The sequence below is a fragment of the Pituophis catenifer genome, unplaced genomic scaffold, assembly GCF_029215685.1.
Source record: "Pituophis catenifer annectens isolate HBS135680 unplaced genomic scaffold, rPitCat1.0.hap2 SCAF_3, whole genome shotgun sequence".
NCBI lineage: Eukaryota > Metazoa > Chordata > Lepidosauria > Squamata > Colubridae > Pituophis > Pituophis catenifer.
The window spans coordinates 179,861,288-180,005,466 of record NW_027256883.1 but is presented as its reverse complement, the minus strand read 5'-3'; the positions used below and the strand labels follow the sequence as shown (position 1 = coordinate 180,005,466).

General features: G+C 38.9%; 3 protein-coding genes across 3 annotated transcripts; 2 read left to right on the top strand and 1 right to left on the bottom strand.

The window, feature by feature from the left end:
* The first annotated feature begins 1,012 nt into the window (after window positions 1-1,012).
* PTPN7 (protein tyrosine phosphatase non-receptor type 7) lies at window positions 1,013-17,697 on the top strand. The gene is made up of 9 exons (XM_070939892.1): window positions 1,013-1,169; window positions 7,020-7,203; window positions 8,652-8,736; window positions 10,318-10,394; window positions 10,487-10,624; window positions 11,876-11,986; window positions 13,233-13,390; window positions 13,707-13,820; window positions 15,846-17,697. The coding sequence occupies exons 1-9, from the start codon at window positions 1,111-1,113 to the stop codon at window positions 15,937-15,939; spliced, it is 1,020 nt and encodes a 339-aa protein (XP_070795993.1). The 5' UTR covers window positions 1,013-1,110; the 3' UTR covers window positions 15,940-17,697.
* An 8,115-nt stretch (window positions 17,698-25,812) lies between these two features.
* Window positions 25,813-65,203, top strand: ARL8A (ARF like GTPase 8A). Its single transcript, XM_070941603.1, has 7 exons — window positions 25,813-26,133; window positions 44,310-44,390; window positions 46,314-46,387; window positions 53,563-53,656; window positions 55,885-55,952; window positions 62,390-62,460; window positions 63,293-65,203. Exons 1-7 carry the CDS (start codon window positions 26,011-26,013, stop codon window positions 63,340-63,342), a joined length of 561 nt encoding a protein of 186 aa, XP_070797704.1. The 5' UTR covers window positions 25,813-26,010; the 3' UTR covers window positions 63,343-65,203.
* Window positions 65,204-74,092: 8,889 nt separating this feature from the next.
* Window positions 74,093-85,072, bottom strand: GPR37L1 (G protein-coupled receptor 37 like 1). Its single transcript, XM_070941602.1, has 2 exons — window positions 84,293-85,072; window positions 74,093-74,937 (listed from the first exon to the last, which is right to left on the bottom strand). Exons 1-2 carry the CDS (start codon window positions 85,070-85,072, stop codon window positions 74,128-74,130), a joined length of 1,590 nt encoding a protein of 529 aa, XP_070797703.1. The 3' UTR covers window positions 74,093-74,127.
* Window positions 85,073-144,179: the final 59,107 nt, after the last annotated feature.

Sequence of the window (144,179 nt, the reverse complement as noted above, 5' to 3'; positions counted from 1 at the left end):
CTATTACTGCAAACTTCACAAGAATCGTATAATTATGAAATCACACACACTAAAAATGCTGCTTATTATATCACAAAGCTAAATAGCTCATAGTTAGGATTCGTTTTTTTGTCAATAGAGTGGCATTATATTCTAGACTGCAATAAGTATACAAAGTGAATTACTACATTCTTGGTCGTAAAAATAAGAGAAATATCTTATAATCCTAAAGCAAGAACAGGTAGGGTCTAACCGTCCAGGGCAGCCTTACAAAAGTTCACCAAGAAGCTGAAGGTGTCTGTGGAAGGAACTATGAAGTTGTGGCCAGAATGTGTGTGGGTGGCTGTAAGGGTGGAGCAAGAGGAGGAAGTGTCAAAGAGCAACCACCAGCCTCAGAGATAAGGAATTTCCTGTATTCACTTTCTTTTCACTCTGCATGTACATCTCCTAGAACCACAGACTCTGGTTGAAGCCTTAGAGATGATGAAGTTACTGGCAGCATGAGGTGAGAGAGGAATTTATGGGAAAGGACAGGCAGGAGAGAAAATCTCAGTTTAAGGGAATCATTTCTTGGGAATATGAAGATAGGGAACAAAGCTGCAAAATATGCGGCAAAGAACAAACTGCGTAGTATTCCCCCAGCCTTCTTATATCTGGAGCAAAGAATCAGTGAAGGGTCTCTTCTGTTCACTGAATCTGCAATAGCCTCAAACAAGGAGTACCCATTTTATTCAGTGGGCTTTTGATTTTCCCCAATCAAGTTTGTTGGGCTGAGTTGCAATTTTTTCTCTCCTTTTGGCTTTTTAATCATTTTTTCAAGAACAATAACCTAACTGGCATCTTCTGAACAAGGCTCTGATGTGTCTGATTTAAATGGGGCTTGCTGTACCTGGGGTTTGGGCATCGGATGATAGAAAGACGGTGAAGTTCTTAGTAATGATCAATTTTCTTGAATGTTTTCTAGGTGCTTTCCCGGGGACATGGATTCATTGAGCTGCATTCTTCCTGTGCTTCCTGGCCTCTCTTACCTAAGTTCAACGAATCCTTGCTAGCAGAGCCCAGTCCTGGGTTATTCAGCATGTCTGAGAAATCATAGTTTCTGCATGCTGCAGAAAGCAAACAAGACTGAGAATGGAAAAGGCTACCCACAGCAATCAGGAAGTTAAGAAACATGTGCGCCTGCAAGATCGGTGAGTCAGTAGTACTCCAAGTTCCATGCATAGACTCTGAGATTCTAGATGCAAGTTAAGTACTCTGCTGGTTCTATTAGACAAAATTAAAGTTCTCCGACACTCTGCATAGTTTTGCTGAATCTGGTTATAATAGCTGGGAATTATAGGAATTGTAATAGAAAGCATAAAGCTGGGAATACTGATTAAATAAATTAAAATGGATGAAGGTAGTCCTCAATTTAAGACCAGTCACTTAGCGACCAAAGTTACAATGGAGCCTGAAAATGGGACTTACAACCCAGTTTTGAAATTCCAACATCCACGTTTCCCCATCACAGTCACATGACCACATTTTGGGCACCTGGCAACTAGCCTGCATTATGATATGTTTGATGGGAACCGGCATTTACTTTTGGTTTCCGTCAAAACTGGCCCTATAGTGAACAATGGGTTTGCTTAATGACTATAGTGTTTACTTTACAACCACAGTGCTCACTTAATGACTGCTGAAAAAAAGGTCATGTGTCTGATTTAGTCAAATGGTGACCTGCTTTATGACTATCACAACCTACGACCAATACTTACAAGTCGAGAACTACCTGAACATTTAGGGAAGAAGACTGTTATAGAGTTCATTCACAAAGCACAAAGTTATGCTAACAAACCATAAGCTTCACTATGGTTTGTTGAATAGGTCTCAGTTAGCTAGTTTCATACATGCTACTAAGCATGCCAGCTGTAGTGGCTAGTTTACACATGAATGTAAATTAGCATATTAAAACCAGTTTCCATAAGCAGTTTAATCAAGACCAGGTGGCATTCAACAGTATGTACTTCTATTTGTGGTGAGGTAGAGTTTTGTTTTGCTTTATTTTAATTTATCACTGTGTTGGCATAAAGTGGCTTGACATGGGTTCTTCAGATCTGTGCTCCTAATACCTCTGTAGTCAAAGTCCTGGGGACCTGCTGCGTATTTAAGTATTTCTTCAGTGCTGTGATTGATTTAGCTTCTCTTCTTCCCAGTGAAGTCAATGACAATGTTCCATTAAATATTAGATAAAATATTGTTGATCATTAATAAAGGCAGTAGTTGAAACTTCATTCCTGGCAACCCATCTGATTAGGTGGGGGAGCTAATAATTCTAAAGGAGATAATTCAACAAAAGCACGAATATTTGGGTGTTGACGACACCCAGTTCTAATAAGGAAGCAACTATAATCTTTGAATGTTAACTAATGTGTTATTAAGTTGAATGAGTGAGTAGAAGCTAAAATTACATCCAGATATGCTAGAAGTGAGAAGCTATTGGTAAGGAGAAAAATCTTTGGCGAACAGAAGTGAAGCCTATTCTGGATAGGACTGTACTCCTCAGACACAGCAGATTCAAGATTTGAGAGTTTTCTTTGACTGCCTAACTATTACTGTATTTGCGGTTCAGAGCATGTTAGCACAACTGTGACTGATGTGCTGCTAAACCAGTTTTGTGTAGTGGTTAAGATGCTGGAGTAAAAACCAGGAGACTATGAGTTTTTCTAGCCCCACTTTAAGAAAGCCAGCTGAGTGACTTTGGGCCTGCCACTCTTTCTCAGCCCAACCCACTTCACAGGCCTGTTGATATGTGGAAAATAGAAGGAGGAAGGAATTATGTATGATCACCTTGAGTTTCTTATAAAACATAATAAAGGACATAGAAAAAAAAATCTAATAAATAAATAAAAAATAAAATAAAATTCCTGAGCAGACCTTTTAGCAGATATCCATGCCTTGGCTACTTAACTACACTTTCTACAGAGGCTCCCTGGAAAATTGTCCAGAAATTGCAGCTGGTGTAAAAAATGTACTATTGTATTGTTAACTATGGGAATTATATGATGCCTGTATACTGAAAAATCTGGATATATTTTAAGTTGGTGTTGACAATTAAAATACTAATCACCTTAGGACAGGGGTCCTAAGGTGGCTGCAAAGCTGGCTGAGGAACTCTGGGAGTTGACATCCACAAGTCTTAAAGGTGCCAGGTTTGGAGACCCCTGCCTTAGGATCTGTTATGATGAACAGGACTAGTTATTTCAATCAGCAGCAGAAGTCTTTTCAAAATGCTTCTGCTGCCACAAGGTCTGTCTGATAAGTGGGAGAAGACCTTCTCTTTCGTGGCTCCTATCTGTGCAATGCCCTCCTTATGGTATTGCATTTAACCTCCACTCTTAATGTTCATAAAATGTCAAAACTGCATCTTTTTGTTTAAAGTAATTTTTTCCATCCTTTGCTAATGTAAGACCTCCCATGCAGACATTCTAGGTTTGAGTGAGGAAGAAACCCTTGGAGCAGGGGTGAAATCCAACAGGTTCTGGACAACTGGTAGTGGAAATTTTGAGTAGTTCAGAGAACCTGTAGCGGAAATTTTGAGAAGTTTGGAGAACCGGCAAATACCACCTCTGGCTGGTCCCAGAGTGGGGTGGGAATGGAGATTTTGCAGTATCCTTCCCCTGTCACGCCCACCAAGCCACGCCCACAGAACCGGTAGTAAAAAAAATTGGATTTCACCACTGCCTTGGAGGTTTTAATGATTTACTAGACTATGCTTGGTTATTGCAAGTCTCCCTGCTACTGTCCGATTGGTGAACTCTTGAGTCTCTTTGGCCATTTTTGTATAGTTGCCAGATGCACCAGATACTTGACTGTCACTGAGAAAGGTTGTTCTGACATACTGTAGAACAGTGGTGGGTTGTCCCTGGTTCGGACTGGTTCTATAGAACCGGTAGTAAAACCGGTGGGAGGCTCTGCCCACTGACCCCGACGTCATCAGGATGCTTCTGTGCGTGTGGCCCTGAACTGGTAGTAAAGGTAAGTAGAACCCATCCCTGCTGTAGGATACTGACTTTCTGGAAGATTGATTTTAGATCTGCCAGAAGGTTGGTCTTCCCAGTGAGATACAAATCAAAGACCAAATGACTTTGCTTTTAAGGTGAGCCACCAGTTTAAGACATCTCATAACAAGAGAATTCTCACTGGCCTCATCTCTGAGCACCACTGTCCTCCTAATAGCAGGCATTATTGCAGAGAATTTGCACAAATGGCTTTAGGCATTACTGTATAGATGCATCCAATTACTAGCAGGTCTGAAGAATAACTTCTGTCTTCTTGCAGTTTTGCCAGCAAAGAGGGACAGAAGCTTTAAAACATGTTTCCATTTACACACTGGAGGCAAATAAATAAACTTTCAAATCAAAATAGAAATGTTTGCTGCATATTTTGCTCCTGTGAAGAACATTAATTGGAGAGACATGCTTTTCTTTTCTTTTCTTTTCTTTTTACCACAGCTCAAAGAGTATAGGAGAGCGTCATCTTGTTTGCATATTTAATCAATGTTTTGAAGTTAAAAAGACTTAAGTGTGTGTATTTGTAGAACTCTCTGAGTCACTTATAAAGGACAGGATTGAGTATTCTTTATATATTCAGCCACCCTGGAAGAAGGCTGTTGAGAGAACATGACATAACCCTGGAAATATTGAAGGCCTCCAGGAGTGAAGGCCTCTAACTATGCAAGTCTAACTAACTATGCAGGTTAGCATAGCTTTGGAGCAGGTAGTTTCTAGGCTGAAGAAATCTGCAGATGTTCTAGCTAATTCAACAGCCAATAGATATCCAGTAAAAGTGACGGTTTACATGCAAATATTGGGGAAAAGTTCATGCCCCAAGAAATTTTTAGCAACATACGTTAAGAGATATTCTGGCAAAAATCATTTTGCAAAAGCGTGTGCAGTAAAGCAAGACCTAGTCAGTAGAGAAAAAGATATAAACGTATTATCTGTGGGGTCATTATATTCAGAATATCAGATACGCTAAATAAATTGAACCGTTTGCTGCATGTTAGTATAATTGTACTTAGGCAACCTATGACCTGTTGGATCATCATTTCAGAGATAATTGCTTACCAAAAACAGAGAAAGGGGAGCAAAAAAGCAGTGGGAGATAGAGTGATTTCCAATTTACTTCTGACTTTCCTTGTTAGAAGCTGCCAGAGAGCATTGAAAATGACAATCATATGATTGTGGCTGAGTGTGGCAGAGAAGCAGTGCAGCAGCACTAAAATGGCTAAAACACTACCAAATTTCAATCCCATGGTAGTCATGGGTCCTGGCTTTTGGATGGATTCTAAATTAGCTCATTTGAGCTATGTTGATTCAATAGTTTTTACCTTATGATGCACTGTTTGCCCAATTGAAGATTACAAACAATCAAACAGATATGAGAGAGTTAGTACCGTAGTATATAGATGTTCTTCCTCAACAAATAGCAAAAACAATGCCAAGACTGATATCAAAGACACATCTTTTGGTGACCGTGTAGTGGCTGATGCAGCATATATTAAATCAGAACTGTAACCATGTCATTATCTGGCACATCAAAAGCACATATTTAATCTGTTATATATTGTCCAGGCTTGAAGATGTGGACCGAGCAGTTAATAGCAGTCCACAATATCAGCTCCTCCAGCATAACAGTGGAACAGAACCTATGCTTCTGCATGAAATTCTGAATTATCTTGAAAGATAAAGATCTTTGAGATAAAATGTTTCATTTGTGGAGGATTATTATTATTTAAAAGCCACAAAAAACAACCAGTATCCAGAAATATTAGACTTGGAGGATTCGTTCTCTGCTAGAATTATTGCCAGGGTAAACTCTTCATTTGCATGACATGGGATTGACCTTGCCTCTTTTGCAAATCAAGCAAGGAATTTAAACACAAATGGGGCTTTGAGGACATCATTCTAGTCCTACTTATTCCAGCTTGATGGTCCAGAATTAAAAATAATCCAGACAGTGAAAATGACACCAAAAAAAAAAAAAGCTCTCCTAGATGGTACTGATACACACATTGCATTACTTCACTTGAGGAAACAGTAATGATGGGGGTTCCTTTTGCTGCCTCAAGGTTGTTGCCCCTCCTCCTGAGATTCCAAAGGAATGACATTCTTGCTTAGGATCATTGCAATATCACTAAAGTAGCAATATGACCAAGGTAGAATTTCTCTCTCATCTCTGAGGGTAGATGAATGAATTAGATTCCAGGTTCTATTGTTCAGAAGAGAGAGTCTTATGTAGTGGAGATTCAACAAGATAAGAGAAATCAAAGGAATCAAAGGCATCTTAAGGTAACTGCATCTCCCAGAATTGGCACAGAAAGACCAGAAGATGTGTTTCAACACACACCTTCTGCAAATAATTTATTTATCTGAAAGTCAGACAACTCATTTTGTTACTGCACAAACACAAAGTGGGCAATAGTGAAGCCATTGCATAATTTTCAATAACCAGGCCAGGATTAAGCCACTGCAGTTTGAGTTGCTGAGTACCCTGCATCATGCAAATCAGAAGCTTGATGCAAATATATATATATTTGCAGAAAGACTTGAAATGGCTCTTCTGGCAAAGCACTAAGGCCAGCCAGAGCAGAAGTCCTGTGGTGGCAACTGGAGTTTGCTTTCCAATTGATAGGTGATGTAGGATGGGAAGGGAAAAGATGGCAGGGTTTCTGCCAACTGTTGCTCTGAAACTACCTGTCATTACAATGTATGCAGGCAGCAACCCTAATCTGCCCTATTGCTGAGTCATGGTAAGGGATGTGGGGGCAGTGCTTCTCATACTGGAATACTTTCTTCCTGGTTTAGGAGGAAAATAAATGGGTGTGGTTAATAGAGATAGGGCTGAATATTGATTCAGGCCAAATTATTTTGATAACAATATTTTTGTGATATTCAGCATAACAACCTCATTTTGTCAACAGAGGCACTCTACTCTTATAGCATAGGCTGCTTTCTCTAGTTTGATGATTTGTAACTTCAGGCTTTTTTGTCTTGCAGAAGGGGCTCCAATGTGTCATTGGTGTTGGACATGAGTTCTCTGAGCAACACTGAACCCATTGTGCAAATCTCCACTCCTAGAGATGTCACAGTACAGTTTTTGAACACTGCCAGTCATGTTCTAACACAGAAGATGCTCCAGGAATGGAGCTGCAATCTGGAAGAGCTTCAAGAGGAATTTGCGGTGAGATTCTCAAAACTGCCTACCAACTGCCTGATTGGATTCCAGTTTAAGCTCCTCCAGTACCTCAATTCCTGCTCCCCCATGTCATTCCCAGTATTATTTATTTATTTATTTTATTATATTTTTATACCACCCTTGTCCCGAAGGACTCAGGGCAGTGAACAACCATAATAAAACAATATACAAGACAAATTTAAAAACCATATTAAAATAATTCAATTTTGGCCGAATTTAAAATTCCCATTCTAAAACCCTTATAAAATCATATTAAAAACCCATATTTAAAACCCGATTAAAATTATTGTCCCATCAGACCAGCTTGTTGGAATAACAGGGTCTTCAGCGCACGACGGAAGGCACGGAGGTCGGGGATCCTTTGTATATCTGGGGGCAATTTGGTCCATAGGGCAGGAGCCCCCACAGAGAAGGCTCTCCCCCTGGGAGTCACCAGTCGACATTGTTTGGCTGACGGCACCCTGAAGAGGCCCTCTCTGTGGGAGCATATCGGTCGGTGGATGAGTGACAGGATGAAATAGCCTTTTTCCTAGGCTAGAGATAGCTGGTAGAGAGGTATGAGACCTGTAGATCTCTCTCAGGCAGCTGCAGAAGTGTCCTGCTTTTGTCAAAATAATTAAAGCACCTTGAGAGCATGTGTGCAGTCCTGTTGCACATACAAAATGGGCAGAACTTGCAGCATAATGGTGCAATGCTGCTTTTGTCATTCTGACCCCTCTTTCTCCCTCCCTCCCTCCCTCCCTCCCTCCCTCCCTCTCTCCCTCCCTCTCTCTCTCTCTCTCTCTCTCTCACACACACACACACACACACACACAGCAACTATGCTCTGCTGTGCCCTCGACATGTGGTTTGAACATCAAGTAATGCATGTAGGGCAGATAGTTTCCCAGGGCAGGAATACTGATTATGTTAAAAACCAATTACCACTTAGTACCAAGCTTAAGTAATATAAAGCAAAGTGTCTTTAAGATGAGGGAATTGTAGGAAAAGGAAATACTGGATTGAACTGCAATGGATATAAAAAAAATCACAGAGGAGAATCAGCTGCTTAAAGTAGACAGTAAAAATTGCTATCTGGGCTGAGAATCTGAGCAGGTTTCTTTTGGTGCCTACCTACTTTTTCCAGTGGAACTCTGGCATGCCATTCAGATGCCAAGTTTGACTTTGAATATCACTGTCCTGATTTAAACTGAGGCTGAATTAGTATAGGATCCGGTTGGTTGTGGTTCTTAGACAGCAGCATCTGAGCAGAGCTGAAATGTAATTCAGAGTTATAAATTTTTCCCCACCTCCTTTCTGCTGAGCTCTCCTTGTTGGGAAGGCGGGATTGGGAAATTGCATACTTGACAAGATAAAAGACACTGATGATATTGTTTCCAATTCTCTGGGTACCATTCAAAAGGGAAATTAATTCAGCAATTCCTCCTTAACAGAAAATCCCCTCAAACTTCATCACTCCAGAAGAACTCAACATTCTTGGCCGGGCAGCGAAGGATAGATATAAATCCATTCTACCAAGTATGTTTACTTTGCAATCATATTTAAACAGGAAGAAACTGGGATTGGGAAAGAAAAACAAAGAATGTTGAGTTTTGGCTCCAGATTTATATTGCATAACGTACTGCAGAGTGTGGTTTCTATAACACTGGCAGATCCCTGTTTTCAGTAGGATCGCCTGTCAAGTGTGTTGAGGTTGCATGGCTCAGAGTCTGAAGATGTCATTAATATCAGCAGGGAATATAGCTGATATTAGCCAATGTTTCATGTCAGCCAATGTTTCTATACCAGGTGATAAAATTCCTATTTTAGATTTCAGAAAATAGTTTTCAATCCACTGAATAAAATGACAAAAAGCATATCTTCAGCAGGATAGGCATTTGGAGATCTCTGAGGGGGTCAATATATCATACTGGGTGGGAAGTTTGGAATGTTAGTCCAAACAGTTCTGAAGAATCCTTGGTTGGACAAATGGAATGTAGAGTACTGAACTGGAGAAATTTGCCACGCATGAAACATCACTATAGAACATGAAATAGTTACAAAGGGTACTTCTGGATGGAGGGCTCCTAGAGCTACCAGTTAACTGTATCATCCATTCCTTGGGTACAAAATATCAAAGAAATGTTGTGGAAACATGGAAAGGTGCTAAGTAATAGAAGACGATATATTCAAGGGCTCCAGTAGAATTCCATGAATGAGACAGAATGATTGTGCAATAAACATTTCATTGGAAATTGGAAGCACAATTTCTCTCTAGTGGGATATCTCAGTGAAAAAAAGGAAAGAAAAGGATGCCTTGAATTCTTCAATAGAATGGTAAAAATTGAAATATAGGTATAATAAAACAATATCTTTCATATTCAGATATTTTTGAGCCTTGTGTACTATTTTTGACCATGTTGTAGCTTCTTTCCTTTCAGTTACAGGGAATAAAAAATTATTTATTGCTCTGAGAAGCACCGAATGCTGAAACTGTTGTAAATTGTAGAACAGCCAATCCACTCTAAAAATTTTGAGCTTCTGCTCCCATTATCTCCAGGCTTGGCTGGGTGGAAATTATGTGAAGTAAAGTCCAAGTTACCAGGATCGTTGGGGAAGACTACTTTTAAAGCTGTGATGTGATAAAATGCAAAAATTCCTACACATACGTAAGAATTTCTTGCTGATGCTATTATTCTTGCACAAGACTGTAAAGGAGAATATAATTTAATGTGAAATAAGATGAATAAAATTCCCAGTTGGGCCACTTTGTTGTGGGATGCACATTCCTCCAGATTTAGGAGAAATAAAATAATATATTTGTTTACTTCTGAGGGGAACTATAGAAACTCAAGGCACAGGGGAAAAGCCAGGCATTTAGCTACTGGACTTTTTATTTTTGTCATCCTTGTTTTAAAATATAATCCCTTTTATACTCCTATTTTGAGATTATAACTGTATATTTATAATGAAAAGTGGGTGAAATAAGAGCCCCAAACCAAACTGATAGGAAACCAGAAAGATTTCAAAACCACTTTTCTGTGGAATAGTTTGGCCCAACTGATAGTAAATGCTATATTAAGCCTTTAGCTATCTCATCTGACTAAAATGTTCCTCTAGATCCCCAGAGCCGTGTCTGTCTCAAGAGAGTTAACAGCCAAGAAGAGGAGTCTTACATAAATGCAAATTACATCCGGGTGAGCCAGAGAATTATCTAGAGGTGAGAATAACAAAGCTGGTGGCTCCGGTGGCTCTTGTTCATAGTTGTTATTTCTTTCCCATTGTCTAGGGTTATGCTAGCCAGAAGAAGGCCTATATTGCCACACAGGGACCCATGCTAAATACAGTCAATGACTTCTGGACAATGGTGTGGCAAGAAGAAACTCCACTCATAGTTATGCTCACCAAACTCAAAGAAAGGAAAGAGGTATTGTTGTAGAGATGTATATCAAATCTGATTAATGAGAAGGTTCAAAGTTTCCTGTGTTTATCTTGGGTTCTGTGTCCTTTGGAAGAGATTTCTGGAGATCAATGCCGTTGCTATAGTATAACATCTGTACATAGTCATACGTAAGTCAGCAAAATATTCAGAAACCTAATAAAGGATAGCCACCTATAGCCATAGTAAAATTGTGGCATACTGTGGCTATTCTAGAGGAACACATAATGCTATTATATTTTCTGCAAGATTTCAGTTTCAAGATTTGTGACATTCTGGATTATTTTCTTCTCATGGAGTAATGAGGCTATCTTTACGAATTTAAATGAATTGAATGAAATGCTTATGCACTGTCTTTTAACTCAGAGATCCTAACATTCCAGTTTCAGGCCAAATTTGCCTCACTAAATGTCCCCTTCTGGCCTATGAGCTTATAAAGCAGTCCTTCTGCCGCTCTAAAGCTCCACTCTTTGCAAACCCTCACAGATAAGCTGCCATTTCAAAGTCATATTTTGGTCATATTTTGAAGCTGCTTTCCTACTAATCCCCCCCCCCCCCAGTTCCTGGTGCTTTGCTTTCTCTTAGTTTCAACCAATGACTTCTAGAGCAGAACTGCTACAAAGCACTAAGGGCATTTTATAGTGGTTTCTCCTTTGCAGATGGATGATACCTCTGCATGAAGTTTTGAAAGTTGTTGGGTGAGACTTTGGGAAGGAGTTTTGGTATCACCTACTGATGTGCAGGAAGGTTGCTTATTGCTAAACCTATTGCTTATTGTTTAACATATTGCTAAAAAAGGGCCCTGCATGTGCTCTTGTTTAGAAATAAAAAAACCACAAAGGAGTTTATCATCTGGCAAAGGTGCAGAGATTGTCGCCTTATTATATCTGGAAGCTTTGTTAGCCAGCACAAATCTCTGCAGACCTAATGAATACAAATGTGGTGGCAAGGGAGTATTAATAGCTACATCTCAAGGGTATTTTTTAAGTCTAAGATTTTCCTAAGCCTTTTCTTTCCATAAGGAAGCTTTAGAAAATGCATTAAAAACTCACATGTGGGGTTTTTGAGCCTCAGCGAGCTTGGTATTGTTTGCTTTGTAGAACCACTCCTGCAGCCCATTTGCTATGGGGGAATAGGTCTGTGAATGTTAGGTCTAATTTCCACTTTTCTTTGGGGATTTACAGTTAGCCACTTGGTTGACATCTTTATGGATGAGGATCCCTACCTTTATAATTTCAGAAATGTATCTGTTACTGGACTGAAAGAGAAGCATCCTATGGACCATTTAGAATTCAAGTCCAAGACATTTGGGAATGTGATGACTACACCATTCGTAGCTTTTCCCTGCAGGTATAATTTTTTTTATTGAGGAAGACAAGAGCTCTGGCAAGATGATTTCCCTGCACAGTTCACCCTTCCCTCCAAGGGTGAACTGTGCAAGTACTGTCAAAACCTGCCCCTTAAGTTAAACTGCTATACATTTTGTTTTTCTTAATGAACTATTTATTTTGAATTGTTTTTCATGATTCTTGCTTTGGGCTTTGTTACTTTTATTATATTTTTTATTATATATTTATTATATGTATGTGTATGTGTATGTGTATGTGTATGTGTATGTGTATGTATGTATGTGTATATAAGGTAAAGGTAAAGGTTCCCCTCGCACATATGTGCTAGTCATTCCCAACTCTAGGGCCAGTGCTCATCTCTGTTTCAAAGCTGAAGAGCCAGTGCTGTCCGAAGATGTCTCAGTGGTCATGTGGCCGGCATGACTAAATGCCAAAGGCGCACGGAACGCTGTTATCTTCCCACCAAAGGTGGTCCCTATTTTTCTACTTGCATTTTTTATGTGCTTTTGAACTGCTAGGTTGGCAGAAGCTGGGACAAGTAACGGGAGCTCACCCCGTTACGCGGCACTCGGGATTTGAACCGCTGAACTGTGAACTTTTGATCGATAAGCTCAGCATCTTAGCCACTGAGCCACCACATCCCTTTATGTGTGTGTATATGTGTATGGCTAAAGAGAAATACACATAAAGCCTACGAAAAGGAAAGAAAACAAATATATATATATGTATGTATGTATGTATGTATATGTATGTGTATGTGTATGTATATGTACATATACATATGTACATATGTATATGTATATGTACATATATACATGTATGTATATGGTACCAAAATGATAGTACCATTTTGGCTATATAAAAAATTCATTTCTGATACTTATTAGTGTATATGAATGGACTGGGCACAAAACTTTATCTGGATTATTTCTATTTTATTTTCTATATGTAGACAAAATATTCCCTTTCATTTAATATCCCACTTAATTTTTATTCTATCTATAATTATTAATGACCATTTCATTGAGCATTTCATTGTCTCACTTAGTTGTCATAAGGCTATTGTGAGGAAGGGAGGTGTTTTCTCCTCAGGACTTTTGTCTCCTTAAAGATATTTGTATAGCTATAAGTTTTGGAATTCCAATAAGCACCTTGATACTTTCTCTCTTGGATAGATGCAACCACATATATGTGAATACTTGAAAGAGTAAAAGTAATGCTATCTTGTATTTCATCATGATTTTTAGTTCAAAGACGAATGTCGCACTGTGAAACACATTGTTTTCTCATCCTGGCCAGACCAGAGGACACCAGAATCAGCCAAGATGCTCTTGCATTTGATTCTTGAGGTGGAGAAAATTCTGAAGGCTGCCCAAAACAAGGGACCAATTGTTGTGCATTGTAGGTGAGAAATTCTTCTTGTAGCTCCATTGTATTGATGGATGCCCAAGGATGCTGGTTTTGAACTTCTATTTGAAATCTCCATTCTGAAAGGATGCAGCTACAGATCTAGCAAATACTTCTCTCTGTAAAATTCTGTACTTATAGACACTGGTGAAACTGGCAAACTGTTTTTCCCAGAAACCTCTAGGTTTCAGTGTATAAGAGATGGAATTCAGCAAACCTACTTGATTGGAAGGGGATGGACAGATATATTTCTACACCTTTCTGCTTCATAGCCCCAAAGATGCAATCTGACATGAAGTTGTTGTTCTATTTAGTGCAGGCATTGGACGGACAGGCTGCTTTATTGCTACTCAGATTGGATGCCAGCAACTAAAGGACAAAGGAGAAGTAGATATTTTGGGAATTGTCTGCCAGCTACGCATAGACAGGTATGGATGAAGAGCGGTTATATAGGCCAAATTCTGAGACTATTTAATGAAAAACTGAAGGAGTCTCTAGTTAGCTTGTCTTTTTGTTTTGTACGTATATTATCCACTTAACAATATTCTCTAATCAAGTTAAATGTATTGAAACTTCTACATCTTCTACAGTATATTGAAGCTGCCTGGAAGCATCTTGATAAATGTACTTTCCTAAATGCTGATAATTTGATATGAACGTAATTAAATTAGTTGGTTAAGTATTCAAGCAAAATCACAGCAGTCATTAATACTTTGGTAACAAGTCAGTTTATGGTGAGACATGTATCCCAGGCATGTTCATAGGAAACATAATTGTCTTATTCTGCAAAGGCACCAACCAAATTATACCCAGTAATAACCTCATTTCTGTATTGTTACATTAGATTTAGTCTCCAATTCTATATAGACTTGTGATAAATCAAGTAACCTACCAAGCCTCGTTAAAATTATTTCAATATAACACTTGTGGTAAAATGTTATAACTGTAAATGTGATACAAGCATGTATGACAATGTGACATACATTATTGGTGCTACTTGTACAGTGCTTCAGGACATCATGGACCAAAATGTACTATATAGTGCCAAGAAATGTATACAAATATTTATATATCAAATATATTAAAGAATGCATTCTTTATTAATGAAGGCGAATATACATGTCTCGGGATAATGTTGTAGGATCCAATCTGGGTTGGTCACCAGGACCAGAGGATTTGTCTTCCGAGCTTTTGAACTCGTGCTAGAGCTCATCTTTAAGGAATTTCTAGAAGTTCCCTGAAGATGGGTTCTAGCATGAATCCGAAAGCTCGGAAGACAAATCCTTTGGTCCCAGCGACCAACCCAGATTGGATCCTGCAGTGCACTCTTTAGTTCTATATTGGGACATGTGCAGGGGTGGGTTCTACTTACCTTTACTACCAGTTTGCAGCAGGGCCACGTGCTCACGCTTGCTTCCCTTGTGCGTGCGCAGAAGCATTTTGATGACATCGGGGTTGGTGGGCGGAGCCTCCCACCGGTTTTACTACCGGTTCTATAGAACTGGTGCGAACCGGGGGCAACCCACCACCGGACATGTTAAGAGCACAGCCAGAGATCCAAGTGTTTGTGTTATTTATCAACTTCAGTATCTAAATAAGTGTAGTCTATGGTATAAATCAGGGGTGAAATCCAGAAAGTTCTGGAGAACCGGTAGCGGAAATTTTGAGTAATTCAGAGAACCGGCAAATACCACCTCTGGCTGGCCCCAGAGTGGGGTGGGAATGGGAATTTTGCAGTATCCTTCCCCTGCCATGCCCACCAAGCCACACCACACCACACCACATCCACCAAGCCACACCCACAGAACCGGTAGTAAAAAAATTTGGATTTCACCACTGGTATGAATAAAGTACTTGCAAAAAACAATACAACATCTATCCACAATATTACTAATAGCCTGGAGCAATATGACTTTACAAGTAATACAGGGAATATTGTCTATCAGGTAAAATTTTTAAAGATAGTTCCTGATGTATATAATATAATATAAATATAATATAAATGGATCATGTCAACTCTTCAGTTTGCTCTTCCAGGGATTATTAAAAGCTACCTGTATATCTAAATGCCACTCATAGCTATATTAATAAGCTTTGAGTGAAATATGATTTTGACCTGATAAATATTTTCAGCAATTAATTGAATGACTCTTCCCAGTATTTAATAATGCCATTTTAGTTTGATTTAAGAAGTTTTAAAGGTCATAGTTTCAATCCTCATTATTTAATCTGTACTGTAGATGTTTTATTTTACAAGATTTTTTGCAATTTCTTGAACATGCATTTGTGATTGAATTGTTTTGCAAAGTATATGTAATTCTCAACCTTCTTTGTAAGCTGTTCTGCTATGGTCTGCAAAAATTGTAAATGATCTAAGATTGCCACTGTTTGCAAAACAAATGTATTGTCCTTCCCAGTGCCTGTATATTTAAATAGATTTTCTTTGCTTGCAGAGGTGGAATGATACAAACCAGTGAACAATACCAGTTTGTCCATCATATACTTGCTATGTATGCCTCACAGCTTTCCGAGTTTACAGACAACTAATCCATCATGCTGTGGTAGCAAGATGAACTGTTTATATCTTGACATTTTGCTTGGAGAGCCTTTTTGTGATAGCAAGATAGTAAAGTATTTATATGTCAGCCACTTGAAATACATAGCTCAAACAAGAACTATTAGGTTGTTGGTTTTATATAAAAGGAATTTAGCTGGATGTAGAGTTTTAATTTCATTTTTTAATGTTTTGAACTTCCTGTGTATGTTTTGTAAACATAATATTCATTTCAAGTTCATTAAAAATACTGTTGTGTTACACACACACACACACACAGAGAGAGAGAGAGAGAGAGAGAGAGAGAGAGAGAGAGAGAGAGAGAGAGAGAGAGAGAGAGAGAGCTGTACACCTCAATCCTGGACTGGCCAAGTTATGTTGTTAAGGTCTTTTCCCAGGGTCTGGAGGCTGTGGAAATTCTGGATGGGAAGCAAAAGGCTCAAGCTTGATTCTGACAATGATGAATTGTTATGGTTTTGGATCGCTTGAGACCAGTGGCATCCATCTTGAGTCATGAATAAGCTTGCAGTTTTCCCTTCAGAACTGATACACAATATGGAGGTATTCTTAAACTCACATCTCCTACTTAAGGAGCAGGTAGCAGCTATGGCTAAGAAGGCCTTTGCACAAATCTATCTTGTGTGCCAATTATAATCCCACCTGAACCAGATAGTTGTTTAGTTAGTCACTCTGTCATCTCACATATGACTCTTGTAATGCAGTCTATATAGGGCTGCCCTGAAAAACACTCAGAAACTGCAGCTGGTCCAGAATGCACCACTATGGGCAATTATAGATGTGTCACATGATGGTTGTGACATCATATCACAATTCAGTGTGTTGGTTATCCTTGTATGTTCCAGGTCAATTAAGAAGTGTTATGTAATGAAATTAAGAAATATGGCTTCTTGGTCACAGCACCTACTCTCTGGAACAATATTTCCCCTGAGACTTGTTTGGCTCTTACCCCATCTGAGTTGAAAGAAACCCTTAAAATCTGACTGTTTCCCCAGGCCTTGGGTTAGACTGGGTTGCAGGACCTGTGGATTTTATTAATTTAAAATGAACAATTTTCCTCTCTTCAGATGCTTGTGATTTTATTTTAATTTTTTATAATTATTTCATTAATACATGATGTCCAGAGTTGCTATGGAGTTAAGAAGCCCTATAAATTGAATTAATTGGTTTGTATTCAGTCATGAAATACAGCCTGATTTAAACAAGATACTTTAAATGAGAGTCTTCTATGCAGAGGCAATCACATTAAAATATATGGTTAATTTACAAAATATTCAATCAGTCTGTAAGCATTAACACACAATAGGTTAGCTGAATGTATTATTGGCTTGCTAGTGTTATGTTCAAATGGATGAGTATATAAAATAAGCATATTTTATACACTTAAATAAAATTGGAAAACATATTGTAATATATTTCTTTCCACCCCCAATTTTGTATAAGTTAGATGCTCTGTAACTAACCAATTAGGACTAAAATACATAGGAAGTTGCCTTAAAATAAGCAAAAGCGCTAATCCACTTTGGTCAACATTGGTGATATTATCTGAAATGTGGATACCAACTTTCCCAGCCATATTTTCAGGTCTCTCGTAAAATCCACAATAACATATTATAGGTCATATTGTCATGCAAATGTCACAGATTACATTACTGTATGTAGTTTGTTTCATTTGCATAGCAATATCATGTGAGAATAATACCACTTGCACTCATTGTGAAACCTAGACATATCTGGAGGGCTTATGCATACAGAATAAATGTTCTACCTCTGAATTGTGTTTTTTAATTATGTTTTCTCTCACTGTAGAAAAAAGTAAACCATGTTTGTTAAAAGAATAAAGTTGTGCTGTATTCTTTCTAATCTTTTCTCACTAAGGCTAGTGACCTCAATATAATAAATAATTTGCATGCATGACTCTTTAACATTCCAGTTTAAAGCATAAAAATGTAGTCACTGACTTGTCTTTATTTCTACTATAAGCTTTATCTGAAGAAAATACTAAGGAAATTATCCTCTAACCTCATCAAACTGGAGAGTAATCAAAAAAGAAACCTTAGTTAATTGTGATAGAAATATGTTCTTTCCACATTTGCATGTGTTTTCCTGAAGCTTATCCTAAAATGAAGCTGTGTGTTTTTGACAGTAAGAATTCATATGCCTTTGGAAATGTATTTTTAATCTTATTTTTGAATTTAGGAGCAGTTACCCAAAACAGTGGTTATTTCATGCTAATTGTGCATAAAAGCAGGGCATTTCTATATACCCTACAGCTTAGAGTATTAGAAGATATTATTTATATATCATAAAGTTGCTAAGGTTTATACATAAATGCTTTGTTAAAGTATTCAGTGAAGCTGAAACAAGAAGAGAAAGGGGAAGGAGATAGAAGATCAAGAGGAAGATACTGGAACAAGCATTTCAAGAAGCCAAAATTACCTCATTCAGATTAAATTCTGCCACAGCAATAAATTCATTTTAATGGTGTGAACATGTACAAATTTGGAACACATGTTTCTCCTGTGCAGAGTGGAAAAATTACATTAGCAATCTCAAAGCCATCGCTCTGAGGACTAGAAGGTACATCATACTTTCTAATGTTATTTGTCATTTATATAATCCTTCTACTTTATTACAGATGAGAAGGGGATAGATCCCAAGAGTCTTCCATTTAAAAATGGGTTGAGGGGAAGTAACAAGTGAAAAGAATGATGAAAGAATAAGTGGGTAAACAGGAAAAAACATTCATAGGTTTCTTTGAAATATATTATGAATATTGCTTGATTTTAGCACGGTATGAACATAGCCATGGCTTATAAGCATTATGTGTCTGAATCCATACATTGTGACCTTTTCATATGCTATAACTAAAAGAACCATGACTTAGAGTGAACTGTGAATGCAATCTATGCCTGGCCCGTCTTTGCTGTTGTTGCAGGCTGCTTACTATCTATGAATAGTCCACATTGTTGTGGAAAAAAGAAATCTACTGAAAAATGAGCCAAAGCAATTGAGAACTGAAACCAATTTTCTTTACTATAATAGGGTATTATAGTAATAATCACTGAGCTGCTGGCCAAACGGACCAAGAGCCCCAACAATAGATTATATAGCAGTATTATACTAGTTAAAAAGATGCATCAACAGTCATGAATAATTAATGACGTTACATAGACAAGAAAGGCCCCCAAGTCTGTATCAGCAATAAGTAGTCAATCAGCTTCAGTCTTGTAGCTGGCGCCTTGATCTTGTCATCAATCCTGATCTACATTCCTTTTTATTTTATGGTTTCTTACTCGGTATCACTTTAAACTGAATTACAGTATCAAAGGGCATCATAAATCCCAACCATTTTGATTCTGTGTCATCTCCTATCGACCCAGGACACATGATTTAAAAATAAAAATCAAAGTCCTAATTAATAAAATTTACTTTTAAAAAAATATTAACTTTCAACTCCACAGTTTATTGTCAATACAAACCCAGTGTGGTGCTCTTTTTGATTCTGGAGAGCAGACGAATGTCCTCGGTTTTGCATGCTGAGACAAGGGTAACAAGAGAAACTCTGAAATGAAGTGAAGTTTGTCATTTTAAAAGGAGAGCAGTGCAGCTCTTTCTGACCCTACAGATTAGTGGATTTTCCAGATCAACTAGCCTGAATCCCCTAAGTATTTCAAAGAATAATGGACAAGGTCTCCTGGTATCAATACATGTAGGACTGTTTGTGTGTATATATACAAGTAGTCCTCAATCTATGACTGTAATGGACTTTAATGCCCCCGCCACCTGCTCTCCCTGAAGTCACCATTAAATGAATGTGCAGGTCATTAAGCAAGCGTGGGGTAGCTCAAGGGTGGAGGAGGCCCCAGGAATCCGACGACCCAGCAGGATCCATAAAGGAGGCAGACAAGCAGCAAAAAGCCAAAAAGAGCAGCAGGAAACAAGAGCCTAGATTAGGGCCCAACACCATGTTCCATGGCCAGAGGAGCTTCCAAACAAACTTTGTTGGGAGCTGGGCCTCTGCTCTAATCAGCTGGCTATTGAGAGATTGTAAACCTCACTTGACTCTTGCTAGGCTTTGGGGCATCCAGCCATCTGCACGCAAAGGATGAGCTTCCCAAAACCTTTACCATGCTTAAATCTTGGTTGTTTGTAATATTTTCTCTGAAGTTCTATCCAATTATAAGGAAATCACTCCATTTCAATTCCTAAAGGGAATTGATCAAGGCTATTAGAAGTAAAAGTAAAGATTTTAAAGTTGGTTTTTTTGATCAAGGTTAAAATAGATATGTTGTTATCCCTGATACCTTTAATGCACTTTTGCTGATATCAGTACTGAAATGATGAAGCCTTAAAATTTTGTTTACAGATGGGATATGGAAGAAGAAATTACATACTGTATTTTAAACTAACATTGTTTATGAAGGGGCAAGTATTTATTTATTTTCTTCCTTTTATTAGTCTTTTTTTCTTCCCAGAAGGATATAAACTCAACTATGAGAAAGCCAGGCGGATGGGGAAATCTCATAGCTCTTTTCCCCACTCTTCCACCCCAGGGTTGGGATCATTAGCAAGAATAGAATTGATGTTTGCATTTGTATTATTGCAGAGGAAGCAAAGAGAATAAGCAGGCACACAATCGGAAATATAAATCAAAAGTAATGCGCCAGTGCTGTTTTTTTGTACAGCATTTCACAGCTGTAAGTGCAAGCTGCTTAGGAGGCAAACAAAACTTTATGAAACTGATCAGGGTCTTGTCAATTTCAGGCACCAGCTGAAAGCCTACTAAGCTTTCTATTCTAATTAACAATTGAGGCCACAGAGCTGTGCTTGTTAACCTGTGCTTAATACTTTTTAGGAATACTGTACACTGCTAGGGAGAAATGAGATCACTGTCTGGGCCAAAATGATTTAATTTGATTTTATCTGGTTTTTAAATTTTGTGTATTTATATATTTTATTGCTTGGCTGTTCACCGCCCTGAGTCCTTCGGGAGTAGGGCGGTATACAAATCAAATAAACTAAACTAAACTAAACTAAACTTGTTTAGCCAATCTCTCTATTCAAGGTTGGAGGCAAAAAAAACACAGATCAGGCACTGGATAATGCATACTGTATTAACTGATTGTATTGGCAAATACCAGACTGAGAAAGAAAGATGCTGCAAAGATCTTAAATGCAAACATTCACCATCATCATTGTAAATGGGAATAGTAATAGTTGTTATCTGAGGCAGATGAGGATTATCTGTATTTCTTTCGGGCAAGAAAAGGATTAGGAGCTGAGTTCTGGAAATGGAATAGTTTCCTTAGATATGACAGGATTATGCAAATGGAGAAGGTGGACCTGATTTCTGTCATGTTCACAGAAGACATTCTAAAAATATATTCTTTTTTATTTCAGCCACAATGCTACACTATTTGGAGGTACCATAGTTTTATGGCAGATATACTTACTTGCTTGCTTGCTTGCTTGCTTGCTTGCTTGCTTGCTTGCTTGCTTGCTTGCTTGCTTACTTACTTACTTACTTACTTACTTACTTACTTACTTACTTACTTATTTATTTATTTATTTATTTATTTATTTATTAAATTTCTTAAAAATACTTCTTAAAAATGACAAGTTTCCCATTCAGTAGACTTAGTGGAAAGGTTACTTTGTTCTGTAAATCTAACCAGCATTATTACTGCATAAATATTGTGGAAGGATAATCCTTATTCTTAAGATTTTAAATATCTCAGGAGTTTTATTCATAGCAGTATGGATAATGTCATTATATAATAAATTCACTGAACAGTATTGGTCTTCCATCTGGCCAGAATCTTTAGAGCTTTAAAAGTACATGAAATGGGACCAGGTCATTTGCTAGACCACCTCCCCCGTTATATCATCTACCTGTCCCATCAGATCTAGTAGGAAGGATAGGTTATGGGTCCCGTCTGCTAAAAAATTCCATCTGATGGGACCCAAGGGGATGAGCCTTTTCTGTCATGGAAACTGTCTGGAAATGTTTAGCTCCAACCATATTAATTTTCTAGAAATCTCTTAAAACAAGTTTTCTCCAGTAGCCTGGGCAATTGCATGGAGACAGGGAGCCTACAAGATGGCTATATTGTATTCAGTTGGTCCTCACTTATTGACCACTCATTCAGTAACTATTCAAAGTTACAATGGTGATTTATAACAAGTCCTCAAAGTTGAAGCTATTGTAGGGTCCCCATGGCCATGCAATCACATTTAGGCACTTTGCAACTGGTGTTCATTTATAATGTTTGCAGCATCTCACAGTCACAGTCACAGTCACAGAATTATCTTTTGCAAACTTGTCAGCCGGCTTCCAACAAGCAAAAGAAGGCGCTGAAGACCTGGTTCTGCCAGCGGGCCTGGGGAACCCAGAGCAGGATGGAGCCCATTAAATGGCTCGTGTGATCTGCTGTCGCCGGGGCGGGGGTGATTATCATATCATATCATATCATATCATATCATATCATATCATATATCATATCATCATATCATATTTATTATATTATATGTATTATATCATATATCATATTTATTATATTATTATATTATTATATTATAATTTATTTGATCCTTTTTTATTAGTTTTATTGTTTTAAATGATGTTTTATATTCTGTAAGCTGCCTTGAGCCTCCATGTGCGAATAGGTGGCAATACAAATTCAATAAATTAAAAAAATAATAAAAAATAAACTCAATTGGGAAGGAAACAGGAATTGCAAAGTTGCAGTTATGTAACATGCTCAGCAACTGCAGGTGAGTTGCTTAATGATAGCAGGTGGAACTGTTGTAAGTCAGCACGCCACATGGCATTTCACTTTGACCATGTCATTTAAGCAATGGAACTGAGATTCCTAAACATGGTTGGTAAGTAAAGACTACCTGTATAGGATGTGGGTCCATTCTCTCACAATTTTATGTATATTTAATTGCTTCTAGAGGTTGTTTATGCTTGTTTTTAACCATTTGTTTTATTGTAGACTCCCCAGGATCACATTTGTGAGATGGGCAGCTATATAAATTTGATAAATAGAGTTGAGAGGTTGCAGTTATAATATACGAGAGACAATGCTATTTTGTCTAACTTTCTAAGGTACAGATTGATCAAAATTAAATTACAGCCTTCCTATAGTTTTTTGAAGGATTTGGAAGAGGCAATGATCTCAATTTTTTTTCAGTGGGAACAAAATAGCTGTTTGCTCCTCCTATAATTAAAGCGTAACACTCCTTATTTGTGCTAACTCAGATACAGATTTGTATTTTTATATAGTATGCAGATCATTCAGGATTTAGTTTAAGGAGTGCAGAAAGCAGCTGGCTTTATCTTTTAAGCCACTACCTTTTACTTTATCTGGTTGATGGATCTTAGCTTTTTAAAAACAAAAAAACAAAGATCCCATAAAAGTGAATTCTGCTCTATAGTATGGCAATGGTTCAAAAGATAAATTGTACCTTGCATTTTACCATAGTTTAGAATAGAAGTGTCTTTTGACCCTGATTGGCAAGAGTGAAGAAAACAAGAGTTATAGGTGGAAGCAGAAATTAAAGGCTTTTGAAAAAGCATAATTTGAAGGAAGACATGCAATTACACTACCGTATTGGAGAATGAAACCTGATTAAAGCAATCTTTCAGATGGCAAATGAACCATAAAATTTAAACTGATTGACTCCACTTCATTTAGTAGCTTCTGCTATTTGTCTTTCTTTGCCATTTCTCTAAGAAAGCAAGTTGAAATCATCAAATTGTCACACCTGCACAAACAGGTCACACATATTTTTCAAAAACTGCTTGTTAAATTCATGAGTTAATGCTAGCAATATTTGAATTTTAGACCACTTGGTCCGATAAGTATTCATATTTATTTGTTTACCATATATAAACCCTGCTACCTCCCAGTAAAACCAGGCTGCTATAGTTAACCTTGTAAGACAACATAAGCAATAAAATCTGACAATTACAAAAATACAGTTCTCCATAAAATATAAAATCCATAAGCAACAATAAAACATCAGCAAGAAAAAAATCCAAAAGCACCAATCGTAAAACCAGAATCTTAACAGGAGTTATTTCAGTATAAAAATAAGTGTTTAGTCTCTTCCTGAAGCAGAGATGAGAAGAACTGACCTGCATTTCAAAGAAGAGGGAATTCCACCAAGAAGTATTCTTACTCTTGTATATTCCAACAGACTCAAGGTCAGACTTCATAATAACTCCTTTGAGGAACACTAGAGCTCCTGATTTGTAGCATGGAGAAAATAGCTTCAAATAGGTAGGACTAAATCCATGGGATAGTGCAACTATTATAAATACATGCCAGTTGCCAAGCACCCGAATTTTGATCATGTGACCATGGAGATATTACAACAGTCGTGTGAGAACTGGTCATAAGTCACTTTTACAGCACCATTGTAATGGTCCCTAAACGAATGGTTGTAAGTCAAGGGCTACCTTTAGAATCTTTCAACCATTGTAAGTAGTTAATAAGGATATTGTGGTTGAGGGCATAGTAATGCTTCTGTGTTGGAAGCACCCAAATGCTTCTGTGGTGAAAGGATTTACCAGTTGCGCAGGGGACGCCCAGTTGGGGATGCCTTTTGCATTCCTGTGAAATTGTCCACCAAAGTGGTACCTATTTATCTGTTTGCGGTCCTCTTGAACTGCTAGGTTGGCAGAAGGTGGAGCGTGTGACGGGAGCTCACCCCACTCCGCGGCAGCAACAGGTCTCGAACTCAAGGCTGCCGATCGTTAGCCTAGCATTCTAACCTCATGAGCTACTGTGCCCCCTAGAGAGTATAGTACTAAAGACTTTTGAGAGATCTAGAGGACAGGGATTGTCACATTTCCCATATTTAAATCCCACCACATACCATTCATGAAAGCAATGAATGCAGTATTTGTGCTCTATCTAGATCCAGATCTAAATCCTGACAGCGGGGTTGTGTCTGTCTGTGTGTGTATCCAGACAAACTGCTTTTCCCAAGGTTCTTTGTAATTACCATCTCACTAGCTTCTCTACCATCTTCCTGCAAAAGAGAAGGTTGATGATAGGGCAACAAGAATCCCAACTGTTGAGTCCTTGAGAGGTAAGGGATGAACCCAGTACCTTCTCCAAGACAGCTGGCGTTTCCGTCCTGCAATAAAGCAATGACCATTTCAAGGCCCTAGTTCTTTGCCTCCTCATCAGTCGCCTGCAGTGGTGGGATTGAAATAATTTAACAACCGGTTCTCTGCCCTAATGATTTCTTCCAACAACCAGTTCACCAAACTGCTCAGAAAGTTAACAACCGGTTCTCCCGAAGTGGTGCGAACTGGCTGAATCCCACCACTGGTCGCCTGTACTTACCAAGTGGGACACAATCGAAGCTCCAAACTGGCATCTGCAATTTATTTATTTTATTTTTTACTCTCATGGTTACAACAGGGACATTTCTCTGAATCAGAAACGGATTTTTGTGCAACAATCCCGAGCCTTAGCGAGTGCTGCCCGAATGGCTGTGTTTTTGCCCAACAGATTTGCCCTTGATTATTTTAACCGTGATTTATTCAATTAACCTAATTTCCGAAGGTTCCCCCTACGCCCGGTAAACCATAAATTAATCACACGGTCGGCTTCACACAACCCTCTGAAACGTGACTCGCTGGCGTGTGTCAGACGAACGCCAGCCTGCCTCAGCCATTGGCTCGGGCGGATCTTCAGCTTCTACCGCAAAGGAAAGTAGATCTGACGTCCGACTGCGTCCTAGGCCTCGGCAGAAGGAATCGAGGTTCTCGCCTCGGCGCGGAGTCCTCCGCTTCTCTAGAGGCCACTGCTGGGTTGGGCGCCAGAGACCGTCGAGATCAGCGGCTCCACCCCGGCCGGAGAGCTGCTGACTGACCCCACCCATCAGCACTGCTGAGCGACTGGAGCGAGGCGAGCTATAGACCCCGGCGGCTGTAGCGGCAAGGCCGGATCGTTCCGGGGGGAAAGAATAAAGGCGCTGGGCCTGGCTGCGCTGAACGATCGGGGCCGGGAGTCGAAGGCAGGATGCTGGCGCTCTTCACGAAGCTGCTGGACTGGTTCCGGGCGCTCTTCTGGAAGGAGGAGATGGAGCTGACCCTGGTGGGGCTGCAGTACTCGGGCAAGACCACCTTCGTCAACGTGATCGCGGTAAGATGCCGGGTGACGGCCGGGCCCGGGGTGGGGTGGGGTGGGGGGAGGTAGCACCGAGCATTCGTCCCCAGGCCGTCCAGATGTGAATAGGTGTAATTGGGACTGCAGCTCTCAAGATTGCCAGCTAGGCCTTCGGATGCCTTGGCTCACAGTGCTGGTGCCGTAATCCCGGGGAGTATTGGGTGGTGGGCACCTCGTTGGGGAACGTCGGTCCCGATGAAGGCAGCTGCCACCTTCTCATGCTTGGGCATCTCTCAGTCTTAGCAGGAGGGAGGCCTCCCTCCGCCCAGGGAAAGAGAAAAGCTCATATTCTTTCAAGGAAAGCCATCTACCCACTTGTCTAATAAGGGGACATTACTGCTTTCCTTTCCTCTTCCCAGTGATGAAATCCTCCCTTTTTCTCTTTCTGCAAAAAAAAAAAAAGGGGGGGGGGGTAGTTGCTCTCCTTTCACGCTATTCTGTCCTTCCAGGATATCAATGGAAATAGCGTATTCAACATGAGCAAAGCCTTTCAGGTCACATTATCCACCACCCCACCCCACCTTCACATAGGTGGTGGTCCTGAGATGCGAAAGAGATCACAAAAAGGAAAAAAAAATGTTGCATTTTGTTTTTATCCTAATACCTCAGTTCTGAATGTTCCCTCTGCATTTGATCTGTTTGATAGTCTTCTGCTTTTGTGGTGCCTGAAATGTATGTTTGAGTAGGTCCCAGAGGGGGGCGGAGGGGGGGTGGCGGCGGCAGAAGGATGCTGTTTCATCTTCTGTGGTGAATGGTAATTTTATCTCCATCTTTCCAAATCAATATGTCAGTTAACACTATGTATGTGCATGCATCTGTGTGTGAGTGATCTTTTATTTTAAGTGAATTTAACATTACAGTAGGATTTGCTGTTGAAATATCTTGGAGGAATACATTTTAAGAAGCTGCTTTGAGGAACCATAACTGTACAGCTGCAGAAAATATCCTTACTCTGGATATTTTGACTTAGTCTGCCTTGCAGGTTTTTTTTCTCCTGCCTCCCTTCTATGCATCTGCAGTAATGGCTTCAAAGTATGCATTTATGGAAAGGGCCAAGGAAGACATTAGAGAGCATATGGGATGGAGAACATTGACCATTGGGAATACTGATAGCAATCCAAAGCTTTCCGTCCTCAGGGCCTCACACGTAGCTGGCCCTGCATATTTATTCCTGCATATTTACACTGTTGTCTGTCAATTGTAAAACTGAACTTCTTTGATCTTATCCTGTTCCTGGGAAGAAAATTAAAGCATGGATCAGATCAGATTCACGTGGCAGCTTTCTCTGAATACTGAGCATTTTAGTTGGTAGAAGTCAGTAGACATGAAGATTGCACTAATATATGTTCCTACTATATTTTCCCATTACTATAGTTTTAATGGAGCCATTTTAAGATGCAGTAGTAGAGACAAGCTTATTGTGCTTTCTTTATTTTAAAAAAATCATGACTGGCATTTTTCTGTTTTGGGGCACAATATTTTAAGTTATATTGTAAATAATTTATTGTAGTGGAATAAATACTGGAAACTCAAATTTAACATGTTTCTAAATTAAAAGTTATATTTTCAGATACTTGATTTTGAATAAAATCTGTGCTCTAGAGTTTATGCTAACTGGGATTCTCTCTTTTGTTACTACTTTGTTTGTTGTGGAAGAATTTGTAATAATTAATACATAATTTCCCAAGATGTTTGATGTTGTTTTCTGAATACTGGAGACCTGAGTGAATAAATTGATAATATGCTAAATAGGAAATTCTGCGAAACATGATGTGCTTTGTTACTGCTCACTAATTCAGCACTGGCTACTGGACAAACCATGGATATGGCAAATAATTAGTGAAGGTCTCTGCCATTGCTTGTTTTGAAGATAGAAACTTGTACCTGCATTTTCTAATGTGCTTGATATTAATTTTCTTTCCTACACTGTCCCAGGCATTAAAAGTCTTATTTTCTTTGAACTTGAAGTTGTGATTCTTGGTGACTTCATCAATATGTCCATGTAGTTTTCTTGTTAATCATATAGAGATGGCTTGCCATTACAATACTTTCTTGAGGAATTTTCTTCATTATCCAATCTACCCTGCAGCTCTGGATTTTCTGATAATGTACCATCCAAGTATTTTGGATATCAAGTTGGATAAGTAATACTATCTATCTGACACCTTAGGATAAGTAAAATACTCATCTCCTTTTATCTCTAAGATAATGAAGAGAAAGAGACAAGTAGTCCTTGACTTATGACACATTATTTTATGACTATTCAGAGTTATGACGGCCTTGGAATGGGTACTTTACATCTTATAAAGCACTTCTGCCCTTCATAAAATGTCACATACCCACATGCACAATCATATGACCAGATTTTTGGCATTTGGCAATTGGCTCACCTTTACGACTGGCCGTGATTTGCATCGCTTTTTCTGGCAAAAAAATCCCCACCCATTCAAGACAATGGATTTGATTTAATAATCACACTGTTCACTTAATGACCATGTTAACAACTGTTGTTATTTGTTTAACGACTGCCCAATGTGGGTGTCTCAATTTAGGACTGCAAAAGAACTTACGATTTCCAGTCCCAATTGTAGTTGTAAATTGAGCATCTTAGTGGATCTTAGAATAATTTTAGTGATTATTCTTGGTGTAAACAAGTGAATTTCTCTGCCCATTAGTAGCTTGATTTAACGAAAGTGAAGAATATTTCCAGGCCTTGTTTGAGATAGATTTGAGCAAAGTCTTTTACTGTCAAGATAAACCCTTTCTAACCAGTTCCTGCAACTTGTCAATTCTTTATATTTTGCCCAGTTATATCAAAGTCAATTCTTAATATTTCCCCAAAACACTTTATTCTTTTCAACCACAGTTAAATTTGTTTATTATGAACCAAGACTTTATCAGTTTGTATTCTGAAATCCTACAATTTTTTTACCTTCTCATTTGTAACCAGTTTTTCATCTCTGTGTTCCCACCAATTTCTCATTACTGGCACGTAATACTTTTTACATATGTTTTACATATATTCCAGTGAATCATTTTGACTGTTTTATTTTGTTCATTACACTCAATTTGTATAATCGTCTTGCATGAACTGAGTTTATGATCTATTGTTTCTTCTGCTTCTTTGAACAATCTGCACTTTGAATCATTTGATTATTTTTCAATTCCGACCTATTTTATTACCCCCTTTTTAATATACAATTTAAGGCAGTGAACATATTTAATACTCTTGCCTCCTATTTCCCCATATGCTAATTCTGTGAGATAGCTTGGGCTGAGAGAGAGTGACAAGATCTCTAATATATATACTAGAACACTTGGTATTTTAACATTTGTTAAATACGTAACTAGTAATAATTTGATTGGAATGTATATCTAGTTGTCTTTAAAAATCTGATGTGGGTGTAATGTGAAATTTCATGTCTTTGTAAGAGGGAACTCATTCATCCCATATGTGAAAGTGTGGATTGAGAAATCTTTGATTCAAGGCACTCCTCCATTAATGTATTGCATAATGTGGCCTTAGTCACATTAGTCTGACTATGTCTCCACCCATATTGTACCAATATTATACTGATACTGATCCACCTTACAGATTTATTGTACAGATTATAAAGAGAATGTATACTAAATGTTTAAAATATTTGTTGTCCAGTAATTTTCTTCCTTGCAAGCAGGTAAGAAAAACAACAGACTGTTGCATTGTATGTCATAGTTATAATCGTGTTAATTTGTGTTAGAGTTACTACTACTACTACTACTATTATCATCATCCATCATCATCATCATCTTATCAGGCAAGCTAGAGCACATTTGCTCTAGCATGATTTTTCTAAACATCATCACCAATACAATAGCCATTTTGCAAATCAGGCTGACTGTCCTTGGACACATGCTCTCTCAAAGTCTTTATCGCAATAGTAACAGACACTTGCGAGCTGCAGACTCTTAAGTGATGCTATATAGAATTTTCCTTTCAATGTATACAATTGCTCTATATATACTTGTGTAAGGGGGGGGGGGGTTAAGGTTAGAGGTTTGTTTAGAAAAAAAAGGAAGTTGTTTCTGAGAGTGTTTTATATTCCAGGGAAATGTAACTGAAAGCATGTTATTTGTGAACATTGTGGCTAGAAAGCAGTCTTTAGGCTGTGTATTGTAGAATTTTTAAAAAATGTTACAAGTAGGACATGAGGATTTTGAGTAGAATTTTAAAATGTTAATTATGATATTAGTAAGGCACTTATAAGTGTATTTTAAGTAAACTTGTTCTGTCTTTTAAAAAGTAGCAAATAAATTATTTTTACAAATAAAAAGAACCTTCATTTTCAGCAAGTCAGGTTTTGCTCTTTGAACATCTGATGTCATTGTGTTTGCTCTCTGATTGTTCAAAGTTTTCCAGGAAAACAGACCGAACAAGTCTTGAATGTCGAATGAGCAGGAAGCTCATTGGTAGAGGGGAAAATTACAGGCTGATTTTTAGGCTAATCTTAAAAATAGTCACATCTGGAAGCACCAGTGTAAAGAAATCCCCCCTTTTCTTTTTTAAAGCAATGTATCCTTGACCTAGGACAGAGTTGGAGCCTGACAGATGTTCAGCTAAGGCAACATCAAATAGGTCTTAGGATAGCTATCATGCACAATACCATATAGGGGCTAAAAGCTTGTGGTGGAAAGTAGATGGTGAAGCTTTTCATAATTATAACCCCTTTCTCCGTGGCTATTTTTGGGGAATAGATGTAACAAACTGGAGAGTCAATTTTGGTTAGGGTAAAACAGAAGATAGTGAGTTCCAGTAACGTCTTAGCCATGAAAGATAGTTAGATGACTTTGGGCCAGTCACTCTCTCTCAGTCCCAGCCACCTCACAGGGTTGTTATTGTGGTAAAAACAGGAGAAGGAAGTTGTGTTGGATATGTTCACCACCTTGAATTATTTGTAAAAATAATGTCAGGATACAAATAAAATAAATATTTTATTTATCACATTTGTATCATACGTTACCTTCAAAAAGTAACTAAAGCATCTGTGCCATCCAGAATCTTGAGATAGAATGATATACAAATTCTATAAATAAATGTTTTTGACTGTCGCTTTATCCTCATAATCCTTGGAGGTAAGTTAAATTGAAGGACAGTGATTGACCTGGCATGTTATACTGTACATTAGCTATAGTTTTTCAGAATTGCCTGAGAACTAAGGAGTAACTTTAAGTTCCTGAAATTTTAAGATGCCTTTTGTCAGAGGCTTACTTTAAAAAATATATCCCTCGAGTGAAGTTTAATTTCATGTGAACAGGTTTTTTTTTCCCTCGTGAATGATTACTTTGTCTTCTTGTAGTTTCGCTGAAACCTGGAAGACCCTTCAACCAGTGGGAGCAATTTGCTTATTTATTTCGGCTTTTGTGCTCCTCTATTTCTGAAGACTCAGCTGCAGATTGGGGATAATAAGGAATAAGGGAAATCTCTTTTGGTCATTGTTGCTATTTCAGTGTCAGGTAAAAAATCATTGGCTACACCCATTTTGCTTTTTTATTTTATTTCCTCTCCTGTTGTGAAGATAGCAGGAGCAAGAGACAGAAGTACCGTCCGAGAATGGATAGAAGCTCACAAATTTGTTTTTCTTTGAATTAGAGCTTTATTTGGGGTAGGAGGAGCTATGTAGATTTTACCTCATGAAAGGCCTGTGTAGGGATGGAAGACTGAAAAATGAGCTTTGCACAGTATCAGTCTTATCAAGTAGGCCGGATAGGAAACATGACCAGATAGCCTAATTCTACTTTATTGTAAAGTTACATTAACAGAATCTTGCAAATCTGAAAAGTACAGTTCTGTCAATTTCCTTTACAGCCTCAGAAACTAAGGAGGATCCCTTCTGAGCCTCTTGCCCTGCCCATTATCCAGCTGTGGGCAGTGCTGTCTCTTACCTGACCCTTCCCTAGACAGCATCTCTTTGCCCCAGCTCCCAGGGTTTTTCTCATATACCATTACAAAAAGGCAGTTTGGCACAGAAATGATGAAAGTATGAAATAGGGGAAAGATTCAGTTTTGAGAAAATGGGACTAATGGTCACGGTGTGGAGAGAAGAATGGAGATAAGAGACAAAGATGAGTGAATATTGCCGGATATATTTACCACCATGAGTTACTTATAAATATGATAAAGCTGGGATAAGAAATCAAAATAAAGCAGGGATAAGGGGAAAGTGTGAAGCCCAGTTTGACTGAAAAACACTGTTTTGAATCATGTAATTTCTTGTCTGAATCATGGTGTCAGCACAGGCATGATACAATTTGGGCCGGCCCATGATCCACTATGGATGCTATGTCTTGTGAATTGGAATGAAATTTGAAGGAAATTGAAAGATGGTTTAAATTTCTACATGGACTTGAAATCATAAGGGTCTTCAACAGTGATTGACATGAAGTTAAAGTGGAATTGTTCCATCCCCTTTATGTTGCTATGATTTCACTGGACGAATTGTTGGGATGCAAATGATACAGTATTGATAATGGTGGTGAAATCACCGTTATGTCTCTAAAAACAGATTTGCTATAGTGGGGATATGTGCTAATTTGCACATAACAAACCTAATACAACCTATAACCTTGTTGAAGAAACAGTCAGTCATTTGATACATAGTAACATTTTAGGTGACTTGCATTGGACAAAATACAGATTTGTAAAATCTAAATCCCAAGATCAGAACTTGGCGTAGAAGATACAGGCTCAAACAAAGAATGTTAAGCTCTAGGATGTTTTACTCCTAAAAGCATTTGAGAAAATTAGCTCTTTTATTTGTGGTAATTGTGATCAGTTGCTGAAAGGAGAAAAAAATTGGTATTAAATAGTTTTAATTTAGTCTTAGATCATGTTCTTTAATTGTAATATGTAATTTGGGATGGATGTAAATGGCAAAAACATGCACTCTTCTCAGTGACGTTGGTGTCATACTGGGGTATAATGTTGCCTTTTGGTTAATGTAACCATCTGATGAAAAAGGGGCAAAACTAGTATTGCTCATGTGCTCATGGAAGAATGCCTGATCTAGATTTTAAATAAATATGTTTAAATGGAATGGAAAATTATTCTATTTTATATATAAATGACCAGTTGGCATATGAAAAATAATAGTAAAGGGAGCTCAGCAGGAAATCCAAGTCTATGCAAGACAAACAAAATCAGCAGTCACTCTTGTATGCAGATTTTTTCAATATTGAGGACTACGTCCTCGATATTTTTAAAATTAAATGGAACTTTTAGAATAACATTTCAAGATAAATGTGAAATTCTGTCTATGCAGTTTAGGCAGAAGGGCCTTAAAGAAAAGAATGATGGTGAGGAGAAAAATGTGTCAGTGTTGTTTTGATATAGTACAGTAATGGTAGATTTTCATGTTTTCTTTCAAGTCATTATTTTAATTATTTTTCAGGTCCTTGTATTATCACTACAATAATTCAAGCAGAAGTTTGTGTCAGGATGTTCCGCATTATGAAGTGGGAAATGATTTCAACATCATTATGCAAGATGTTACAGTTTCTTTGCTTTAACTGACAGGCAACAGATTCTTACTACTTTTTCCAGTATTTTCCAGTATTTAAACTGATTCTTTAGAATGGCAGCAAATACAATTTAGCTTGATCCAAAATGGTCACACTTTAAATACCAAATATATAATATAGCATTAGGAATAAATAAAAAGTTTCCATGTTTTTAAAATTCTAATTTATGGTCATGCTTTCATTTTCTTGTAGAAGAGTCTCTTGCTTGCCTAGTCATTTGAACAAGTTGTACATATTAAGATGGATGATCACAAACCTGACTCCTCTCTCTTGCATTACAGGTAGTCCTCATTTAGCAACCACTGTTGGAATCTACAACATGGTCATTAAGTAAAGCGGTTGCAAAGTGAAACCATAACTGTGCTTATGATCTTACTTCAGCTTTCCTTTATTTTATAAATCTGCAGAGTTTGTAAATGAGAGGATTAGTCATAAAGTTACTTCATCACTGTCATAACTATACATAGCTGCTAAACAAGACAATCAACCTTGCAACTCTCTTTTACCTCAAGTGTAGAGCAGTATTGGCAGAATAATTACACCTCTGGCCAGTGGTGAAATCCTCAAATCGCCACCAGTTCACTGCCTGCGTATGTGTGGTGTGCGCCAAAAGCACGCTGTGCGAGCATGCACAGTGTGCACCAAAAGCACACTGCACGCATGCAGTGCGCACCAAAAGCGCACTGTGTGTGCATGCGCAATGTGCACCAAAGGCACGCTGCATGCGGAAAAAGAAGATTTCCCCAGGTAAGTAGAACGAGGGAGGGAAACAGCTGTGCCGCGCGATTTAGCTTCATGAGAAAGCAGGATTTCCTGCTTTCTAGCGGAGCTAAACCGCGCGGCACAGCAGATCACCAGAAATACTGGGGTTTTTTTTTTACTACCGGTTTGCCCAAACTGGTAGTTTTTATCACTATTGGTTTGTCTGAACTGGAGCGAACTGGTAGCATTTCACCCCTGCCTCTGGCCCTTTAAGATAAGGAAATGTAGCATTTTTATCTTATAAAACTCTTTTTTTTACATAGAGACAAGGCCATGAGGGACTATCCCAAGTCCTTCTAGGATAGCTGTGGATAAGAGGTATTTTCAGCCTAGGAAAACCTGCATACAGGAACGTGTGTCAGAGCATTTTCTATGCTGACTCAGTCTAAAGCCATCAATCTTTTTGCAGAAGAAAAAATCAAAAAGCAAAGCTGAAGATAGCAAATGTAAGCAGACCGGAGGGGGGGGGGAGATGTAAGGGTAGGAAAATAGTGGTTATGCTCAGTCAACTTAGATACTGACAAAGCTGTTTTAATGATCAACAGGAAACTGCACACAGGACTACATAAGCAGCAGCTTGAAAGTCTGCCATATCTTTACAGTAATTTCAATTGAACTCTGCACATATATGATCTCCCAAGTAATTTATTCATGAAGCTATTATTTATGTAAAGACCTCTTCCCCAACAGTGCTATAGCTACCAAAGGAAAGAGGACTTCTTTTTCAGTGAGGAAATTAAAGTGGACAACAATTCTAAATGATTCCACACAATGTTTGTAAGATCACACACATACCCCTCAATAAAATGGAGTAAGGTAAGATAATAAATAACCAAGATAGTCGCTTTTAGTAATGTCTTAGAAAATACAAAGGAGTGTTCTTCAGTCAAATGAAATAATTGCAATCATTTGTTGGGCTTGCCTGTGAAACTTAAAAGGTTGCTTTTGAAACTGTAATTTTAGCAGGCAGGACCAACTAGAATGTTCCTAAGGATATAGAAAATACTGTTGTAACATATAGACAGTCACAGCTATTGGTGGGGAGTGAGAAGAAGGCTGCATCATGAGGGCATGTTCTTAACAAATGGTTAGCAATGCATTTTAACTCTACATTGACAAGAAAATTATGTGTTACTTCTGGTACTGTCTCTCTTCAGTCATGTGTCTACTCATCCTTTTAGATCTGGCAGGAAGGGCATGCTCCAGGTGCTGTCTGTAAAGGAATGTCATTTGTCAGGACCCAGGAAGAGAGTTTTTTCTACCACCTTCTGGAACATCATCCCTTCAGAATTTGAACTTGCCCTGACATTGCTGGCCTTTCACAAGGCATTCAGAGGCTTTGTCCTTGAGCCTAGGGCTCTGATAGCATCAGGACACTCATGTCACGGCTTGTTAGGGTGGTTGCAAGTCTACTTGGCTGCTATTTTTATATCATTTTTGTTGTTTGTAACTTGCTGTTTTTATAGTTTTTATTCTGTTTTAATTGTGAGCCGCCTAGAGTCATGTAGTTGAGATGGAAATTTATAGATGAGCCTATAAATTCATTAACTAAATACATGGAGGGTAGTCTTTGACTTACTACAATTGAGCCTAGAATTACGATCGTACGTTGTTGCAGTCATTAAGTGAGGTGCTCACTTGATCACTTTGCTTAATGACTGCAGTCCTGGTTTTCCCTGTGGTTGTCATTAAGCTACCACTGGGTTGTTAAGTGAAATATGGAGTGCCTAAGAGGGAATAGGATGGCTCTGGGAGAGGTAGAGCAATCCCAGGCCTGTACTGCAGTATCTTCCTGGATCATTTATAGCCCTGCCAGGGCCTCCCTCAATCTCTGAGGAACCTTTGCTTTCTGGTCCACTGGGTCCCATATCCTTGAGCATCCTCCCCATTGTGCCTCACTCCATTGAACTCTTCTTAAGATCATCTTTCCAAAGAGTGTATGGCCAATGCAATTCATGACTTGCCTGGAGAGGCAACTTTGCACCATTTAGGAGGCTGGCACCATTGGTGTGATCTCGTGCAAGAGAGATTCTGAGAGATCATGAGAATGGCAGTTGCAAGGTGGCCTCTCTAAAAGGCTGTATTGATTCTTTTGTTGATTCTCTTTCAGAAAAGCGATCATCAGAAATTACCTGTCCAAAAGAAAATCAGCTGATGCACTATGCAGCCACCTCATTCCATCTACTCCATTTTGGGAATGGCTGCAATGGATCCTGCTTCCAGGATGACAGGAAGTAGTTTTTGTATAGTAAGGCTGCTCACTACATCAACTGATTCTTTTTCAGAAAGGCACTTTCCAAAGATAACCTTTCTGAGAGAGAATTAGCTGGTGCACTATATGGCCTTTTACAGAAGCTGTTTGTCCCATTCCAGAAGCAGGTGCCATTTTGGGAGTGGCTACAATTCATGCTTCACGAGAATTGTGGCTACTCCCAAAATGGTGTCCACTTTCAGGATGGCACAAAAGAAGGCAACCTGGCACACTGCCTGTTCTCTTTCAGAAAAGCAAGGCATGACCGGGAGTGGGGTGAGGGGTGGGCATATATGAATGTGGACCCAGAAGGATGGAAAGGAGGCCAAGGGATCCAGTGGTATGTGATGGAGGTGGAAGATAGGCAGATGGGGGCAGTTGAAGCATCCCTGCAGCTGGTTATAAGGGTGGGGGGGATTGCAAAGCACCCTAATTGTGATCACATAACTGCAGGGGTTTGCAGTGTCTGTAACTTCGGGTACACTTTGTTCACTGCTGTTGTTAAGTTTTTTGCTGAACAAATGGTCTTAGTCGATGACTACCTGTAAATAAAATGTGGGTGTGCCCTATAGCTGCTTTTTGTTCCCAACTTTAATTTTCCCATATAAATTTTGGCAACCAAAAAATTGGAGTGAAATTCCATGTATGGAATGCACATACATTGAAAAAATGTATGGAATGCACAATGAAAACAAGGAAATATTTAATGAATTAATCCTGACACTGCCAAGTCATATTTATTGCTAGGGTTTGTTTGGTTTTATTTATTTATTTTTTTTGTATCCTAACTCTTAGAACTGGATACAGCAGTTTAGACATTTAGACAGATTTAGACATCAACTTACATAGCAGAAATTTTGCTTTGTCAGAGTTAATTTATGATTTGGATTATGGTTTGCAACTACTGTAGTATGTACTGTAGAATGTCATTTTGAATAGTGTACCAAGCAATAGTTAAGCTTTTTTTCTTCTTTGATATGACTAGGAAGTTTTAATATGGCAGAAATTAAATAATTGTTTTTTAAATGTAATTTTTATTAAATAACAAATTGGAAAGAAAAACTATCAAGAAATACAGGTAGTTCTCGATTTAAGATTGTTCGTTCAGAGACAATTTGAAATTACAACAGCACTGAATGAAGGGACTTATAATGTGTAACTGAAGTTATGGCCGCTATAGCACCCCCACAATCGTGAACAAAATTTGGGCACTTGCAATCCACCCACCTTTATAAACAACCAAAGGCACCGCATCTTCTCTTCATCCCACCCTGCTGGGTTCCCAACAACAATCTCAAGGATTCTACCCGCTTCCAAACTGATGCCCACATCTGAGATGGCACCATGCGGCTTCCATGTAGGAAGGCTACACGGCAGATCGACTGTTTTTCAGAAGAGACTGCAGATCAGTACAAAGTTTCCATATTCTAGTGTGCTCTGTATGATGTTAAACTGCAGGTCAAGTGTGGCCTACAGTTTTATAATAAGTCCATCTCTTCCTTTAAAGATCAGTCACTTCCGGAATCATGTCACACAGCCACATGATGAAATGATCCATTCTGCTTCCCTAATCCAAGCTCTGGAGATCTTTAAAAGATAAATGAGGAGAAGGGTATGGAGTCTGGTGGGCTGGGAAGCAAGCTCAAGGCCTGCAGGGATCCGGTAGAGTAGGATGGTGGGGGAGATATGCAGTGGGGATTGGCAGTGTCCCTATGATCGGTTTTAAGTGTGAACAACTGTGGGCCACTGCAGCAGCTGTAACTTTGAGACCAGGTCAAAATTGGGGAGTCTACTGTAACTTTAAATGGCTGCTAAGTGGCTGAAGACTATATGTACGTAGCTGCTTTGGATCCTATTTTAGGCAAAATATGGTAGAAGTGGCTTGCTTCTATTTCCATAAATTTGATTAATTGCAGAATTATATCTGAAGCTGTTTTGCAGTTTGAGTTGATATGAAAAACAATTAATTTCCCTGCAGTCTTTCCCCTGCCTGCAGTAGCCTGAGAGGTGACAGAGCAGCCCTTTCTGTATATGTTCCTCTCTCACATGCTTGTCCTTAGACGACTGCTGTGTAGGATCAAAACAGTAGAATTATCATGGCTGTGCTATTAATTAAGCATTAATTAGACATTTATTGTTCAGTGACATTTCAGTGCCATTCTGTTTTTAATTGCACAGATAAATAATACTTGCTCCCTGTAATTTAAACTAGTACGATAGATATCCTAAGTGTATATTCCTAACATGTTAAACAGATACTTCGTATCTTTATGATTACTAAAGATAAGATTACAATACTATCAGCTAGTTGTAATCTAAGCGGTTGAATTTTCCAGCAACCAGCATTTACAAGTTCCTATCATTTTGGAGACATGTAAAAAAAGGGACAAATTTTCCTGGCCGGTACATAACAAATGGATAAAACTATGTATGAAAACAACACTATAAAAGATATCACTTTAAAAGGTAAATATTATTAAACCAGAGATAAGAGTCCTAAGCGATATCAAGGGCTTGAAAATCTTAGCTACTAAACAGAGAGAAATAGGCAGAGATGACATGAGAAATCTGATATTGTCGGTATCTTCAAGGCATCATTATATCAAGTATTATAAGCATTCTATCCAGATTTGCAAGCATCCTACCAGTACTGCTAAAAATTCCCAGTAACTGGGTATCTGTGAATCTGAAATTAACAGCTGTTAAATTTTTGCAGCTCTGGAAAATCTCAATTTGAGAATTCCATTAAGGGAAATCTATGTCACAGCATATATGGATTGTATAAGCAGATTTGGGAATCCATTGTTGTCTGTTGTCACTGATTCTATGCTAGGATGGTTGTTGTTTATCCTCATGGTTTGATTGGTTATCCTAAATTATTTGTAAAATTATAGATATGTTGATAGGCTTTATATCCTATACTCCTGGAATTCTCATACATATTAAATAAATCTATACACTTTGGAACTATAATAGCATAAATTGATTTCTAAACTTTATTTAAGGTATAAATGAATAGAATAGAATAGAATAGAATAGAATAGAATAGAATAGAATAGAACAGAACAGAACAGAACAGAACAGAACAGAACAGAACAGAACAACAGAACAGAATAGAACTGGAAGGGGTCTTGGTGGTCTTCTAGTCCAGCCCCCTGCTCAAGCAGGAGAACCTATGTATAGGTTAACCAGAGGACAACTGGTAAATTGTCCTCACTGTTAGGAAGTTCTCCTTAATTCCAGGTTGCTTAACCTGGAATTGATTAGTTGTCAACCATTGAATGAATATGAGGAAAACCATGAAGGTCTATCGGTGTCTTCACTCATTTGATCAAGTGCATGTAGATTAGATCAGGGGTCCCCAACCCCCAGGCTGCAGCCCACTACTGGGCCGTGGTCCATCCATTTTTCTAGGAAAGTGGGCACAGTTCCAGACAGCTAAACTGTGTGCTCATACCATCTGATGAATATATGACGCATGTGAATCCCACTGTTATATTTGGAAAAGATGATGATGGAAGCTGTGTCACATTTGTCACTATAGATAGCAAACCTCATTTTGGAAGTGTCCATTGTAATACATAGAAATAAAAATATGTTGCATTTCTGTAGCATGGCTGTATCTCTGTTACAGCTAGCTGCAGCTTTATGGAGCTTGCCAGTATCCAGGTATATTTTACTTCTGTACAATTTGCTGAGCATGCTTTTATTTTGGTATCATCTGCATGCCAAGGATAAATCATCAAGACATATGAATAGGTTGTGATAACTCTTGAATTATGGAAGTTGCTTTGCCTGATTAAATTTGGGGTATAATATACTGTATTTTTGGCTACTACTCAGTAACTCATGCAAGGAAGGCAGGCTAGTCCTTTGGCTTCCGATTCCCATAAACCTTAGCAATCTTGATGAATGAAAAAGGGCTGTGAAAATTGTAATCCAAAAAACTGGGCACAGGTGTCTTGACTCTTTCTAGTGCTGAAAGACAGTATACAATGTAATATTTTCATTTTCTTTTGTGTCCTGATTTAACTGCTGTGGCATTTTGACATTTGGTTTTATATTTCTTCTTTTTATTTTCTGTGTGCTTTGAACCATTGGATTGGGCTATAAAAATCAAACAACATATATTCATCATACATTTTTTAAGTTCCTTTAAAATGGTCTTTGGCTAGAATTACAAATAAATGGTTCAAATGAATAGTTTTATATGACCTTAGGTTTCTAATTGGGCTAAACTGTATACGATACAATAGTTAGGCAGCTATTTTAATCATAAACAGTCATAAACAGTTGAATTGCTACTGGAATGTAGCAATACCTGCTGGTATAAAATTTTGTTATAGCTAATGCATAATGCTGTTGCCTTTGGGCAACAGAATTCACTGAATTAACCTGGACTATTAATTTTCTAAAAGCCTGAAACAATACCGAAATATTTAAAACATATAATTTTTTCTAGTTTATGGAAGTTAATTATGCACTTGTATTTTTGTCTTTTATTGGAAAAAACTAAAAATTTGGATTTATTGTAATTAATGACCAGTTGTTCCTCTTTACAATAGGATGCCAAGGTTCTTAAATCTCTACTCTCAAATGTATGATAGACAATGTTACATGGAATATACCCACACATTGAAGTAATACATGATCTAAAATATATAAAATGTTTTGGTTCAGGATGGCTACTCCACTGCTTAGTTCTCCAGTGCTAATTGTGTGTGTGTATGTGTTTGCATACACTCCCCCTCCCCACTCACACACACACACACACTAAGAACTCAAGATCTCAAGAGGAATAGTGTCTAATTTTTTCCTTAAACCTTTCTCTATCTCTTATCCTTCCTCTGTTGGGGCTCTTCTTTGAGGGAGGCTGAAGTTTTGAACAATAGTACATTTAAATAATTGAGATGCACATTTCTGTAAATTCAGGTCCCAGTGGTTATCTGTCATCTAATCATATTCTTAATCTCTCTTTTTCTCTTTTGCTGTCAGGTAAATTCTCAGTACTTACATAATTATTTAATAGCAAGAAAAATTGTCAGGTACTTTTTCCAATTCAGTGAAATGTTTCTAAGCTATTGCAAAACAAATGCTAGAGTCATTTTTTTTTTTGTTCCTCTGATTTATAGAAGCCCCATGAATTCTGGCTCAAGGCTTTTGCATTATGATTAGCCTGGGAAACAAACTACCATAAATACATGTCAAGGATGAATGGATTTCAGTGGGGACTTTGTCACTATTGCTTGATTGGTTCAATCACTTTTTGAACTCTGAGCTGTGAAGGTGTCTTATGTGTTACAGTAAATTCAGTCACTGAACTCTTAACTGACTGGGTTAAATAACTATTTTCAATCGTAATTATATAAATCACATATAAAGTAAACAATGCATTATTGCTTATAAACTAGAGAGTCTGAATTCACATGTTATACTAACCCAAAGAAAAATGCACACTACTTTATGATTAGCGAATGTGTGAATATGTCAGTCATATTCTACACTGTAACAATATACTAGAAAGGCAACTTTTTGGATATATCAAAAGATAGGAATGCAAGTGGTAATAGTGTTGCGTTAAAGCCTTCAGTAGTCAGCTACTGTACCTAGTCTAATTGTGTACATGTTGCTGATGCTGAAGGAAATCAGATTATGTTGAGGAAACATTCAAGTCTCTGATGAGACCATGGATCTTTTTATTATTAAGTCTTAGATTTTAAAGAGCCATTCTTGCTTATCACATGTATTGTTCCTCCAAGAAATAGGGTTAATAGTGTTGTAAAGATCTAGTAGCTTCTCTTAAAAACAGTTTAAGAGCCCTGCTCTCCTCTAAACATCCTCAGGTTTGCTCCCAGCTCTATAGCCCAGTTTATTTATTAGATTGATATTCCTGCTTTCATTCAGGAGCTCAAGGCAATATACTGCTGATCCTTCTTTCAGTTTTACCACAAAGCAATAAACCTATGAGGAGGTAGGGTGGGTTGAGAGACAGTGACTGGTTCAAAGTCATCCAGTAACCTTCTCTAGCTAAGTTGTCTGAAATTTGAGTCTTCCATCTTCCTAGTTTAGCATTTCAACCATTGTAGCACACTGGATTGGGGAAGATAATCTTAAATTTTCACTTAGTGTCTTTCAAATATATTTTGAATACTTGCTTATCTCCTCTGTTAGGAATATCATCATAATAAAAATTATCTAGTGTGCAGTATTGATTATCTGTTTTAGAAAAAAAACATTGGACAGAAAAACAAGGATATGTGAGTCTATTGCTTAAATAAAATCTTACCATTGTTGGAAAAACAAGGTCTAGAGTAGCATATTGCATTAAATCCCAGTGCAGTGTGAGCTGGTTGGCCTATTGAAGCATGTAGCTTTTGAGCAGTCTATTATTATCTCTCTGGCAAGATCAGGATATGCCTTTTAAAATGAAAAGCTGAGGGAGAAAACACAGAGATTGAGAATCATGGAAGATTTGCTGATGTGCCAAATCTTTAAAAGCCAGAGGCTAAAAGCTCTCCATTTTAAAAATCAGAATTAGATAAATTCATTGCTGACACTTAGATATACTCGCAAGATTCTTAAATCTCTGCTGCCAAATTTAAAATGATAAATGTTTAAATGCTGGTCATTTTAAAATGGTAAATTATTGAAAGAAAAGAGCAATGGATAGATAAAATTAATTTCTAAGGTTATTCTGAGACAAATGTTGCAAGATATAGGGAACACAACAAATCCAGGACAACTGAAGATACAATAAGCGAAAAACCCTTATCTTTCATCTGAAATTGTTCAGTTTTCATACTTTGGGGATTCCAGTGTACATAATACATGTTTATATGCTTTTTTCCCTTTTGTCAAGATAAAATCACAATAATAAATAATAAGCAGATTGTAATAAATTCTATTCTACTTAACAAATGACAATTTACTATTACTAAAATACTATGTTTTGTGCTATATTTTATCTGTGGATTTGTAGTTGATTTCTATCGGATAAACAATTGAGATCCATAAAATACTTCCAGTTATCATTTTCAAATAGGCTGCAGTCTGATACTGATTGTATTTTGTACACTTTCTAATATCCAACATGGAAATGAAAGTTAAGTTTACATTACTATACATCTTATGAGTATTAGTTGCAATTTTAATTATATTTGTATGCTAACTAGACTGTATAGCAGCAATAGCATAACAGTTATTTTTGTTAATTAAGGACACCAAGTGCTACATACTAGGTATTACAATGAACACCTGGGGTACCAATGGGATTCACTCAGTCTACTTGAGAATTGTCTATGGTCTATCCATATAGATAGGCGGTGTAGCTTTTACTTCAGGTCTTTGAGACTGCTTCTTCTCCTCTTTCTCCTCCCCATTACTTTATTTCCTGGATGGGATTGTTGTTTGATCAAGATGCTTGACTATCTGAAAAAAAAGTAGCAGTCATTCTTATGCTATCTAGGAATTAAGATCGCTTCAGTCTCTGATTTCTATTATATCTTTCCGTGTTATAAGGATGAGGCTGCAGTAGCTAAATAGAAAGACACTTCTAACAATCTTTTTTAAAAATTTTATTTAGTCTGGACAGTTCAACGAAGATATGATCCCAACAGTGGGCTTCAACATGAGAAAAATCACCAAGGGAAATGTAACTATAAAGGTAAGATACAAAACATCTTAACTAAATTTCAGACATAGTGTTTGGGATACTCTAGATCAGCGGTCACCAACTGGTGGTCTGTGGACCACTGGTGGGCCGTGAGAAATTTTGGTGGTCCACAGAAAAATTATTTGCATTTTTAATATTGCATTAAATCAGGGGTTCTCAAACTAAGGCCCCTGGGACGGATACATGCAATGAATGTTTGTGTGGTGCAGAGAGTCCCCTTTGAGGTCTTTTTGTGTGGGTCGAAGGGGGGCAGAAATTCCGACTTGGGGTCTGCTTCGGCCTCCTGGTGTGGTGTTTTGACACCACACCAGGAGGGAAGTGCTGCTGATGTGGAGGGAAGTGCTGCTGATGGCGAAGAGCCGGAGGACCTTGTTTCAGTGGGATTGCATCATGGATGAAATTGGTTGACCATCTCAGCCCGCTGAACCTCCAGGTGCCGGTACCTGGCTTTGCACTCCTGCAGGTCTTCCCTCTGCTTGGAAAGCATATGCTTGTAGTCCTCAGTGAGGTGCTTCTGCTTAGCCTCCTTCTTGGTCAGATCCAATTTGAACTGAGTTGTTTTGCCAATTCTTTCTCATGGTGGCTGCTTAGCTCCAACAACTGCTTCCTGTTGGGGCCCTAAGGAGCCCGGGTGGGGAGGCAAGGAGTTGGCCATGCCCACCCAGTCACATGACCACGTAGCCACGTCCACCCAACCGGCCATTAGGCAGATCATATTAGTGGTCCACAGGATTTAAAATTATGAATTTAGTGGTCCCTAAGGTCTGAAGGGTTGGTGACCCCTGCTCTAGATCATGGCTGTCACACTCACATCGTTACAGTGGCGTCACGTGATGTATAGGGAGTGTTTTCCCCTTCGCTAAACCGGGCATGGGCATGGCCAGTGCGTGATGCATCTGGCCCGCGGCCCGGGAGTTTGACAGCCCTGTTCTAGATTGTAGCCATCCAGGCAGATTAAGAAATTAAATTGAATTAACAGGAATTAAAATTTATCTTCTTTCAGTATGTAAAATCATACTGAAATAAGATGACTCTCTTGATGCTCTGATAGATGTTGATGAAAATTGATTTGGAGGAGATTGGGAGGTGTGTTATGAAGACGAAGCTGCATTTTTTAGAGGACTATACAACTGGAACCTTTCTGTAGATGAAGGCAGGTTGACTTCTTAAAGCTGGACAGGACCATAGGAGGGAATGTTACTAAAATGCTGGGCTACTTTCAGTTGGAGGAAGTGGGTTTTCAGAGTACGGTGGTTTTAGTACTTGTTACAGATTATTTATGGTCCATATTAATCTCAGAGACTGCAGCATGAGTGCTGTATCCTGTTTTTGAGTTCCCAACTCTAGAGTATAGGGAGATCAGCTAAAATAAGGGCAGATTGATTGACATTTATTTATTAAGGCAAATTTTTCTGTAGATTATGTAGATTTTTTATCCAGCTTTTAAGGAAAAAAAAGGGATTTCAGTGGGAATTTGAAAAGGAGTGTCAGCAACATATCAATAGTTGGTATAGACTTATTACAATGATGAGAAAAAAATATGAGTGTGTTAATTTAGTGCACATATCTCCTATCATTTCAATCTTTTTTGATATATATTTAATGCATATTAATAGTTTGAAGTATGAAGAGTTTTGCATGTTTTATGAATGTGAGAATGTTTCTTGGTTGGATGTAGAATTGCAGCTGAAGAATCCATTTTCTGGGCTATCTTGGTAATCCTCCAGCTTTATTTTGCTTAGCTATAAATGAATATGGTCGATGAAGTAAGTGGGGAGAATTGTATCATATAAATGCACTTAGGAAAATAGAATATGCATGTAGAGTATGGCGTATGCAAGTTATGGATAAATTAATTTGTAAAGCCTCATATCCTCCTCTTTTCTCATCCTTTTTGCTTCTCTCTCCGTATAGCTTTGGGACATTGGAGGTCAACCCCGTTTTCGTAGCATGTGGGAGAGGTATTGCCGTGGTGTCAGTGCAATAGTGTAAGTAATTCTTGTTTGCATACTAAGGGTATGGTAAGTAAGATGTGCTTGATGCTTCCCTATAGAGGGGCAGGAATAATACACAAAGAAGGATGGAAACCTGCAATTAGTTCTACCTCTTTAACAATAGTATGGCTAAGTGCAAGTTAGGCATCATAACAAACGTCTGCCTCCCCTTTTCACAGCTGTGGATAGGGGACTTTCCCCTGATTTGTTCAATATGCTAGTTGTGCCCTTTTCTAGACCATGCATCTCTTCTCATAGTCACTCAGGTTGTCCCAAAGGTGCTTTTTCAAGAGGCAACTGGACTTTCTGGTTTTTCTTTGAAGATGTTTTGCTTCTTCATCTAAGAAGTGAAATCTTGGATGAGAAGCAAAATGTCTTGAAAGAAACACCAAAAAGTCAGTCAGTCAGTCAGTCAGTCAGTCAGTCAGTCAGTCAGTCAGTCAGTCAGTCAGTCAGTCAGTCAGTCTGTCTGTCTGTCTGTCTGTCTGTCTGTCTGTCTGTCTGTCTGTCTGTCTGTCTATCTATCTATCTATCTATCTATCTATCTATCTATCTATCTATCTATCTATCTATCTATCTATTTGATTTATATGCCGCCTTTCTCCGGAGACTCAGAGCGGCTTACAATGCATTAAGCAATAGCCTTCATACTTTTGTATATACCTGCATAGTAGGGCTTCCCCCCCCCCAAAGCGGTGTTCTTTTTTATACAAAGTCAGCTTATTGCCCCCACAAACCGGGTTCTCATTTTACCTACCTCGAAAGGATGGAAGGCTGAGTCAACCTTGAGCTTGGTGAGAATTGAACTTGCAGTAATTGCAGGCAGCTGGTGCTATTTAACAGCACTTTAGTCTGCTGTGCCACCAAGGCTCTTGAAAAGCATCTTTGGGACAACCATGACCTGGATGACTGAGAATCTCCATGGACAGTCTCTCAGGTTCTAGTCACCTCACATGTAAACAATTGCAATGCACTCAATATGGCACCACCCCTGGAAGACAGCTTGGAAATTGCTGAATATGGTGGAGCAGATAGTTATGGAGGCATTTTTGTATATCTGTGTAATACCTTTGCTGCACAGACTGCACTGATTACCAGGAAACTTCTGGATACAATTCAAGGTACCTATAAAGAGGCTGAATGACAGATTGTGTCAGCGTGTTCAGGAAGATCTGACAAAATAGGCATGCTGCAAGACATTAAAATAATGTCTTAGACGGACTTAGGCATCATGCCCTTCAGGTTTAAATCATCTCAACCATGCCATTGTTTAAAACAGCCCTTGGAGATCTAGCCTTTCTTCTAAGCACTAGGTCAGGAAATGTGTCTATTGTGGGAATTTAATGTATTGTTAAGTTTGGTTACCTTACCTGACCATGGATTGTAATATTCTGTTTGTATTGTATTAATTGTTTTATGTAATGTGTTGCACAGAGTTGCTATGAGTTAAGTGGCCTAGAAATCTGATTAATAAATGAGTACATAAATCAGAAACTCTGTTCAGAAGCAAAATTTGTCAGCTTGTGATTTATCTTCTGCTGTGTTTCACAGTTATAGCATGAGATCAATAACCAGGCCTTGTTTCTTGATGCAAGGGTTTTCTTATGCTACAAGTGCTTTATTGGCCCACAACAACAGTCATCCAAAATAATTTAATCTTTGTCTTTAATTATTTTAAGTCTTTAATTATTTATTGTGTTGCATCTATTTGTGAAACTAAGTTACATTGGCTATTATGTCCAGTGTAGCAGAAACTAGAGATCCAGTCATCCAGAAATTCAGATGATTTTTTTTTTTTTCTGAAGAAAACACAAAATTGATTCAGACTTCACATGTATAGGTAGTTCTCAGGTGAAACCATTCATTCAGCTACCATTCAAACTTACAATGATGCTTAATGAATGGTAGTTATAACTGATCCTCAAAAGTTCTGGTCATTGCAGGACTCCTGCGATCCTCTGATCAAAATTTGGGGACATAAAAGTGTGGTGCTATCTGTCAATGGCTGAGGCTGGAGAAGTGGCAGCGGCTCCCCAGGTGAAGGTGATGGCTGTGCAGGAGATTCTGTTTGGAATTGTGGTAATGGAGGGATGATGACATCTAGGAGTCACAGTGTGCACTCTGCAGTTTTTGTTGTAAGAGCTTCTAAAGGACCAGCTTACAGGCTTCAGTGAGGGAAAGAGCAAATCCAGCACTGATAAACCCTTTGCTCACTTTTGGCCCAGGACTTCTAGAGGACTGTTCTGCGGAGGCATCATGATTCCTCAGGGACACTGCCAGGGATGGGTGGCTGAAGGCAGGGCAACCAGAAGGCCAGAGATGGGAGAAGGTTGGCAAGAAGGGGAGTTGAAGGACACACTGTGGTTGTAAATGTGGATGGACTGCCAAGCGCCTGAAGTTTGATCACGTGACAGTTCTCCCCCCCTCCCCCCACGTCAAGCTGTACAGACAAGGTATACTGTATTTTTTGGAGTATAAGACGCACCTTTTTCCCTCTTAAAAGGGGGTGAAAATTTAGGTGCGTCTTATACACCGAATGTAGCCCCACCCTCCCACTGGTCCCCACCCTTTGGCCTCTGCCTCACAGCAATTTACCTCCTTGCAGCAAGCAGCAAGAAGAAACAGTCCGTTTCAGCTTCAGCCTAATTAGCACAAACTGATTGTCCTTTGGATCGGCCTCCCAACTCTCAGCTGTTTCAAGCTGCAGCGATTGCCATTGTCTATTGCTGTGAGGGCCTCTGCTGCTTGCTTCAAGGAGGTAAATTTCTGGAAGCAGATTTTTTTTCCTTGTGTTAATCAAGCTATGCTGAAAATGAAAATGAAAGTAAAGCAGGCTGTTGGCTGCAACGAGGCAAAATTGCTGGGAGGCAGAGGCAGATTTCTTTTTCTTGTTTTCCTCACCAAAAAAGGTAGGTGTGTCTTATACTCTGGAGCGTCTTATACTCCAAAAAATACGGTAACTGCTATTTGTCAAGCACCATCATAACTTTAAATGGTTGCTGAATGAGTGATCATTAAGTGAGGACTACTTACATTCCACCTCCCATATCAACTATTTTTTAATGTCTTTTCTGCAAGCAAATTCTGTTTAATGTCGAGATATTTTGAGCGAATTAGATGATACTAATGTTGAAAATGTCCCTCTGTCCTTTGCACTAGTTGCATGCTTAATAATAATAGACTTTGGAATAATATAAGACTCTGTCCTTAAATCTTTAAAGTCTCATTCTGATAAAACTTTGGTGAATTTTTCTCATTTATATTCATAGTGATATCTATTGACACACCACAGAGGCATCAAGAAGTAGAATAAAGACATAACATTATAACATTGTGCATGTTATGGTGACATATATCACATATAGTGAATAATATTTTTGACATTACTTCCTCTACTTCATGGATATTTTGACACACCAATACAAAGGGGTGATTTGTGCTCTTTATAGGACAATATTTTTTATGGAATCATAATATTGAACTCTTAAGCGCCCATAATTCAGAATATCCTTGTAACCATTGGATATATTTTCTCATCTTTACTGTCTCATGTGTCATGCATAAGGAAACCACTTTTGTATTGGAATACTTTGATACAAAGAGTTGCGTATATTCTCTATGCTGCAGAAGAGAAACTTCTTCAGGCTTCTATTTAATTCAAGATCTGATGATAGGTTATAGGGCCAAGTTCTTACAGGCCACTGCAGATTTTACCATTTCAGAAAAGTTCTTTTGTTTTGTTCCTTTTAATGCTACTTTTCATAAAACCTCATTGATTCTTATGGTATGTGGGCAGAATCACTTTAATCTATTCTGCTTTTTTGGAGCAAGTAGCTAATATTCTCCTTTTTGAGACTCAGAACAGTCAAAGCTTCTCAAATTCTTCACTTCGGACCACTCAAGCATTTCTGGAACTCTTTACAGCCTACTTTTTTTAACCGTGCTAGAATCTCTATCAACACCAGCACTGTATTGTATTGTAATAATCAAAAATTGTATGGCAGAATAAATAGATCTTTCCTGTGACATGTTACCCAATGCCTTTAACTAGAAACACTGTGCCAGGGAGTTGTGATTTTTCTCCAGATTATATTTTCAAAAGGTATACTTTGTTCTAGTTTCTACATCATATTATTAGAAAAGGAGAAATGTTCACACAGATATATACCCAGTTCAATAATATAAGTAGATTTAAAAAGACAGAATATGTGCTTGGGAGGTAAATGCTATTAGAGTTTGCATTTTTCAAAAACTTATTCTTACACTGAGCAACCTCAGCTCCAGAGACATATAATTTAGATGCTTGTTTCCTAATTCTTGGGATAACTCCTGGGGTTTTCATTAAAGAATTCATTAGGAAATAAGGATTGGCAAATGGGGAACAGTTGTTTCATGCTAAGGGTGAATCAAAGGGCCCTGAGATTTTGAAGAATTTTTGAAAACTTTGTTTTACACCGTACTTACTCCTCTCAGTTTAGGAAAAAAAGTAATGCTTTCTAATTTTTGACAAAGACTGGAATTAGAGGAAAAGCTGGATTTTATTTGTTGAATCTCAATCTAGATAAAGCAGAATTGTGTGCACTTTATGTGTGAATGCTTAGCACACACATGGAATTAGTCTTTTCAGAATAATACTATAGGAATGGTAAATTTATTACTAACCAGCTGTCTCTTCTGTTAGTCTGCTAGATAGAAAGGAGGGAGAGATATGGGAGAAAATGATGTAGTCTCATAAACAATTGGTATTTGTTTCTTCCCTGCATTCCCATGGATTACTTCTAATTATCTCTAAAGGACTTCTTTGTTAGAAACATTCATCTCTGTTCATTCATGTAAAGTCTTATATCAATATTCCCTAATCAAGGCATCCTTCACATATAACAAGTTTAATTCGCACAATTTTCAATTATAGTAATGCTGCCAGGAATTCTAGGAATTGAAATCCATATAATTGAACAATATCCAGTTCAAGACTACCCTTTTGTGAAGCTGCCTCTTTATCCAGGGTCCTTCTATTTTACCTATGGTTGTCTTTCCCCTTATCAGTGAGTGCAACCTCCAGTAGTGGCCAATCCCTCTATTACTTCTGCAGATGTACATGCTGAATTAGCTCTGTTTTGCCTGGGCCTCCCTTTCCATATAGGCAAGCCAGTAGGTAGTGTTCTATGCCCTTGTTCACATATATTGGCGAATATTACAAAATAATCCACTCTCCTTGCTGTCAAGTAAATGAGCTGAATCTGGATTCTGCGCCAAATTGAGTTTTGTCCCTGATGCAATGGATATTAGTATACAGTATGTGGCACTGTATAAAATAGCATAATCAAAAAGGTACATTTCTGTGTGCTAAAAATTATAAGGCTAGGTCTGGAGATACATTTGGCATATTCTAGCATATTCTTTGATATTAATAGACTGATAGTTTGTATTTATTTATTTCTGAAAATGTCTTGGTTTCTATTTCCTGTAGACCAGATTTTGGGCTACTTCTCAACTGGGTTTGTAAAGACCAAACACAGTTGAATTCAGCTTTGTTGAAAATATTGTGCTGTATACTGTACTCCAGTTGGATTTTTATTTATTGAATTCTCCTTGAACACTCTATAATGTAATGTTTTCATGTTTTTCTATAACATAAAAAGTGAATCTAGAAAATTTGCAGACATTATCCTATATTTTCTTCCTGCTGTTTTTTTTAAATGGAACTAGCCTAGCACATTTTGTCTAGTGAATAATTGAACATAGATGTAAGTTCGCCTGTGGTGAATGAAATTGCTGCGTGCAACCAACAGTTAGATTAACTGACTGTTGAATTACCCAATACCAGTTTCCTTTTGGGTGGTTGTTGGTGGTTGCAGTTCTGAAAAGGGTTGTGAATCAGGATGGTCCAATGAAGGTAGAAAGATGGGCAAATTCAGGAAACTGTTAAGATGAAGTAAGAGTAAAAGCCTAATTAATGGCAAAGGTTCTGTTTTCTTGGAAGTTTAAGAAGCTGATAAGAAATGACTCTTAGAATACAAAATATCATCTATATTGAATGTATCTGTAAACAGAATCAGTAGTTTAATATACTGCCTTCATTCTCTGCTGTTATCTTTTTTTCTAACCCTTAAGAACTTTAACATCTTTAGTAACTTCTTACTAAGATGTGGTTAAGAATATCTGACAAACATCCTGTCTACCCTATACAGCTCTTTTGTGTAATTTTACTTTTTAATGAAAGTAATCTTCAAATGAATATGAATGTAGATTGTACAAGTAGAATTGTGCATACTTTAGAAAAGATTGAGAAGGAAGTGCTTTCTGATCTTGAGCAATTACAACACTTCTCTATTATTCATTCAACAAGTTCTAATTTTTTCCCCTGTGGTGCTGTTTTAAGAACGGGCTTCTTAAAGCCGTGATGGAGACTGCCTGCTTTGAAAAATAGCAGAGAGGTATTGTGTGAGGTCTCAAGCATGTCTAATACATTCTTTTCAAAGTATGTTCAGCCCTGCCTAAGCACTTCTACACACATATTTGTAGCACTAGAATCCCAGTGTAACTACCTCCTAAGGCTGTGATGGCGAACCTATGGCCAGAGGTGACACGCAGAGCCCTCTCTGTGGGAACACGCACCATCGCCAGCTGCTCTTTTGGTTTCCGGCCCGCACATGTGGGCTGGCCAGCTGGTCTTTGCAGGTACCGGAGTGCCTGAAAACGGCCCTAAAAATGGCCAAAACCAGGCAAAAAACGGGGCATTTTTTGGGCTGTTTTCTGGCCTTTTCTGGGCCATTTTCCGGGTCAAAAACAGCCTGAAAAACAGCCTGAAAATGGCCCAAAAAACAGGCATGTGTGCGCTGGTCAACTGGTCTTCAGGTTCCAGCGCTCTGGCGGGCGGACATGCATGCACATTATGTGTGTTCCGGTTTGGGCACTCAGTGCTGAAAAGGTTCGCTATCACTGTCCTAAGGTATGGACAGAAAAAAATGAATAAAGATGCTGCCCAAATCCATAGGTTTGTAACCAGTCAGTTAATGAGACTAATAAAGTTTAATAATAATCTACCTTGTTTGCTGGAGGCTGGTTAGCTGAAGTTGTACTAAGCTCCTACCTAGTACCTTAGGCTGCCACCTGCAACTGCTTCTATCACCTTTCCAGCTCAGTAATAATGTGTTGTTTCATTCTAGATACATGGTAGATGCTGCAGATCAGGAGAAGATCGAAGCTTCAAAGAATGAACTACACAACCTGCTTGATAAACCACAACTCCAAGGCATTCCTGTAAGCTGATCCAATTCTGGAAAGGCTAAAATATATACAAATTAATCTATATGATGGATTGATTAAAAAAAAATTAAATCATCTTAATGTAATTTATTTTCAAAAACTACAGTCTAGAAGATTATGGAACCAACTACTTCTCATTTTCATGACTATTCCACATGGTGCTGAGATATTTCTTTCTAGGATGTGTAAGTTTTGATGGAAGGATTGTATTGAAAAAGTAAATAAAGGCAGTGGTGGGATTCAAAAATTTCAGCAAACGGTTCGCTGCCCGGTTGCTGGATGGGCGTGGCCATGAGCGCGTGGCCTACTCGACCTCTTGCACCATGGCAGGGGGGCCGTTTTCCCCCCTCTCCAGGCTCCAGAGGCTTTCCTTGAGCCTCCAGGAGGACGAAAACGGCCTCCCCCAGGCACCAGAAGTCAGAAATGGGCCTGTTTCTGGACTTCCGGTATTTCCAGTAGGCCCATTTTTTGCCCTCCCCAGGCTTCGGAGGCTTTCCTGGAGTCTCCAGGAGAGCAAAAATGGCCTCCCTTGGGCACTGGAGGCCCTCTGGAGGCCAGAAACAGGCCTGTTTCCAGACTTCTGGTAGGCCCGTTTTTTGCCCTCCCAGAGCCTCCGCACATGCCCTGCACTTACCTGGCATCCAAAACAGGCTGCATGGAGACTCCTGGGAGGAGTGGGCGGGGTCAGCCAGTCCTTGGAACAACCGGTTCAGCGAACCAGATTAAAATTAACATCCAGTTTGCCTGAACCAGTCCAAACCAGCTGAATCCCACCCCTGAGTAAAGGGCAGAAACTACTTTTACAACATTGCAGGAGATAGGTGTGGCCCTCTTATTTGGAATGCAAAAAAGAAAAATATCACACAATTAGCTCCAAGAAAGTAAGGCTGAAGTTTACTAATGTAAATAATACTTAGTTTTTTAGGGCATCCACAGTTAAATATTTTCTCAGCTTCTGATGGCTGCATGGATATAAAATCATGTAGTTTTCTTGGCAATAGTAAGGAAGGAGCTTGCTATCCTCTTCTTCCAGACTGTTTTTATTTTTAACACTTTATAGCTCTGGAATGTTCTGATGGTCTCCCATCCACGTACTAACAGAGCCTGACACAGAGCCAGAGTTGGGTAGGTGCTCCCACTGGCTACTGTTCAGATAGAAAATAGAAGATAGAAATAACACACTGTATTATTGCACACACTGTAAAGATATATGTAAATCTACGTGCAACTCTGAGTGTTTCTACTTTCTATGAATTAAAATCCTTTCCTTAGGGTTTTCATTTTTTTTTTAGCTATACTAGCTTATTTGAGGCAAAAAATGTAAATATGTAACACATATTTGCAATTATATTAAATATACGGAGAAGGTCATTTCACTCCTTTCTTTAAACCAGCTGCTACACAGAAATGCACTATGTTGCCTTTTTAAAGATCTGTAATTTCCATTGCTTGCCAGATCCTTCAACTTTTACACCAGTGGAAGTATGGTTTTTAGCAAATAAATGGGAGGTAGATGCCTTTAGGAGAGAGTTTCATGGTCCAAATATTAATGAGAATAGCTCCTGAAAATTAGGAAGTCAAGAATTGTGTATGGTACAGATAAAACAGTTATCAATCAGGATGCTGCCATTTGAACTGGCCCATAGGGAGCATTGCCAAGAGTGAAGTAATTGCAGAGAAAAGAAGCAGATACTCTTTTGGGTAGCTAGGTTTTAATAGCATATCTGGACACTAGACAACTTTCTGTTTATTGGTTACAAAAGATGTATTGGCTGCCCCCAGGGAATACATTTAAAGGTTAATCAAATGCCCTCCCATGTGCATTTGATTTTTCCCATGAATGTCTTTCCAAGTGAACCACTTAAATTATTTTACATGGCTAATGTTATTATTCATATCTACATTTAGCCTTAAAACAATGCAATGTTTTGCTTTTTTTGTAAAGACCATATAGCATTTTACAAATTGGTATTTTAAATATTTGTAGAGACAGCTTTCCTATTATCTTTTCCTCTTTCAAGCCAAGTTGTGTTTTTTCCAACTTCATGCTTGGCAGACTTTCCCTGGATTATAAAGGAAATTCTTGAATTCAGAAAGTGTATTGAAAACACTGGTGCACAAGATATATCTTGTTTGAACAATGGAGTCACTTCAGACTGTTCCATAGTTCTTTGTAGCTTGCACGTATCAAACTAAGAGCACTGCCCTATTCTGTTTTGCAGGTCTTAGTTCTTGGGAACAAGCGAGATCTGGCTGGTGCCTTGGATGAGAAAGAGCTCATTGAAAAAATGTAAGTGTTTATTGTTGTCTTCAGTATCTCCAGTTTGGCTGGAGTTGCATCAATAACTTGAGTTTAGTTTCTTGGAAATCACATCTGGATATATTCAGCATGATTATATAGTATACTATTTTTATATAAAGGGCAGAATAAAAATATAATAATAATAAATGATAGTTATGGTATTATAAAATTGCACTGCTTATATGCACAGTCTAAAAGATATAAACAATATAAACATAAAATACTTGAGCTGGCTGCGTGACTTTGGGCCAGTCACTCTCTCTCAGCCCAACTTGCCTCAAAGGACTGCTGTTGTGAATAAAAATAGGAAGAAGGGAGGCGTATTAAATATCCCAAAGGTGCTTTTTCAAAATGCAAATGGACTTTCTTGTTTTCCTTGAAGACATTTTGCTTCTCATCCAAGAAGCTTCTTCAGTTCTGACTGAAGAAGGAAAACAAGAAAGTCCAGTTGCCTTTTGAAAAAGTACCTTTGGCACAACCATGGCCTGGATGACTGAGAATATCCATATAGTACTAGATACGTTCGCCACCTTGAGGTATTTATAAAAAAAAAAGGGCAGAAATTAAAACTTTAATAATAATAAAAATATCTAATACATCCAAGATTGAGCCACAGTGGCGCAGTGGTTAGAGTGCAGTACTACAGGCTACTTCTGCTGCCTGCTGGCTGCCTGCAGTTTGGCAGTTCAGATCTCACCAGGCTCAAGGTTGACTCAGCCTTCCATCCTTCTGAGGTGGGTAAAATGAGGACCCAGATTGTTGGGGGAAATATGCAGACTCTGTAAACTGCTTAGAGAGGGCTGTAAAGCACTATGAAGCGGTATATAAGTCTAAGTGTTATTGCTATTCAGGTTACCCCAGCAAAGCCCTTCATGGCATAGGGCCAGATTATATGAAGGGCTACCTATCTCCAGTTGTTTCTGCCCAACTGTTAAACTCCAGCAGAATGGGTATGCTTCGAGTTCCCTTGATTAAACAATGTTATCTGTTGGGGCCTTGGAAGCCTTCCTTCTGCATTGTTGTACCTGTGCTCTGGAATAGTATTTCCCAGAAATCTATACGGCTCCTGGTCCGATGATGTTCCATGACATCACTGAAAATTTGGCTTTTTGTAGATTTTGGGACAGGGTACTGTAAGTTTTTGCGTGGCATGTATTATATAGTTTTTTCTGAATGCATATCAGTTATTTCTTTTCATTGTTCTTTTGGACAGACCAGGATTTGGACTTTATATTTTTTCTTATGTATCTGGAGTCAGGTGTTCTTTAAATCAATGTAACTAAGTAAATAGCATAAAATTAAAAATATCGACAGATACCTGCCAACAATCCCATGTTCTGGTCAGAGAGTACCCTCCTCTTCTGCAAGAATGAACAAGTAGGTCTTTCAAGCTTTCCTGAAGTCTAGAATGGATGAGGCTGATCAAATTCCTAAGTTCCTAAGATCAAGTTCCTTTGCAACTAAGAGTTGCAAAGAGTGAAGCTAACTACTGAGAATCTCTATTATGTGACAATCCCATATAGACAGGATTTGGAGGAAATGGCCCTATTTGATCTGGTTGTATAGGCAATTTCCATCATGTCATCTGTTTGGCCTAGGGACATAATATATAGATATCTTCAGCATAATATTGATTCCAAACCCCATGACAGGAGATGACTTCCTTAAGCAATTTCATAGAGATATTAAAAAGGAGTGGATAGAGGAGACATCCCTGAGACACTCCACAAAGAATTCTGTAGGTAGATCTCTCCCCTGCCACCAAATGGAACCAATCCTTCAGGAGGAGGAAGCACTGCAAAACAGAGATGATTCAGAAGGCTATCATTGTCAATGGTATCAAAAGATGCTGAGAATTCAAGGAGGATTATAAAGTCCAGATCCTGGTCTGTCCAAAAGTCATCCACAAGCCCAAAGTTTCCATGCTGTATTCTGGTTTGACAAATAAAGAGTCCATATCTATTGCCTCTAGGATCCTTTGCAGCTGTAGGATCACTACTTTTTCTACAATATTTCAGGGTGAAGAGAGGAAACAGATCTATAACTATCCAACATTGGATTGAGTAAAGCTTTCTGACTGGGGTCTGATTACTGCTCTTTCAGATATGAGAGAAACATATTCTCAGGCAAAAATTACACATACACACAAATTGCATGCGTCCACACATGCACATGTAATAGATTTTAAACAACAAATCAAACCTTGTCTTCACAGAATCATTTTGAACAATCAGTATCTCCATTGTGTAAATAACAAACCAGTTAAAAGACCAAAAGTGAGCCATGTCTTCAGTCCAGATTTTAAGTCTCTAGTAGCAGTTTCTTTCCAACAGAGCAAAATCATGTTTGTGACTCTAAGCTTGATGAATCCAAAGTTTTTCATAAACTAATAAATTCCAAGTTTTCAGTATATCACAGTTTCTTTAATTTTTTTTATGTTCACCAATCATTTTAACAACAGTTTGAGTAGACCTTAAATCAGGACAACTGGAGTAGGCCACCCGGAGTCACTGTGTGTTGGGTAGACATAAATCTCCTTAATAAAAAAACAAAGCCCCAAATCTCTTCAAGCTTCACTTTTATTGGTGGGATTTTTGAAGAAATGTGGAGCATACCACAAATTGCTTCAGTCCTGTGTATTTTATTGCTGCAGTCTTGTGCATTTTATTGCTGTATGTTTCTTCTTTTTCTCACATTAGAGCAATTTATTAAGCAGCATTTGCTTTGAGTTCCAGATTAATCAGTGCACTTGCTTGCTTGCTTGCTTGCTTGCTTATTGATTGATTGATTGATTGGTTCCATTTATATGCCGCCCTTTTCCGGAGACTCAGGGCAGATTACAATGCGTTAAGCAATAGCCTTCATACTTTTGTATATACCTGCTTAGTAGGGCTTTCGGCCCCCCCTAAGCGGTGTTCTTTTTTATACAAAGTCAGCTTATTGCTCCCACAATCCGGGTCCTCACACACTATTTTTTTCCCACACTATTGCAGTATCACCTTCTTCTTCTTTTTTAATCCAATTTGATACTCCCAGTTTTCTCTTTACCATCAATGTTCTCCCACCTAGAAAAGAAATATTTTCACTGCCAGAACCTTCCTGAACAATGACTCCTGAGATTTCTGAAAGAGGGAGATCTGCTTCTAAGGACATTCAGGTCTAATATCCAGGCAGCATTTCGGCAGACTTCTACCTAGTTGAACATCTGAAGTATAATACTGAAGCTTGCCAAGGCATTCATTCCTGAACTCGTACAAATCTAACTAACTTGATTTATGGACTGTATTTTTTTCAGATGTACATTTGCTTTTTAGATTATTTGCCTTTCCAGCGCTGCTATGAATTAATGTCCGTCATTGTTGAGAATCTTGGTTATAAAATAAAACTTAATTCATTACATAGTTATATCTCAGAAGTCCAAAGAGGAATCATTTTAATTTGCTGTAGAAAAGGCAGCATAGAAATTGGTGGCATTTTAAAGCTTGCCAGTTGTATTTGATATAATATTGTCATTTGCATTTGGTAATAGTAATGAATAAATTGTGTAATAATTTTGTTTTAGTGAAGTTATTATATGAGTTTGCAAATCATCTGAGGCCTTGGAGAATAATATATTCAAGTATGGTGTAGTTTATTGATAATACATTGTAGGTTTTTTTCAAGCCAGGAAAGCAGGTAGCAGTCTTCGGAGATACTATCCCATGAATGCATATGATGATGGTGGTGGTGATGAATCTCAGGAAGAGCAAAAGACTTTGGGCAGAAGAGCCCAGAAAGCATTGCTCTGTATCAGCTATTTGCTTCAGAATTGAAATAATTGGAAAAGGGCACAATGACAAAACAGATTGCACACTACATGGTTTTAAGCGTTTAGAAAACATAGAGTACATAGAATCGTAGGGCTAGAAGGGACCTTGGAAGACTTCTAGTCCAGGAGTCTCCAACCTTCTAGTCCAGGGGTCTCCAACCTTGGCAACTTTAAGACTTGTGGACTTCAACTCCCAGAGTTCCTCACCTGGCTGAGGAACTCTGGGAGTTGAAGTCCACAAGTCTTAAAGTTGCCAAAGTTGGAGACCCCTGTTCTAATCCAACTCCCTGCCTATGGCAGGAGACCTTGTACCATTTCGGACCTTGTACCATTTTGGATGTCCAATCTTCTGTTGAAAACCTCCAACAATGAGCACCTCAACAACTCCAGGAGGCAAGCTGTTCTATTGATTAATTTTTCTTACTGTCAGAAAATTTCTCTTTAGTCCTTAGCATATTTCAAGACAAATTATAGGGCTAGAGCCATCCACAATTTTTATTTTCAACAGATGGTTTCACAACCCTATGGGACTAAAAGCCATCTTCAAAATCAAAATGCAACTGGATATCCCATTGTTTGAACACTGATAATAGGGTTTCTGGCCATGAAGCTCCTTCCTTAGATTGTGTGTTCTATTGTTATAGAACAAAACAGAGATACCACTTACTGAGAAAATTACAGTCCAGGGATAATCCTGGAAATAAAAGCACTATGAACCCATATTGGGTCACAGAAATGCAATTTGTTGAAAGAAACCAACATATTCTTCAAGTTTTTCACTGCCTTTGCCACATGGTGGCACCATAGGCAGGCAAGTATTTCTCATTTCTCCTTTTTCCCAGATAGGCTGAACAATAGTTGGCAGGGTTCACATATTTGAGGAATTGTTTTTATAGTAATATTTTCTGCTAAAATAAGGAGAAGACTCAAGAAAGCAAGGACTCATTCAAAGTACGCAGCTTAAAAAAATAGAAGGGAATTGGGAGAGGGAAAGAAATATCCTTGGCCAAGTTCTGCCTATGAAGGAGCCAAGAGGGATTCTGCTATCCTTATTAGGTTCCACTTTCTTTGTAAGATTATGATTTTTGTTCCTTGGCACTTTTCAACATCCTGCAATAAGAAACTAATATTTTTCTGTAAAGGTGGTATAAGCTAAAATGATTGTATCTGAAGGAGCCCATAATCTTATGCAGACTTTCTTAGGCAAGTGAGACACTGGAGTTACCAAATCTTCCCTAGTTGTTTTTTTCCCCTCTCTTGGCAAGTGAGTTTGGGCAGTGAATGATGAGCATTATCATGTGCCAGTGCCATTAATATTTTTGGGTGGAAGTAGCAACCATTTTCCTTTGAGCTCTTCAGAAGATGCTGAGGTGAGAGAGGGCAACACGTACTATTTTATTTTGCTATTTCAGGGTATTTGGTGTGTTTTCTGTGAATGATGCCCAAGTCTGCTCATCCAGCAAAATTACCCATCTGGGTTTGAATCGGGTGAAATCCAATTTTTTTCCCTACCGGTTCTGTGGGTGTGGCTTGGTGGGTGTGGCAGGGGAAGGATATTGCAAAATCTCCATTCCTACCCCACTCTGGGGCCAGCCAGAGGTGGTATTTGCGGTTCTCCAAACTACTCAAAATTTCCACTACCGGTTCTCCAGAATCTGTTAGAACCTGCTGGATTTCACCCCTGGTTTGAATAGCCTGGATTTTGGGGGCATCTTGATCTTACAGATGCCAAGAAATCCCAGCCTTTCTCAAGTTTTGAATACAGGCCACAATTGTTAACTGCCAGCTTTCACTCAACTTTGCAGCTTCAAAGTTAAGAGAGGGTTGACCACTCACTAGAAGGCATTCTCATACTTGCTCTGCTATTCAAAATCTATGGATGCTTATTTATAAGAAGAAACTGTCATGTTGCTTCCCCACTCAAGCTCATAGAATTTTCTGGAATAGCAGAGTTCATGTTAGTCTTATCTAATTGTTGGGTGGACTTTTCTACAACATATTTTAATCAGATATGGCTGTCAGAGCTAATTTAGAAATCTGTTCCATATGCATACAGTAATGAGATCATGATTTTTTAACCATACCAACAGTGTGCAAATATGAAAACTTTCTCACATGTCTGCCTCTGGAACACATTGCCAGTTGGAATTTGGCAATCTTCAACATTTAAGAGCTTTCCTATTACTATTGTTATCCATTTATTGCACTTTAGTAATGGAAAGTTATATTTTATTTTTATTATTTATTTTTCTCATACTTTATCCTGGAAATCAAGTTAAAATGGCTTTTATTTTTAAAGGTGGCAGGTTCTTATAAATGTTTGCGTGAAGCCTATGTGAATAATACTTAAATCAGTTGGCTGTGGGATAACATTCCCGAACTTATAGGAGACCCAGAGTGAATAGAGACGATAAATGTGGACAGCAGGCTCTCATGAGTAGTGAGGTCATCATTCAAAAGGAGATGTTCTGAACTCATCCTCTTGTCATTATTTTTGAAGATGCAGGTTGCTGGGACACATTTTATCACTCTTTTTGGCTGGCAATGATCATTTTATGTGAATTGTCCCTTTCTTTTCTAAGACCTCTGATCTTTCGTGCTGTTACTTCTTTTTTAGGAACTTGTCTGCCATCCAGGACCGAGAGATCTGTTGCTATTCAATCTCTTGCAAAGAAAAAGACAACATTGGTAAGCTGGAAAAGAAAAGGCTGGGAAAGATTAAAAGGTCAGAGTATGTAACAACTCAAAAGGTCCTGATGGGGGTTGAATCTGCAGCAAAATCTTAGAGTTCCTTTGAGGAGACATCCAGTTGCTGGTTTTGCCCATAATGTGGACAGATTCAGCCAAGTCAGCTGAGCTCTATTTTAGAACCCTTTATTATGAGGTTTCTGTACAGGGCCGTCTTAACAGCATTATGGGCCCCAAGCAAAGCAGTGTACTGGGGCCCCTACGACAACTACTCACAGGAATAAAAATGTAAATGGTCAATAAAATTAAACATATATTTATTTTATTGGCACTTTCAACAAAATCAGTGTTGAAACATTAAAAACATGCGGGTTTGTCTCATCATCTACGGAAAAAAAACAGTGTTAATTTCTATAAATGCATGTTAATTTAAAAAATGCAGTGAAATGTAATAAATATGTTGCTGTATATATATGATAGAAGGTGCATTGAAGGGTTAACATACACAGATTAGTATGGGGCCCCTATGCTCGTGGAGCCCATGGGCAAGTGCCCACCAGGCCCATGCATTAAGACAGTCCTGGTTCTGTATGCCTTTGGGGCTTCCATTCATTTCACAGTTGGAAGAGGGAAGATTTTGGTCACAGCACCCTTTGCCCTCTATCAATTCTGTGGGTTGCAAGATTGAATTAGCCAACGTTTGGGAAAAGATCTGGCTTTTAGCTGGGCAGACCTCTGCACATTTTATTTCACCTCCAGGTAAGCAGAAGAAAGTTTAGCATATCTTCCTTTTCTTCTTGATGGTCATAAATTGTCACCTTCTCTTTGACAGATATCACCCTACAGTGGCTTATTCAGCATTCAAAGTCCCGGCGAAGCTGAGAGCTCTTTGTCCAAGTTTTGGATCGGGAAGATGCGATTGTAAAAGCCAGGCGCACCTCCTCCTTTCTCTTTCCCCATCTCCTGCTCTTTCCATCCCTCTTGCCCACCTCTTTTTCCCTAGATGGGTATTTTTAGGGGACACCAGAACCCTCTTCAGCTGAGATTGAACTCCTGTTTTTATTATAAAGAAACTGTCTGCCCCCCCTCCTCTCTTTTGCTCCTTACTCTGATTTTGGCACTGTTCTGTTGTTGTCAGTGTGTGTACAGTATATATATATATATAAATATATGTATATATATTTTAATTTTTTAATTTAAGCGATTATACTGTTACTAAATGGGGCCTGTCAGCTGTCAAGGGGGCAGCAGCTAATGGATGGGGTGGGAAAGTAACAAATGCAGTATTGGGGATGTCACAAGCAGCCACAGAACAAGTGGGATCTTGCTGGGTACAGAGCATAACTTTGGGTGATACTCTCCCTGCAAGATAGCTCTCTTCTTCCATCTTTAGCACCTCTTTTCTCCTTCTGTATATGGCATGATTATTGGGGGCGGGGGAGGCATCCCCAGGAGAGTCTCCTAGAGCAGTATTTGCATTTAATCGTCTGTGCAAGACTTTAGGGAAGAGCCAATGCAGGTTTTTTTTCCTTTGCCATTAAATCCTTAGAAACAATGGCCAGTTTGGTTCTTTTCCAGCAGGCAGGAGTGAAGCCCTTTGATCTGAGCTTAAATCTCATTCACCTTGCACTTGAAGATACAGAACACCATCTCTTGTTGCTGCTACTGTGTTTCAGAACCATACCTGATATATGCTGGATGCACTCCTTTTCTTTGAAAACCTGTAAGGCAGCTTTCTTTGCAAGGATCAAGACATTTCCCTGAATGGAAGCAGGTAGTGCCTGATGTACATCCTGTGACTATGTAGATGACTTAGAATTCTGGTGTACTGCCAAAGTGACTAGGTTTGGATCGCCAGCATTCCCTGAGTCCATATTTTAGGCTGTCTCCTCCCTCAGACATTTGTGGATTGTTGAGGAACAGAATGACTTGTGTAAAGGTTCCATTCAAAAGCCTTTTGAGCAAGGCAGAGTTCATAGAATGGTTCACTCAAAGCACAGACCTTGTTTGAATTCTAGAGCAGGGAAGGAATGCAGAAGAGGCTGTCTTTGCCCAGAGCTCAGGATGAAGCTGTAAAAGCCAGGATTCTTTTCTCGGTGTCCTTTAAGCTTAAATCCTTCCTCCTCCTTCCACCAATGCACGGAGAGCTATGGAAACTTTGCTTCTCAAACTCAAGGGTGAAGTTTTAGGATAATCGAGTAGAAGAGGGAATTTCATTCTGTGGGTTTGTATAAGAAACCCCTTGGATTATAGCGTGCTTGAGTTTCTGGCAAAGGCCATGATATTCCTGGCTAAGGGAGGTCAGTCTAGGCTACTGCTTTCTATGTCTCCTTTTGACTCATTCTAGGATTAAAGCAGAGAAGCTCAGGAAGTGAAGCTATGAAAATTATTTAAAGATGCGATAAGCTAATACTGTTTCTTGTAAAGATAGTTGATGCTGCTGGGTAGCTATATCTCTTTCTGTCCCATGTAAACTATTGACAGGTATATAGTCGCAGGGCCCATCCTGCCATGAGCTGCTTCCCTCAAGAGGGGGAGGGTGCTTTCTAATTTCATTTTTTCTTTTCTCATCATTTTCACAGAACTGCACAAGGAAGCATTTTACTTTTTTAATTTAATCAATTGTATAGTGTCATTTATTCCTTTTTTTAAAATACATTTTTGGCTCATACTATGACCTTCTCTGGAAAACAAATCTTGTAACAGTACTTTTTTTGGCTCAAAATAACAATAAATTAACAATTTTATGTTGGTGGTGGTTGCACTGTTACCTTTTTTCTTCAGGTGGTTTGTTCATACTTTCTTTTCCATGCTGTAGCCGAAGTTTTGATTCTTCTGAGGGTTTTTTCCTATTGTGGAAGAGCAAAAATCTCTCCATTGCCTTGAAAACAGAGACCACTATAATAAATAAAGGAATTTGTTCTTGAGAAGTTACAAATGTCATTCTAGAAAGGCTAGGAAGGAACCAAACTAAATCTCTCCCAGTATTATTCTTCTGGTAAAGATGTGAGGCTCTTTGTGGGATAGCTTCAGTGAGATTTCTGCAACAGCATATTCTTCAGGTTGCTCAGACTACGATTCCCATTATTCTCAGCTAACATTCTCACTGACCATGGAAATAGAAGGCCAATAAAGGGAATAAATCTGGTGTTAAGAAACAGATGTTTAGGTCTGTTTCAGGGTGTTTTAGCCATTTTGCCAGAAATTTAGACAACACAGTAGTGTAGCTCCATTTCTAGAATGTAACATAACTTTTCTCTTATACCAAACTGACTGGAACACACTAATAAAACTCAACATTTTGACTTTAATTTAAACTTATTTTTTCCAAGTTCAGATCCATGATAACTTCAGCATTATTTTAGAATTTGGTTAAGGATCAATCCAAAAAGCTATATTGTATAACTGATTGGGTGTCTCTGGAATAAAAACAGGAATGGTCTGAGCAAGTGCTAAAACCAGCAGCTCAACTAAGTCTGGCCAAGTCATTATGAGAATTTTTGTGTAAAACAAGAATCTGGAGGGCTCCAGGTTCTCCATATCCTAGGTCAGTCCCCGTCCCCACAACATAATGCTTTCCAGTTGTTTTGGATTTCTGTAGATCATCTGTAAGCATGATTGGCATGTTTCCCCTCGGGCCGTAAATAAATTTTGATTTGAATTGAGTATGATTAGTTGTTTTGAATTTGGATTAATTCCCCAGTCTAGTATGCTAATAGCCACTGAAAATCCCAGTGCATGATCTGTTCGCATTTTTAAATTAAACCTCCAAGGAATCTCCAAATTGGATTGTGTTGTTGAGGAAACTCCTACAACTTGTCATGGAAACCCTGCTTTCTGTGGTGGATAATGGGAAATATTTGACTATAAATTCTGTCTACATAGTTGTCAGAATTCACTGCCTCCTCCTATCGCCTATGTATATTCTAGCTCATGTCCTCCCCTGCAGTGCCATTTTTGCCCAACCATGCATTGCAAAATAAAATTTTGGAGTGATCTATCAATTGAGTTGTAGGGCTGCCAGTAGAAACAATTTCCCTTTCCGTGATGATATACCTTGATTATGGAACCCTCTTCTATACTTGGTCTTGTTACAATCTTCACCTAGCAACTGCTCATGTCTTCCATACAGGTCCATAGTTAAAACTGCTCCACTGATATATTCTTACCCTTACACACTGTACAGGCTGGGGTAAAATGACAGTACCTCAGATATTTTCCCTGATCTTGCGAACTATAGGAATATCACTGCTTTTTTTAAACCTTACATCAGCAACTATGCAAATCGTGAAACAGTTTCTGCCATCTCATCCTTGTATACTAGGATCATTCGAGATTCTTTTTACAGTAACAAGTCTGAGCAATTGTCTTGGAAATAGCTGTCCTATGTATTTGCATGCTTTGGGGGTGGGGGCGAGGGCCGGTTGAATTGAATGAAGTTTACCCTTCCTGATTTCAATTTCTTTGAAATTCTCAACCCTTTCCTTTCTTTTCTTGCCCTCCCCCAGTTCTGCAATATTCCAGGAAGGCTTGATTGGTCTCTTTTTTTTTCCACCCTCCATTCCCCACCCCCAGTGTTCTGACCAACCAGGAGCTGTGACAACAAGCCTAGCATTGTTCTTGCTTGGCCCTTGCTCAGAGGAAGCCAGCAGGGAGAGCATAGTATGAATAGCAGCTCCCATCCATTCCCCTGTTATACTGCTAGATATTCAGGTCACACTAGTGCTTTGGCTGCACACCCTTCAACCATCCTGGTAGGGCTTGGATCAAGAGTCATGAATTAAGACAGCAGCCTCCTCTCACTCTGTATCTCTGTCATAATTGTTCGGTCTGGCTTCAATCACTTGAGATTCCAGAACATTATCAGCTTCTCTGTTGGTAACAATTATATGTTAGCTTATATGTATGTGGTCTCCTGAGTTTTTTCTTAAAACTGGAGTGGCTGTCATTCCTACCATCCTAGCATCATCTCTACCACTGAACTACAAAGTGATGCAAATAAAAATGATTGAGTCATTTTTTTTTCCTGATACACTTTTATGTGAAGGCTACGTGGAGATCAGAAAGGATGTGTCTATGGTTGTATTGATGTTATGGCCAAAATTTGGAGAAGTGCAGAATTATCAAACCATTGCTGTTTCACTGTCTTCTGTGATATATGTACAGCTGCTGGTGCTGCTTCATCAACTCTAGCCCCATAGACTTCGTTGAAGTGGGTGGAGTCTAAGTGATGTACATAAATAAATTAAATAAACAGCCCATTTCTGTGAACAATTTCTTCCTTCCCTCCCATTCCTTGGCTTTTGAATATAAGCCAAAGAAGATAGTGTAATAAATTAATACAATGTGGGACAAGGTTCTAGCAGCTTTTTGAGGATGCAGGAGGCTCACAAGAGGAATATTGGGGAAATCAGGCTGAGACTGTAGAGTTAGCCAAGTTGAGAGACATGCAAGGGGCAGGGTTTTTTTTTGTCCATGTGTGGCATCTTGTCATTGTATTCTCACAATTTTTGAAACTTCCAGGCTTTCTTGAAACAGATGTTTACTATGGCTCATCCAAAAAATTATTCCTGGTCTAGACTAGGGGTCTCCAACATGGGCAACTTTAAGCCTAGCGGACTTCAACTCCCAGAATTCCCCAGCTAGCAATTGAAGTACACCAGGCTTAAAATTGCCCAGGTTGGAGACCCCTGGTCTAGACGAGCAAAGGGGTTTTCCCCTGTTTCTCAGGAGAGGGAGAATCGGGAGATAGAAAGGGAGAAAAGACTGGTTGGCCGAGAAGAGATGATTCCTCAAAAGACAGAAAGCATGGCTGCCCCAGGCATTCTCCTGTTTGTTAATGGGGGCAGCAGTCCAAACATCACTTTCTTTGTACATAGACAGAGGCTTTGTCTCCATGGCAGCAGGCCCATGAAGGGACTGTGGGTGTCATTCCCTATACAAAGCCCTTACTGATCCCCTTGTGGCAGTTGCAGCCCATCCCTTAGCAACTGCCTCCCTCTCTCTGGGCGTTCCTCCTTTTTGAGGGTGCAATCCAAAGAAAGCAGAATACAGGGAGTTTCAACCCTCAGCAAACTGAGCTGGGAGTCTCTCTTCACAGGGAAATTAGGGGAGGAGCACCCCCGAACACAACAAGAGTTGCAGGCCAAGCGAACACTCCTGAGAAGATGCTTGTTTTTTCTGCAACAATCCTTGAACAGAGAGAAACGTCTAGGCCAAGGAGGAGTATTGAAGCTTTATGAAAATCTGAGCCTCTCCTCTCCCTGCTTGTTTGAAGGAGTTTAGCTATTCTGCAAAAAACCGGCACAGGGATGGCAGCTCCTTTTCTTGGGATGGAATTTGGATAATGGCCCCTTTAATGTTGGTCTCATTCACACATCAGAACATACCATACCAGCTGGTGGTGTAGTTAGATATTTGGCAGCTGTTTTGCTTTGTAAATTTACCCTAGTTTAAAGCTTAATGGTTTTATTAACTATGTTAAGCAAGCTCTGATGTAATGTAAAGTAAGTACCCTGTCAAAAAGTCAGGCCATAAGAACATGACTACTTGAACAGCTTTCTCCACTGAGTCCTTTAGCACTATGGAAGGAACCGCTTAAATACTTATAATTCAGAAATGCACAGTGAATATTAGATTTGTTTTCCCTTCCCACATTCCTTCTGTTGTTGGCAGAGGTATTTCCCATCACTAAGTAGTTGACATCTATGAGTAAGAACTATATACAAACAAAACTCATAACAAAACATTCTGAACTAACTCACTCATCCTAGCTGTGTAACTAATTGCTGTTATTTGTCCCCACTACTTACGTCTAAAAATGAGGTAAAATTTATCTTTCTAAGAGAGATATTCCGTTCATGCGTAAGCTATAGTTGTAATGCTGTCACATTAATATTATGGCTTAGATTTATCTGCCTTTATTCTTCTTAAAAACTCATGATGGTGTGCCTATTCCTCCCTTTTATCCTCACAACTCCGTGAACTAGGCTACTTTGAGATATACTAATGGAGCCCAATTTGCCACACGGTTGAACTGAACCTTGAACACAAGTTTCCTCAATACGCAGTCCACTATATCAGTTTCAACAAGTATAGTTTTTGCCTGGATGAAAATGCAGTTTGGGAAGAATCATATTGTTACGGGTTAGATGTTACACAAATACACATGATGGTAGACAGTGATTCCAATCAACTTTGGAATAATTACAAATCCAGTAATACTGGAGCATACCCAAACTAGCCATGCTTTATTTCAGTGAGTTGAAAGCAACCCAAGCAACGTGGTTAGTTTATGCTTCAGTATTGTACAGTCACAATGTTGTTGACTGGTTAAGTAACCCTTGAAAACCTTGCCTTGCAAAGAGAGCTGCTGATAGTAAGAACATCACTAAAATGGATCCTCGGGCAGGTAAGTTCTTCCTCATTATAGATTTACAAGCAAAGTCTGGATAATCACTTCCTGCTTCCGACAGAGCATTAAATATTACATTGTATCTCTGCATAGCTCTTCCAATTCATACTCTGTGCATACTCTGTGCAGAATGCGGACTTTATAGCATAAGAGCTATATCAACTATCAGGAATTCTGATGTGAAAGCTTGGCTTTAAGATACTGTATTGGAAGAAACTAATTGTTTTTCCTCTTGGACATATGACTGTACCTTTAAGACGGGGTGAAATAGATTCATTTTTCAAATATTAGACACTTAATTTCCATCAGCCATTCCATAATAATGATTAGATTGATTGGGTATTGTGGTTTAGTACTATCTGAAAAGTTCTCTACCTTTAAGAGCTGCATAACATTCAAGGATGTTGAGTATTTCCCATCTCTTCATCTCCATGGCAAGAACAATTTCACCTACTATTGCTCTAAATGTTAAAGTCACAAGATAGTCCAGAGCTAAAATTTAGTTTAGATTGAATTGCTCAATTCTATAATTATTTGATTGTATACCTGGAGTTAGACTTCTTTTCTTTTAGACACCAGTGTTACTAGTCTGACTTAACGATATTAAATCTCAGGAAATCAATAAAATAAATTTTGAACAGCAGCTAAGATACAGGAAATCTGTGTTCCTAGAAGGAGCAGGAGATCGATGCACTGCTATCCAGTGGGAGGGGTCACTAATACAGGGATGATCAATCTTTGGTCTAATTTAAAAAATATATATATTAAGAAAGGTTTAGTGGCTATTCGTTCTGTTTTCATAACCTAATGTTAGGGAGAGGGAAAAGAGCAGATCCAAAAAAACAAAACCAGAATTGATATCTCACTGTTTCCTTCAGACTTGTTCACAAAGTGATCTGAAACTGATGCCCTCAGTGGGAAGAAAAAAATTGCCCTCCCTTGAATCAAGTGTAATAAACAGCCCACTTGTTTATTAGTTAAAGAATAATACATGGGCCTCTGTATAAAGTTGAATTCCAGTGTTCACAGTCCAAAATGGTGCTGGCAAGTCTGAAAAGAAGAGGAGCTCAACGCTGGAAGGCTCTATGTTGTCTACTGCCCCTGTTGTTTAAAGCACAGCAATGGGTTTTTCCTTTAACATGTTAAGTATTGTATACTCTGCTGGAAGGCTGATCAAGAGAAGGGCAAAATAGTAAGGCTGCACAGCTGCAGATGCTACTCCATTAGGTGTTCCTTATTTATTTGTGGGGCTGCATTTATTGCATTCATGCAGGGGAATGAGGGTTTCACTCAGGGGTGTCAAACTGAAGGCCCACAGGCCGAATCTGGCCCGCAGGGTGCTTAGATCTAGCCTGCGGGGCTGCCTTGGAAACAGCGAAGGACTAGCCTGCGGTGCCTCTGCCAGCAAAAGCTCCCTTTTCACTGGCAGAGCACTTGGGCCACCACAGATGCCCCCAACATGAGTGACATTGAGCTGGCCACACCCACCCCGGGCCCCCAAGGTCAAACACAACCGTGATGCGGCCCTCAATGAAATCGAGTTTTACACCGCTGGTTTAGAACATCCTTTGCCAACATATCAGGGGATTATAGTAGTTGTAGTCCAAAATCTCTGACTGACTGTTAGTCACCCACAAAAAGCTGTGCAGTACCATATACCCTGTTTCCCCCAAAATAAGACATTCCCTGATAATAAGCCCAATTGGGCTTTTGAGCGCATGGAAATAAGGCCAAGCACTTATTTCAGGGTTCAAAAAAATATAAGACAGGGTCTTATTTTTGGGGAAACACAGTGACAAAAATTCATCATTCTGGTAAACATTTCACATGCTACAAGAAATACTATGCAACTGAATGCCAACAAGGCTTTCCAATAGGGTAAATTCTACATTTTTAATGCTACCTGAATATCCCAGTGTACATGAGAACTGGAAACCATATATTCACTACTATTAATCAATCTTCTACTTTGGATATCAGGGCTGTTGGTCTGATTTAGTCCTAAAGTTACTTAATGCTCTAAAAGAAGATAATTAAAATCTGAGAAAAAAATAAAAGTAAATCCCTGAGAACTACATACAGAGATTGGCGGCAGGGAGTGTAAAAGCTCTTTAGATACAAAATACCCCAAATATCATAATTTTGAATAAGTATCTTGGGCCTCTTAAGGACCTCTTGACCTACTACTAATTAAAAGTGAAACTTTAAACTGGAAGATCTTTGCAGTGCTGTTGAAATTGGCACAGTATTGACAGGTCACTTGTAATAGTTGGAATGAAGGTGGAGAGACATAATTGGGCTACATAGCCTAGGAAACAGAAATGAAGCAGAATGACTTTCAGGTAGTCCTCTTTTAGTGATCATTCCTTCAGCAACCGTTTGAACTTGCAATGATGCTGAACAAGCGGTAGTTACTGTATGACTGGATCTCATACTTTTGACCATCCCTGCATCCTGGAGTCACATGACCTATCTGTCAGATTCCCACAACAGTCAGTGGAAAAGCTGACAGGAAGTAGGAAGTCATGGTGATGTCAGGTCATTGATTAATGAATGGCACAATCATATGGTTTTTCAACTTACAATTGCATTGCTTAACAGAGTTTCCAATCCCAATTACTGTAGTAAAATTAGGACTGCCTATACCTGTTTCTGCCAATCTAATGTTTTCTTCATTGCTGTTTCTTCACCGCTAATAGTTTTGCAGCAACCAAAACAACATGCATCTATGTAGACATCACCAGATAGAGTTACAGAAATCAAATTGACTACAGGTAGTCTTGACTTACAACCATTTGAAGTTATGATAGCACTGAGAAAATCGACTAACACTTATTGCACTTATGACCGTTGCACCATCTCCATGGTCACATGATTAAATGGCAACCAACATATATTTATGACAGTTGTAGCACCCCAAAGTCACATGATCACCATTTACAACCTTCTCGGGGGGGGGGGGTGTCCAAAAAGCAAAGTCAGTGAGGGAAACTGGATTTACTTAACAGTTGTGTTGATTTTCTTAACTAATATGGCAGAAAAATGTCACAAAATTGGGCGTAACTTACTTAACAAAATCACATTGCTTAGTGACAGACGTTCCAGTCCCAATTTTGGTTATAAGTCAGGACTACCTTTATACTATTGTCACAAGGAGGTAGAAAATCTCAATTACAACAGCAAAGAGGAGATAACTGTGGAACAGATCATGTGCATGTGCCAAATGAAAGAACTAAAGCAGAAAAACAAAGCCACACAGTTCCTAGCGGTACAATCTTTACCCATCATTTTGAAGGAAAACATCAGCCTTCACTTTGAAATTCTGAGCCTTATTAATAGGAACCAGAGGAATTGTAGAATGAAATAAAGAAGTTGGTAAAAATGAATGTGAAAAGAGACTGTCAAAGGTTAAGAAATGGAAGAAAACGAACTGGATGCCTGAAAGAACAGAGAAAATTGCCAAGAAAGCTGCCATTGATGCCACAATGACTTAATTGATCTACACTAAAGTACAGCATGTGACAGTAGTCACCTGAAAGCATGGATAGATCAAAATACCCCAATCTGGGGCCTTTAGTGTGAATTTTTTAAAAATCCCTCTACTCCTTCTCCTACACACACACACAATACAAGGTACAGTGAAACCTGGTGGAAAATCCTAATTCCCTGGTTAGACAAGAATTCTAGTTCATACAGTGTGGACAGATTCACTTTTTTGAGAAATACTGACAGAATGATCAATTGTCCTACCACATTTTGAATAAAGTGACTGGAACCTTTTTCTACTTAGTCTACTGGTTTATTGAGGCTAGGATAGTGCTGACTTTGTATACAAGGCTGTCTCTGGGGCAGACATGAAGAAGAGGACAGTAAGGTCCTGCATCAGTGCAGAATAGGTTAATGTGTACTATGAACTCTTTTAAAACAGGTGATTTCTCCATTCTTGAAAGGGTTGCAAGTGGGCCTTTCTACAGCATCTTTCGCATTCAGAACAGCAGCCTTTCTAGTTGTGGTAGATCAGGGGAGTCAATGGCATTCTTGATAACTGTTCAGCAGAGAAGAGATAGCTATTGGTGATGCCTTGTTCATAAGTTCTTACAAGACAGCGCTGGAGCAAGCAGATGATAGACACCAGCTCCCACCTTCAGTGTTCAGCTATTTCACCAATTAATACTAAAAGAAAATCACAACTTTTGGTCTTGGGAAAAGGTAGTGGAAGAACTGCTGTTGGTCTACCACTAGGATGATTGAACTTAGCATGGAGTGCCAATGGCCCCTACAGGGGGAGGTGACTCTCGGGTCTTGTCAAAGAAAATATTTGAGGACATCTCGGTTTTGATTTTGCTTTCAGAACCACCATCACTGGAAGTAGTTTCTTGACCACATTCATCACAGCAGCAGCAGCAGCAGTCCATGAATGCCTGCCCCAGGGGTTTGCAAAGGCATAGTAGAAGCACGGGAGTAACCGAACATTTGAAGAACAGGAAAAACTGGTTGACCAAGCTTAATAGGTCCAGGGTCTGTTTTGTCATGTCAGGAGACAGATAGGCCACAACAATATTACTGACATTTTCAGGAATGGTGCAGAGACCATAGATTACTGTCAGGCCAATCACTGTGCAGTTGAGTTGGCTCTCACACTGCCCATGCTTATTGCCACGGCATTCAGTCTTCTCTGTGCTGCTGATCCTTCTGGTGACCAGCTGGCAGCTGACGGTAAAGAGGATCGGCAGGCAGAAGTAGCATCCAAAATACCACCACATTCTAGCATTCTGATAAGTGAGAACCAGAGAATAAATGGACTCGGGCAGCTCCTGAAAAGGTTTCATTGTGCAGTAGTCAGACACTACACCAGAGACTAGTGAGGTATCCTGTGCCAGCTGCCAAAGAAGGAGTTCTGGGATTGAAAGGGTCATGGAACCCACCCAAATGACAGCTAGCTTGGCAATGATGGAATGGCAGTGTTCAATCGGGCGGAGCTTGGCTTGAGGGCTGGTAGCTGCATGGAATCTGTCAATACCCAAGGCACAGAGGCTGAAGGTGGTGATTCCCAGAGAAGTCACCTAGGAGCATAACAAAGAGAAGTGGTTGAACTGAGATTGCCAAAGAGAGAAATAAAACATTCGCCTCTCCTTAACTTTTAAGTTAGTGAGGAAATACAAACGTTTTTTTAATTTTGTGCGAAAGGATTTCAAAGGAAAAATAAACCCTGTCTCTAGCACAGAAAATTCATTTACCAACCAGAATAATGCAGATCCCAAATTATGCCAAAATAAAATGGGATGTACAAAACAGGGAAAGTCATTCCAGTCCCCAGCACTTTTTAAATGCTTCAAGAGCAACTATACACGTTTGTGCAATAATTCTCCAGAATAGAGATAGCAGCATGGAGATGGCAAATACCCCCAAATGAAAAGATGCATATTTAAATATTAGAATATTTGTTATGAGAATTATGAGAATTGTTATGAGAATAATGATCCTATTTAATTCTGTAACCTGAACAGAATAAGTCACATTTGGGGGATCAGCTCTACTAAGGAATGTGTGTGACTTTCTGATATATCAGCTTTTATACTTCAGCATTTCCATGTGGAGTTGTTGCTGAAGTTGTATCATACGCCATGTTTCCCAAAATGTTTCTCTACAAACATCATCATCCCATACTGATGTTTGTAACTACAAACATCAGTATGGGAGCTGCAACTTAGTAAAGATTGTTTTGTACAATTTTAAAACAAGTATATTGACTTTCCTTAACCATGAGGATATGAAAAAAAAAGTTTCTAACTTTCTGTTTACTATCTTTCCTTAGCTACTTCGCAGTTCTTTGCAATGTATGAGGATACTTTGGATCCAACATTATTTAACAAAACCAAATGTATGGATATTGATATGTGGTTGATTTTCTAATTCTTTATTTGATATTAAATTATTAAATATCCATCTAAGTAACACTCTTGCTTCCCTGCTCCATTTATTCCAATTGGTTTCCCCTCTTTTATATTTCTATTCTTATATTCAAACTGAGCAGAAGGAGACTTAGATCCTTGGTGGACCTTTGAATAATTGGCAGTAGGTCATGAAAGTTACTAACTCCTAACGATAAAGCAATGCTAACAGCAGAAAGTCCCTTCTCCACCTCAATTAGAGTTCTAAAATCAAGGGTGGGCTTGTAAAGAAAGAGAAGCATGTGAGAATTTCACTGTGAAAATAGGAACCATTTTGGGAGCTGGTACGTTTTCAGATTGCTTTATACTCATTTCAGTTTCTACATCCCATAACTCCTGTTTGCAGCTGCCTTCATTTGATTCACATGAAAATAGATCTTGCAGACTTAAAAACAATTTTGGCACTGTCAGCACTATTTGCACTTCTATTTTAATTTTAATCAACAAATGCAGAAGGGATGCACGTCTTATTCTTTACAAACATTCAATTTTAAAAACTATAATGTGAACATGGTACTAATTTCTGCTGACTGTGACATCACTCTTTGTCTTTCTTCAGTATCCCTGTCTCAGCAGGTGCCAGCACATGGCTCAGAAGCTAAGCAGTTTCAAGCCTGGTTCGTTCTTGGATGGGAATCCACTTGTCAATAGAAAGTTTTTAAAAATCTCAGGAGAAAGCAATGGCAAACAGTTCCATATTACTGTCAAGAAAACTTCATAGATATATCCATGTGGTTGTTAGGAGTTGAACTGACTCAAAGACAGTCCCTAAATAATTACAGGATAAATACTATGTTACTGTACAGTGACACAAAAATAAAGAGAATTGGAACATCTTTACTGACAAATATCATTAAAAAGGAGTAATATTCTCCCTCCCTCTCTTCCCAAGAATTATATAGTTGAATACATTGTAGAAGGACAAAGTCAAATTGAAAATGCACCCTTGCTTTAAAAACTTTTGGCCATCTGTGTAAATATTGTAGAAAATGTATATGGAAGTGAAAGAATAGATTAGAATTTTTTCCTTATAGTTTTTATGTTATTCTCTACTTCTAAAAAAATATAATAATTCTACCAAAATGGATGTGTTTTCTAAAAGCTTTTTATCTCCCATCTCTTTATTCTGTTCCTTGTATATCATGCTTCCCTGATCTACAAGCTTCTTTTTACAGGGGGCAATTAATAAGGTAAAACCAATGGGAGAAACAGCTTAGAAGATCAGGAGAGATTCTTAGGTCATTACTTTGTGCTCCTTAAGCAACCTTTGGTCCTTTCCAAAAAAATCACTGTGTCAATCCATCTACTTTCTGAGCATCAAATGAGTTAAGTAAGTTTGTTGATGTCCCAAAGTAGCTTTTGTTAATTTCCGCTGCATTCAGAATCCCAGGAAAACATCCTTGTCTGCCAAAAGGGAAGATGGCAAAGCGTGGAGGAGAAAATGCCAAACACTGGGTGGGTTGGACAGACAATGTAGAACATGAATAAATATCAGCTGGGGGGTGGAGGAAGGGCTCGCCTCCTTGCACAACACTCTCCATTACAAATGCTGTGCTTTCCTTCGGTTCAGGAAATACTACGCCTCATTTGGACAGTTGTTCATAGACTGCTGAAGAGCTCTGGGCCCTAATTGCAGGCACCCGCTCACTTCTCAGAGGAAAAAGAGACATTCATTTAACACCGGAAGCTTTGGAAATTAAGCAAAGAGGCTTACTTTCTTTATTCTTCCTCCCCCTGCCCTCTTTCCCTGTCCCATGTCCTTTGAACTGCAGCCAAACCAGCACAAAAACAGAGCAAATCCAGGGTACAATCTCTCATGGTGTTTATTAAACTATGAGCTTTCAATGGATGCTTAAAAGAATTGAGGCAAGGCCATGTTCATATTTGTGGCCATCATCATACTGATGAACGCTAAAGAAAGATGGGGTTTATGGAGAACGTGTTTGAAAAACCAACCCAAATAAAGAATTTGATGTTCCAAGCAGTTACACTTATATGGACTTTGATGGACTTTGAGGATTACTGCAGAGGTTGCTTGGCTGCTTCTGCTGGATAGTACAACGATGTCTGAATGAATATCCAGTTAGGTTGTACCATCAACTTTCTAAAATATAAGTTAAGAGATTTCAAGATGTCTATGGAGATTCTCTGTCATCCAGGTCATGGTTGTCCCAAAGGTGCTTTTTCAAGATTCCCCACCATCCAGTCAGAGCCAAAGAAGCTTCTTGGATGAGAAGCGAAACGGCTTCAAAGAAAAACCAGAAAGTCCAGTTGCCTCTTGAAAAAGCTCCTTTGGGAAAGATTTCAAGATGGGTACCCATGTTAGCGTAATGCAGCCAAAACAGAAGGATGTCTTCAAAATGAATACATTTATTAAGCTGTAAATTGTTATTTGAAACTTGAGTTCTGCTGTTTTACTATAATACTATGATCTACTATAACACTGTGTGTGTGTGTGTGTGTGTGTGTGTGTGTGTGTGTGTGTGTGTGTGTAGCTGCCTTTGAGGAAGAGTTGACTTCTGGCAAATACCTGGACTAGTCCCTACAGTTTTCTTGACAAGGTTTTCCAGAAGTGGTTTGCCATTGCCTGCTTAGGCACACTAAAGAAAAAGAAAAAGCAGGACAAGTTCATGTTTGGTTGAAATTAAGAGGCATCTGGAGTAAAATTTGGGTATGAAAACCTTTGTGGAGAAAATACAAAGCTGTGTAAGATTCAGAGAATCGGTCTATAATGGAATTGCAAATTTGTAGCAGGGTTCCTGATGTGGCAGACAGCAGAGAGGGCTGGCATTAGCAAAGCAGCTGCAACAAAATCTAGTCCCATTTAAAATAACTGTCCTTAAATAGATGCTATCCAGATCTCTTAAAGTAGATCTCTACATTTTATCACATTTTACAGAATATTCCTATGGGGTTTCTTTTATGAAGAATAATCCAAACCTACAATCTTTCGTCTACAACCTGAACAAGTCCCTGAGGAAAAAGGAAATGCAGCATGTGGTAATTTCTGCTTTGGTAGGAAGCTTTTTATATAACTGTGCTTAGAATCACAGCCATAAAGTTATTGGCATAACAGGAAAATATTAGAGTCTTTATGGCAGTTCTTGAATTAACAATTCAACTATCAATATTATAGGAGCAGCAGTGCAAATATAGTCATCTGGGTTGATGTCATCAGGAGAATTTGGGTGATATTTCTATGTAGGTCTGCAAATTTGTACATTTAATTAACCAAAGACAAAAGTCAGTGAACAGTTGTTCCTATATGACCTAAATGTTTACTGTGACTCCACTGATTTGGATAGAACTATCTAGTGTTAATTTTAGACAATATTTAGTTATGAAGCTATGAGGATATAATTTATGAGTTATTCTGAGATAAATAAAACAGGTGCAAAAATAAAGACAAATATTCAATGAGATGACTGGAAGTCAATAGTGTTTACTTAAGAACCGTGGTGGCGCAGTGATTAGAATGCAGGATTGCAAGTTAACTCTGCACTCCATTGTCAAGAGTTCGATTCTCACTGACTCAAGGTTGACTCAGCCTTCTATCCTTCTAAGGTCGGTAAAATGAGGACCCAGATTGTTGGGGGCAATATGCTGATTCTATAAACTGCTTAGAGAGGGCTGTAAAGCACTATGAAGCGGTATATAAGTGCTATTGATATTGCTAAGGCAATTTTCTGTGAATTCTATGAAACTATGAATCCTAAGGCAGCTCATAGTTTGAAGGGAGTATAGTATGGCAAAAGACATATCTGATTTTGCCATTTTTCCACTGCAAATTATCCCTTTCAAGACACCTTTGCTATTTTACAAATATGGACAGCTGCATGTCTCTTAAATGCAAAACCAAACACAATGATACAGAACAGTTTTTGCAAAAGAGAAGCTATTGGTTCATATGTAGAATTCCATGCAGAATTACAGATGTCCTTTTTCCCTAGAAGATAAAAACTTGCCAAAATAAACAAATAACCAATACATCAGAGAATATCAGAATATGGTAGTTTAAATAAAAGAATGCTCTTCAACCTTTCGTAGAAACAAGATCAAATATCCTAATGCCCTACCTAACAGGAAAACCATCTGAATGAATAAATATGAAGATGGCCAGTGCTTAATGTTAGCAGGTCTGGACTGCAAAACCCCTTAAATTCACTAGATGGCAGCAAAGCATTAGATTATTCACTTCTCTTTGCCACCATCTACTGTCTACTTTTTTGTAGCCTAGATCTTGTAACTCCAATTTAACTTTCAACCTGATAGAATGACAGAAAACTGCATAGAAAACCTAAATCTGCCTAGATTTTTCACATTTAGCATGGTTTCTGGCAGTGATAGGATGTGTTGATTGCAAGAATAAGTACTTGACCTATGATTGTGTGTTCTTATTTTGCAATGGGCTTTTGATGTGTCCAACTGTTAGTGCCCTTGTCATATTACATCAAAGACTCATTGTCTTCCCTGCCTCCTTCATGTACTCTGCTGTCCCCTTAGTCAAGCTCTGAATCATTCACAGATGTCCATCACCTGCTTTGCTCTCATATCCTCCTGCACTGAGCAGGGAAGCTATAGAAATTACGTTGAAATATTGCAGTTTCTAAGGACAGACAATCTATTCATTATGTTTGATAGAAAATAACTTGTGTGCAAAGGATCACATCTGTATGTTCACATCAGATATATACCATTACAGTCCATTTTCAGTCTAAACAAACTTTATTTTCAGTATGTCTAATCCAGTGGTTCCCAATGTGGGGCCCATGCCCCACAGGGGGGCAATTTGATTTTTAATGGGGGCAATTTGGAACCTTGTTTAAACCAATTTAATGGCCTTTTAGGTTCCTCCATGTGTGTAGGAGTTTACTTTTTGAATAATAAGAATTATATGTCACGGGGGAGGGGGGGATCAGGGTTTTAGAGATGCTTAGGTGGGGCCAAAAAAAGGTTGGGAACCACTGGTCTAATCCTACCTCATTCCAGCTTCTTTCTTCCAACTGCTTTCTTGAAGACAAAAGGAACCTGGTCTTTTGAAATTATAACTTAGGTATTATAGAAATACAAATGCACACCCCATTGTTTCTTGCTTTGTAAATGTTCCAGTTTTGCACATTAATAGGATGGCACTATCTTATAGTATCTTTTAAAGAACTCACAGTCCAAAATTCATTAAGAAGATTCAACAGAAAATGAGTGGAATGAATCAAAGATATAAATAATAATGAAAGGAGTAGATCATTGTTTCAATTATTTTATTTTATTAAATGTGTATGCTGCTTTTTCATTCTCCCAGGATGGCTTACATAATATTAAATATTTAAAAAAACTTTTAAAATAGTCATTAAAAATTAACAATATCTATTTTCATATAGCACAGATAGCCAGTTTAGTTAAAGCGTACCATACAGCATTCTAAACTTGGTTTCGGTTAGTTAATTTTGGTTTGGGGTTTTTAAATTATTGGCTAGCTGATAATTCAATGTATAAGTCAGAAAATATATTAAATCAATAATCAGGTTAAAAGCAACGTGTGAATCCAATGCATGTCCTTGAACACAATTGTACTCTAATTACAGTATGGTATAGGACCTAGTGTTGCTGTGTTCACAGAAAATGCCAACCCACGGTTAACTTTATTGAGTAAACCATGATGGATAGATTTTTCTACATGACAATCTGTTAGATGGAATGGTTAAATACTACTAAATAAGCAGCCCACTTCTATCTTCTGTTGTCCCACATCCATTACACAATATTTTCTTTCCTGTCTAATAGAGTATAAGATATTGAACCTATTCTCTATTTCCCTAGAGGACAGGACCGTAATCAATTAGTTAAAGCTGTAAGGATGTAGATTTAGGCCAGGTATCAGGAGGAATTTTCTGACTCTGTACACTATGCAGTAAACCAGTGGAATAGAAGACTGTCACTGGTGTATTCTCCTTTGTTTGATGTCCAGACAGAGTATGGATAGTGGTGATCTCTCAGTGATGCTCTAATCCAGGGGTCTCCAACCTTGGCAACTTTAAGACTTGTAGACTTCAATTCCCAGAATTCCTCAGCAAAGCAAAGCTGGCTGAGGAATTCTGGGAGTTGAAGTCCACAAGTCTTAAAGTTGCCAAGGTTGGAGACCCCTGCTCTAGTCTCCTGGATCTATGATACTGAGCTAGATGATTTCTGAGATCCCTTCCAATTTTGTAATTGTGTATATCAGGCCCAAGACATTATTCCATATAGCCTAAACTAAATAGATATTTCCAAGTAAAGGTCACAACCTGATCAAAGGCTTGAGAATAATTGTGATGGTAGCACAGAGCCTGTAAATTAGTTGTAGGCCCAACCACTTCAGCAAGTTTTTATTGTTGCTGATCTCTGCCTAGGTTTTACTCCAGTGATGCTCACTTTTGGTGATAACCGTAGAAATGTAAGTCTATTGGAAGAATGGCTAATAAATTTAAACAAACAAACAAACAATAAAAAAATAGCATCTAATGACAAGATTATGGAAGGCTGAATTCAATGTCTCCATCCTTGCAATCCTAAATGATATGCTGAGATTTGGATTTATGGAAGTAAGACTGTTGCAATCATATCTAGTTAATTGTGTTTTTGTAAATCCCTAGTTCAGAGAAGTGAGGAAGAACCAAGAGAAGAAACAGTGTGCCTGATACCTTTTAAGTAAAATAAAATACACTGATTTTAAAGTATGCATCTTGGTTGCAGAATAATTTAACCTTGCCATAAGATGCTCCTTTGTTTAAGAACGCTGAAGTTGTTCTGAGAGTATTTCGGAGAATATTATCCAACAATCCTATGGCACCGTTGAAAGAAAATTAAAATGGCCTTTATCCTGCCCTTATTAACGAAGACTCCATGGTAATACATTTCAGCCAAATAGATTTTCCATGGAAACTTCACATCATTCAAAACACAACTCCTCTTTTCATCTCCTTTTCATCTTAGGAGAAACCCAACTCCTAGGGAATTCATGAGGGAAGACATGTAACCTTCACGAGTCGCAGAGCTGAAGTTTTGCACTACAGCAGGTTTTGTACAGATTTATGATCAGTAGTAAAGGTCACTTTGTTCAACATCTCCTTCTCTCAGCCTATCTTTATGAGACTAAGTTCAAGAATATGATATATACCCCAAACTCTCAATGGGTTTTGCTGGATATAATCAGGGATTATAGCTGTAGTTCAGCAATATTCAGAGACCCATAAATTCTTCACCCTGGTTATATGTCTTCCAAATATTTGTCATTTACCTTGATTAAGGTAGTTATTAACGCATTATTAATTTAAACAGCCTCTGGGATTTAAAAAAATATTAGAATAATAACTATTGTTATCCCCTCAGAAGAAATCCAGCATTTTCAGGCAATGATTCAATGATAGCAAAGCCTTTACTTGCTATCATTTTGTCCTAATAAAAGTAAAATTCTCTGGTTCAGGGAGAATAATTTAAGGAAGACCATCCTTTCACAGTTAAATTACAACCAATTACAAGTGATAATCTTTTACTTCTAGAAAAAAAGCTTGACTTGTTTCCTTCTTCATCCTCGGTTCCTCTCCACCTCCTGCCTGTGCCTGTGGTGAGCAGGTATAATCTGAAATGCATTGTATCCATTGGGCAAGAATTTCTCTTAGTCTGGTTTCCTTTCAGAATTCTCAGGCTTGAATTAGAGAATAATTTTTACTCGGTGTAATTAAATGTGCATGATCTCCAAAGACTGATGACTTGAGTCTAGGTCTTGAAATGTCAGGCTACAGGAGGCCTATATCTGCTAATTATAGATTAGATGCACTTGCTCTTTTTAATTAAGATTTTCTTTCTTGAGGTAATTTTAAAGCCCCACTTTTATAATCTTGATGTGAGAAGTACCTAGTTTTCATTTATTAATGCAGTATCCCCTAACCTGTTGTTCTCTATACGTTAGTCCTATCTACATGGAAGATATCAAGCTGCTGGACAGTCTATTAATAGATAGAACATTAATATTAATGGTTGAATCATTAATATTAATTATTGATGATTGCATAAAAAATTGCACATGATTATCTCCTGGAAATATAAGGCACAGCTTCCACTTTGTATGTCTGGGGTCAACACAGAAACATTCTTCTCATCAAATAATTGGCATTGAAATAAGCATAACTCTGCTTGCTTCCATTTTTCCCAAAGGCATTTTTGTCATCCTCTTTGAAACAGAGATGGTGTTTTCTATAGCTCTTCAATCAATCAATCAATCAATCAATCAATCAATCAATCAATCAATCCTTAAACTTGATGTTAGGAAAGATCATCTTATTGTTTATTAGTAAGGCCAAATAACATGAGATTAAGTCAAATTCAAAACATAAAGCTGGCCAAGGACAAATAACATTATCCCTCTCTTCCCCAACTAAAGACACAAAGTTGTTGATGACACATACTAGAGGTTAGCAGAGGAAACTCTTACCTCCATGAAGGGCACAAGGCGACAGGAGAAGTTTCCCAGCAGTCTCTTCTTGGTAATTTCATTGAAGATGACCACAGGAAGGCAGAAGAAGAGGATGAGGAAATCCCAGAAAGCAAGACTGGCCAAAATGGAATTCCAGGCACTTTTCATATAGTAGTTATGCCAGACAATGCACATGACTGAGAGGTTCCCAACGATGCCCACAGCAAAGACAATGAGGGACAGGAACATGACAGCATAAGCGCTATAAGAGCTTTCTGTCACTGGATAGAGAGGGTTCTGTATCTGAAGACGCTTTCCTAATGCCGCAGTTCTATTAACCTGGGCCTCTCTATCACCGTAGACAGCTGGGCTCTGTTGGTGGGGTTCAAAAGGATCTGTGCTGGATGGTGCTGGAGGCTTTGTTGGCTGTAAAGTGGCTGGTTTCGCAGGTCGAGGAAATTCTACTTTGACTCCTGGAATATATTGCTGAACTGACTTGGCATCATCATCTTTCGTTCCTCTACGTGTTCTTCTCCACCTCAGCTGTTCTTCTGAGAACTGTTGCTCTTCATGCTTGCCAGTTGGTCCTGAGTCTCTCATCCTGTCCAGACCTCCAAGTAACTCCATCAGGACGCCTTGGGAGTTGATGTGTCTTTTTAAGTGATCTTCTCCAGCCTTTGCCTTCATTCTGGAGAGTGCATAGTTTTCTTCAATATACGGGACAGCTCCTTCTTTCATCAGGGTTTCCAGTGGCTGCAGAAAACTAAGCAAAAGCATACCTGTCCAAGGGAAAGACATCCTTCTTTCTGCACAACAAGAGGTAAAGAGAAGAGACGCAGAGAAAGCAATTCACCGAATGAACAGAGATGTCACTGCCCTCAGTGAAAAAAAGGAAAAAGTTTCTTCACTTTGACTTGTGGTCTTAAAAGAGGGCCGGGGGCATGGAAGAGAGTAAACGAGGAGATTGGAGTTTTAGTCCAGCTTGAGCGACGACAGAGAGACACTTTGGTCTGCTTTGCCAGCTCACTGCTGCTCTTTATTCCCTCAGATCTCTGGGCAGAATTAAAAAAGGAAAAAAAAATCAGTAATTCATTTCAATCCCCTTTTGTTGGACCACAGGCCCCCTGGTGGCCGAGCTACAATGCCTACCAGGTCCTGTGAAAGGATAAAAAGCCTCACAGGCCTTGAGCCAGGGAAAGAACTGTGAAAAAAACCCACCTGCTTTAGCCATAGACCTTTGTGCAGACAATTCTATTTGTTTTTTTGTTTTGTATATTTCCTTTTGTGGTAAAGAGGGTGTATTTCAGAAAGAATCAGCAGCCTCTCACTGAAATATTTCCCTTTGGCCAAACTCTAGGGAAATCCACATGGTAACCTCTAAAGTCAATTTATGGGTTTTTATGGAGATCCTAGAAAGATGCTTTGAACAAGGACAAAATAAAAGAGACACTCATGTGACAGTGCAATAGGTTTCACAGCTGTCTGTGAGGGAACCAGAGGTGGGTTTCAGCAGTTTCTGACCAGTTCTGGAGAACCGGTAGTGGAAATTTTGAGTAGTTTGGAGAACCGGTAGTAAAAATTCTGACTGGCCCCGCCTCCATCTATTCTCTGCCTCCCAAGTCCCAGCTGATTGGGAGGAAATGGGGATTTTGCAGTAACCTTTCCCCAGGAGTGGGGAGGGAATGGAGATTTTACAGTATCCTTCCCCTGGAGTGGGGTGGGGATAGATATTTTACAGTATCCTTCCCCTGCCACACCCACCAAGCCACACCTACCAAGCCACGCCCACAGAACTGGTAGTAAAAAATTTGAAACCCACAACTGTTTCACAGCTGTCTGTGAGGAAACAGTTCAGAAAATCAGGCAAACATGTCGGGACTGTTGGCTGAGTGAACCAAAGAACCTTTAGAAAACTTGTCTTTAAGCCACATGTTCCAAGAATATTTACTTTGTGTACATATTACAGCATTCTACCCTATCACTTTTTCACAATGTTGGACCTTCAGTTTTTCTTACATTACTTTGCTTTCAAAGTAATGTAACAATTACAATTGGATTAAGATTGAGAATGACTCTGGTTTATATCCTGTTCCTGATGCTGCCATGAGAACTGAATTCTGTCACTGGATAGGTTCAATCACTATCTGACAGCCTAAGCCACGGGTATCAAACTCGGGGTGTCACGTTGCTGTCACATGATGTTTTGTGATGTTTTTCCCATTTGCGGAGCTGGGGTGGGCGTGGCCTGCGCGTGACGTATCCAGCCCATGGGCCACCAGTTTAACACAACCCAGAGAATTACTATGTGGATAAGATTAGAGAAGGAAATATGGAACTGATGGTAGAAAGGTGAGATATAAATCCACACATAAAAAATATCAGCTTCCGTTGCTTGGTGTTATGGGTTTCTCTCTCTCAGCTTTACATATGGTAGCATAGCTAAACTATTGAAACGCAATTGAGATGCCTAATCTAATTGGGCTGAGGAAAGATCGAGATGTGGTAGAGACAGTGAGCTCTCACTCTGTTGCAATAAGGCTTACTTTAACTTCCTAGATGTCTTAAGAAACTATTTACATCTATATGGCATTTTCATCTCTCCTTTTGTCATTTTGCTTCAAGAAATGTCATCTGTGTTCTGTATCCAGTCAATATGCTCTATGTTTTAAAACTGAATTGTATGCTAAATATTTTCCTCTTCTGTTTAAATTGCTTGCTTCTTAAAGAACCACACCAAGAAAAATTCTAGTTTTGTATTGTAACCCCTAATATTGTTGTATCTGGCAGCTGAACCAGTGTGTTTTCAGCCCAGCTGTTGTGCAACCAGAAATAATGTAAGTGTGGTTTTCCAGTTGAATCACTGGAACTTCTCACAGCTTGCGGATGAATCAATTTTCTGCATTAAATTATAGTTCTTGTCATTCCAACTAATGTTGCTATTGTCTGATCTGAATTTTTATGTGACACATCTGAAATGCAACAGGCTGGACAAAAGTGCTGTGAATAAAATAGACAGACATGGATTTTTCAAATTCTGTTCCTTCTTGCTGCGTAGCGTATAGAGCAATCAATGGAATTTTTTGTGTGTGTGTCACTTGCATGATTTCTTTCAGGAGGCAAAAGATTGCACTGGTCTCAAAGCTCTTTGATTCCCACAGTACAGAACTGGAAATGACATAATAAACACACACACACAGACGGGGGGGGGAGGGAGAAAGAGAGAGAGAGATCATTCCATGTGATCATTTAATTATATCATCATTTTTTGGAAAATAGACTTAGTCTCTAGATAATATCCAATTTGCTGGCTGGACCCAGGACATCATAGATGCTGTATTATCCTCGATTGGACAAAACCAGTAAAATGTAGTCCAATCTACATTCTATAAAATTGGAGATAAGCAACAGAAAGCAACAAGGCAAGAAGAATAAGGATTAAGAAGGGTCTGCTTATAGACATTCAAGCACAAGACATAACGTCGTGTCAATCTCTTCTTGCAATGTACACACCTGAAACACAAAACCTTATTTACAGTGCTAATAATTACCTAGAATGACTGATTTGATTTTATTTGGAATGCTATGTGTGTGCAATTGTTGCCTTTTCTCATTTTCCTACAATAAAGGTAAGGCATTTAATAGTTTTACCCATCAACGTTTTCATTTTATTGAATCCAACTGTAATTCAGCCCCTCTTTTAGTCCAGGGATCATGTATGATTGAACTTTCCCCCCTTTTCCTTAGACTTTAGCAGACACTCTGACCAGTATACTCCAGATAACAACTCACTGTCCATGATCATATCAAAGAGTTTCTCTGGTGGCAGGGCTTAAAGAAGATGATTGCATCTCTCTGATTTGGCAAAAAAATATTCATTACCATGTTTTCCTCAGGGATACATGATCATGGTTACCAGCCATCTAGCCACAAGTCACATGCTGCTGATAGCCTTCAGAAATCCCACAGTCGCTTCACCACGGAGATCCCCCAGGCATTGAACAGGATGTAATCCAGCAGCATGGATGCCCAATCCCGCTTCCTCATTATTTTTTATTGGAACATCATTATGGTGGATCTGATTCAATGGCTCTTCCAAGTATGTGTCTATGGAGATTCTCAGTCATCCAAGTCATAGTTGTCCCAAAGGTGTTTTTTTCAAGAGGCAACTGGACTTTCTGGTTTTTCCTTGAAGACGTTTCGCTTTTCACCCAAGAAGCTCAGAGCTGGAGAAGCTTCTTGTCGAAATGTCTTCAAAGAAAAACCAGAAAGTCCAGTTGCCTCCTGAAAAAAGCACCTTTGGGCTCTTCCAAGTACTCTCTCCCCCACTGCCCTATTCCATCCACAATACTCTTAGCAGACACCCCTTTGGCAACTCTGCTTCTGGAAGTCAAAGGGAACAAAATTAAGGAGAATCATCTCAAACACCCAGAATGTTACAGTAACACAGAGTTCAGTTCACAAGAACACAGCTGTAGCCATAAGAGTTTTTCTTGTTATATGTGTCTTCATCCACACTTCCGTTCTATGGCTCAACTAGCTAAACTCATTCTTCCTCAGCAGTGAATTCACCTATGACATGAGTAAACTAGCCTAGATAATGCTCCATTTTCATCCAGAGTTATAATAGCCAACATGCCCACTAAGAGACACTAAACTCTGCTTTTACTGGAACAAATCAAGTACAAGTACAAATCAAGGGTGGACATTTTTAGAAGAGGTTTTAGTTGATATCCTAATAGAACTAAAGGGCAAAAAGATACTATCTCTAAACAACAGAAAACATGAAGAATAGAGCTCCTCTCCTGTGAGGCTCTGGCAACCTCATTTATTCCTTTCATCCCCAAAGAGACTGTTGAGACACAACAAACATTTAACATCCTACAAAGGGGAGAAACCTTAAAACTACCTGTTAAGAAGATTGTATTTGAGATACATATCAAAATCTTTTGTACCAAATCTAAGGCTCAAGTCAACAGTAATAAGATATGCTGTCCTGATTACTTTGAAGTCCTGTTTTCAACTGTATGCATAGCCCAGATTACCTTCACCTTCCTTATGTTCACATCACCAACATACTCATGCAATCCCACTGTTTTCCTCTTATTTATTGATTGAAACTCTTGAAGGCATCATAATAAACATATCAAGATGGCATTTTGGACTGACTATGAAGCAATCATTCCCTAAGCAATACAATTCTACATGTTATTTAACCATTAACAAAAGCCTTAGGAGATATCAGTCCTTGTAAATGACAAGAGTTGATCATATGATCCAATCAGGCCATTTATGGAAGTGAGAAGGGCAGTTTTATTCTCCAAATAATATACCTTCCCGCATGGAAGAGCCCTGGCATAATGGTTGCATTATGACAGATGTACAGTGACTTTTGCAGTTGCTCAACATTCAGATAATTAAAGCCTTGGTATTATCTCAGCTAAAGCCTCAGGCACTCCCTGTCCTAGCAAGAATCAGAGATGGAAATCAAACCTTAAATACATATGAATTACAAAACGGTTGTATCATGAAGATTAACCGAAGCTTTTAAAATGGCACTGACATGGACTTTTACTTTGCCATCTGAATGAGGCAGCATTTTTATAAGTTATATGTGGTATGGAGCCAGATTACTTGCAGGACTGCCTATCTTTAGTGATCTTTGTTTGTCCCACCAGATCTGGAACAGTAGACATGTTCTGGGTCCCCTTGGAGAAGCAGGATCAGATGCTAGGATTTAGGAAGCATACCTTCTCTGTCATGGCATTGCCTCATGGAAAAATCCTCCCTGGAAATTCAGGAGGTCCCACCCCGGCTCCCTTCTGCTCCTGCCCTCCACAGGCACCAGGAGCAGGATATTAGTGGAAGCCCAGTATGTGTGTCTGAGTACAGAGATTTTTTTTACAGGGGCTTTAACTTACAGTAGCTCATATAATTGATTCTAATTGTCTATTTTTATCTTCTGTTTGTCACCCAGAGAAGATAAGTTTTCCCCTTAGATTAAGGGGGGAGGGAGATTTATTTTACATTATTTTATACTGAAGTTTTGGAGGAGTTTTCCATCAGATAAATGATTACTTGCAGTCAGGTTTGTAGGAGAAAGGTTTGGGGCTGTGCACTGTACAGCTCTGCCTCATATTTACTTTATATATCTATCTTTCAGGAAGAACTACTTGAACAGAATCAGTGGACAAGCCTCTGTTAAACACCTGCAATAAGACCGTTTGGCTACACCAGTTGCCTTGAGTTTGTATCTTTTCACTTCTGCTTTGAATATTCCAGGTTTGTCTACAGACCAGCAAGACTTGGAAATAATAAGAAAGAAAGCCCGAGGGCAGAGCTAGTATAGCTGGACTGGGAACACTCCCTAAATACCTTCCCTGCAAATGACACAGTAATTCAGGGGTTTTCAAACAGATTCAAAAGCTATTACCGTACTTTTCGGAGTATAAGACACACTCCCCAAAAAAAGTGGGTGGAAATATCTGTGCAGCAGATATAAATATCTTATACAGCAAATGTTGCTGAAGCCCCACCCCCACCCGCTGCCCCCCCACACTTCGGCCTCTGCCTCCCAACAATTTACCTCCTTGCAGCAAACAGCAAACAGCATGGGCACAGCCTGATTTAGCACAATCAGCTGATTGGCGGTTGGATTGATCCCCCGGAATACCGCCTATCAGCTGTTCCAGGCTGCAGGGATTGCCGCCACCCATTGGTGCCATCGCTGCCCATCGCTGCTGTCTCCTATTGCCACCTCCATTTTCAGCCTCCGTGCATCCCATATTTGGCCTCCACGCACCCCATTTTCGGTCTCTGTGTGTCCCATTTTCAGCCTGTTCCAGGTGGTGGGGATAGACAATGGTGGCAGCGATCCTCACCGCCTGGAATGGGTTGAAATTGGGATGGATGGAGGCCAAAAATGGGGCACGCGGAGGCCAAAAACAAGATGCGCGGAGGCTAAAAATGGGCACGCAGAGGCGGCGATAGGTGACAGCAGTGATGGGCACCAACAGTTCCGATGGGTGCCGACAGGAGTGAAATCCAGCAGGTTCTGACAGGTTCTGGAGAACCAGTAGCAGAAATTTTGAGTAGTTCGGAGAATCAGTAGTGGAAATTTTGAGTACCACCTCTGGCTGGCCCCAAAGTGGGGTGGGAATGGAGATTTTGCAATATCCTTCCCCTGGAGTGGGGTGGGAAAGGAGATTTTGCAGTATCCTTCCCCTGACACGTCCACCAAGCCACACCCACCAAGCCACACCACGCCCACCAAGCCATGCCCACAGAACCAGTAGTAAAAAAATTTGGATTTCACCACTGGGCGGCGGCAATCCCCGCAGCCTGGAACAGCTGATAGGAGGTATTCTGGAAGGCAGATCCACAGCCAATCAACTGCTTGTGCTAAATCAGGCTGTGCTGAAACTGACCACACTGTTTGCTGTTTGCTGCAAGGAGGCAAACTGGCAGAGGCAGATTTTTTTTCTTGTTTTCCTCTCCAAAAGCTAGGTGTGTCTTATACTTAAGAGCGTCTTATAGTCTGAAAAATACGGGTCTTAAAAACAGCTCTGATCAAGAAGCAAAGCCCTGGTGATAGGGAATTGGCTGCTTTCAAATGAACTTGGGATTTTGGCTTTTTTGTCCTTCGTTTCTCATGTAACCCTAGAGAGGTTTATAGAAAATCTTCCCCATCTAACTCAGGATTGCCTACCCCGACTTGCAAAGTCTCTTGGGTAGCTTTGTAGAAGCCTTTCCCATCTATGATTACTGATCCTTTCCAAACAGCTTGTAAAGCAAGTTCAATAATTCAGGACTTTGAAGTGTTCAGAAATTGCAAGGAACATAAGAGCAGTTTCTCTTATTAGTGTTTGTCTTCTTTACAGTGACCTAGAAATTGAGCAATTTCACCAAGGCAATTTCCTGTCATAAAGAGAACTATTTTTAGTTCACAAAAAGGTTACACAACAGGGCTGATGTGTCATGGAATTTCTACAATGACAACAGCCACCTATTGTTTAAAGAAAGCTCCCAAAACTGACACTCCCACATGCATCTACAGAAGGCGGCGACATGGGACAGCTAGGACATAGCTAGACGAAGTCTTCAATCCAAATTGCATTTATATTAATCTGAGTATTAGATTCAGATCCTGACTCTAATCTCATAATTTTCTGATCACAGCCTAGTATTCCGAATTAATTTCAGTGTTTAAAATTCATTCCCTGTGGGTTTGAAGCCTTTGCTTAAAGAATTCTCAGCAACCAAGGGTCATTTGTTCACTGTGGCTAAAAGTATGTTTTGTAATTCAGAGCATTTGTGCTTAAGGACTAGAATGACTCACCTGAGTAATTCTATGCTTCTGATATTACAGGTGAGAAACATACAGCTAGGATATAGAAGTTGTATTCTATTATACTTAGCACTACTCTAGATGTATTAATGCAACTGTTATGTTGCTACAATGCCCAAGCAGGAGATACTTAGAGAATACAATTGGGGAAGGCATTGATACAGGAAGGGACACATGAAATGAACATCTTCCATCCCATCCCTGCAATATAATTTTATTTTCTTCTTCTATAATGTGAAAACCATTTTGTTAGACTAACTTTTGGGTATTTTTGTGCTTTTGACTTAAAGTTTAGTCCCTGCAATTTTCTTGGCAAGTTTTCTGAAGTGGTTTGCCGGTGTCTCCTTCCCAGGGCTGAGAGAGACCACCTGGCCAAGGTCACCCAACTGGCTTTGCACACTACATCAAACTGCTCTCTAACATATATTAATTACTGCAAAGTGTCTATCAAATTTTTTATAAGAACCCATTGATCAAATGATTATTCCTCAGCTCAGAACAGCATAATTTCCTTTGGTTTGAGGGCCACATAAGGTTTACATGGCACATTGAAGAACACACTCCAAAACATGGGCAGAGGCAGGACATTGTGTGCTAGGAGGAACAGGAGTTTTAAGGATGCAATATGTAGTTTGAACATTTTCAAGACGGAAGGCACCAGTTTTGTTCCTCAACTCCCGAATGCAAAAAAAACAGCCCAAATGTTTTGCCCCATCAACTTTGAGATGCTTTGGGGATGCTGATGCTAGGCCCAAATCTAGCTCCTGGATTGCCCAGATTTTCCCAGAAGAGAATGACTAACCTTCTTATAGACAATTGCACCGGTGGTGTATTGCTAATACCTTAATCAGTCAGTTCTATTAAAATTGGCCCTCCCATTCTGGTCTTTTGGAAGGACCTGAAGACTTGGCTGTGGTGTGCCATCATGCCTGGGGCTTCAGTAGAAGCGATTAGCCTTGGCAATGGTTATATTAAATGGAATTATAATTTATATGATGATTTGTATGACTGTGTTTAATTGTGCTTTTTAAGTTAGTAGAATACTGTTTTGTTTTATTTATTTTTTTATTCTTTTGGTTCTTGTTTTAATTATTGTGAGCCACCTAGAGTTATATTTATGAGATGGGTGGCTATACAAATTAAATAAGTAAGTAAATAAATAAATAAGCAAACAAACAAACAATCAAATAAATAAATTTGCATGTTCATTTACTTTCTTTAGATCCAAACATACAGTATCTAGTTAGAATTTCTGATATCCATAGAGAAATGCTGATTGCAAACATTTCACCCCTGAATTTTTTCACTATTGAAATATTCTTAACATAACTCATATATCTTATGGTTTGTTGGTTTATTGTCAATATTTTCATGCTGCCTTTTGATATTATTTTATGTTTTATCTTTAATATGCATTCTGAAAAGTCTTGCATGCTCTTTGGTCTAGTGGTTAAAGCACTTGGCTAGAAAGCAGGAGACTGTGAGTTCAAATTCTGCCTTAGCCATGAAAGCTATCTGGGTGACTTTGGGCCGTCAATCTCTCTCAGCCCAACCCACCTCCCAGGGTTGTTGTTGTTGGGAAAAATATGATGAGGAAGGTATGTTGGATATGTTCGTCACCTTGAGTTATTTGTAAAAATAACAAGGGCGGGATACAAACAAATAAAATAAATAAATATAGCACTTTGAAAAGATAACATCGTGGGGCTTGGTAACAGGCTCTAGTCTAGAAGAAAGAGCTGGTTCTGGGGGGAAAAATTCAGATATTTAGACCCAGTCATAGCTTGAATTTTTTGGTACTTTAAGATTACATGATGTTCTTCCTTCCCTCTAATCTAAGCAATTTGGATCCAGACCAAGTTGTTGAACTCAGACACAACTGATGATTTTGGAACAACTTAGCTATGATGTAAGTTCCTTAAATTAAAGTAACAATTTGGACTTAATCCAATGGGTTAATGACTCTGTTGTCTCAACAATATATCTCCACATATACTGGAGACAGATTAGCCTATTTATAAAAAGGCAATACTCCCTGTATTACAGGCATGAATGCTCTACTGGATCACATCCAAATGAATGTCTTTATAAGTATGCACTGTTAAACAACATTGCCTAACAGTCTCTTTGTTTTATCCAAAATGGCCCCCTATGCTAAACATTTTATTTTCTCATTGCGTGTTGAGCATGATGAGATACCAGATTCATCCTGTTTCGGTATTCCACCTAGAAGTGTACTTACTAGTTTATGCCATCCTCAATGCTATTGCACTGAGCTGCATGAACTGAAGCAGAGTTTGGATTTGGGAGTTGGCATCAGCATCTTCTTATGTGGGAATAAAATACCTTGTTCAGATCAGCATATGAACGCTTGAATAGTTTCTCTGCTTTTCCTTATACTGGCATCAGATAGAATTGACTGTTCCAAAATACACACTGCTTTGTCCTATTATTTGTTTTGGCCCTCTAGGGTTATCTCTTTGCAGTGCTTTTATAGGCTTATTGCAGTTTGCTGTAGTGTTCATTTGTTCCCATCCTATCTTTGTCAAGGAGCAACAATGAACTCTGTCTACATCAATATTGCAGGAACTCTTGCCAAGGGAAGTTGACAGAGAAGAAATGGACTGGGTTTGGTTATAGTGAAGGCCATGTTATTACAGAGCAACCAGCTGAGTTACAAGAAAGTTTTGTAACTTCTTCAACTCACAGGAGCCTGGGAATTTCTGTCTAAAAGCAATGGGAGCTTCCCCCGATCTGAAGTCTGTTTGTCTGAAGAACCTGACATCATATCATGTTCCTTTAATTGAGTTCTTGTCTACTTTCTCCTTCAGCAGAGATTCAGAAATAGTTTTGGAACTGTGCAGCAAATGAGCATTCCCAGGATATCACAGAGAAGCCAATTCAAAGTGTTATTCCCAGAACACCCATATTATGCACGTGGCTTCTTGTTATAGCTGATTGACATAGGATGCAAGCACAGAATGAAGAAATTCAAATTAACACCTGACTCTTCATAGCATTATTTCTTTAAACAACTTGACCCCAAATCAACTGATAGGGTATTATACAGAAGTCTATGACCTATTTTCTATTACCTCAGAGCACAGAATGTGAAATAATAATCTTAAAGAAGTCAGATTTTGCCTTCTTTAGCAGAAGAAAGAATAATTAGGAATTTAACTAAAAAAAAAACCACACCATTTGCCAAGGATGCTTTGACTAGGCTTCCTGCATTGAGCAAGGGGCTGAACCCAGTGTCCTAAATAGACCCTTTTAAGCCTATGTTTTTTTTTATTAGGAATAGCAACCCACCGGATGACTTGGCCTCATATTGTTCAGGTTGTCCTTTTGGATCATATCCTCTTCTATACAGTTGTCACAGTCTTACTATTGCATTCTTGGATAATTTTATTCTTTCCCTGGCCCAGCACACAGTTGCATTATTTGTATCTTACTCTTTTCCTATAAACAAGTGACCTTTTATGTTGCTCCAGGGAAGGATCATAACCATGAATGTGGGTATGGGTCAGTGGTGGAATTCAAATTTTTTTACTACTGGTTGTGTGAGCTTGGTGGGCGTGGCAGGGGAAGGATACTGCAAAATCTCCATTCCCACCCCAATCTGGGCCAGCCAGAGGTGATATTTGCCAGTTCTCTGAACTACTCAAAATTTCCACTACCAGTTCTCAAGAACCTGTCAGAACCTGCTGGTATGGGTGTTCTTGGTATAGTAACATGAAAGCAATAAAACCTAGTACCACCTAGGATTGTTTTTATGTTAGTTAGAAATCAGTACCATCTTGTGATCTGCTTAGAGCATTATACTGCCCTGTATATCTATTTTTTAACTGAAGGCGGAGTTTTTAGATTCTAGAAAACTAAAGGATTAGGAAGCAACATATCAAATTTATTTCCATTTTTGCATCAGTTATGTAACTTTGAAACCTAACTCCACTTAAAAAGAATAATGCTGGAATTCCAAAGAGAGGAAAAACTACAAAGAGAGAGAGAGAGAGAGAGAGAGAGAGAGAGAGAGAGAGAGAGAGAGAGAGAGAGAGAGAGAGAGACGGAGCAAATGGGGGAAAAACTTAAGTAATTAATGTAGTGTTCTTAACATCTGGAAAGAGATGTGCTGTGAAAAGGGTATACACTGTCTAATATCAAGGCACATCATTGTGCCTTGATATCAAGGACATCATTGTACTGATGTAGCTTGTACAATTTATGGCCCAACTACAAAGACTGAAGTATAAACCATTCTAAATGAACCCAAGACCCAGACACAGTGGAAGAGAAGTCCCAAAAGCTAGCAGAATGTAGACCTGCAGAGATACGGAAAATATACCAATGTTACTAAGGGTGAAATCCAGCAGGTTCTGACAGGTTCTGGAGAATCGGTAGTGGGCATTTTGAGCAGTTCGGAGAGCCGGTAGTGGAAATTTTGAATAGTTCAGAGAACCGACAAATACCACCTCTGGCTGGCCCCAAAGTGGGGTGGGAATGGAAATTTTGCAATATCCTTCCCCCAGGAGTGGGGATGGAATGGAGATTTTGCAGTATTTTTCCCCTGGAGTGGGGTGGGAATGGAGATTTTGCAGTATCCTTCCTCTGCCATGCATACCATGCCACACCCACAGAACTGTTAGTAAAAAAAATTGGATTTCACCACTGAATGTTACCCTCCCAAGGTTTTTATGAGGGGAGAGGTCTTATCTAAATTCACTTTGGATACTATTTTACTGATGAGCAAATAGATGTCATAGTGGATGGACATCCAAACAGACTCAACTTGTCATGGGCCAATGCTTGGCCCAAGCACTTTATGTATAAATGCGGTGTGCCAAAGATCATGCAGAAACTACTTTAGTTAAATCACCTTATCAGTGGAAATGATGGAAAGGACAGTTGGGCTTTGCTGTGATGGAGAATTGTCCCAATGCCATACTGTGTGAGGAAGGCTTAGTGGAATACACATGGGAGGCCTTCCAACAAGGAGAGAAGAAATGATAATTAGCTAAGAAGGACTCCTGATTCTACAGTAAGGAATTATGCAATTTCACCTTTAGAAATTAGGGAGTCTCAGCTAGAATGAAAGATTCAAATTCAGGTTTGGGAGTCAAGAGAAGCATTGAAGTGGAACACCAGGTACCACTTTGAGACTTCTATTACACTAGATACCTAGTGTAATAGAAGGAAACTGCCCAGAGTTCCTACAACAGCCAGATCTTCTGGAATGAAAAAGACCCACAGAGAGGTTAGAAAAAGTTCTCAGGAAAGACTCCAGAACTAAAATTCTATTCTCTTAATTTTTGCAAAGGCTGTCCAGACCTGGCTCCCTCTTGCTCCCCACCCTGCCCACTTTATTGCAAAGTTCCCCTGCCCTTGAATTTTTAAAATATATCTTTATGTGGCAAAGTAGGAACACTACTGCTTTGCTGCTAGGAAGCTGAACTATCAATTCTTCCTTGTTGCGATTCCCTGAATCTGCAGAACAAAAGAACAATCTTTTCCCCTGATGCTTTGAGTGCTGTGGCATCAGAGCATCAATTCTGCAATGAGAAGGAAAAGGAAGAGAAAGAGTCTGCTTCTCTGTCAAAAGAGTTACAATGTGGAGGCACCCACTCAAGAAAGCCAAGGCAAGCCACTGGGAATGGTGAGGCTGGTCCATATAGAAACCAGCCAGAGAGACTTGCCTTCTCTGCATGGACAGGAAGAACAAGAATCAGGGGTTCAACTAGTCAGGTCTTGCAGCGAATACAGCCCAGACTGAACATCAGCCTGTCCCAGTTGCCATCTTGTTGCAATCTGGATTGGAATGTCTGAAGTTGGCTTAAGAAACAGGCAGGAGCCTTATGAGAGGCAAACAACTGAAGTTGCAGTAAGAATTGCCCTTAGTAGCTAGCTGACAATGATACAGAGGTTACCTCATGAGGGTATATAGTATTGGCAAAAGTAAGTGGGCTCTATTGTGTGGCGATAACGGTCATGTACATGGATTCAAGATGGTGCCTATAGACAGTAGTTTGTGCCCAGACTCTTTTATTATTTTTAAATTAAAAAAAGGAAAATACTATACTTCTAGAATCATATTTATTTTCAGACATGCTTTCAAATAAAAAACCACCACCACTGGATCACTAAAAAAATATCTCCATGAGACTAGTTGATTTCCTGATAAATGTTTTTTTTTCCTGAAAGTGATCACCATGCAATTATTTTATTAATAGATCACTGCAGTACTGTATGCAAATATAATACAAAGATGGTCATGAAGATATTAGAAGCTTCTCGGGTTTCTTTTAAAGAAACTACAGTAGATTCATCAGCTTCACCACCAATTTGGAAAGAAAAAAAAAGTGAAGGTCTACATTGTAGTTTAGATACAATGCAACAAAATTTAGAAGTCTTTATTACAAACACGAGGGGTGTAGAGGGATGTGTGTGTGTGTGTGTGTGTGTTTTTGTGTGTATAATCATTTAGAACTTCCCTGGCGTCACTTCTTCCAAGGCTTCAGTAAAAAAAGAAATCTTCAGCAAGCTGCCATGAGTCAGTCTGAATCTCCTGCTGCTCTTCTCTGTCCAGCTGGAGAATTCTTCGTCCTTTCCCCCAGGGGTTGACCCTTCAACCAAGCTCTAGCAAATTAGAAAGAAAGATGCTTTGGATCTTCTTGCCCAAACCATGTGCCAAACCTGCAACAAAAGTTTTGCACACAGGGAAGATTTTGATTAGGTATTCTTTTCTAAGCAATGAAGCCAAATTTCTAGAAAGAAAATGACTTAATTGTGGGAAAGAAAGATACAGAGCAAGCAAGGAAAGGAAACAATCACACACAGAGAAAATTCCAAATGAAATCAATAGTCAACCTGTTTAAGTTAACTTAAGTTTAAGTTAATTACTTATTACCTCCTTGAATAAACTCTCTGGTTTCTGCATTCAATACAAGGGATTTTTATTTTTATTTTGCAGAGATGACAGTTAGAGAAAGATCTTTTGGGCCACATGCTTGGATGTTCAGAATTAAGCCTCTCTTTTTTTGTCCTTCCAAGCACTTATTCCCAGCTTGATAGAATGTGGAAGATACATGAAAACCCCATTACCAAAGAATGTGGATTGTTTCTTTGCCCAAAGACTGTGCTCCATCTATGTTGTTCCGGGTCTAGCTAGTAAATCAGAAATTATCTAGGAATTAAACCTAGCTTTTTAACAAGCTTTAATAGAATTAGCGATTAAAGGTGCAGAGGTTTTCAGTGGTTTTCCATTTCACTCTTGTGGGAAATAAACCTGGGATCCCATCTATTCAGGTCTGATGAAGAGGGTTCCAGATGCTCTAGAGGGCACTGCGATGCCATATCACGTCTTGGAATTTGTTCAGCTGCTCAGAGAACATGCTTGGTTCTTCAATCACATGCCTATTTTATAGACAGTAATGTGGTGTGGTGTGGTGTGTGTGTGTGTGTGTGAGAGAGAGAGAGAGAGAGAGAGATTATTCTAAAATCATGATTCCTTGACTGCTCCTTCTGCTTTCTTGTTTATTCTAAAGGGAGAGGCTCCCTTTTCTGCAATGTCTGATTAAGATAAAATAATTTACAGCCTGGCAACTTCCAGAGGTGCTTGGACTAGTCTTGAGAATTGCCAGGTAGTTGGCAGGGAACAGCCTCTAGCCAGATTACTGATTCAAGAGGAGAAACAAGAAAAGAAGGCACATCTGATCATTTAAAGACACATTGCAGCTGCCAGCCACAGCAATTGACCTGCCCAGAACTTCTGGAAATTATAGTCACTAAAATATTTGGACAACCTCAGGCTGAAGAAGGCAAACACAGAATTGCTGTTCTGTATGAATAGATCAGGGGTGAAATCCAGCAGGTTCTGACAGGTTCTGGAGAACCGGTAGTGGAAATTTTGAGCAGTTTGGAGAACTGGCAAATACCACCTGTGGCTGGCCCCAGAGGAGGGAATGGGGATTTTGCAGTATCCTTCCCCTGCCACATGCACCAAGGCACGCCCACCAAGCCACACCACGCCCACCAAGCCACACCCACAGGACCAGTAGTAAAAAAATTTGGATTTCACCACTGGAATAGATGATAAAGGAAAACATATTATATAATTGTAAATCTTTATTAAAATAATCTGTGGTCCAACCAATGTTTCTGGGCTGTTGAATACATTTGGAATATTGAGTTACACTATATCAGTAGTCACTTTACATAACTGCCACTTTCAGGGACCCAAGAAATACCACTTATTTACCATAATGCAAATTTGCAAGGTAACTTCATTTTAATTCCAGCCACCCAGAATGCAACTTCTATTTATGTGACTTTTGTCATGACAAAAGAACATATTTACTAAACACTGGGATGTACCACCCCACTCAATAATATACACTGTCTGAATGGGACCCAGAGCAGTGGTGGGATTCAAAAACTTTTACTACCGGTTCTGTGGGTGTGGCTTGGTGGGTGTGGCATGGCTTGGTGGGCGTGGCAGGGGAAGGGTACTGTACAATCTCCATTCCCTTCCCACTCCAGGGAAATGTTACTGCAAAATCCACATTTCTTCCCGATCAGCTGGGACTCGGGAGGCAGAGAATGGATGGAGGCGGGGCCAGTCAGAGGTAGTATTTACTGGTTCTCTGAACTATTCAAAACTTCTGCTCCCCGTTCTCCAGAACTGGTCAGAACCTGCTGAAACCCACCTCTGACCCAGAGATATTTTTGAAAATAAAAAAGATAACTACTGCTTTGTTTTGCATGTAATAAAAAAAATTTCAACATGTAAAAATGAAGAAAAAAGTCAAGGAAATCAATGGGAGAAGATGGCAAGGAGGTGAGAGGCAGTAGGGAGAAAGTGAGTCTGTTTGATTCATTCTTTGCATCTGTCTTTACACAAAAGGAAAAAAAAATAGTCCAACCTGTCAAAAGCAGTACCGGAAAAGCCCGATTAGGAATACAAGTCAAAATAGGCAAGAAAATGAGAAGACAACACCTATCTACTTTCGACAAGTACAAATCACCAAGACCAGATGGGTTATATCTCAGAGTTCTGAAGGACCTGGCAGATGTGATTTTGGAACCACTGAACCATATCTTTCAAAGATCCTGGAGCACAAGGGAATTATCAGAGGACTGGAAAAAGACTGATGTGATTCCCATCTTCAAAAAAGGAAAAAAAATGGATCCAGGAAACTACAGACCAATCAGCTTGGCATCAATACCTGGGAAGATCCTGGAAAAGATAATCAAACAACGGATCTGTGAACACCCAGAAACAAGTAAAGCTGTTACTAGAAGGCAACATAAGTTTGTCAAAATCATGCAAGACAAATCTTATTGCTTTCTTTGACAAAGTGATTAAATTAGTAGACTAGGGAAATGCTGTGGACATAGTATACTTCAGTAAGGCACTTGACAAAGTAGACCACAACCTACCTCTTGGTAAGGAAGGGATAGACAGCATCACCACCAGATGGATTCATAACTGGCTGACCAACCATACTCAATGTGTAGTCTTCAATGGCACTACATTTACATGGAGGGAAACATGCAGCGGAATACTCCAAGGTTCCCCAGTTACATTTATTATTTTCTTTTTATTATGAAAAGGATTCTCCTTAATAGACACCAAGGAACATTCTGTAAGCACACAGGTACCACATTTGGAATTTTGGTCCTTGTAACAAACTAGGTTACAGAGTAGGTAAATAAAAATGTTTATCGAATCAAAAATCAAAAGCTTCAGGCTCTTTTCTTTGTACTCGTTTTTCATATTTCATATTAATTTAAAATTTAATGTTCCAGGCCATTTTATTTGCTACTGCATAGACATTTTATAGTCCAGATGCATGCATTCAACATTAGTGGAAGCCTTTTCATCTTTAGAACTTTGGACAAATATTAACCAGCCTTTAGGCATTGACTGTTCTTAGGTAACAAGAAACCCTTGTCCTCTAGATTCCAACCAAGTTAAAAATATGAGTGACTCACCCTCAAACAAATCCTTTGTTTCTCATCTGCATAAAAAAAGAAAAGAAAAAAAAGAAAGAGATCAAAACAGTGGTCTTATTTACAAGCCCCAAAGAGCAGAAGGTATTAGTCTGTAATTAATAGCATGGCTGGTTGCATAAAGATAACTGCTAGAAGACCTATTTACTTGAAATCATTAGTACAGTATAGCCATTTCTAAATCTGGTGTGGAAGAGGGTGGTATAGTGCCTGTGTCCCTGTTGTAACTAACAAATGTAACAGAAACAATTTGAGCTGCAAATAATCTGTGTTTGCAAAATGGTAAAAATTGCTTCGTGAATCTTTTAATAGCTTGGAGATCGACCCTATCAGTCCTTAATATCTGCAGAGCAATTTATAGAAGATTACTGATAACTGAGTGACTGCTTCACTACGGTGGAGAACTGCTGCTTTTTATGCTGCAGAAACATACATTGCTGTAATAACACAACCAGGATACCTCCTACAAGAAATATTAATCCATAGATAATGGATTATTAAACATTATTATGGACATTTTTACACTTTAACCTTTTCCTCTCCCAAACCTGAAATAGTTTAGAACAAATTTGCCTCTGTTTTAAACTGCAGCCCTTGAAATGGTGAATCCCAAAAGCAAGGTTCCACCACATCTCCCATCAACCTTCATGTAAATCATCTGCCAGTTATAATAAACATCAACGCTTTATTCAGAATTGCTGTCAAGGCACCAAGATGCTGTCTTAACTGGTCAAGTAAACCAAACAATTAAATGCTAACTGTAAGAATAAATAGCTTAAGAGGAACTGGATGGGAAAGTGAAGTTGCATGGACAGAGGACTTGTGTGGCAGGACTTGAAATCATGAGTTTCTTTTAAAGTTCTAATCATGAACCTTCCTGTGGGTAGAATTTTTTAAAAAGCAGTTTGTGATTATCAGCCCTGACTAGCAGGGCAGGGCTGTTCATCCATCCCTTCATGTTTTGGGGAGAACTTGTGGTGACACAGAATCCATGTGCCGGGGGCTGGGGGGAGGACAATAGGGCATTCACCAGCCACAATCCCAAACTAATCATAAATTAAGATGTGTGAGGGCAGTTGCCAAGACACAATAAGGACAGCATTCTTTTTTTAATACCAACAAATTTTCTTCCAACCTCAAGGATAGGAGGAAAGCTGTGTAGATGAGCCATTGGACTTCAGAAATATAAAACAAAAAAGAATGGATCAAAGCACCAATAACAGAATTAAGTATTTTCCTGTCAGGGTCCGGAGGAATAGGGGGTTGGGGGAGATCAAGGAAACAAAAATTACACACAATTCAGTAAAGAATGAACAAAAACTTGGAAACCACCAAAGAAATTTCCAAAATTTGTTTGTGTGTGTATATCAGTGGTGGGGTTCAAAATTTTTTACTACCGGTTCTGTGGGTGTGGGTTGGTGGGCGTGGCTTGGTGGGCGTGGCAGGGGAAGGATACTGTAAAATCTCCATTCCCACTCCACTCCAGGGGAAGGTTACTGCAAAATCCCCATTTTCTCCCGATCAGCTGGGACTTGAGAGGCAGAGAATAGATGAGGGCAGGGCCAGTCAGAATTTTTACTACCGGTTCTCTGAACAACTCAAAATTTCACTACCAGTTCTCCAGAAAGACATTTTAAAACAATAAAAACAGTAAACAGTAAAAAACCCAGTAAAAACATCGAATTCAAAAAGCAAAACATTCAGCCAGTTAGCCATATAGCCAGGAAATGAGGCCCTTGACACAAGCAGTGCCCAGACTTGGGAACATAGCCAGGTTTTTAGGGTCTTGTGAAAGGCTTACAGGGTTGGGGCCATTCTGATCTCGGAAGGGAGGATGTTCCATAGAGGAGGAGTCACTATGAAAAAAAGCTCGCCTTCTGGTCTCCACCAACCAAATTCTTTGGCTGATGGGATCTGCTTGACTTAGCTGGATGAGTAGAGGCTATTGAAAAAAAGGTGATTCTTCAGGTACGTCTGTCTCAAGCCACGTAGGGCTTTATAGGTGACCACCAGCACCTTGAATTGCGTCTGAAAACACACCAGTAACCAGTGCAGCTCATGCAGAAATGGTGTTACGTATTCTGTATATCTGGCGCCAACATTCTGTACCAGTTGGAGTTTCCAAATGGTCTTCAAGGACAGCCCCATATAGAGTGTGTTACAATAGTATTACCTGGAGGTTACAAGGGTGTGAATTACTATGAGCAGGACCTCCCAGTGCAGGTATAGGTGCAACTGATGGACCAACCGAGGTGTGCAAAGGCCCTGCTGCTGCCACCTGCTCTTTGAGCAGGAGCCACAAATCCAGGAGGATCCCTGAGATTGCACATTGGGTCTGTTTGGGACAGTGCAACCCCATGCGGAATCAGAAATGGAAGAACATTGACCGATTTACAGTGACTTCATTCACTCAGAATCTCTCTGAATGATTTGAAATGCTTGTTTATGGGTTTCTTGCCACCTGAGCCGAGTTGTCATTTATAAAATAAGCTATCAGTGGAGTCCCTTTCTTTGTCTTTGTTTATGTCTAATGTCCCTTCCTTTACTTTCCCAGTCCCCCAACAATATCTCAGATTTATTTCTTTGTTAGAACAGGCCAATGTGATTTCAATCATATGTTAACAAAAGAAAAGTCTGATCTTGTCAGTTCTTCTACATCTCTTATGTTCCTTACCCATAATTCCATTTGCTTTTATCAAAACCAAGTTGGTGATGAATTTAAGCGTTTGTTTGCACAACAAACAGTGCAAAACTAGCCAGAACCTGTGCAAGTGATTCCAAGCCCTTTGCCTTCCATTTAGTAAATGGGAGAGATCAGGGGAACACATATATGAAGCAAGAATGAATATCACGTGACCGTTCATGTGACCGTTAGTTGCTTTATATGTGTACTGTTAATATATTATTCATGTGACCGTTAGTTGCTTTATATGTGTACTGTTAATATATTATTCATGTGACCGTTAGTTGCTTTATATGTGTACTGTTAATATAAAGTTTAAAGACAGAGATTCTTCTGGATTGGCTGTGGATAAATCTGGCATATTCAACAGAAATAACCTTTACAAACTTGTTATTTAACCACTGCATGATTTAATTGCTAGTCAGGTGAATTTAAACTATTGGTTGCTTAAGGTTTTGCACACAATGCCAGAGATGCAGCTTATCTCCATTTTTTAGAAGTAGAACTGTGCTCCTCCCTTTGGACTAACACTGGCACTACTGTAAGCATATTTAATAACTATAAAAAGATCAACTTTGCTTTAAAGTATAAGGTCATTCATAGCCCAGCATGTTTTAGAAATCCAATGTTTATTAAACTTTTATGGGCATAGAATATAAACAATACTTTTTTTTTTTTAATGAGGGACATTAGGTTGCCGCTCTAAGAAAAGGAGGGAGGAGATTTAGGGACTAATGAAAGACAACATGTTTTAATAATATCCTTGACTTTCTATAATATTTCTTAACAGAATGTATGAACCTTGCATACAATGGCATATTTCAGTACAGATATTCCTCAACTTTTGATTGAAATTTGTTAAAGAATGGCAATGTATTCAGGCTGTTTTGGTAGTTGCTGAAAACTCTTTTTCACAAAGATATGTTGAAGGAAAAAATAGTACCAGTAGGATCTACAATGCCTTTTCACCTGAATGGTTGCAGGAACTGGGTATGCGTAGTGTAACAAACAGAAGGTCTAGGAGTGACATGGTACATGGTAGCAGTCTTCCAATATTTGAGGGGCTGTCACAGAGAGGAGGTAGTCAATTCTTCAAAGCACCTGGGCCAGGACAAGAAGTAAGGGATGGAAATTTATCAAATAGAAACCCAACCTCTCTTTGGATTAAGGAGACATTTCCTGTCAGTGAGAACAATTAATCAATGGAACTTCAGAAGTTATGAGTGCTCCATCACTGGAGGTTTTTATGAAGAGGTTGGAGAAGCCTTTTGACTGAAATTTTATAGAGTCTGCTGTTTGTGCAAGGGGGTTGGACTAGAAGACCTCCAAGGTCTCTTCCAACTCTGTAATTCTGTAATCCCTGTGCACTTTCTTCAAAAGTTATTCTAGTGTTACTATTTCAGTTGCTTCAATATAATCTGGGTAGGAAATTTGGTTGATAAGCAAATGAGAATGGGCTCAAACCAGTGGTGGGTTGCTCCTGGTTCACACCGGTTCTCAAGAACTGGTAGTAAAAATTTGTAGTAGTTCCGAGAACCAGTAATAACTGGCCAGGTCACCGCTCGCTTACCCCGCCCACCTCATACAACCTCTTTGGCCGAAAAAATGCTTTTAAAAGTAAAAAAAAAAAAAAAAAAAGCCTCTGATGATCCCGTGGCTCAGCTGGGATCGTCAGAGGCTTTTCAAAGCATTTTTTTTTACCACCTCTTCAGCTGAAGAGCAAAAAAAAATGCTTTGAAAAGCCTCTGACGATCCCAGCTGAGTTGCCTGATGGGCAGAGGCTTTTCAAAGCATTTTTTTCTGCAACCTCTTAAGGTTGTAGAAAAAATGCTTTTAAAAGTAAAAAAAAAAAAGTTGGCCATGCCCACCCAGTCACATTACCCCCACCAAGCCACGCCCATAAAATAAGCCATGCCTACAGAACCGGTAGTAAAAAAAATTAGAACCCACACCTGGCTCAAACCCCCTTCTCTTTAACCTTAGGAATAAATTTCTGGCACTAGTTTTTCTACTCATTCTGGGAGGTATCAGGAGTTGAACTTAGACCTTCTGCCCATAAAGCAACATGCTTTAATGTTGAGCTACAGCACCTCTGCTATTTCTGTCTCACTTTGTAGTCAGATTACTGATTACAGCTCAATGCAATAAACCAATTCCGTAGAAGTCTAGGATTGCCAAGTACAATTAAAGTGTTCTCAAGATTGAAAGTGGATTTCAGAGTAACTGTTTTTGCAGCCTTAACTCGGAAATAAGCAATATTATCTTAAAATGGCTTTTTAAAAGTCAGCAAATATTAACCAACTGAATTGTTTAATCACTGCTGCATATGGTTTGTTGTGTCTGGACATTTAGGAAACAAAAAGTCTTCCTAGCATGTTTTCATTCAATTGGACATGGTATTACATAAGCAACATTTTAACATAGGATGAATATCATTGTGAAAGATTTTATCAAATGGTATTTTAAAGAAAAGAGCTATTATTGAAGCAAATCTACAAATAACTACATCTTTTACCCTTTTAATTAAAAAAAATCAAGAAAGATCTGATTAGGTCTTGTTCTTAGACCGAACCTAACATACACTCCAATTCAGAAGTAATCTGAGACTTAATCCATAGAGTAGAGTTGACACTTTATTCTGATTAAATTACTACTTAAACCAGAGTAGCTGCAATTAGGTTCATGTATGTTTATATCCAGAACATTAAAAATGGATAATTCATGGGAACATTAATTTCTATAAAAATTAACAAGGGTCAAGGCTGTTTTGTGGAAAAAGTAAAAAAAAAAAAAAACTTTTAGTTTTATGTTGATATGGAGGGAGGGGTCTTAAATATAAATTAGTGTTGTGAATTTACCATTTGCAGTCTTGTTAAAGATCTGCAAAATGACTTGTGCTTATTTATTTCTTGTATACTCTACTTTTCTACTCTGTTGAATGCTCAAGACAGCTTATACTTCTTTGACATGCACACATACCCTATTCACTTGATACCCTACTCACTCAGCATTGAGAAAAATCAGTAATTCATGACAAATATAATGAATTAATGATTTTTCTTAGTGCTGAATGAAGAGGGGCCAAAATAGAGGCATTGCAAATAGAAGAATAACCCCTCCCATACTGCAAAAGGAGTGTCTCTGATAGCAGAGGCATCTTTGAAGGAACTCTCCTACAGATCTGAACAACTGGGTTGGCCCACATGGATAAGGTGATCCCTTAGATGTCAGACTCTAATCCTTTTAGAGCTTTTTTGAGTTTTAACAGATAATATCAATTGTGCCCAGTAAGCAATTGGCAACTTGCGTAGATCTTCCAGTTTTGGCTTCATACAAACCTTGAACCTTGAAGCAGTTATCAGCCTAGCTGCAGATTATACCAAATGCAACTTCTGGTCATTTGTCAATGGTATCCACACTGACTAAGTTGCAGCTGACAAGATAGGATGTAAGTAAGGTGTGTTTTAAATGATACCTAATGACTCACTTAATCACATATGTGAGGTACTTAGAGGAAATACTAGTTGTGGGGAAAAAATAAATCTCCCTATCATGTGAGGAGGGGCACCATAAACAAATCTGATAGGTTTTAATAAAGAAAAGTATATTCTTTTGCTTTTTTTATGACATGCACTGTTATCTTTTTAATGATGTTGTATGACGTAATTGCAGATTATGTCCAACACTTCATCCAACATATTTAACCAGTCTTAACCTCTTACTTTTGAATATGGGCATATAAACATAGTAATTGTTCAGAGGTGCCATCTTAGGAAATACAGAATGTGTGCCCAACATTTTTTACTTCTTGTTAGTATCCCAAGAGCCTTTGCTCCGGGAAAATAATGATAAGGTTGCATGACTAGTCCCATCCCCACTGGCCAGGCCATGGATCAGCTTCTACAGCAGCCAGTAAATATAAATATCTGGGAGACATTGAAAATATACCTTGAACTCTGCCAATCTCTCTGTCAACTCTGTCCTGGTGTCATTTACTTGCTACTTTTTTTTTGCCTCAAATGGGCTCCTTATTCTATTAAGAGAACGAATTCCTTGTCATGTAGCTGCAGTAGCAACAAACCATGCAGTTAATACAAACAGCGAAATAAATTCATAACATCATCTATCGTTCAAACTACACAGACACCCAAGCATTATTTCTTTTCAAATCTCCAAGGCACCATGGTACCCCCGGTGAAAAATAAGATGCTGCATTAAATGCTTTTAGTTTCATTCAGCAGTATCAGATTTTTCACAATACCACAAACACGCCCTGGTGCCTTCTGTTTTGCAATATCCCCATGAAGTTGCCTTCATCGTGTCCCTAACCCAGGCATGAGACAGGCTTAAAAATCATACTTATTCTAATACCATCCAAGGGCAGAATCTCTGGGTGTCAAGTCTGCTCAGATTTGCTACTCCTTACCTTAGGTGACTGTGACTAGGGACAGAAGCTGTTGGTTGCTGTTGTTGTTTTGCAATGGGTGCCCCATGGGCCAGTTTCCTATTTTAAGACTGAGTAAGAATTTGAGGCTGTCAGAATGTCCTAAGGGGGGGTCAGTCATAATGTCCTTGTGGGAAATCTGGTTTATTTCAAGTATTGTGAGAACAATTGCCTTTGATCACTCCAGGTATTCCTTTGTAAGTCATGCCATGAAACATTGCCTAGCAGTTGTAAGGGAGGAGCCCCCTCAGGGAAGGATTGGCTTTTAAGCTGGAAATATTTACCCATTTCTAGTAATGGCTATTTGAAATCACTTACTGTAGTACGTAGTTTCTGTGCTGGTATGTCAATCCTTCTTCAAGCTTGGATGCAATTTGTTTTAGATGTGTCCTCACCTGTAATATTTTAAATGTATGCATTGTGCCTTTTCTCAGGGAACACATAACCAAATCAAAATAGGTTTTTAATATATTATGTAAACAAATAAACTAAGTCAGCCTTGTGGTTTGAGACCATTAGTTTTAAACCAAAACATTAGGTCTCTGTGATCTTTCTTTAACCCTATTTCCAGAGATTATTTTAGCTAGAAATAATCAGAGATAGAAACTGAAACTATAGTCATGCCAATCATGTGCAATTAAAATGGTCTTTTCCCAAATAAAGTTGCAGTTCTATTAATTCAAGTAATGGGAGTGCATCCCATCATGCAGTGCTTGGGTCTTTCCAGCTGACAAGCTCAGCACCTGAACCATCACACCCGTCTATTAGCCCTACGTGACTTGTATCTGAGAAAACCTTGTTCAAATTGAGCTCTGCCTCTTTAGGAAGTTGTGTTGCAATGCATGGAGGAAAGAAAAAAGTAGAAATAGTTTAGCATATGAAGAAAGAGAAGGAGGGGGAGAAGTGATGGGTTGTTTTTTTTTTTTTAATAAAATCTCCTAGGAAGGATGCATTGTTACTAGTGAGTAAGTTTCATTATTCTTCTAAGAAAACATGCCTAGGATCAGGGTAGTCATGGATTAGAAAGAGCCAAATCTGTTTAACTCATGGTGTGTGTGTGTGTGTGTGTGTGTGTGTAAAAATTACAAATCCCTTCTCATACTTGTAGGTGGTCTGTGTCTTTCTCAATCCTGAGGCCCCTTCTTGAGGCCCAGGAGTTTGAGGGTTCTATGCAGGATCATAGTTGTTGCTAGCACTGCACTCTTCTGGACAGAGAACACTGATGGTGTTTCTGGTACCTATTGCAGCCACTCTCCCAGCCTAGGAGTCACAGCCTCGAGTGCTTCTATCAATATTGGGACCACTTTGGCTTTTATTTTCCACATCCTCCTTCGGCCCTGATACTTCTCCAGTTCCTCGTGCTCCTTTTTCTTGATATTGTTGTCACTTGGCACCACTACACCTATTGTCACCACTGTCTTCTGATCTTTGTCTACTATCACAATATCTGGTTGATTGGCCAGTACTTGTCTGTCTGTCTGGATCTGGAAATCCCACAGGATCTTATCCTTGTTATTTTTCACAACCTTCTGTGGGATCTCCCACCTAGACTTAAGAGGGTCTAGCCCAGGGGTGAAATCTAAAATTTGTTACTACCGGCTTGGTGGGCGTGGCTTGGTGGTGGTGGGGTAATGTGACTGGGTAGGCGTGGCCAACTTTTTTTTTTTTTTACTTTTAAAAGCATTTTTTCTACAACCTTAAGAGGTTGCAGAAAAAAAATGCTTTTAGAAGCCTCTGACGATCAGGCAACTCAGCTGGGATCGCTAGAGGCTTTTAAAGGCATTTTTTTTCGTACAACCTCTTCGGCCGAATATAAGTGGGGGACGTGATGGCTCAGTGGTTAAAATGCTCAACATTAGCTGGAAAGTTGACAGCCCAGCTTCAAGAAATGAGTACTGCACAACAAAATGAACTTCCATTACTTGCCCCAGCTCCTCCCCACCAAGCAGTATGAAACCATTCAAATGTGAGTAGATAAATAGGTACCACTTTGGTGGGAAAGTAGCAGTGTTCCATGCTCCTCAGCGTATAGTCCTGCTGGCCACATGACCATGGAAATGTCTTCGGATAACACTGGTCTCTCAGCTAAAAAAACAGAGATGAGCACTGAACCCAAGAGTTGGGCATGACCAGACATGCTTTATCTTAGCATGATATAAATATTCAATTATCTTTAATATTTTAGAAACTCAGCAAAATTTTGCTATGTTCTATGTTTGCTATGCACACACAGAAAGAAGCAGAAGAAAGTTTGAATATTAAGAAAGAGGAGTCAAGAAGACATTTTTATTGTTTAATTTTTTTTAAAATCTGAGAGATTGATAGTCTTATGTAGGAAAAAAAAAGAAAGGAAAAGAGGATTGAATTATTCTTGATTCTAGAGGAAAGGGGGAGTGTAAGTGATCCATGGGATCAAGTGGGTTGTGATGTAATTATCTGGATCAGAGATATGTTAACATCAGTCCTTTGCCATGGTCCGATTATGCCCTCTTGACTCTGGTTTTTATTGTTCATCACACAGCCAGCCAGATGTTTAGACTGGATTTGGCATTTTTATCCACCTGTCCTATTGAGTCCCTCCCTCTGGGATATGCAGTTTTTGATGTTTATTTTTATTGCTTTTATTATTGTTTGAGAACTGCCCAAGTTTATATTGCATAAGATGAACAGCTATATAAATCTAATAAATGCATGTATGTCTGGAGTTTTCTAACCATGTACTGCCATAATTTTGAGGAATTATTAGTAGTTTTTCCCCTATTTGGGAAATCCATCAGCTGATTCTAGAAACTATCCTGCACTAAATCTGCAAGGACACTATCATTCCCTGGGCTCACTGCAAGTGGGGTCGGTGCAGCTTATAACTTTTCTGCCGACTCAAAGATCTGAACTATGTAGATTAATGCTGCCAAGAGAAAGTGCAAGTGCAACAGCCAAGATGTAAACAGAAGCAATATCATAATACTTTTTCCAAGCTATAAATAAATCAACTGAATTTATCAAAATTGAGCTATGTTACTGAATACTCCTGGAATCATTCAATACATTGTTCTTGACCTGCTCCATTGGAGTTTAATTTCTATAATTCTCAGCCAACTCTCTGATTGCTACAAAGCCTGAGGTCCAACATATCTGCAGCCCCAACTCTACCCCCTCCCCACAGCCATTATGTAGGTTAAGGGAATAGCAACATAGGAGTTGGTACTGTACATTGATTGGCATTACGTTGAAGTTCTTAGTAGGTGATTCAGATAAGTCCTTGCAAACTAAATACCGTAGGTTAATTTGTACCTACAGATTGCAAAAGATTGCCAATTACATCAAATCTTACTAGAACAGAGAAGCAGTGCTCTTATTTCTTAGCCTTTACTCATTTTCTTTAAACAAAGTGTAAGGTTTATTGTTAGTTGGGCAATCCCTTCATGAGGAACAAGTGACATTTCACAAAATAGTGAGCAAGTTACAGAATTCTTTGTTGCTCTTTCCCACAGTGACATTAAAAATGGATTTGATTTGGCAACCTTAAATCTTAAAATGAAATCACAGTTTAGTTTTGATTAATCTCTGTTTGCATTGCAATCTCAAGTTATGCATAAGACTTGAGTCAGAGCAGTAAAGGATGATGATCCTTATACGGTACCATTAGTATTTGAAAAACTCAAAAGTCTAATTTCTGCTGCAGTATTCCCTTTAATCCTTCTCTTTGTTATTTTCCCATTTCCCAGACAGGTGTGCAGAATGTTGAAGTTAGACGTAGAAGTTGAAATTCCTAATCTTTGAGGTACTACTAGGATCTTTGTTATTGGGATATAATAATCTCTCTGGAAATATACATAGTTTGGTTCTTTGGTTGCTTTGGTGCCCAACTATTTATTTCAGACTATTTTCCCCAATGGATCATCACAGTTCCCTTTGTTTTGTATAGCATATTTCTCCATATGGAGGATATTCTCCTGACAGAAGTCTCCTTTTCTTAGCTATGTGGGTACTAAACCTAATTCCAATTGCAGCCTTTTGAAGGGTGTTTGCTCCAGGCAGGGGATATGTTCACTCTTTCATTGCAGAGAGAGCAAATTAGGTTCCATTGCCTAGGCAAAGATGTAGATATTCCATCAAAGCCCAGGACAATGTTTTCCTACCCAGGCTCTTTGACACTTCATTAAACTCCTGGCAGGATTCCTCCAGCTCCTGGCAGCTTCCTCAGTCTCCTTTTTGGTGCCTCATTAACAACCAACTACTCCCAGAAGTGCTCAGTAAATAACCTCTCAGAAAGAATGGCATTTATCATGACTTAGCTAGCAGATACTTCACAGAAACAGTGGTTTCCCAGGACCAGCTGATCCCTGTGAACAATAAAGCAAAAGTATGCACACTAGTTGTTTTTCTATTGTAAAGGGCATTAGTGCTGGCCAGAAATCCTAGAGCATGTAGAATTCTTTTCCTGCGGTGCCAGTAGGTACAGAGCAGATACAATTGGCATAAGGATGGAAGGGTAAGAAGTGGAAGAATCTCTGGGACGTTTTCTGGGGATTGAAAACGGTGTTTTAAGTCAACTATGGAACAGGGATTCTACATTCTACATTCCCCAACCTTTCAATTAGCTTTCCTCAACTGTTTTTGACTTTGACAATCCAGCAATGTAGGGTGACTGAAGTTTAACCCATTTTCACGACCTCTGTTTGATGAAGGTAGATCCAGATGCAATGAATTATTGTTCTATCAACAACAAAAACTGTTGTTCAGAACATGTGAGAGCACTGCACAATGAATAATTATTTTATATTATTGATGCTGGCTTGCTATGTGCTGTATTCTTACTGCTTTATTTGTATTATGCTTAGGTGTAAAAGCAGACCAAATAAAAATACTAACTGCATTGATTTATTATGTGCCATCAAGTCACCGTACAGACATATTTTCTCCATGATGGTCTGTCCCTAGTCTGATCTTTCAGGTCTTCCAACAGTCCACTCTTCACCACTTGTTGTTGTTAGCTGTGAAGTCGTGTCTGACCCATCGCGACCCCATGGACAATGTTCCTCCAGGCCTTCCTGTCCTCTTCCATCCTCTGGAGTCCATTTAAACTCATGCCTACTGCTTTGGTGACTCCATCCAGGCACCTCACTCTCTGTCGTCCTCTTCTTCTCTTGCCCTCAATCTTTCCCAGCATTAGGCTCTTCTCCAGTGAGTCTTTCCTTCTCATTAGCTGGCTAAAGTATTTGAGTTTCATCTTCACCACTTAACTATCCAATTGCTGTTGATTGTCCTTTCTTTTCTTTTCTCCCACCTTTCCTAACATTAGAGCTTCTCTAGGGAAATTGATCTTTGTATAATATGTCTAAAGTAGGATAATTTGAGTCAGGTCATTTGAAAAATATTAAACACAGTACTAAAATAAAAATAATGTAGGATTCCCCACAAAAAAAAATCACTGATGTTCACTGAAAACTATGCTACAGAATCATTTTCTAATAACATTCCTAATAAACACTAAATGTCTTCTTAAAATATACAGATTTCCCATGCACTAGAAACAAAATTGTATATATATATCACATGAAAACTAGTAAAGGATTCTCAGACTTATAATGAACTTTTAACCTGGGGGAATCTACTCTACATAACATAACAAAGAATGCTAATAAATATACAGATAGATAGTCTTCAGTTACCAATCCCAATTGGGACTGGCAATCCTGTTGCTAAGTGACACAGTTGTAAAGCAAATCCTCATGTGATCATGCTTGACTTATGTCAGTTCCAGCTTAGTCATTAAGCAAATGATTGCAGTTGTTAAGCATGATGCCATGTGAACAAGACTTGCAACTTCTTTTCAGTTTCCCCATTAACTTTGCTTGCTGGAAGTCAACTGTGAAGATTGCAAATGGTGATTACATAACCATGGGAGACTGTAAGCATTGTAAATGTGCATTTGTTGCTAAGCATCTGAATTGTGATCATATGACCATAGGGACTGATTGTAAATCTCCTTTTTCAGTGCCATTATAACTTTGAACAGTTGCTGAACATGTCAGTAAATGAGGACTACCTGTAGTCTGCATGCATTTAGAAATCCAGCTGAATGAAAATGGAGAAAATGCTTTCATTGTACATAGAACATGAGACAAGGAAAAAACCATGTTTAAATACAGTAATTTAATAATAATAACTTTTATTTGCGGTCACAGACCAAAATACAAAATACAGTAATATCAAGCTTAAGAATAGGGCTTTAAAAATTTATGAGCATATAAATCAATGTGTTTGGAATATAAAATCTTACTCTATACCTCCTGCACTCTTTTTTTTCCATTGGTTCAGTACCGTGTATCATTTATACATTTTATGCAAATTTTTTGGAAATTATAATACTAACATAAAGTGAAAGTAGCCTGAATATTCTCAAGGCCAAATAGGAATCTATCTAACTGAGTGGACATTCGAACAGTTAATTAACAAGTAGTGAGAAATGTTCATTTTTATTAGCCCCAAAGTAAAGAAAATGCAAATTATTATTATTATTATTATTATTATTATTATTATTATTATTATTAAAATTAATAAGCTGCCTGACTTCCAGTGACTGCTTTATCATTTATACTGCTTTACAACCAAGTATGATTTGAAAGTGGAAGGAATATAAATGGCAAGAAAAAAATCTCTGCCAAATTTTATCTGATTTGTGTTATAATATGAATGATGGAAAAAGAAAAGACAAGAAAGGAAGAAAATGATTAGAGTCCTCACTGTCATATATATGTGTAGAATTTAAAAAGTGTATGTAAAATTGCAATTACATTTCACTACTAACTAAGACGCTTGCTCCTGGGGAGGAAATCTAGACAGCATACTAAAAAGCAGAGACATCACCCTGCCAACAAAAGTGTGTATAGTCAAGGCTATGGTTTTCCCAGTTGCAATGTATGGCTGTGAAAACTGGACCATAAGAAAGGCTGAGTGCCAAAGAATTGAGACCTTTGAACTATGGTGCTGGAGAAGACTCCTGCGAGTCCCTTGGACTGCAAGGCAATTAAACTGGTCTGTCCTAGAGGAGATAAACCCTGACTGCTCTTTAGAAGGCCAGATCCTGAAAATAAAACTCAAATACTTTGGCCGCCTAATGAGAAGGAAGGACTCACCTGAGAAGAGCCTTCTGCTGGGAACGATTGAGGGCAAAAGAAGAATGGGATGACAGAGAATGAGGTGACTGGATGGAGTCATTGAAGCAGTTGGTGTGAGCTTAAATGGACTCTGGGGGATGGTAGAGGACAGGAAGGCCTGGAGGAATGTTGTCCATGGGGTCACGATGGGTCGGACATGACTTCATGACTAACAGCAACAATCAGATAATAATTATAATAATAATATATTGAATGTGTATGCCATCCAACTTCCACTAATGGCAGCTCACAACAATCAAAGAAATTATAATAAAATAAAAAAATAAATAAAATAAAGATGATTAATAATTAAAAATGAAAGAAAGATAAGCAAAAAGATTGTGTGTTTGTTGCGGATGTCGAACATGACATTCTTTTATCTATTTAAAACAATCACTGTGTAGTACAAGTGAACTAGGTTGTCAGTCCTAAATAATGAATCTGAAAGTTGCATTCCCCAAACACAAAATCTTTCTCTGAATATTTGGTTCGGGGGATGCTGAAGTTTTCTGATATTATGATGAAAATGCTTGTTTCTTCCTGGATTGATTCAGAGCATGGAAACATGCATGCAATCTGTTTGCCTTATTTATTGTACCAGATTCCAACAGTTACCACGTAGCTGGCAAATGCTAGAAAATAAGTTAAATCTGAGTAAAGAATGGGGGAAAATACAACAGCTAGGGGGCAGTCACAGAATAGCTAAATTAAACAGAGAACACTAAACATTATAAAAGGGGCGATAAAGAGACTCTCTCTGTTGCTTATACAGTGCTATGGTAACAATGACAGGTTGTTATGTTCCAATTTACATCTGCAATAGGAGCAGCTATGTTTTCAATGTTAGATCAAAGATGGCAATTTTCTCTCTGATGTAATGTCATTGCATTCCCACTGGCATTATCCTAACTACACGTCTTACTGTGGGAATGGGAAAATTGTGGCCTTCCAGTGGTGCTGAATTTCAACTCCCAATAGCTTCCCGGAACATGGTCAATGGCAGCGTTAATTGAGAGTTGTAGTTCAACAATGTTTAAATAGCCTCAAGATCTTCACTTCTTTTTTTATAAGAAAATACCATATTTTTAGGAGTATAAAACGCAGCTTTTCCCCCCAAAAAAGAGGGTGAAAATCTGGGTGCGTCTTATACTCCAAATATAGCCCCGCCCAGCTTCTCAAACGGAGGTTTCAGAAACGAAGCTTCAGAAAAAAGCCCCGAAACAGAGTTTAAGAGGCTTTTTTTCTGAAGCTCTGTTTCGGAGGCTTTCAGAGGCAGAAAAAAAAGCAAAAAAAAAAAAAAAAAAAAAAAAGCAAGGCACAGAGCAACCAAGGAACCTATTGCTAAAATTCACCTCTGGGAACAGCTGATTGGGGGTATTCTGGGAGGCTGATCCATCTGCCAATCAGCTTTTTTCTTATTTTCCTCCCCAAAAACTAAGGTACGTCTTATACTCCGAAAAATACGGTACTTTTTCTGAGAAAATTATGCTCCCATGCAATAAATACTTCAGTTTATGCTGTACAGGTAGTCCTCGACTTATGACCACAATTGAGCCTAGAATTTATGTTGCTAAGTGAGAAATTTGTTAAGTGGGTTGTGCTCCATTTTACGACTTTTCTTGCCACATTTGTTAAGTGAATCACTGCAGTTGTCAAATTACAACCATAGTAATATGGTTGCTAAGTAAATCTGGCTTCCCCATTGGCTTTGCTTGTCAGAAGATCACAAAATATGATCACATGACCCCGGGACACTGCAACCCTCATAATGATGAACCAGTTGTCAAGCATCCGAATGTAAATCATGTGACCATGAGGATGCTGCAATAATCATAAATGTGAAAAATGGTCATAACCCACTCTTTTCAGTGCCGTTGTAACTTCAAATGGTCACTAAACAAAATGTTGTAAATTGAGGACTATCTGTATACTCCTCATTGACTGGGCTTAAACATTGATTTCAATATAATTTGTTTGGCTTTATTTTATTGAGTTGTTTGAAATCAGCTATGGAAATCACGATATGTGTTTGAGTACAGTTTGGGAACCCAGCAAATGATAGTCTTAAAATATAATAGAGTTCCCAGCCTTTGAATCTTCTTCAGAGAACTAGATCTTTACTTAGTGAAGTGGCTGAAATAAGATAATTTGAACCTGGTCATTTGTATGTGAAGTGAGATTGGTGGGATGATTTGTTTGATGATACGTTTGTTTGTTTATTTTTCCATGATATTCTCGGAAGCTTTCCCCAAAACAAAAGTTCAGAAATGTCAATATTCTTCTTATCCTGCTTCTTCAATGTCCAACTTTCACGAAGGCTAAAACTAAGCTGCAATAGTTACGTGAAACTATCCTCTAGTCTTCCTTGCAACAGTTTTCAGAAACAGAAATGAAAATAAATTTGGTTAAATATTTCTATTACTTGAATGATTAATTTCATTTGGAGCCTGATCAATAGTTGTTCCTTGGCACTGATCAGATAACCTAAAATAAATAATAAAAAACAATGAAAGCTGTGCATAATTTACTAAGAGAAAACAAGAGGCATGACCCAATGAAAGAAAAATTTAAACTGGGGTAAAACTGTCATAAAAAAAAGAAGTAAAATTGTGTAGATATAAAATCCCTAACATCAGTTCTTAAAATAACAAGATCTTTTCCTGATCCCCAACTGCACACAGTAAGAGATGTCTATGATTTTTATCTGGGTTTATAGCAGGGGTGGGTTCTACTTACCTTTACTAGCGGTTCGCATCGCGCCTGGTAGTAAAGAAGTAAGTAAGAAGCTTCTGTGCATGCACAGATCACATACGATGATGTCCGGGTCAGTGGGCGGAGCCTCCTGCCAGTTTTACCACCAGTTCTTGCGAACCGGTCCAAACTGGGGACAACCCACCACTGGTTTATAGCAATAGCAATGGCACTTAGACTTATATACTGCTTAATAGTACTTTACAGCAGGGGTTCCTAACCCCTGATCTGTTGGGAACCCCTTCTGGTTCATTGGAAACTGAGCCACGCAAGTGGTGGGTAAGTGCACAAAGCCAAAAAAGTTGGGAACCTCTGCTTTTCAGCCCTCTCTAAGTGGTTTATAGAGTCAGTATATTGTCCCCAACAATCTGGGTCTCCATTTTACCAACCTTGGAAGGATGGAAGGCTGAGTCAAGGATCTTGAGCTGGTCAGAATCAAACCACTGGCAGTCAGCAGAATTAGCCTGCAATACTGCGCTACCATGGCTCATCTTTTATCTCCAGTTGCAGAAGAAGAAATAGATGATGTAAGAGATAATAGGATTGTAGTTCAACACATTTGAAAGGTGTTCAAGTAGGGATATAGCGTTTTAGTAGTGAAAATATTATTTTGATAAATTACAGCAAACCTGCGTATTTTACGGGAGGGGGAAAGGTCCAATTATTTTTTAATTGAAGAATTTTATCTTGTGCTTTTATTAACATTGTATATAGCAGAACTGAGAAAGCAATCAGTCAGGACTATTGTACATGTGAGCAGATGGGATCAACTGTCAGCAGTTTTTGGAGATCTCAGCATAGAAAAAAAATATTTCCACATCAGGTGGAAATATGGCCTTAATCCCCATAATCAAATGCCCCTGCAGTTATTTTTGCAGTTTTTTTAAAATCATAGAATGCCATATGACAGCATTTATGTAATATGTAGCCTGATGCTGAATATATGACCAATGTGAGGTTTAATCTCAGCCTCATTAACTGCATTAACCCCAGCACAAATTCAGCTCAAAATTCACCAGGTAATATTGGAACCAGACAATCCTCTGTTTCAAACTAATTATGAGTTTCACAACGCTTGACACTTGGCTTGTTCTTTGGTAACAGTCAGCATCTTTCCAATATAGGGTATTGTTTCCATGTTGATCTTAAGAAAGAAAAGCGGTAAAAGAAGTAATGAGAAACTTCTTGTTGCACCAATTCCATTGTCAAGAATATTTAAGCTCTTTGGTTGCGCATAGCCACTGCAGTTAAATTAGGATATATGCCCCTATATGTCCCTATATGGAGGACATAAAAGGCATTTTTATTTTTTTCATACAGCTGTTAACTTTTTGGAGCAGGGTCAGACCTAAGGCAATGGACAAAATGCAAATATAAAGTAAATATAAAGTAAAATACCATATTAGTACTTACATTTTGAACAAGATCCACGAATATATTCATCATATAAAGGATCCTTAAAGCAATAAAACTTCAACACAACAAAAGGATATAAATCCTTCCAGTCCCCACCAGTCAGTTAGAACTGAAGAAGCTTCTTGGATGAGAAGCAAATCATTTTCAAAGGAAAAAACCCCCCAAGAAAGTCCAGTTGCCTTTTGGAAAAAGCACCTCAGGTTCAGTACAACAGTAATGTCTAAATAACCATATTAAAAGTTAAAAGCCCTTTGAAACAGGATGGTTTCAAAAGATCTTTAAATTTCAAATGAGGAACTCACCTACACATTCCTTGAAATAAAATCTTCCGTAAGAAAGGGAATCCTAGAGAGAATGCCTTGAGTCTTGTTCAGGGGTAGGTTCTAAATTTTTTTACTACCAGTTCTGTGGGTGTGGCTTATTTTGTGGGTATGGTTTGATGGTCATGTGACAATTCCTTAGGATTTACCAGAGGTACTGGTCTACCAGGCTTGCTGGTCTAACTGCTTGCAGAGCCGTACCTGTCTACCCATTTGTTTTTGGAGTGTTCCGGTCTACCTATTTGTTTTTGGAGCGCACCAGTCTACCCATTTGTTTTTGGAGTGCACTGGTCTACCACCACACTGCCTTTTACCACTGATCAGCTGTAGGGCGGCCCTTTGAAATGCCGTGACAAGAGTTTAAACAGTTTTTTTTCTTCTAGCCAATCAGCTGGGACTCGGGAGGCAGGGAATAGATTGGGGGGGGTAAATACCAGAGGTGGTATTTACCGGTTCTCCGAACTACTCAAAATTTCCACTACCGGTTCACAAGAACAAGACACTACTGGTCTTGTTCCATCAAATAGTTGGTCTTAAACATTCTCTGCTGGGTAGGGCTTCCTAAAACGGATTGTATGTGAGGGTGCACAGCAGTGGTGGATTGCTACCAGTTCTCCCCGGATCAGGCGAACTGGTAGCGGCGGCGGCAGGAAGCTCTGCCCACCTGCCCAGATGCTTCTGTGCATGTGCAGAAGCATCACGCGCACACGTGAGTGCACACGCACCCACGAGCAAACCGGTAGCGATGGGTTTTGAAACCCGCCCCGGTGCACAGTTACTTCCCCCCTCCTCTATTTTTCTCTGGATTCCTGTGGGATTCTTTCTCCGTCACTGCTTTCAGAATGACATTTATCAACTCTTGAACCTTATCATATCCAAAGAGCTATTTTTTTTATCAGTTACCCCATTGACATAGTGACATTCTGTTTTCCTTTGCTTATCAAATCCAGCCTATTTATAGTTCAGCTCTAGAGACCTTTGCTAAATTATTCACTTTCAGTTTTTACTTCAGATTACAAATGGGGTTCAGTCGGGTAAATACTCCAAGCCTGACTCTCTTGTAGGTATTGGACTCTATGTAGCCACCTTCTAGCATTTTGAAATGGTACAATCCTAAAACTTCAGATTACAAATGGGGTTAAATGGGGTGAATGCTCCAAGCCTGAACCTCTTGTAGGTGTATAGGACTATATGTAACCACCTCCTAGCATTTTGAAATGGTACAATCCTAGGCAGGTTTATTATCTCAGTAAGGATAATATCCTTAGAGTTATTCAAATGACCTTTCTTCCCAACCATAAAAAATGAAAGGTATTGGGAACACATCCATGGTCTTCCTCAGAAGCTGTTTTTAGTTAAAAAAAAAAAAAGCTCTGTAATCCTGTCAGCAACTATTTTTTATAGTGATATACATAAAGTATCCTTTACAGTTCCTACAAAAATTGATAAATATACATAAGATCTGACATTAGAAATGGCAATATATTAAAAGCAGTGAGGAACACTTCAATTTGTCTAGGCATTTTTCAAGTTCCCACTAGAAAAACTTCATTTTCTTATGAAACAGCTGAAGTAGAATGTAAGAAACTCTGCTTCCTAAAGATTAAATAAACACTGCCAAGTTTTCTTACTACACTAAATGTGTTGAATTGATGATTAATAAAAGAATAATATCATATCCACACAGTAATAGTTTTGGAGTGCAACAATAGTTGTTGTTCTGTACCTTCCATATTTGTTTCTTCGTTCACTCTTCCCCTTCCTATACACATCCAACTATACGTGTATAGATACTTTCCTCAAAATTATGCTTTACACATAATGATGAAATGGATTGTGGAATATGAAATACAATCTTTCAAGGTGCCTCAGGATTCTCTGTGACTCTGCTTATTGTTCTGATTTGATGGAGACCCCTGTGTGGCGGGGGTGGGTTGTAGTTATCTTTACTACCGGTTCGCAATGGGCCTCTGTGTGTGCATATGTGCAGAAGCTTCCTGATGACATCAGGGTCAGTGGGCGGAGCCTCCCACAGGTTTTACTACCAGTTCTTGCTAACCGGTCCGAACCGGGGGCAACCCACCACTGCTGTGTGGAGAGTTTCTTTCCTACATAGTGGGAAAGTTCACAGAGAGAGGAACTTTTGAGAGGCCAAGAGGGCAGCAGATAGTGCACCCCCACTATCGCTTTGCATTTTAATAGGACAGAAGGCAGAGTTCATGTAAAAATACCTTTTATTGTTCTGCTTTTAAAAATGCTCTAGAGAGAACTTCTCAGAGAGTTCAAAACATCTGCTGGCAAGTTGTTGGCCATCCCTGGATGGGTTTGTAGCTGTTTTGGGTTCTCTCCCAAGGAATAGCTCTGTCGTGTGCCCATTCTCTTTCCCCTGAACCTGAGCATCATGCTATCTTGGATGAGGCCTTTCGTCCTTGGTTGTTTGTGAATTCTTGCCTACTTCTATAAACTATTGCTCAAGTGCTTTAGTTCTGCCTGAGGGCTGAAAAAGGATACCCTTTCTCTCCCCCCTCCCCACCCCTCTCCTGCCCTCAACAAGCACCGGCCTAGAATGCCCCTTGATCAGTTTGCAGCCAACAGCTGTTTGGGGCTAAGCAAACAGTCAGATGAAAAGGACGTCTTCATTTGGCAGTTTGGAATGGCAACTAGCCAAGCATTGTTAGGGATGGAGGAGATAACTTCAGGGACTCTGCACATTGTGCTCTCTCCATTTGTGACCTCCCAAAGACCTGTGTATGTGTGCTTGCATCTGCAGATATAAAGGATTGGGAGATGGTGTAATGATTCCCTCCCAAGCAATGTTTACAGCACATTGGGTGGGGAAGTATCAATAGTCCACTTTCCGCTTCCATTCTGTTTGGCAAGGACTGGATCACAAACAAAGCAGATCAGAGTTGCATCAGAGCTTTTTAGAAAGATAATGTCAGGCTAGCAACACCCCTAGGCAGTGTTCTACCTCTTGGTGCCCACTACATACCTTGGACTTCACATTCCAATGTTCTTAGATATTTGGATCCAGAAAAGTTGGGGGAATCTGTATTTTGTTACTCATCTTTCTCACTGTTAGCCAGGTCTGCTATAATGCAACAATATCTATAAGATTATATCTACCCACCCATTGTCTCATTTCTACATACCCAAAGGCAACAAGAAAAGAAGGTATTATATCAACATACAAATCAGAGATCTTTTTAAAAGATTCTAAGGAGACCAAGTGAACTACAGCAGAGCCCTCCAACTTTTTGGGCAGCAGGGACTGGTTTCATGGAAAGTGTTTTTCTGTGGACCAGAGGGTGGGTGGTTTCGTGTGCTGCCTGCATCCCGCAGATGGGGCTTCACTTGTTTCTGCGGACTGGTTTCTGGCATGCAGGAGACCGGGAATTAGGGACCCCTGAACTACAGGGTCACTCCCTACCTATCTATATTAATGCCTGCCCATGTTAATAATGATAGTGGCCTCCCTCCCAGAAATTAATATATTACAGAGTCAGGATTGTACCTTACCAATTCCTAGTTTCTTGTAGTTTTTTATCTTCAGGCAACTTTTTCTGTAGAGAAAATATCCAAAAAAGCAGTCTTTTTCTTTTCCCAAAATGTAGTCAGAACGCCAAAGTGGAAAATATTACTGTATTTGTAGAAGGATTTCTATACTTCCTCTTTTCTGCTATAATTTTGTGATACACTGTCTATATCTGATCCAGGGCTTAAAGAAATTAGTATTTGCAGCATTATAGGATGTGTCACTGATTATCATCCTCTGTGGACAAATTGATGGATGTTTTACCTTCTTTGAATACTGTCTGAACAATAAAACAGCATGGAAATTAAGTACTAAGTTTTACATATACACTATCTCTATTCATTTCAGTGGAAAACATTACAGTTAGACCCTTACTATTGTAGCTTGGCAAATAATAAATCATCCTTTGACAGGAAGGTAGTAGAATCTAGGGCTTGGAGGGCTTGCCCTCCAAGCCCTAGATTCACCTTAGATCACCATCTCTGATGCATATCTTTTAGTGCTTCCTATTGTCAATCATCAAAATGTTTGAATTTGACTAAGGTTTGTACATCCTAGCTGATATATATCAATTTAATTGTAACTAGTACAAAAAGAGAAAGGGATGGGGTGGAAAGAGGAAAAATATAAATATAAATCGTATACCAAAATCTGTAGTCTGCCATAATGGCATGGTATTTCCCCCTTATTATGAAATTTATACGCCACCCAAGAGGTGACCCAAGGTGGCTTACAATAAGTAATGTTCTCTCTGCCTGTCTCCCTTTCTATACTTGTTGCATTTTCTCTTTGTGTTGTATTTGAAAAGGTAACATGTTCTTTGAGTCATGCTCCACTCATGATGGTTTCATGTCCATGCAGTAGCAGCATGGAAGCGAGTTACCTTTACATTCTTCTAGGATGTTTTTCAGCTTCCCCATGGAGCCTATGGTCCTTGTATTCCCTAGAGCAGGGATGTCAAACTCGTGGCCCGCAGGCTGGATGCGTCACAAGCTGGCCATGCCCACGCCCAGTTTAGCGAAGGGGAAAAAAAGTCACGATACGTCACGTGATGACACTGTGACTACCCCTGCATTGTTTTCATATTTGGCAGCTTTAAGATGTGCAACCTATTAATTGCATAGCTGGTGGCAAGGCCTCAATTCCCAGAATTAATAGCTGCTTGGGGAATTCTGATAGTTGAAGTCCACCTATGCTAAAGTTGTCAAGTTTGAGATACACTTGCCCTAGAGGAATTCAAATAAATATCACCTAAAACTATGCCTGCTTAATTTCTAAGCCAGACCAAGGTTATCCATGTGCTGGTCCATTGCTGAGCCATGGTGATTCAAAAAGTACAAAGAGTTCCTAAGTACGCTTTATGTACTCTTTATGGCTAGCAAGCTTTGTTCCTTGAGTGCCTTATGTGAAAATTCCTTTCACAAGCAATGATTGCTGGCTGCCTGACACAATCTGAAATTCTGCCAAGCCTCTGTGCTCATTAGTTTATAAGCAAAATTACCATAGTAATACTGCCACCCACTCTAGGGCCTTGGCACTGACACTCCCCCAAAGGTTGTGAAGGTCACCAGATCAAGTATCTGGGAAAACCGGGGAAATTCCCTGCTTTCTGAATATGTAAATGACTGAGAAAATGGAGTATGCATAGTCCTACCTGTGCCTGAAGCCTCTCATCCCTTTAATTAAATACCATCCTGTCTATACTCTCCAGGCCTTGCCACCAGCTATGCAGTTAGTATGTTGCAAAACCCAAAGTCAGGCTTATTCAGCAATCTTTTCATTGAAATACATTTTGAAGGATAAAAACCCTTTTTTCCAAGACTCACAGATAAAGAATACAGCTAATATACCATCATAACATCGATGTGTGAATACTAATCTGTGTTCTCCAATGTTTTTGTGGTGGTGGTGGTAGGGCGGTGGGAGAAGGTCATTGGGCTACAATTTCCAGAAATTGTAGATTGTATGTTCATAACTCTTTTAAACTCTTGAAAATCCTTGGGTACAATTTCATTTAAATCCTCCTTTCTTATCATTGAATCTTCTTATCAATGTAGTTTTTCTCTCCCTGTTCTCTTTGTCCACTGAAGTCAAGGGCTCAGTTAATAGAAGCAAGTGGGAAACCCAAACTACTGAAGTAATACTATTGAGAATATTTTACAGCCCTCTTTAAGCGCTTTACTGAGTCAGCATATTGCCCCCAACAATCTGGGCCCTCATTTTACTGACCTCGGAAGGATGGAAGGCTGAGTCAACCTTGAGCCAGTGAGACTCGAACTGCCAAACTGCTGGCAGTCAGCAGAATTAGGCTGCAATGCTGCATGATAACCATTGCACTACCATGGATCTTTTTATATGGTTCTTCCTTTTAATATATTTTTATTTTTTGAAAAAATACAGTATTGTTTTAACTGTGGCTCCAGATCATAAGTCTTTAGATCTGTTGTAACTTTGAGTAGTCACTAAGTGACCAATTGTAAGTCCCTGTATCTGATGGGGACTGCAAAAATGTGGATGATCACTAGATCAACACTGCTGCTTTCTCACAGTCTGTATTTTTGCAACCCAGATCTGGTAATCCTCACATAATGAGAGGCAATTGTTTTCAAAGCTGGAGAGAGACGTGAAGAAAAATGACCAAATTGTTCACAAAATCTGGGTGTGGTTCATGTACTGACTGTTACTGCTAAGGTGAGCAGCCCGAAGTACACAACTGTAAAATCCGGATTCAATAAGCTGCTATGTGGGGAGAAGGAAATTCCTTCATCCATCTTGTTGTAGTAGTTTCCTTTTATTGTCTCTTATAATAATTTTCATGCTCATTAATATCCAGGAAAATACCTTGGATGTAGTTTTTTTTTAAAAAGATTCTCTGGCAATCTTCCTCTTTTTCAAAATAAGGGGGACAGATCATCATACTGTAGTTGCTGGCATCTCCCATTTAAAAAAGAACAACTACAATAGGAGATGTGTATCTGAGAGGTAATTTTCCTAATCCCCAAAGAGCTGTTGTCAGTCAGTCTTGACACTTGAGGCTGATTAATTTGCTGACCTAAGATAAAATGTTTTCCTCTCCTCCCACTTACACCAGTGGAAGTTGAGGGATGTTTTGAGGACAGATACTGGAAAGTTTTACAAGAGCTCAGTAAAAGTTGCATACTGCTCAGTGTTAATCTTTTCCACCATGATAAAGTGTGCCTCCCTGGCTTGTTTGTTGTGAAGGACAGGAAGCACGTGCTATTCCAAACACTCACCCCCAAAGCAAGTTGGCTAGAAAGGATGAAATCCTCCAGGCTGAAGGTCTTGGAAGGTATCCTTCTGGTATAAATGGAACACCTCTGCAGATATTCAAGAAGGAATATCTGTAAATTGGCTGACTTTGTATAAAATATACTAAAGTATGAAGACTATTGCTTAATGCCTTGTAAGCCGCCCTGAGTCTCCGGAGAAGGGCGGCATATAAATAAATAAATAAAAAAATTCCAGAATAAGTTATTGAAGAATGTTCTTAGTTTTAGCAGTACAATTTCCCAAGAATTTGGTTGAAGAGGCACTTCAGCCTCCTAGGCTAAAATAGAAACATGTTTTTAATTAATGATGAATGGAGAACTGAAGGGAACTATTGACTTTAGCAGGACTATTTCTAAAAAAAATACTAAATTAGTAATACTAATAAAAGTAAATGGAAGACGGTTTGGGTCAATAGAAACAGTTAAAGATTATTGTTTGAGTCAATCAATACAGCAGCATTTGGGGTTTTATTCCATGTCTTTAAACAATGATAACTTCTACAGTAAGTGTAATTTAGTCTGTTAGAAACAATACACATTCTGTATTTTCTGAAAAATGAAAAATATCTTTTAACGGTCAAATATAAATCCGATAAAATATGTGAAAGGTTAAAAGGGACGTTGGTGTGTGTCTCAATTCACAGAATAGGTACATTGGGGCCATATTATAGACCCGTGATGGCGAACCTATGGCACGGGTGCCACAGGTGGCACGCGGAGCCATATCTGTGGGCACGCGAGCTCAGCTCTGGCACGCATGCGTGCGCTAGCCAGCTGATTTTCGGGCCTTCTGGGCCCACCAGAAGTCAGGAAACACACTGTTTCCGGCCTCCGGAGGGCCTCTGGGGTGGGTGGGGAAGGTTGTTTTTGCCCTCCCCAGGATCCTAGAAAGGCTCTGGAACCTGGGGAGAGCAAAAAACCGGGCCTACTGGGCCCACTGTGCCAAAAGCAGGGGGAGCACGGGGGGATGGGGCGCATAGAATTATGGATGTGGGCATGCTTGCATGTGACCCCCCCCATGCTCCCCCCCGCTTTTGGCACGCGATGGCAAAAAGGTTAGCCATCACTGTTATAGACTGATTTTCCAGAATGCTATATGCCACATTTTTAGATTCTTCTCTTCCATCCCAATGGGATGGTCCCTATTACTCATATTTCCTTTCCCCCCCCCATTTTTTTGAAGACAGATAATCATCTTTCAAAACATGGAAATTTCAGCACCCATCTTTTTCATTTTTCCTTTTGGGGACCAGAAGCATTTTAATGCCAGAGGGCTAACCCTTAATTCTGGGGCTAGGAACTTACAATATATATCAGTGAACATTCAGGTGCTTACAGGGCTTACACTGAGGGTCCCAGAGCTACACATTCCCCCCCCAATAAAGGATTGTTGTGTATTCTGCAGGAAACACAGAAGATCTTTATTGTGAATAAATTTGAGGTGGACTTATTGTCTCTCCCCAGAGTGCCTGTAAAAGAATCCTGCTTTTTTCACAAACAGGTAGCGCAAGAGAAAAAGTTGGGAAAAAAATGTTTCAATTAAACATCCTAGTTACTATTGGCAGTAATGTTGATTCAGATTGTGCTAAAGAGATAAATATTCCTATATCTGTAATGAAAGCCATAGGTACCTGTTACACATGGACTTTGATATTTAACTGTGCTTTAATATTTTTGTGCAGGTTAATTCCAAATCTTATTATATCTACTAAGCGTTCTATTAGGCTTTAACAACATGCAGAGGAGACAATTGGCCAGAAGCTTTTGGAGAACAATTCTGCAGGTATTCAGTAAAACCTCTCCCCTTTTCATCTTGAACCCTAACCTCAGAAGAAAGTTCATATGCACTTTGCTATGACTCAGGACACTAGCACTGCATTTAATCATCCTTGTACTGTACAGCCAGGTCTGTAGGACGGGAAGAGGTGGAACACAAATTCTTTTCCTACCAGCCAAACTAGGAAAATAGTCCCTTAGGCCTCCTAAGCCCAGCTCTTCATCTTACAACAGTCAATTTCTGTGACTCAGTGGATGATGGGAATTCACTAGACTCAGGCATGCCTATATCTATGAGATCGCTAAAGCAAATTAGGAAGTTTTAGTAACAATCTAAGGAGGCAACCAACACTATGGATGAATTGCAGCCAGGAAACCTGTAAATAAGTAGTAAGAAAAATTAAGAACCACACGGAGAATAATTCCTTCTTGAGTTATGAGCGCCTTCAGAGCAAGAATAGATTGTCCCATTAGTTGGCTTTCAAACGGCTAAATAACTTCTTCCCCCAATGGGATGTGAATAAAGAAAGCAAAACCTACAAAGAAAAGTGTTTGAAAAATGTGAATAATTTAGTTCCTTTTTTTTCCCTTTTAATTTGATTTATATGCCGCCCTTCTCCGGAGACTCAGGGTGGCTTACAATGCGTTAAGCAATAGCCTTCATACTTTTGTATATTTATACAAAGTCAGCTTATTGCCCCCACAAACTGGGTCCTCAATTTACCTACCTTAGAAAGGATGGAAAGCTGAGTCAACCTTGAGCCTGGTGAGGTTCGAACTTACAGTAATTGCAGACAGTTGGTGTTAATCACAATGCTATCAGTCTGCTGAGCCACCAGGCCCTTCCACCTACCTCATGACATCATGGCAGCACTACCATATCCACTGTTGTTCTTGGCTCTTTTTCTAAGTGCAACATTCGGCTGTCCCAAAGTTACCCCCTCTATCAAATGATTCTAGCATCCAGCCAATGTATTACAAAGAGTTTGGGGGGGGGGAAACAAAATAGAGAACAATCCCACCTGCTTTTAAAATGGATGGTCATATATTTGCTTCTGACAGAAAATGCCTTGGGGGGGGGGTGGTTCTGTGCTTTTTGATGTGATGAGATGCATATGTTGCCTTGCCAAAGCTTATTGCTGTGAGTTAAATTCAAGCAATCTATTCTGTAGGGAAGGAAAATAAACATTCAACTGAACTCCTTTTGTATTGCAGAAGAACCATACAAAAGGAAAGATGATGCCCAGACTTACAGTCTCCATCTCCAGGGATAATTACATTGAAGTCCAAGTATAGAGAAAGCCAATTAGAGTTGAGGCCTTTGGTAGACTGGAGGTGTCAAAACCTTTCTAATACCAAATCTGAGAGAAAATGACTAGCCCACTTCCCCCATATCCAAGACTGGCCTAGGTAATAAGGCTACTTCTATTTCTGCATTAACAAAATTCTTCATGTGTTTAATTAATTAAGATTAATGATCTATGGAGCTGCCTTTGCCAGCTACCTAAAGATAAACCTTGCCTTCAGGCTTGGAACTGATCCTGTTTTCAGTCTGTACGATCAAGTTATCTACTTGGCCTCAAGCAAAAAGCCGACACAGTTTTAATAAACATTGCCAGGAACCCCTGCCTATCTGCTGTGATTTCTCAAGAAAGATCATTTGGTGTGCACTCCAAAGTAAAGCTGATAACTAATTACAACACTGATGTTTAGCTGGAAAACCATTAAGGAAGAATTATGAGGCCAATGGTCACATTTCACCAAATGAGTTTGCTTAAGTCAGTCAACCTCAAGCCTGCTTCTCTCCAGATGAATTGGGTCACACAAAATGCCAAGTTGATGTAGCTGATGACCAATGAATAAGAGAATGAAAGGAGTTGTAAAATGCCAAAACATCTAGAGGGTATTGGTCAGGGAAAACTGTCTGGATTATAATGATGTTTCTATTCCAGTCAATACCTGTTTTGACAATTGATGCACCATTTAAAGAATGGTAAAATGATATGTCTAAATTTGTATGGCAGGGGAAATAAACCACAAATTAAATATAAGGTGTTACAAGATGCAAAAGAAAGAGGTGGATTGGGTCTATCTAAATTACATTTCGCAGCTTGCTGTTTGGTTTGAATGAAAGAGTGGGTGCTGCTGAGAAATAAAAGGCTCTTGAAGTTAGGAGGACATGACCTGGGATTTGGGTGGCCTAGATATTTTTTGATACAATAAAGTCTTATTTAATGTGGGTTTTAAAGATCATTATGTTTGATGTGCCATATTGGGAATGTGGAATAGATACAAATCCATGTTGTACCAGAGAATACCTTTGTGGCTCTAAGCACAAGCTTTTTATTAAATGTAGTAATAGTTTATTTCAAACTAACTGGAAAAATATACATGTCTGAATTAGCATAGAGGGACAATATATTGTTGCTGCTGGTGTTTACCTAATTCAGTGATAATTTTTCATGCAATTATTGAATTTGCTTGTAAATTCTTTTTACATCTTTTTTTTTTAATTGTGTTTGTTGGTGCTATGCAAGAAATGAAATATTCAATTACCCAAATGATAATTAGGATTCTTTTATCAAAAGTCCCCCCAAATTTTAAAAACAGATCATTTCAAAGTATCTTTCCATGTCAAGCAAATATTGAAATTTCAACATTGGGAAGAATCCAAAATTATGACAATCAGCTGACAATCAATATTTTACATTTATAAAAAAACTGGTTCCTTATGATTACACAATTGCTATCTTTGGAACTAAAGAAAGCAAATAAAAATTTCCAAATAATTGCTTAACTATGAGATTGAATTTAACTAGGTGTGAATTTAGGGGAAATAGGAGAATTGGTATAAACCCAAAAGAAAAGCCTTGGTAGGTTTCTGCACCTGTGATCCTGGCACAGGCATATGAAACTCTTTTGAATGTTCATGTTAATATGATAGCATGCTGGGAGAAAGGAGGCAATCTCAAAGTGTCAATGCTGCCTATTGAGGATTGTTTCTATGGAAATGATCCACACCCACTTGCTAATGCCAAGTTATTCTAAATACACTCAGCTAGGGAAGAGTGACCAGCTGGCAGGTTTAAAACTGGCTTAGCAGGGTTTTAGGCCTCTTTCTTTCTTTCTTTCTTTCTTTCTTTCTTTCTTTCTTTCTTTCTTTCTTTCTTTCTTTCTTTCTTCCTTCCTTCCTTCCTTCCTTCCTTCCTTCCTTCCTTCCTTCCTTCCCTCTCTTTCTCTCTCTTCCTTCCTTCCTCCCACCCCATAATATCCACAGCTTCTTGGATATATAGTAACCAATATATAGTTTCCCAATTTTTCTTCCTTGTGAATAGCATTACGTGTAACCCATATAGGATTGTGTGGTTGTTGCTCAGAATACGATGAGTGTGCTGAAGTCAGTCAAGGCTTAATCAACAGAGCATAAAAATGCATAAGGAATTATGATGCAGGTGGACCTGACTTTCATTTGATTCATACTCTTTATCATGGGTTCAGGAATAAATATTACTGTAAAATGCATGTCATAAACTGAAATACATACCTACACATACACACATGGCTGAACAAAGTAACATTGAAGTGAGTCATGTGACAAGCATCATAAATAATTCTGTGGAAAATATATGAAATGACCTTTTCTAGCTGTGCTAAATCTGCTGCAGTGTGTCATCAGAACACACACACACACACACACACACACACACACACACACACACACACACACAATGCAACCATTCTAGCTATACACAAGAAAAGTATTAGTCCAGGAAGAGGAATCCAGACCTATATATGGTGGGAAAGAACTTTGAAGCCATGAAATGGCAACTTCTTCTTACCTATACTGAGATATAAATGACTATCATGGGGGGGGGGAATGAAATATTGTTGGTTGGCATGCACCCAGGACTGGAACTTTCCACATCGTAACATTTTATTCCTGATTCTTCTAGTTAATTTCTCCATTTTTTTAGTTGAAAACAAAACACTGTTTTATTCATATTCAGGAAGAAATAAACATTATCTATGTAAGGCAATATTTGATTCAACAAATTTAGCATCATACAAATAGTCTTTGAGTTACAACCATTCATTTAGTGATCATTTTAAGTAACAATGACACTGAAAAAAATGACTTATGACTGGCATCCCAATGGTCATGAGATCAAAATTCAAATGCTTGGCATCTGGCATGTATTTACAACGGTTGCAATGTCCTGGGGTCATGTGATCATCTTTTCTAACTTTCTGACAAGTCAACGGGGAAGTCAGATTCATTTAACAACCCTGTTACTAACTTAAAACTGCAGCGATTCACTTGACAATGGTGGCAAGAAAGATTGTAAAATAGGGCAAAACTCACTTAACTGACTTGCTTAACAACTTTCTTTCTCTACATGCTCATGCTCTCTACATGGGGCTCCCCTTGAAAAGCACCCGGAGGCTCCAACTGGTCCAGAATGCGGCCGCGCGGGTGGTTATGGGTGCAACTCGTTGTGCCCATGTGACACCCCTCCTGCGCGAGCTGCACTGGCTCCTAGTGGTCTTCTGGGTGCGATTCAAGGTGTTGGTTACCATCTTTAAAGCACTCCATGGCATTGGACCTGGATACTTTCGAGACAGTCTTCTGCCACCAGTAGCCTCCCACCGGCCAGTTCGCTCCCACAGAGAGGGTCTCCTCAGGGTGCCATCAGCCAAATTATGTCAGCTGGCGACACCCAGGGGGAGGGCCTTCTCTGTGGGAGCCCCTGCCCTTTGGAATGAACTGCCCCCAGAAATTTGTAAAATCTCTGATCTCCGTGTATTTCGCTGTGCCCTCAAAACCATGTTGTTCCGCCAGGCTGAGCTATCAATGTAAAGATTTTAATTGGTTTTAAATGGGATTTTAAATTTGGGGTTTTATAAATTGGGCCTATTATTTAATAATTTTAATTATTTTTAAATTTTGTCTGTCTTTGTGTTTTTAATTAGGCTGTACACCGCCCTGAGTCCTTTGGGAGAAGGGCGGTATAGAAATAAAATTAATAATAAATAATAAATAAATAAACTGTCTTGCAATTTTGGGCTCAATTAGGGTTGCAAGTAGAGGACTACCTGTATTATAATGTGCTATTTTATCCAAAGAATAGCTCAAGCAGTTATGAGAGAAGATGGATATATGCACGTATCTCTTTAATATTCCTCATTGTTGGTTTTGTTTGTTTGTTTATTAAAGTTCCAACAGCTTTAGAAGGTGTACAAGAAAAGGAGATGTTTCATCAGTAGGCTTTTCACAATACCTGTTATGAAGGATGCGAAAACATCTTTAAAAAATGAAAAACATGAAGGAAACGTCATCATAACTCAGCAAGGAGACTTACTACATTTTGTATAAAAACAATGCTGTCACTTTGTCACAAACAATGCTGGGGGGCGGAGGAGAGATGAAACTTTTGGCAGAGAAAATGCCCATGCTCAGAAAATTCCAGCCTTTATCCAGTTATGGAAGAAAGAAACTTAGTCAAATGCACTAAGAAGTTGACAAGATGTATCGTATGTGCTATACAGTTAAATAAAAATAAAATGCAAAATAAAAATAAAATGTTTGTGAAAATAATGGCCAGGTATAGGTGTTTAAAATTGCCATAAAATTAGCTCACATTCTTGTTAAGCAAATATTTGTTAAATTATGGTTTGTTGAATAAACCCTAATTGTCTGGGATCAGGTATATCATAAATTATAAACAAGTCATCAGAAATCCCAATGACTATAGTCACAGTAAGTCATACTCTAGCAAGATTTATTCTTACTTTGCCAGACATGCTTCTTAGATGTGATTTTGGATTCAGAAGTCATCTAGTTTTAGAGAAATACCATCTTTAGTTCTGAATGGGTTGTGTTACCTTGGATAAAACTGGCTTGTAACTTGGGGACATTCCTGAAGTCATAGACTCAAGAATGGGTCTTTATACAGCTCCATCTAATGTATCAGTTATAGTTCCTTCTGGAAGAGGAGGCCCTACTCATAGTTGTCCATCTCTTAATCTTCTCTTGATAAGGTTACTTCAATGTGTTTTACAGTACATGGGCCTAGCTTTGAATAATATTTGGAAGCTACAGTTGCTCCAGAATGTGGCAGCTCAAGTAATTATGTGTGCCAATCTAATTTACTTACATAAAAGCAATACTTCAAGAGACACATGGCTTGCTGGTTGACTTCTTGGTCAATTCAAAGTGCTAGCTGTCACCTATAAAGACCTTCATGGTTCAGAACCTGATATGCTATTGATTGTGTTCCCACTAATAGTGGGAGTCTTTTGATTTTTTAATTATATAGGTTATTATTCCCAGAACGATATTGTTATCATTTTTTGATTGTATTCTTTTAAATAAATTCTCTAGTATACAGAGATTGGGATTTATATCACTCAAAATCATTCACATCAGCCCAGTAAAATACATGCATACATACACAAATGTACTCCGTTCCCACTGTATTCAATTTGCTTTTATGTTTCTCTTGACTGCACTATTTTTGTATAATAAAGTGGGCAGAAACGTAGATTGCTTTCCGATAATCAGGCACAGCCATAAGCACACACCCACTAAACAAATTGCACAGCAACTCAGTAATAAAACCAGTCTGTTTTAATATTTCTCCATGTAACACCATGTACTATTGCAGTCTTTCGATATTTCAACATTTTATTTCTATTTGTGACTTCCTTTTGATTAATTTTTCTTGACGTTAAAATTTATAGCACTTATTTTAACTCCGATTTTGAGATTATGCTGTCATTCACATACAGATCTTTAAATACTCCTCCCAGCATTTTCTCATTTCAGTTTCAACTCACAGCAAATCATTTCATTGGGTTTATTTATAATTTCTGTAGCTCTACTGCAAGCTCTTTGTTTAGTCTTCTTCACCCAATTCCAAAACAATGTTTTACTTCTACCAAAACCATGCAGCATTATGTCTGATGTTTTGAATGTTAACTTTTTTGACAGCATTCTTAGCAACTTTTTTTTTTCTGTGCAGACATTTGTTGCTCACCTTCATTTATTTTAGCACATATTCTTTAAACTCTTTCCTCATCTAGAGTCCTTACTTTATCATCTCACCAAGCATCCATTTTCACATTTCCATTAATATAACTTAAGACCCAGGGGTGAAATCCAGCAGGTTCTGACAGGTTCTGGAGAACCAGTAGCGGAAATTTTGAGTAGTTCAGAGAACCAGTAGTGGAAATTTTGAGTAGTTCAGAGAACCAGTAGTGGAAATTTTGAGTAGTTCAGAGAACCGACAAATACCACTTCTGGCTGGTCCCAGAGTGCGGTGGGAATGGAGATTTTGCAGTATCCTTTCCCTGACATGCCCACCAAGCCACACCAAGCCACACCAAGCCCCTGCCAAGCCCACCAAACCATGCCCACAGAACTGTTAGTAAAAAAAAATTGAATTTCACCACTACTAAGACCCTTCTATAAAATGTTATAACATATTGCTGCTGCTGTTGTAGTTTTACTCTGTTCTAAGCAGCATGGGAAGCAACGTCTTCTTTCCTTATATCCATTTTCCATTCATTCTTTAGGGAGATTAATTTATCTTTTTCATATAATACTTTTTCATACAGGACTCATACTTTCTCTTCCTAAACATTTATGTTTTTTTTCTTTAATTTCTTTCTTCCGTGTCCCTTTTTATCATTTTACCCTATCAAAGAATGTTTAATTTCACATTCAGAACTTCTTCATTCTTATATTCTTTAATTATTCTCTATACCTTTTATTATAAGCAATCAAACCAATCATGTTTTTCAATTTATTTTCTGTGTATATGTATGAATAGCTAATGCTTAAACCACCTGTTCAAAATGGATTGCTTTTTTCAGTGGATATTCATCAAATGACATCTGTTGTTGATTATATTGGGGTCTCCAAATGATTCCAAAATTACACTTTCCTGTAAGTGTTCATCTCATTCCCACTCATCGATGCATGTCACCACAATCTCTTCTTGATTTCACTTATTCAGAATGTTGTCCAATTTCCTCCAAAGCTTCTTGTATTATCATCACCCATTGAGGCATCTATCATCAATCTATGATAACAACTCCCAGATTCCCTTAAGACAACCTAGATCATACCATTCCATATTTTCTGGTGATACAAGATTAGGCACCTTCATTAAAATATATCAAATCCTTCCTTTTTTTAATTATACAACCCATTTTCTTTTCTCTTTTGAATCTTTCTACCACGTTTGGGTGTAAAAGAATCAAGGAGATTATTTCTGTTGGATTTTTCCAACAGAAGAAGAAATCCTCCAATAATTTCTCTGCCCTAAGGTGACAACTGCCAATGAAAAAGCCCATTGAGAGGACTGTCCTCCGGAAGTCTTTTCTTCATATTTACTTGAAACTTGGGAAATAGACCTTTCAAGATCAAACCATTAAAGGCCAAACATTGAAAAGCCATGATGGCACAGTGGTTAGAATGCAAGCTATTTCTCCTGCCTGCCGGCTGCCTGCAATTTGGCAGTTCAAATCTCACCAGGCTCAAGGTTGACTCAGCCTTCCATTCTTCCGAGGTGGGTAAAATGAGGACCCAGATTCTTGGGGGAAATATGCTGACTCTGTAAACTGCTTAGAGAGGGCTGTAAAGCAGTATATAAGTCTAAGTTCTATTGTTATTGCTATTGACTGATATATCAAAGCCATTTAGTAGCTAAAGAAGTGTGACCACCAAATTCAATTTGGAAAATTCTTAAATTCTCATTAGAAACAAACTTCAAATTATCTAAGTTACTGAAAACTTGGTGGAAAAAATATTCAGAACTTCTCTGGTGGGTTGTTACTTTGTTGATTTGATGTTGTTAATATGGACTAGCAATCTAGGCTGGAGGTCTCTGTGTTTAGCAACACTTAAATAAAAAGCAGAACTGAAACAACCTGAGAATTTCGAATACCAAAGGAGAACCTCAGAAATCCTTCCAGCCTATCATGACCAGAAAATTCTGTATGTTTTAAAAGGAAACATTAAAATGACAGAAAGTGTTTCTTTCCATGCTAGAATATCTGGGCTGAACTTCTCACCCTTCCTCCATTTGGTGTTATTGTTCTTAGATTAATATTTGAATAATTTGTCTTTCCCTTCTTCCTCGTGAGTTGTTTCTTTGGAATGTTTATCTGCTGTACTTTGATCTTTTATATTTCATTTACAATTTCTTTAATCCTCCTTGAATCCTTGGAATAAACATGTTATCAATCAAAATAAACAAATAAAATCATAGTGGGCAGCATAATTTATAGCATTTGCACAGAGGTCGTTATAACTGCTTTATTGATGTAGGTATTTTTGGATTCCTCTTTTTTTGTTTTTTTGTTTTACTATGCAGACTCTGGTTTTTTTTTATCTCATCGCTCCTCCAAGAGTGATTTACACAGAGCTTTATCATTTCATCTTCAGAATAACCTTAAGATAGATTGTTTTGAGACCAAGTTATTCTTATCACTAGGAACAATCAGAAAGCCTCTTTGGGTGGTAGACTGGATGTGTGCAAACTGGTCCAAGCTTTTACTTTTTGACCCACTGCCTAGAGCTGCTGCTTCATTGAGCCCAAGATTTTTAGAGAAATGTATTGTGAAGAAGCTGTGGGGAAAATGTGTATGGCTGCCATACCTATTTTACAGTGGGTTATTCTAGGGAGCTCTGATCCTGCTGATTATGGAGGTAGCTTGCTAGCTGGTCAAACAGCCAGTGAATGCCAAAGATCAGGAAAGGGATGCATGGAAGGGTATATGTATGAGTAGTCAATCCTCCACAATCTCTTGCAGTAATATTTCTTATTTTTCATTGCTAGTTCAAGAAAGGGACATGTGCTAACTAGCTAATTGGTTTCTGCACTGAAGAAGTTCTTCATCTTAAGTCCAGCATTCTAGCTAATCTTCCCTTGGGGGGCATTGTCCAGATACTATATTGGACCAGGGGTGAAATCTAAAATTTGTTACTACCAGTTCTGTGGGAGTGGCTTGGTGGGAGGGAGGTAATGTGACAGGGTGGGCGTAGCCAACTTTTTTTTAAAAAAAAACTTTTAAAAGCATTTTTTCTACAACCTCTTCGGCCGAAGAGGTTGCAGAAAAAAATGCTTTTAGAAGCCTCTGACGATCAGGCAACTCAGCTGGGATCGCCAAAGGCTTTTAAAGGCATTTTTTTTCTACAGCCTCTTCGGCTGAAGAGGTTATTTAAAAAATGCTTTTAAAAGCCTCTGACAATCCCACCTGAGCCGTGCGATCATCAGAGGCTTTTTTTTACTTTTAAAAGCATTTTTTCAGCTGAAGAGGTTGTAGAAAAAATGCTTTTAAAAGTAAAAAAAAAATCTCTGATGATCGCATGGCTCAGCTGAGCATGGGGGGGGCAGGGATTTTTGCTACTGGTTCTCCGAACCACCCGCCACCATCGCTACTGGATCAGGTGATCTGGTCCGAACCGGGAGAATTTCACCTCTGTATTGGACTACAACATACAAAACCCCAGATTTATGCTGGCTCATAACACATAGCAGATAAATATATCTGTTTACAGTCCCACTTTGGAGGAGATTATTTGTCGAAAGCCAGGCTAGCCATTATATCATACTGGCTCTCTTTCAGTTAGTGGACCTCATCTTCATCTCAAATGTTATTGACCATAATTGCTCAGAGATGTGGGTGCTTTTAAAAGAAGTGTTTAATTGTAACAACCAACCAACCTCATTTTTAGAATCTAAAATTTAGCTGAAATGTCACTCTTTTTCATCCTCGGAATTTTCTTTTCAGGTTTATGGTTCTTTTTCTCAAAGAAAATCCATTGAGGAGAAAAAGAGAATCATTACTTGTTGATTTTTAAAATTTTTATACTTTTTATTCCACCTTTATTATTTTATAGTTAGCTCATGGTGGTGAACATGCCTAATGCTCCTTTCTCTTATTTTTCCCACAACACTCTTGTAAGATGACTGAGTGTGAATGACTGGCCAAAGTTGCCCAGATGGCTTTCATGCCTAAAGTGAGATTAGAACTCACAGTTTCCTGGTTTCTAGCCTGGTGCCTCAACTATTAGACCATCATCCATTTGAAAGCATCCATTGCTTCCCAAATCATCATTACCCCCACTTAAGGTAACCTTCAGCTGCCTAGACAAAGCTCAAGTGTACCCAATATAAAGTTTCAAGATAGGAATGTACCTACTGTCAAGGAGTGTAATTTGCCTAATAACTTTCTTGGTTTGTATTTATATAGCTCTTTGTTCAGCAGTATGTTAGGGACACGCCTCCCTGAAAGCTGGCACTAAGAACAGTTTTGCTGCACAAACCTTTCCCATACAATTATTGGGAAATCAAAGATATTGTCTAAGAATCTCTGGTTTGTAGCCAGATGTAATTTTCCACCTGTTTTGCTTTGTTCTCAAAGAAGTTGGAGCTGCCTCAGAAACAGGAGATTAGATCAAGAGATCTTAGACACACATTGCTTTAAAAAATTACTAGTACTGTCAGTGCTCTCCAAATGATGGATAGGTTGGCTTGTTCATTCAATATTTGCAATAGGTTTTTTGTATTAATACTCATGTCTGCACCTAAAAGATCTTTCTCTTATACATGAGCAAATGAGGACGAATGAACTTTCCAGAATGCCAAAGGGACTCAACTAAGTTCACATCTCAAATGCTCAGGCCCACATAAATTAATAGATTTATGAACAAGCAAATGTCACAAATGTTATGAGTAATATGGGATCTGTGGTATGTATGGAAAAGAAAGAGATACGAGAGTAGGAGATATGGAAAAGGCAAAACACTATACTATTGGACGAGGGCAGATAATAATCTTATTTGCCCTCCCAAACAAAAGTTAAATTAACCAAATTCTGCATGTCATATAAATGTATCTATTGTATGAAAACAGGCAATTGGTTGACTAATTGATTATGAGCTATCATACCCTTAGTGATAGATTTTCCTAGTTATGATCTTCCCCTAACCTGGACTTTCAGATATTTCATTGGTGCACTCATCACCACTGTACTTGAGTCCATCCAGCTTGCTTCTGGTTGTCCTCTTCTTCTCTTTCTTTCCCCCTTTCCCAACATTACAATCTTCCCCAGAGAGCTGAGTTTCTGCATAATGTGTCCAAAAAAAACAACCAATTTGTGGGATATTTCTAAAAGGGTTGGCCACTAATTAATAGCTGGGTCAACAGAGGGTGACTATTTGGATCAGCACAGTTTGACTTGTATCTGTGTAGTCACTCAGTGAACCAATTATATGAAGTACATCCTATAGAGAGTAAAGAGGATGACCTTGATGAAGAGAGGAAAGAACAGTTACCAAAGAAACAGGGAAACGTTGCTTGAGTCCAAACAATAAAGGAGAATTATTTAAAATATCTCAGATAGACACGTCCCCCTTAATTCACCTGAATATAAAAGAGGGAGGAGGGGAAGCACAACTAGGTTTACAAAACTGTGTTACTATAACCTTTTCTAAATAAAAGTATTTTAGTCAGTTTTTAGTCTGGTCTGCATTGTAGGGCTAATATTTGCTATGTTGTATGTCAAGTTCTGTTACAAAACACTACCACATGTTAGATATCTTGTCTTGAGCCTTTCCAGTTAAGACATAATCTGTTCCAGAGGAGGAAGTATTAGAAGCTCAGTGCCATTCCCTACTTCTGATTGCTACAATCTTACTGAGCCAAGTAGCTGGACTACTGGGCTCCTTTGGCTCAGACTGATGTTGTTAAACATCAGCTCTGACTGTAGCAAATCCTTGTTCATAATGCAATCATAGATGAGAGGGTGGAGCTAGCATGCATTACCAGAACATGGCTAGATAATGAGGACGGGGAAGGAGTTCCCCGCTGGCCAGTTTTCATGTAGTATATAAGGCTTGACCTCAGGATAAGGGGAGTTTCTGTAAGAGATGAACAGGCTGAGCCTGAGGGAGGGATCAAACACGGCGTCAATCTTGAGTCCCTTTACACCCACAAGAGATCTAAGTGCATCTCACCTTGAATTCCAGCTATTACCAGTTTGTTTTGACTGTTAGTAGTTCAGATTCTTGTAGAGAACTCAAGCTGCCTAGACTCTGATTTCCCACACTTGACAGTTTCATTTATTTATATGTTATTTATCACATTTAGAAATAACCCATCTCCCTTACAGAGTGATTCTGGGCAGTGGAGTTGAAATGGTCATTGTCTACAGGGTTCTTAGAAGTTGTGAGAAGCATTGTTCCATAAATGGCTAGTGTACTGGCATTTACTGTCTTCCCAAGTGCATAATAATAGCCTTTCGAAATCTACTTGATCTCACTGCAGGATGATTATAGATTTTTCTGGGCTGCTAATACTGAGTGATTTTTTAACCTCTCCTCTTTAGATCAGATGAACTGCAGGAACACATAGTTACTATAACAATCATGGGCTTCTCAGAGATCATATGGACCTGACCTGCATAATTGGCCACGGAGAAGAGATATGATCTGGTTTGAGGAACATTTCCATCAACCCTTATAATCAAGAGATCAGTTTCTCATGATTATGGGGCTAGCTAGAGTCATCAACCTCAGCAAGTGTATAGAAATGAAATGTGTTTGGTTGCCTTCTTGAATGACTTGTGGTAAAATGTAGATGAAGGATAGGAGGGAGGTCCTTATCCTGCTGGACTACTTGACAACTTTTGATGATGTTGACAACAGCAACTTTCAGACCTGCTTATGAGGCCTGGAAGTTAAAAGATATTTTATAGCAGTTCCACTCCTTTCTAAGTGGGTGGGTACAGTTGTTGGTGGAAATATATGACCTACATGAGCTCTATTTTGATCTATGCAGGGCTTAGTTCTCTACCACCTGATATATACAGAATTTAGCATACATAGTTCTCTACCAGGGGTGAAATGCTCCTGGATCGGACCGGATCAGCTGATCTGGTAGTGATGACGGCCGGTAGTTCGGAGAACCGGTAGCGATGGCAGCTGGAGGCTCTGCCCACCCGCCCAGAAGTCATTACTTCCTGGTTTTAACCAGGAAGAAACCTGGTTTTTTGAGCCTCTGCGCATGCGCTCGGGCCAAGAGAGGCGTTGGCGGAGGCACTGCATGTGCAGCCCCAAGACATCCGCCCTCTCTCCTGGAGCGCCACTGCCGCCCCAGAGCTTGCCTT

Coding starts and splice junctions, on each gene's coding strand:
- ARL8A (XM_070941603.1), top strand. CDS start 26,011: ATGCTGGCGCTCTTCACGAAGCTGCTGGACTGGTTCCGGGCGCTCTTC. Junction 26,134..44,309: donor CCTTCGTCAACGTGATCGCG/GTAAGATGCCGG, acceptor AATTTTATTTAG/TCTGGACAGTTCAACGAAGA. Junction 53,657..55,884: donor CACAACTCCAAGGCATTCCT/GTAAGCTGATCC, acceptor TCTGTTTTGCAG/GTCTTAGTTCTTGGGAACAA.
- GPR37L1 (XM_070941602.1), bottom strand. CDS start 85,072: ATGTCTTTCCCTTGGACAGGTATGCTTTTGCTTAGTTTTCTGCAGCCA. Junction 74,938..84,292: donor GCCTTGTGCCCTTCATGGAG/GTAAGAGTTTCC, acceptor TTATGCTCCTAG/GTGACTTCTCTGGGAATCAC.
- PTPN7 (XM_070939892.1), top strand. CDS start 1,111: ATGGAAAAGGCTACCCACAGCAATCAGGAAGTTAAGAAACATGTGCGC. Junction 11,987..13,232: donor TTCGTAGCTTTTCCCTGCAG/GTATAATTTTTT, acceptor CATGATTTTTAG/TTCAAAGACGAATGTCGCAC. Junction 13,821..15,845: donor TGCCAGCTACGCATAGACAG/GTATGGATGAAG, acceptor CTTTGCTTGCAG/AGGTGGAATGATACAAACCA.